Consider the following 139,185-nt stretch of genomic DNA (forward strand, 5'->3'; position numbering starts at 1 on the left):
GGGGGAGGGCAGCGGCCTTACCCTCCAGGAGCCATCTCTCCTCACGGATGCTCTGGCCTTCTGTTTCCTCCAACCTGAGGCCCACACAGTGGATGAGCCCTGGAGGCTCAAAGAGGTGCCTCCCGCCCTTCTAGGTCTCGTCCCAGAGGCTGGCCTTGCCTGTGGTGGTGTCAACCACCCAGATACGAGGTGCCTCTCTGTTACAAATGCTCTTTATTTCAGTGGAAAATTACAGCTCTGCCCTGCTTGTTGGAAGTGGTTTCTGAACAGAATGGCCAGACTATTCCAGGTCCCCAGAAACAAGGAACTGGTAGGAAGCTGAGGGGTATGGCTGCCAGTGGGCCAGGAGCCCAGCCTGGCGGGTGGTGGGGGATTAGTTCTGTGGGGCCAGAAGTTCTGGAAGAATATCCCGCAGGTGCGTCACGTGTCCCTGGAGGTGTTTCAGCCTAAGGGCCGTTGTACGTTTCAGGCTCTGCTGGGGAGTGGTGAGGTTGGAAGAGTTGGCACTACTGGTGTTGGGCGCGTTGATGATATTGGCGTATATTTGAATGGGGGCATTCAGCCGAAGTTCCGGTTTGATCCAGCTCATGGCCAAATAGTTCTAGAGAGAACGAGCAACAGTCAGCCTGAAGTAGCAGCCCAAAAACGCGCTCTCACATCATCCAAGAGGCATGGCACCTTCACCCCTGTCCCCCAGGCTTGTCCCTCACCGGAGCCGAATAGATAAAGTTGAACAGCAGAAGCCCTATGAGCAGTATGATGGCGGTGGCTATGATTCTGAAGCGGTAGCGTCTCCAGACTACACGGATGAATTTCCCAATGGGCGACCGGAACCACATGAACAGGGTGTGGGTGCGTCTGTCCGGGAGCAGGGTTGGCAGAGAAGGGAAGAGGGCAGAGGGAACCTTTCAGGTCAAGTAACCCAGAGCAGAAGGGCTTTCAGTGGAAAAAAGCTCTGCTTCTGCCCACCCCTCTCTCCCTGCAGCTGCACTCCCCTGGTTATAACTGAGCATTGAGTTGGAGTTGGGGGGTGGGTTAGGTATCCCTCTTTACTTCTCAGCCCCCTCCCCAGCACCACCCGACACAAACTGCCAGACCCAGCAACTCAGCTTTCTGAACCAGGAAGACAGCCTCAGTGCCTTTACCCTGCAGGACCCTTACAAGGGAGGATGGAGTGTAGGGTATTGGTTGGGTTCTGACTGGCCTCGTCCTGCCGCCTTGATTAAGGCTTCCTTCTCTGTCAGTATCTCCAGGGTCATCTTCACTTTACCCTAGAAACCATGGGTTGTGGGGGCACTGAATTCAGACGGCAGGAACAAGAACCTGCCTCTTCCAGGGTTCAGAAGGGAAAAGGGGTTCAGCTCAGGCCCCTAGAAGTCTGTTAGAGCCAGCTTATGTGGCACGGTGGGCTTCCCAGGTGGCTCAGAGGTAAAGAATTCACCCGCCAAGGCAGGAGACTTGGGTGCAACCCCTGGGTCGGGAAGATCCTCTGAAAAAGGAAATGGCAACCCTCTCCAGTATTCTTGCTGGGAAATCCCATGGACAGAGGAGCCTGGTGGGCTGTAGTCCATGGGGTCGCAAAGAGTCGGACACGACTGAGCGACCAAACAGTGTGGCTCAGCAGTCAGCCCTGTAACCCAGGCAACAGGCACCTGCCCCAGCTCCTACCGACAAGCGCCATTTGCCACCATCGAGAACCTGGCAAGGCCACCAGCCAGCCACATTCTTCATCTTAAAGAGATTCGAGTGCTTGTGCTGGAGGAAGTGGGGCCACTTGGGGTCAGCCTCCAGCATCCTCACAGAGCACAGCCTGGAGTGCGGGGCCGGGAGGGGCATGTCCGACAAGTCCAGCTCCAGGACCCCTGAACCCAGAGAAAGGTGGTCAGTGAGAAGGCACTTCCCTGCCCCGTGGCTGCGGGCCCTGTGGCAGGGTCTCACCTAGAAAGTCATCCGTGGAGATGATGTTGTTGTCCCAGACCTGGATGATGAGCCGGGCTGGGAACTTCGTCACCGTGGGGTCCAGGCTCCATATGTAGTCCTGGAGGGTGGCAGAGCGTGTGTTACCGGCCTGGCTCTTCTTGAGAGTTCACGGCCACTAAGCCGCTCACCACACAGCAGCGATGGCACAGCCGTGGAGGAGGACGAGTGGCAGGAGGGTTTCTACCCAAGGCCACATTCCAAGTGTCTCCGTGCAGCTCGCAGGCTCGGGGCGGGGTGTGGGGGGCTGGCGGGCGGGGGGAGGAGTGTGTCTCAGCCCCACCCCACCTCGGGCCTGTCGGCTGTGTGCTCAGTCCCTCAGTCGTGTCCCACTCTTTGCAACCCCATGCACTGCCCGCCAGGCTCCTCTGTCCATGAGATCCTCCAGGCAAGAATACTGGAGAGGTTTGCCATTTCCTCCTCCAGGGGATCTTCCCAACCCCAGGGATCGAACCTGTGTCTCCTGCATCAGCAGGAGGATTCTTTACCACTGTGCCACCAGGGGAGCCTGGGCGTGTTACCTTCTCGCTCAAGACACACACGTGCTCTGCTGCCAGGTAGTCCAAGGTGAAGGTGAACCGCCAGTTGAAGATGCCCTCCCCCGTCACGGAGCGGTAGTGGATGTCCGTCTTCTGCATGTCCTTCTCCAGCCCGAATAGCCACCTGCGGCCAGAGTCCTCTCACCTGGGGTTCTCGGTCGATTGTCCCACCCCCTGAGCTGGAGGGCCGCCCAGCACACCCCGAGACCGGGAGCACCCCCAGGAATGACAGAACTAGGCACACCGGAGGCACCCTGTGCCCTCCCTCACCCTTTGACATAGATGTCGTTTATCCTGTCGTAACTTAAACTCTTTTCCTTCGGGTCCACGAGGGTGGTTTTCCAGATAACGCAGCGGAGCTCATACCTGCAGCCACAGTTGTCTGAAGCTTTGTGGAGGAATAGCTCCCCAACCGCAGCCTCAGCGAGGGAGCAGGCCTGGGGGGGCGCTGTGCTCTGTGCCCACCCAAGTTGGCCTGGGCTTGGGGGGCCGCACGAGGCGGCGGCGCCCTAGAGCCCCAGCAGAGGGAAATGTCACGTGACTCAGGGTTGGAGCCTGCTGGTGCCCCGCACACTGGCTGGGCCGCCCTGTCCGGTGTCACTCACCTTTTAGGTTTCCTGGGCCCAATGTTGACTGGGGGGCCGGGAGGCCCAAGCTTCTTGGGGAAGATGTCCACCCACATTTGCACCTTTCCCTAGAGTGGACAAGGATAAGCTGGGCTTGGCCACCCCCCCGCCCACGCCGCTACTCCCCATGCTCGGCATGCTGGTCTGGCGGGGGTCCCCGTCCCAGGGTCTAGGCCTGCTGAGGCTGTGTTTCTAGCACTAAGCATTGGGGGATCTGGGAGGTCAATGGACTTCAGACAGGAAGCCAGCGCACCATGCACCAGCTTCCACTGTCTTTTTTTGGCGGGGAGAACACACTGGTGGCGTGTAATGGCTGTGAAGCTGGGGGCTGTGGTGCCAGGGCACCAGCTTCCACTGTCTTTTTTTTGGCGGGGAGAACACGCTGGTGGCGTGTGATGGCTGTGAAGCTGGGGGCTGTGGTGCCAGGGCATCACATGTCACTGGGGTCTGGAGGGGGGTGTCATTTAACGGGCCCTGCCTGACAGCCTCTCTGCACAGGGCTACGAATGGGACGGGGGCTGTGTTGATTAACCACCTAGTGGCCCTGAATAAGGGTAAGCTTGGTGATCTCCAGGTCATTTCATGTTATGGAACCACATCCTAAGGATGTCAAGCTTTCACCACGCACAGAGGTCTAGGCAAGAAGGGGCAGAACCAGTGAGGAAAGAGGAGAGAAGAAAGCAAGAAAGCAGAGTCGCCAGTACTTCGGCCACCTGATGTGAAGCGCCGACTCATCGGAAAAGACCCTGATGCTGGGAAAGATTGAGGGCAGGAGGAGAAGGGGGCAACAGAGGGTGAGATGATTATACAGCATCACTGACTCAATGGACGTGAGCCGGAGCAAACTCCGGAAGATGGTGAAAGACAGGGAAGATTGGGTGCTGCACTCCATGGGGTCACAGAGTCGGACACGACTGGGCAACTGGACGACAGCAACGAAAAGAGCTGCCAGCGGTGAGAGTCCTTCAAACCACGTGACCTAGTTTTATTCTTCTGAAACCGGCCCCACTGAATGAGAAGACAAGTCCAGTGAGGGTGGTTTTAAAAAGCAATCAGCAGAGAAGTTTGTTACGCAGAACGTGCTGTCAGGTTGAGAGATGGGGAGAGTGAGCTGAGCCGTTCTGGTGCCTGGAGGATGGGGGATCACTGGGGTGCCTGTGGAGATTTTTATTCCTTTTTTTGGGGTTCCTTGCTGTGCAGAAAACACAGCCTGCATTTCACAGCCAAGTCAGGGTTATGATGTCTGACCCTGGCAGGTGGGGCCCCCAAATGCTTCCACAGCAGACACAGGGCCTCGGTTTTTCATCAGCAACTTCTCCAGCTCTGACTCTCCACTCTGCATGACATCACTGCAGCTTCTTCTTAACACACCCAGAACACATTCGTCATCTTTGCAGTCACACCTGTGCATGCCTGGCCTTTCCTGCCCCTCTCATCCCAGATGGTGGGCCTTCCCCGCCTCCCGCGCCCCTCAGTCTCATACCTGGTCAATGCCCGGCTGGCTGTCGCTGTGCAGAGTGCGGGTCTCCACATGCTCGGGTACCAGCCCCTGGGTGTGCAGAAGGTACAGAGCCAGGCGCTCTCTCTTAGGTCCCAGGAAGCGTGCTCTAGGGGGCTTGAGTTCTATATCAGAGAAGGTATCAGGAAGTCAGGGGCCTTCCCATGCCCCATGTGCGCCCCGCCTTCACGCTCAGCCTGGGAGGCGGACTTGGTTGTCCATTACAGGAGGGTAGGGGACCCTCCTGCCAATGCAGGTAGACAGGTGTGGGTTCAATCCCTGGGTTGGGAAGATCCCCTGGAACAGGAAATGGCAACCGACTCCATGCCTGGAGAACCCCATGGACAGAGGAGCCTGGCAGGCTGCAGTCCATAGGTCACACAGTCGGACACAACTGAAGCGATTTGGCATGTGTGCAGGGGACAGGGTGGGGGGCAATGCCCTCTGGCAACGCCTCCATGCTGAGCACCACTGGAGGCAGAGGCCTGGCCCTGCGCTTGCTGGCAGGTGTGTACGCTTCTCACCAAAGCTTTGCAGTTCGAATTTTTTCCCGTTGTAATAAACAGAGTCACCCTCAGGGCTGAAGAGAGGCGGCGGTAGTCCCTTTCGCTTGGCATGGTGCTCCAAGAGCAAGCTTGGGGGCATCTGATCCCGCCACCTGAAGGGCCCTGACCTGTGGGGAGACCCGAGTCCTGGAGAAGCCCTTGCTACCCGCTGCAGGCTGACCGGTGCTGGGAGTGGGCATGCAGATGGGTTTGGGCCCCGACTCCCCGGCTTGGGATGCAGGTGTCTTCAAGGGGAGCTGTGGGTTCCCTCCTCCACCCTCACCTGCTCCCTTGCCCACCACCCACCACCCACCACTCCTCCACCCCTCCACCCCTGCCACAACTCAGGTCCTCACTGGCAATAGGATTTGGAGAGCCCACAACGAGCTCCAAAGCCAGACAGGAGTCGGTCCTCCAGGTCAATGACTGTGGTTCCAATCATATCATCAGGTGAGAATAGGTCGAAGTCATAGAGCTGGATCTCTAGGTCTTTCTCCAGGGGGATGGTGCAGCTCAGTTCAAACATCCTAGGGGGAGGGTGTTGGAGACACAGAGACCGAGGACCGTGTTTATCCACCTGCCTCCGTTTCTCCAGCATCCTGGCCCCATGTGCCTATGCGCCCCTCTATTTGGTCCCAGTGAATATAGAGAGCAGAGCCTGGCATGACTGTCCTCTGCCAATAACCAGCCCCCAGTCCTGGTGGGAGCAACTTTTTTTTTTTTTTTTTTGGCTGCTCTGGGTCTTAGTTGTGGCATGCAGGATCTTTAGCTGTGGTGTGAGAACTCTTAGTTGCAGCATGTGGGATCTAGTTCCCTGAGCCGGGTCAAACCTAGGCCCACTGCCTAGGGAGTGCAGAGTCTTAGCCACCGGACCACCAGGGAAATGCTGGGAGTAATTTTTGATAGGCCTGGGGTGCAGGATTCTGAGCTCCCTTCCAGGGCAGCGTGTTAGAGAGGGAGGGGAGAGCTGGGCTGCCCGTTGGTGCTGGTGCTTTGTCCATCCGTTGAACATGGTGCTAGGAACGCAGAAGCCAGAAGAAGAATGCTCTGCCTCCAGGACTGCTCCTGACTCACGGGGGATGAGAGCAGGGGCGTGGGACCCGGCGCACTGGGCGGCTCACACGCCAAAGATGGGGTCCAGAGTGTTGGGCTGGTACTTGTCCCGGTTGCCAAGCATCGTCTGTCCCAGTTTCAGGATCACGTAAGGGTCACACTGGGGTTCAGAGAGAAGGGAGGGGAGGACAGGAAAGAGGAATCAGCCCGGGTTGGTGAGGGAGCGCAGGAGTGGGTCAGAGAGGAGCCCCTTGTACAGAGGAGGCCTTTGGGAAGTCGGTAGTCTGGGCGTCAGCCTGAGGGAGCTCCGAGATGCTGCAGTGCAGAGTGAGGTGTAGGGGTGGGCAGGGCGGGGAGGCCCCGCGGCTCGGGGGTGCTGGTTACCAGGCCGTTGAGGTCTTGGGGCTGCAGGTGGAAGGCTCGCACCATGTACACCCGCACCAGGCACTGCTGGGGGAAGTCCTCTTTCTTAGGCCAAAGCGGGAACTGGCGAGGGGGCTTGGGAGCTTCCGGGTTCTCAGGAAAGGGGTAGACGCGGAACTGGCCCTGTGCGTGTGTCAGGGAGGGAAGGTCTTGGCCGCCAGCCTGGCAGCAGCGGCCTGGCTGTGCAACTCCCTCCAGGAGGGGCCCCGGGTCCCAGGTCAGAAGAGTGGGTTGTGTTGAGAATAGCAGGACCTGAAACCCACAAGGACCGATGGGGGCAAGTGCTGCAGAGATGCTCAGCCAGGACCACGATGTTCAGGAGGGCTGATCAGGAAGGGCATTCAGAGGGGTGTTAATGCAGGAACTGAGCTCCCGGTTCTGCTGAAGGGAGCTCTCTTTCCACCCCCATCCACCCCTCCAGGTCCACACTTCTTTTCAAAAGCTTGAGCCTGAGCGGGGATTGAAAAGCCCTAGCCCTTCTTGCATCAGAGGAGGCAACCCTGAGTCTCTGCAGAGGTCAGCCTCTGCCCCCCACTCCCAAGACTGTCAAGCCCTCCATGCCCGTCCTCACAATGAACATATAGAACCAGGGCTCCTATCAGAGTGTTCCCCCAGGCGGAAGGGGCCCAGGGTGATGGGTGCAGCCACGCAGGGCAGGACACACACCTTGAACTCCCCTACCACAGGGCTGTCCAGCCTGGGCTGTTCCTGGTAGAGTTTGAAGGTCTGGCAGAAGTCCTGCAGGCCTTGGAAGGCTGGCACAGCCTCCAGCTCACAGTCATACACCTGTGGGAGGGCACGGAGGACCCCGCTGGCGGGGGCAGCCGGCCAGGGTCCAGCCAGAGGGGACCATTCCTAGGATGGGGCGGGTGGAGGGACCCCTGGGGTCAGCACAGCTGCTGCCAGTGGGAGTGCTGGTTCCTGAAAGAGTGTGGCCAGGGGTCGTGTGGTCCAGAGTCTTGTGAAAATGGTGCGGGAACACCGCCTGCTGCCCCTCTCCCCGTCTCCACCAGCTTGGCCGTTCCCTGAGGCCTCGGTACCCGTGTGCTGGCCTCCCCCCGGCCTCTCCCCATCCCTCGGCGGTCCTAGCTCTCAGGAGCCTGCGAACCTTCAGGGTGTGATAGTCTTTGTACTTGTACTTCAAGGTCTGGGGAGCGTCTCCCGTGGCCCAGAACAGCTTGCTCCACCAGTCTACTTCCTGGTCATATTCGTCCTGGCAGGGAGAGGGGGCATTTTGGCCCTGGGGAAGGGGCACGGTGGCTTCCTCTGCCCCCACCCCTCCCTGAGCTGCCCAGGGTTGTTGCTTATTTCCCGAGGCTGAGCGTCCATCACCTCAGCTTTGCTGGACTTGAACCAGAACTTCTCACAGAGGTAACCTAGGAGCTGAAAAATGGCTGCACATGAGCAGAGCAAGGCCCAGCTGCCCATTGCCTCCCACTGCCCAGGGGAGAACGGGCTCGAGGTCACGGCTCCCTTCCCATTCACAGAGGCCTCTTCATTCAGGGGTCCTCAGACACAGGATGGGGGCCGAGAAGGAGGGGAAGGTTTGTTCTAGGTTCTCGTTGTCCGCAGCCCAGATTGAGCTCCGGAAGGCTCAGAAGCGGGCCTTAAGCCCCACCCCAGGCGCCTGGATCTGAATCTGCATTTGTTCAGGATGTCCCGAGGATTCCTGTGCATTCAAAGTCGACAGGTGCTGCTCCAGGGCAGCAGTTCTGAAGTTCAGAAACTCTGGAGTCACTTGAGGTGGGGTGAGGGATGAAAGCGTGCGTCACTCAGTCGTGTCCTGCTCTTTGTGACCCCATGGACTGTGGCCCGCCAGGCTCCTCTGTCCGTGGAATTCTCCAGGCAAGAATACTGGAGTGAGTAGCCACTCCAGGGGATCTTCTCCAGGGGATCTTCCCCACCCAGGGGTCAAACCCAGATCTCCTACATGGCAGGATTTTTAACCATCTGAACCACCATGGAAGCCCTTGAAAAAAAGAAAGAGATTGATGCCACCTGGGTCCTACCCCCAGCAATTGGTTGGTAGTCTGGCCATCTGGGCTTTTTAAAATTCTTGAGCAATTCTAATGTGCAGCCCAGGTTGAGAATCGCTGTCCTTGAGTTTCCTCAAGTAGGCCTCACCCAGGAGGCACAGACATCAGAGCTCTGTTTAATCCACACCCCCTCAGGCACAAGGGCCATTTCCTGAAATCGCACAGGGCCTCCGGCCCTTCACTCACCTCCTGGTACCTTTTCACCGACAGCGCTGCGTGGAGAAAGCGCAGTCGTGAGTTTCGGGAGAAGGGACGAGGGGGAGGAGGAGGGGCACCCCTGTGGGTGAGGCCGGGGGAGGGGCAGGGAGAGAGGGTCATACTTGGGGGCCGCGGAGGCACGTAGTCCTCGGCCCAGGGGTCACAGAAGTAGGGCTGCAGAGAGTGAACGCTGGCCTGACCCACCACGGTCTCCTGGCCGAAGTCCTGATTGTCCACCACCTTCAGCACCAGGGGCAGCACAAAGGTCTCCTCCGTAGGCATGTACTGCAGCCCCCGGACAGGCCAGGGCGTGAGGCTTCCCACGCGCAGGGCACTGTCCCAGCCCTCGCCCAGGGCGTCCTTACCAGCGTGAGGAGGAGGGCGGACTGGGCGAAGTTGGGATTGGTCTGGAAGTCCCTGATGGGCTCCGTCTGCAGGCGCTCCTCCCAGCACTCCACCAGGAGCCGGGGCGAGCGCGCCTGTTTCATGTTGCGAAGGCCCCAGACCAGCATCTGGCGGGATGGAGAGCAGGTGGGGACGGGCACAGGCGGCGCCTCTGCTTCGGGGGCCCGGCCTGGGTGGGGGCCTGCAGGGCCAGGGCACGAGGCTGGGTGCTGGAGAGTGACGGTGCACCCGGGGCCCCTCTCCTGTGAGGAGGAGCGCTGGCGCCCAGGCCCGGCACTGTCCTCTCTCCTCCTTCCTCCCTTGCTGCCCGTCTGGCCTCTAATCATTTCTCTGGGGGGTGAGTTCCTGACGCTGGCTGCCTCCCAGGCCTACAGCAGCTGGTGTGGCCCCCGGGCTCCTAGGCATGGCTGTGCCCTCTAGCTCATGGCTGACTTGGGCCCCACAGAACTCCGTGGCCAGTCAGCAGGATAGTGCCCTGAGAACTCGCTCTCAGTGGACCCACACAGGGCACCCCACGAGCGGTCCACACCCTCCTCACAGAGCTGCCTCGGGGCAGCATGGGACCACCCACCGGGCCTGACTCAGGCTGTGGTGCTGGGAAGACCTGGCCATTGTCCACTCTTGGCCAGGTCTGCTGCGGGCACGTGGGTTCTGACATGGGGCCTTCCCTGCTACTCTCAGAAGAGGTGAGAATCGTCCTGGCATTTGGAGTCTGGCAGGGCCGGGCCTAAGCTCTGCTGCTGCCACTGAGCCCTGGCATCGCTGTGCGTGGCTGTGTTATTTCTCAGAGCCTGAATTTCCTTCTTTGGAAGGCAGTAGTCCCTAATTTTTGCTCAGGGGCCACGTGAGGCTCACACACAGTAGGTAATGAATGCTGAAGCCCTTGGTCTACGACCTGCTGGGTGCCAAGCAGTCACGTCCGACTCTTTGCGGCCCCCCGGACGGTAGCCCACCAGGCTCCTCTGTCCGTGAGATTCTCCAGGCAAGAATACTGGCGTGGGTTGCCCTTTCCTTCTCCAGAGGATCTTCCCCACCCGGGGATGAACCCGTGTCTCTTACATCTCCCGTATTAGCCGGCGGGTTCTTTACCACTAGCGCTACCTCATGATATTTTGCTGCTGCAGAGATTTGCATTAAAATGCTGCAAAATATTCAGAGCTTCTGCCCTTCACGTCTCTCCTGTCTCCCTGTGTCTCTCACAGGGTATCTTCTCGGGGTCCAAGCTTTGGATCAGGTCGGCAGAAGGCATAAGAGGGTCAGCAGAGAGTGCTCCGCGACGCTCAGCTGCTCTGGGGACAGCTTGTGCCCCACCCGCCCGCCTGCCCCGCTCCACACTTGGTCACCTCAATAGCCATTTTCCGGAGCGTGGGCTGGATGCTCTTGGGGAGGATGTAGATGCCGTTCTTCCAGGGCACACTTAACATGGGCAGCTGCTGTCTGAGGCTCTGAAGGGATGAGGCAGGGGAGCAGGGACCATAAGGCCCCACTGGTCTGGTCCTATTGTGCCCCTCCCCCACTCAAGCAGGACCCTGAGAGCGCTTAGCTGAGGCGGCCCTGGAGCCCTTTGGGCAGAAGCTAGTGGCGGAGTCATGGAGAGGCTGGGCAGGTCGGCACCACCCAGCCCAGTGGTGTCTAAGCCAGGGCCCCCCAGGGCTTTCTTGAGGGACTGGGCTTGGGGGCTGCCGGTTGTGGGACCCCATGGCAGAGGAGCGGGGCAGGGTTGGGGTGCTAAGCACCCCACCTCCCAGCTGGTCCCCTCTTCTAGCACCTCAGTCTCAAGGATCAGCTCACAGGACGCCAAGATTTCACCCTCTTCATCCTCCAGCCCTTTTACAAGGGGGTGCCACCTCATGGGGGGCAGGATCCGGTCTTGGGCGTCCAGCCAGACCACCGGGTGCCACATGCTCCGTCCCCACAGTGTCTCACTGCCCTGGAGGGAAGAGGGAAGTCACAGAACCTGGGGGCCAGGCTGGCAGCATTCCGGCTCCTCCCGGGATTCCAACGACGCCAGGGTCAGGGCTGGCATTTATGTTCTCAGGAAGTGCTCGGCGAATCAGCCTCACTGAGCACTTTCTGAATATTCTCCTCTACACGAATGCCTCCTCGCAGGAATTCCCCGGTGGCCCTGTGGCTAGGACTCCTCACTCCCACTGCAAGGGGCACGAATTCCATCCCTGGCCAGAGCACCAAGATCCCTTCATGCCACGTGCACGCATACACGCTGGCGCTCAGTCGTGTCCGACTCTTTCAACCCCACGGACTACAGCCTGCCAGGCTCCTCTGTCCATGGGATTCTCCAGGCAAGAAGACTGGAGTGCCTTGCCACGCCTTCCTCCTCCAGGGGATCTTCCCCACCCAGGGATCGAACCAGTGTCTCTTATGTCTCCTGCACTGGCAGGCGGGTTCTTTACCACTGGCCACACCTGGGAAGCCCCAATCATGCTGCACAAAGAAGCAGATAGAATAAGAAGAGTAAAATACAGTCTCCTCAGAGCTCTGCCCAGCCCAGCCCGCCTCACCTGGGGGTCCCGCTGCCACAGTTCCAACACCACGCATGGCGGGCTGTCTCTGGTGTCCTGAGGGCTCTCGTACAAAAGGAGGTGCTGAAAGATGAGCGTCTGGGCCCATGTGGGGGCTGCAGAGCTCTTCAGGGTTTGGGTGCACTGGCTGTGGTTCAAGAAGACCAGCCTGATGAAGGGCCCTGGGGGCGGAAGTTGAGGAGGTGGTGCCTTGGAGCTACTGAGTGAAGCCCTCCTCTCTTCCGACTGGCACCATCGGACCCAGAGCCCAGGGAGGCTCGGGCCCGCCAGCCGCAGCCATTCCAGCTCCCTCAGAAGGCCACCTCAGCGTTAGGTGCAGAGCCCGTGGACTGGTAGCCAGAGGCCACTTTTAACTGTCATGGCTGGGGTCCAGGCGTCACAGACTCAGAGCGCCCAGTGGCTTCTCTGGAGGGGTTCTGGGGGCCAGGCTACATGTACGTGGCTGCTCTTCCTCATTATCAGCAAGTGGCCTTGGCATCAGGGGACATCACCAAGGCCCTTTGGAAGAGGGTGGTGGTAGTTTAGCTGCTCAGTGGTGTCTGACTCTGTGATCCCATGGACTATGTAGCCCGCCAGGCTCCTATGTCCATGGGATTCTCTAGGCAGCAATACTGGAGTGGGTAGCCATTTCCTCCTCCAGGAGATCTTCCCCAGCCAGGGATCAAACCTGCGTCTCTTGAATCTTCTGCACTCCAGGTGCATTTTTTTTACTGCTGAGCTACCAGGGAAGCCCTCTCGATGTTCCCAATGGACACAGCTCCCAGCGGGCACCCACTGCCCTGGCTAGACCCTGTTCAGCACTCTGGCCCCTGACAAAGAGGGCCACTGCCAGCCCAGGGCACCTGAAATCTCCATGTGGGGCTGGGAATTGCCAAATCTCATCCCCACCTGTCATCTATCCCATGCAAGGGACAAGTGGGGCCCAAGCCTGTCGCCCTCTATCTGGCCTGCGTGTCTCCCCCTCCCCCACCTTCTTCAAGGCCCAGCTAAGTGGTCTCCTCCGGGTGAAGCCTCCCCTTCTTGATCTCACGGTGTTGGGGACACACTGACAGACCACGCCCAGCCTGCGTCCCCTCTTCCCGTGTCTTTTCCGCAAACCAGGTTCATGAGCTGCTGGGGGCAGGGGTCTGCGTGTTTGTCGTCCCCTTCCTTGCCATCCTTTGTACTGCTGAGGGGTCAGATGGGGGGGTCCCTGAGGGGCTGGTGGAGAAGGGGTGCCCTTGCCTACCCTGGAATGTCTGGACGCGGCCGGCCATCAGGTCCCGGGCCTGGTAGATGTAGCAGAAGAGCTGGTAGTAGTGGGGCTCTGGGGGAGAGAGGGGCCATGTCTGCACCTGCCTTCAGGCCCCCCCCAGGCCCCCTGCTCCCTGCCCTCGGGCACCGGGGGCCTCTGGGGCCACCCAGGCAGACTCTCACTGCACGCTCACTGTTGAAGACGCAGTAGATGAAAGGCAGGCTGGGCGTCTGGGTGATCCCTGGGGGCGCCCTCCGAGAACTCATGACTCTGTCCAGCCTCCGTGTGGACGACACCATGTCCACCTCCCTCCTCGCCTGCTCTTTCATATCTGTGCTCTGTGCCCAGGACAGACTCCCTGAGGCGCTTGGGTGCCTTTCTTGTCGCCTCCAGCCCAGGCCCAGGTCACCCTTCTCCCCAGCCAAAGCCCGAGCATGTCCCCTCCACCACCCCAGAGCAGTCACTGCATCTGGCCACATAAGGCACCTCGGGCTGCCTGCCACACCAGGTGTGCCCTGGCTCTGGAGGCAGGGTTGCGGGGGGGAGACCCCTGGACCACTGGGGCTTTACCAAGGATCCCTCCAGGAGGAATATGGGTGCAATGCCCTTGACCTTGTTGGGGGCCAGCCTGCGGTGCCAGCAGCGGCGGCGGAAGCGGCTCTGGGGCTCAGGGTTCAGGTGGAACTTGGAGCCGAAGACACCGTACTCCCAGCCTGCCTCGTCCTCAGCCAGGCCAGGGTGGTGCTGCAAGGAGAGTAGAGGCGCCCTCTCACCCAGTGTGGGTGTGGGAGTGGGTGGGCCCCCTCTGTGCGCCCCCCTCCCACCCTGTGGTCCCAGCGGTCACTGTCTGGAGGCCCCTCACCAGCTGCAGGAAGGAGAGGGTCTCCTGTTCGTGGCTCAGCTGCCCGTGGTCCCGGTAGCGCACTCGTGCCCAGCGCCGGCGCCGGCGTGAGTAGTAGGTCTTTTCCACCGAGTTCCAGACCTTGGGCAGCCCCGAGGGCGGGATGCCCACACCGTACTCCCAGCCTGCGGGGCCAGGACACGGCCCGTGGGTGCCCAGGCGCCACGGGCTCACGGGCTTGGATGGGCCTGAGACACAGGCCCTGGGAAGGGCAGGCCAAGGGGGCAGTGCAGTCCCTCAGGTCCAGGTCTGTCTGGCCACAGGGAAAGGTGTGGTCACCCAGCATCCCCCAGTGGCCCAAGCCCAGCAGCCCGTCTGACAGATGAGGAAGGTGAGCTCGCCGATGTCCCGGGACGCGCACACATCACCCAGTTCATAAGTAGCAGAGCCTGCATCCTGAGCCCTGGTCTTCTGACTCCTAGCCCATTCATTTGTCCTTCCCTGGGGCCACTAGGGTGAACCAAGCTCTGGACTTGACCTCAGCTCATGTGCCCAGGAGGCATTCAGCACACGGGCTTCCCAGATGGAGGTAGTGGTAAAGAACTCGCCTGCCAAAGCAGGTTAGACAGAAGACACTCGAGTTCAATCCCTGTCCTGGGAAGATCCCCCGGAGGCGTGGCAACCCACTGCAGGATTCTTGCCTGGAGAATCCCCACGGACAGAGGAGCCTGGCAGCCCATGGGGTTGCAAAGCATCAGACACGACTGAAGTGGCTTAGCACACATGCACACACCTGTTCTAAAGCTGGGGCCCATGTCTGTGGCAAGTAGGGAGGCCCCACCCTCTGAAGGCTGGGGACCCCAGGGACACAGGCCCACTCCACCCGAGAGCTTGGCGGTTTTCAGCTCCAGGCCCTCCCGCCCTCAGCATCCAGAGGACTGACCCTCATTGTCCACTGCATGGTTCAGCTCCACAGCCCAGGTTTGCTTCACATGCCAGCCTTGGGGGCACTGCACAATCTCCCGGGCCTCCACGGGCTCTCCATTCTGTGGGCGGACAGACAGGGCGGGCCTACGGCAGCCGTCGTGGCCTCCCACCCCAGGAGCAGACAGTGCTTGTTACGTCTAGTGCCATCTGTGTGTTCACTTTTATGGGTTTGCCTTTCTGAACTATACATGTATTTTTAAAAGGAAACTTTATATAAGCACTATCAGTTTTATATAAACTTTATAGAACCACTCAACACAAATAGGAAATAACCATATGTATGACTATGAAAGTAAAATAGCATGACTGAATCTCAGGTGGATGCTGCTACCTGCCCACACTCAAGCCAGCTCTGCCCATGTGCAGAGGAGACCAGCCTGTGAGACGTGAGTTAACCTCGCTGCCCAGTCAGGAGTACGTCAAGGCTGTATATTGTCACCCTGTTTATTTAACTTATATGCAGAGTACATCATGCAAAATACCAGGCTGGATGAAGCACAAGGTGGAATCAAGATTGCCGGGAGAAACAATAATCCCAGATATGCAGATGACACCATCCTTATGGCAGAAAGCACAAAAAGAACTAAAGAGCCTCTTGATGAAAGTGAAAGAAGAGAGTGAAAAAACTGGCTTAAAACTCAACATTCAGAAAACTAAGATCCAACAGATGGGAAAGCAATGGGAACAGTGACAGGCTTTATTTACTCTATTTTTATCCAGATGACTGCAGCCATGAAATTGAACGACGCTTGCTCCCTGGAAGAAAAGTTATGACCAACCTAGACAGCAGACCAAAAAGCAGAGACATTACTTTGCTAACAAAGGTCCGTCTAGTCGAGGCTGTGGTTTTCCCAGTGGTCTTGTTTGGATGTGAGGGTTGGACTACAAAGAAAGCTGAGCACTGAAGAATTGATGCTTTTGAACTGTGGTGTTGGAGAAGACTCTTGAGAGTCCCTTGGACTGCAAGGAGATCCAACCAGTCCATCCTAAAGGAGATCAGTCCTGAATATTCATTGGAAGGACTGACGCTGAAGCTGAAACTCCAATACTTTGGCCACCTAATGCGAAAGAACTGATTCCTTGGAAAAGACCCTGATGCTGGGAAAGATTGAAGGTGGAAGGAGAAGGGGATGACAGAGGATGAGATGATCGGATGACATCACCGACTCAATGGACATGAGTTTGAGCAAGCTCCGGGAGTTGCTGATGGACAGGGAAGGCTGGCCTGCTGTAGCTCATGGGGTCACAAAGAGTCAGACACGACTGAGCAACTGAACTGAACTAATCCAGTCAGCAGCCACCAGCCTCCATGTGTGTGTGCTCAGCTGTGCAGTTGTGTTGGACTCTTTGCAACCCTATAGACCGAAACCCACCAGGCTCCTCCATCCGTGGGATTCTCCAGGCAAGAACTCTGGAGTGGGTTGCCATTTCCTCCTCCAAGGGATCTTCCGAACCCAGGGATTGAACTTGTGTCTCCTGCATTGACAGGTGGATTCTTTACCACAGAGCCACCTGAGAAGCCCACCAGCCTCCTGGGGCCCCTTCAATGTAAGTTCACTAAAATGAAACAAAATTTGGGAATTCCCTCGTGGTCCAATGGTTAAAACTCTGAGTTTCTACTGCCGGAGGCCCAGGTTTGATCCTTGGCCACAGAACTAAGATCCCACAAGCTGTGCAGTGTGGCCAAATAGAAAAGAAATAAAATTTAAAGTTCAGTTCCTCACTCTCACAAGGGTGACATTTCAGGCACTCAGTAGCCACATGTGGACAGTGGTGATCCAGAACATTTCTATCATCACAGAAAGTTCTCTTGGACTCACAGTCTTAGAAAGTGAACTTATGGTTGCTAAGGGAGAAGGGATAGTTAGGGAGTTTGGCATGGACACGTACACACCGCTGAACTGAAAACGGATGATCGACAAGGACCTACTGGCTAGCACAGGGAAATCTGCTTAACATTATGTGCCAGCTGGATGGGAGGGGAGTTTGGGGGAGAACAGATATATGTATGTGTATGGCTGAGTTACTTTGCTGTCCATCTGAAACTCACAACATTGTTAATTGGCTTTACTGCAATAAAAAATAAAAAGTTCAAAAAAAAAAAAAAAGTTATCTCAGGCAGTGTTGGTTTAGAGCAGCCCCAGAGTCTCCCATTCTGGGTTAAAGCACTGCCTTTGCACGGGGGACGGAGATACCCTGTCGTTCTTCCCTCCCACTTAGGGCACCTCTTCCTGCCACCTTGGGATACAAACCCCATCAGTGCTCACCAGGGTCCCACTAATCCAGTGCTCCCAGCTTCCAAGAACCCGCCCCCACTAGGAGCATGAATTGTCCGCCATGCCCCCTGCTCACCACATCCGTGTTGGGGATGGCGGCAGGCACCCAGGCCCCCATTGCATCCCGGCGCTGGTTCTCATACACCTCCTCCAGCACCTGGCTCTTGTTGATGTCCGTGTCCAGGAGCAGCCTGGAGGTGGCGAGACCCCAAGTTCCCAGCACACCTCCCTGAGCTTACGGACCTCTGGGGTCCTCCGTTGCTGGCCAAACACTGCCACACCTGGCAGCAGCACCTGCTCTGGGCAAGGCTGGGCAGCGGGGCCTAGCGTGCAGGGAAGGGGGTGGGCAGGGCCCCGGGACCAGGCTCCAGTGGCTGCATGCCTGCCTCCCTGAGTTGGGGCCTACTGCCCCTCCTGGGTAAGATGAAGTGCCAGTGCCAAGGCTGCCTGTCCAGGGGCATGCAGGCTCCAGCCCCACACCCCAGCCTCACCTCCTCTGAGGCTCCACTGTCCATGGACTGTCCCAGTGCCATCCATGGGGCTCTTTGAAATCTTCCTTGGGAAGGGCCTTGTGCCCCAAGACATCCGAGAAGTTGGGGCAGTGTTGCAGGAACTGTTGTCCCCACTGGCCCTTAAACTTGGCCTGGTTCTCGTACTGGGAGAGGGGAAAACGCCAGCGCCTACAGCCCCCTCCGCATACCCGGCACCTGCCCAAAGCCCCCTACGCTGGGCTGTACGCGCCTCCTAGAAACATGAAGCCGGGCAAGAAAGGGCGTGGGACCTTGCCACGAATCAAGTGCTCATGCTCAGGCCCCTTTCAGCCACACTCTCCCATTTCACAGGCGATGAGGCTGAGGCTCAGAGGTCACCTCTACCCCAGGTGGCTCAGCTATGGAGGAGTGGAGTGGGTGGATGCCTGCGTTAGAGCCTGCTGGTTGCCTGCCACGTGACCTGTCCTCCCCACGTCACTGGGGAACCCCGTCCTGCTCCACCACTGCCACTGGGTCTGGAACTTTCTTCCACATTCCCCTGAGGGACACTGAGCCCCTGCTCCCTGTACTCATCCTAACCCCCGTCTGTCTCAGCCCCTCCAAGTCCTGCCGTCTCTCCATCCACAGCATGCAACATAGGATCCATGAAAACAGGTTTTAACTCAGTTAAGTCTGAAGTGTTAGTTGCTCAGTCGTGTCTGACTCTGCGAGCCATGGACTGTAGCCTGCCAACCTCCTCTGTCCATGGAACTCTCCAGGCAAGAATACTGGAGTGGGTAGCCTTCTGCAGGGGATCTTCCTGACCCAGGGACCGAAGCCAGGTCTCCTACATTGCAGGCAGATTCTTTACCACTGAGCCACCTGGGAAGTCTGAAACTCAAAACTTATTTCCCCTCTACTCTCAGGACCTTCTCGTGAGCCACGTCCTCCCCTTCTGATTGTAAAGCAAAACCTCTGGCCAGCTGCTCGCCCACCCCCTTGGATTTACGGTTCTGAGGGAAGCTACCCCGTTTCCAGTTCCTCTGTTTCAGAACTGCCCCTCCCCAGCTGAGGTGGGTAGGGGTCCCAGGCTGTCATGTTAATGATGGACAAAGACGCTGCAAGCCGTCTGAGCCTTACTCCCCTCATGTGCCCTGAGCTAACTGGGAGAAATTCCCCATAAGCCTCCATCCCTGTGAAAGTGACCAGCCCCAGGGGACCACTCAGTTGCCCTCCTGTTACCAAGACCATCGCTTGTCAACAAGGGACTCCTTTAGTCACTTCCCTCTAGCTCCTTTTACGGTTCTCAGATTCTGCCAGCGAACCTTCCTCCACCTTCGGAGTTGGGCAGGTGCCACGTCACACCCCCACCAGCCCCCGCCGCACCCCCACTCACCGTCTCTGCATACACGACCACTTCGCCCTGGCGGAGCAGCTCCAGGTCCCTGCTGTCAGTTACGTTGCCCAGCCACATGCAGACCCGGAGCTGGCCGGGGAGGGTGTCCTTCTCTCCTTCTCCCTCTGGGTACTGAGCCAGAGGCAGGTCAGCAAGCGCAGGAGTTCGGTCCCCCCGGGGGCAGGGGCATGGGTTAGGGAGGGGCACACACACCTGCCCCTTCACCCTAAGCCCCGGGAGCAGGGGCTTCACACTGAGCTGGGTGACGGGCATAACAGAGGCAGGAGTGTGGAGTGTGGAGGGGCCACTGGGGAGGCTGGGAGTGCCCGAGGGAGTGGCGGCGCTGATGGCGACACTGGCAGTGGCACCCGCTGTGTGATGTGCCAGGCTCTGTGCTGAGCACCACGTGTCACATATGCTCAGTGCGCACACACCACTACAAAGTGGGCACCTTCATCACAGGCCCATTTCACAGAGGAGCAGGCTGAGGCCAGACACGGCTGGCCCCAACTCACACAAGCCAGTGAGCCACAGAACCAGGATTCAAGTCTCAGTGTTCTTGTAAGAAAAGAAGGACTCAGCTGGGCACCGTTGGGACGGAGCCTTCCATGACGGCGGGAAGGGCAATGCGGAGCCAGGGAGTCTCTGAGAGGGAGGCAGGGTCTCCCACCTGCCTCCCCGGGGGCAGGAGGGAGAAGGCTGGAAGTTAGGACTGTCTTTAGGACTGGAGACTCGCGTTCAGTCAGCCTTATTTATGGATTGTATCTGATAGGAAGGGCTGGAGCCCAAACCTTAAAGGCACTAAATATGTAGAGCAAAACCTCTGGCCAGCTGCTCGCCCACCCCCCTGGGTTTACGGTTCTGAGGGAAACTACCCCGTTTCCAGTTCCTCTGTTTCCATGGACTGCAGCACGCCAGGACTGTAGATAGCAGCCAATCATGGACCAGGGGAGAGCGGACAGGGACAGGACCAAGTGAGGCTTGAGGACGATGGAGGGGACAAACTTGAGGAACATTTGTGATGGGCATGGACTTGGCATCGGCTACATGCCGATGGCCCCAGGCTCCCGCCTCCCTTTGTTTAAACCCCATTTCTCCTGGTAAAGGGCCCGGCAGAGAGGAAATGGGCATGCCCTCCAGAGGCTCATGGGGGCTCCCTGGGGTGGGGCTGGGGGGCTCAGGGCTTCTCCCTTGGGGTGTCCTGGGCCCTCTCCTCCCCTGAGGACCCCTGACCTCCCCACCTGCAGGAATAGGGTCTGTGTCTTCCCACAGAACCTGCCGGAATGCTGGGCCCCATCTGGGGAAAACAGGACGCTGTGGGCGGGCACCTGAGCGTAGGCCACCCGCTGCTCCCGGGACATCAGCCAGATCATCACGTCTGGGAGGTTCATCTGTGGCTGCGGGCGCGAGAGCGTCAGGCCCGCCTGAGGAGCCAGCACCAGGGCCTGCTCCCGGCCGGAGCGCCCAGCGCCCACCTCGGGGAGCACGGCGTTGAGGCGGTACAGCCAGCCCTCTGCAGTAGCCACCATGTCCCTGGGGGGTGCCTGCTTGGCCTTCTGGGCCAGTTCCTGCAGAAGGAGGCGGCGGAGCTTCCACCTGTTCTTGTCCAGGTCGGTGGCTTTGGGCTGACTGGTCATGCAGGGCAGCGGCCGCCTGTGGCCAGAACCGGAGGAGTGGGGGCTGGTCTCTGTCCCATCTCACCTGCTCACCACCCACCCACCCTCAGTGTCCTCCCTGGACCGGAGAGCTTTCCCTACTGGTTGACCCAGCTGACTGCTCCTCTGAGACCAAGTTGGCCGGAACAGCTGGTCGACCTGGTGGACCGGCCTGCAGACACAGAGTGCAGGCATGGCGAGGGGGTAGGGAGCCCTGCCTGCCCTCCTCAGGAAGCACGCTCACTGTGGGTCTGGCCCTGGGTTCCCATACCTCCTGCTCTGGTCCCCCCAGCCCCCACGGTGTGCCAGGCCCATGCTCAGGACCTCCTCGTGGACAGAGGTGTGAGCTGTGAGAGGAGGGCCAACCAAACCCAGGGAGGAGGTGATCTAAGTGGGCTGCAGGCCCAAGAGAAGCCTTACAAGGGCTCTTCCAGAACAGGCAGAAGCCTGACGAGGGCCTTGAGGCGAGGAGTGATGGAGGAGAAGGTGTGGGCTGGGATGTGCAGGGCTTGTCTGGACAATGGAGAGAAGCTTGGTTTGATAGGAGCATCAGGCGTGGATGTAGAGGGGACAGTGATGAGAGGAGAGGTCCTCTCCTCTCCTTTTGGGGGTCCCTGAATGGCAGAGGAGCAGCTCTGTTGTTTGGAGAGAGATCTGAGCTTATGTTTCCTGTGGAGGCAGGGGTGCGGGAGGGAGGCGGGAGGGTAGCTGTTCTGCAGGGTCTGGTCTGCGCCCCAGGCCTTGTGTGGACTCGGTCTAGCTCAGCCCTAGCCCCAGGGGTGGGTGCCCCCTGCCCCTACTTGCAGTCTTCCACCAGCTCCCTCAGCAGTCTCTCCCACTGGGGAAGCAGAGCTGGGTCCCTCGGATTCCTCATGGACTTCAGGGTGTCCAGATTGGCCTTCTGCCCAGCAGGAGAGAAGCGGTGTGTGAGTGTGGGGCTCCCCTGGGACAGGCTGATTGGCCTAGGATGCTTTCAACCAGGGCTTGGGGACCTTTGAGTTGGTGACAGACAGGGAAGCCTGGCGTGCTGCAGTCCATGGATGGTCACAGAGAGTCGGACACTACTGAGCGACTGAACTGAACGTAGGGGTACCCTGGAGGTGTCCATATCCAAAGCTGTCACATACCATTGAAGGCTAGGATTCCCTCCCGACTACCCTACAGAAAAAATGGGTGGCAGGAAGAAGCCAGGATGTAGCAGGACCATGGGTCACAGGGAAGGGGTCACAGGGTCTTGACCTCGGGCTTCCCTTCTGTTGGTGCGAGAAAGTCACATCTAAGGTGGGGGAGTCAGGGGGCTCTGCTGCCTAAAACTGCTCAGCGGCTTCCCCCCTCAGATCACCTTTTGTGATCTGACCCTTCCCAGCTCCGCTGGTCTTATTTCCTCATCACCTCCATACCCCAGCCACCCCTGAACTTCCTATCACTACGGCTTTGCCCAGTGTTCCTTTCTCTGCACCCCCACCACTGACCCCAGAAAGACTCTGTTTAAATGTCATCTTTTCCAACAGCTCCTCTGACTCTCCCCTCTTCATCTCACCCGTCCCACCTGAGTCTGTCTGCCCCTGTGGCTCTTAGCACCTGAATCTCCACTGCAGCCCTGCTGCTCTGTGCCCTAACTATTGCATGTCCGACTTCCCTGCTGGGGTCTACGCATCTTCGTGTCTTTGGTGCTTCTGTCTGGCACCTCAACTGGTGTGGAATGCGTGAGAGAGCGGAGTGACCGGATTCCTAAGGCTGTGGCTCATTTTCCCTCATCTCCCATCAATGGCCTGGGTCCTGGGACTTCCCTGGTGGTCTAGTGGCTAAGACTCCATGCTCCCAAGGCAGGTGGCCTGGGTTCCATCCTTGATCAGGGAACTAGATCCCATATGCCGCAACTAAGAGTTCACATGCTACAACCAAAGACCCGGTGTAGACAAATTTAAAAACCAAAAAACCAGGGGTCCTCCCCTGGCCCCCTCACTCCCCTGCCCACACGACTCACCAGGCGATCCCGCGTGAGTTGGAGGAGGTTGAGGCAGTTCATACGGAAGCTGACGTCCTCCCAAAAGGAGGTCACGGCCACGACAGGCTTGGTGTTGTACCAGGGCACGTAATGGTAGATGTTCCCTGAAACACAGAGTCACGTGTGTGGGGAGGGGGTGTCTGAGGGACATCCCTTGCCGTGTCCGCTCTCAGAGGACCTTCCCTGGGCCATTCCATTCCTCTACAGGGTGATCTGCTAAAGCATCCCAACTGGACCCCTCCCGCTGGAGGGTAGGCTGAGGGCCAGTTCAGGATGGATATGCTTTGATGAGCACAGCTGGCCTAACGGGGCCCTCACGGTGCTCCATGTCACTTGGGCTCACAAAGTCCCCAGTTCACAGGTGGGAAAACCCAAGCTAGTGATGGGAAGTGGTTTCCCTGCGATGGCTCAGCCAGGTGGTGTGATGCAGGCATTCAGTTCCAGAGCCTGTGCCCCTAACTCAGGCGAGATGCCAAGGCCCAGGTCTGCCTTGAGGTGGGGTCTTCCTTCTGGGTGTCAGGAGGCAGAGGAGGAGTGGGCCCTGGGTTCAGAAACCCAGAGTTTGGTTAGGCTGAGCAGACACCTGACATAAAGGGCCTGCTGGTGCAGAGGAGTGGGGTGGAGGGGCAGGCGTGGTCAAAGGCCAGTGATGGGCCTGGGAGACTAGGTCCCCTGGCCATGATTCTTATTGAAACAAGGGCAGGGAAAGCTAGATGAAACACATGGTATTCTTTTTCTGAAACATTTTGCTGAGTTGAAATAAAATCCACAGGAAACCGAAAATAAAGTCAAAGCAGAAAGTCTGTGAGGCAAGTGGAAGCAAAGTAGACATTTGTCCTCTGAGTTTCTGGAAAATCTTGGAGAATTGGCTGTTCTCTGTGACAACTGCCAGGGCCCAGAGGTCAGGAGAGACAGCTGAGCACCATCTGAGGTGGGCGGTCCAACAGGACACCCCTGTGAAACAGGTTGAATTGCGTCCCCTATGAAGCTATGTTGGGGATTTCCCTGTGGTCCAGTGGTTAAGAATCTGCCTTGCAATGCAGGGGACTTGGGTTTGATCCCTGGTGGGGGAACTAAGATCGCACATGACTCGGAGGAACTAGAGAGTCCCTGCACCACAACAAGAGACCCTACGTGTCTCGACAAAGACCCGACACAGCCAAATAAATAAATATCTTTTTAAATCCAGAAATCAAAAGAAAACGAAAGAAAGGTTAAAAAATAAAAAGTTAAAAACCAGACAAAACTAATTGTCAGTTAGGAGGACAGCAGCCCTTGGTGTGGGTGGGGGCTGGCAGATTCAAGGGGCCCCTGGGATGTTGGGATTTTGTTTCACGGTCTGAATGCTTTTATGTGGCTATGTTTGCTTTGCAATAATTCATTGAGCTGAATACTTTGGCTTGTGTACTTTTCCATAGATATGTTATGTTTGAATCAAAAGTCTATTCAAGAATTATAAAAAAGAAACAACACTGGGATCAAAAAAGACAAAATATATAAAATACAGTGTGTCAATGGTGGAAAATGCTATGGAGAAGGATGATGTGGGAGAGAGTGAGGGAGCTGCCAGAAGTTTTTTAATAGAATAAGTACCTACGGCTTTTCCTAGAAGATCTGGAAGAAATTACGCAGAATGCAGCCCAGAGAGATGAAAAATACAGAAGGAAGATTTACAAATGTGTGGAACAGCATGAGAAGTTCCACAGAGGACAGAGTAAATTTGAGAAGGAGCTAGAAGAGAGAAGGGTAAGAGGTCATTTTCAAAGGGAAAGCATCTTATAATTGTCCTGAATTGTTGGAAGGACGCCAGTTTCAGACCCTCGCACTGCGTGAATCACAGGGATGATGAATAAACAGATCTAGGACTGGGGCTCTCAATGGCAATTTCCTTCTGCTGCTCCTGGACAGCAGACAAAAGCAACAAGGAGAAGGGAAAGAACTCCATTTTCAGCAAAACAAGGAGGCAGATACAGTCTGCAGGCTCAAAATATACATAAGGGCTGCCAGAACCAGCTGTGGGTGCCTGCGGAGCTGTGAGGGTTGAAGGGTGACAGAAGTCACCAGGGGGTGGGGCTGAGCGGCAAGACAGACAGCAGGAGCCACGGCTGGATGGGGGCAGAGCGCAGCTAAGAAACACCCCCGGAACGAAGCCAGGACTCAGACGAGGGTGGGCGAGCTGGCAAAACTCACAACAGGAATCGAAGAGAAAACCAAACCATTACAGGAAGGAAGACGGCATGAAAGGAAGCCCAACAGGGGTTAGACTCAGCAGACAATCCAGCGGGAGGCAAAGAAATAAGAAGGGCAACCAGGGGACCTCCCTGGTGGCCCAGCGGCTAATACTCTGTGCTCCCGACGTCGGGGGCCCAGGATTCGACCCCTGATCAGGGAACTAGATCCCACATGCCACAATTAAAGATTCAGCATACCTCAATGAAGCCTGAAAATCCCATATGCTGCAACTAAAACCCAGTGCAGCCAAATAAACAAAAGTAGACATAGAAAAAAAAAAGAAAAATGGCCAAAATAAGATAGAAATAAAGAGCCAAAAAGGATCAGGGAGAAAATGACGGATGCAGAAGAAAAAGACGGATGCAGAAGAAAGTAAGGAGAATTAAGCCCATAAATGGGACCCCAGTAGTAGAAACCCTGAACGATGGAACAGTATTTAAAAACGCAATTTAAGAAAACCCACCTGGAAAAAGGATAATCTTCTTAACAAATGATTGAAAAACTGAGTACTCATATGAAAATTATTGATAATTCAGAAGGAACCATAGGGACCTTCCCTGGAGGTCCAGTGCTTAAGACTCTGCAATTCCACTGCAGGAGTCAGAGTTCGATCCCTGATCAGGGAACTAAGATCCCATATGCTGTGCCAGGGCCAAAATAAGAACCATACAGCTCAACGTAAGAATGAAACCTGTAAAATTTTTAGAAGAAAAAGTAGAAAATCTTTATGACCTTGAGTTGGGCAGAGTTCTTAGACATGACACCATGAAAGAAAAAAAAAACTGAACTTCCGTCAGTTGAAAATGTTTGCTGTTCAAAAGATACCATTAAAAAAATGAAAAGACAAGCCACAGACTATTTGCAAATCCTATATCTGATAAGTATTTGTATCCAGAACATATAAAGGACTCTTACAACTCAATAATAAGACAAACAACCCAATGGAAAAAATGGGCAAAGACTTGAATTAAACATATAAACAAAGAAGACACATGAATGGCTAAGAGCATATGAAAAGATGCTCAGTGTCATTTGATGTTAAGGAAATTCAAATTAAAGCCACAGTAAGATACCTGGCCATAATAATAAATAAATAAACCACAGAGAGGAAGAAAATATTAGCAGAACCTATCTGATAAAGGAATTGTATCCTTGTAAAAGAACTCCTGCAATGTAATAATATAAAAAGACAAAGGATGAAAGATAGGCAAAAACCTGAACAGCCCCTTCACTAAAGAAAGATATGTGAGCATGAAAAGATGCTCAGTTTTATTAGTGATTAGAGAAATGGAAATTAAAATGAAGGGGAATTCCCTGGCGCTCCAGTGGTTAGGATTTGGTGCTTTCACTTGCAGGGGCCAAGTCCCGCCCCTGGTCAGAAAACTAAGATCCCACAAGCCACTTAGAGTGGCCAAAAAAACAAAAATTACGATTAGGTACAATTTCACACCCATCAGAATGTTTCAAATGGTAAAGGCTGACCATACCGAAAGTTGACAAGGACTTTGAACAAGGGAACACATTGCTGTGAGCATGTAAAGTGCTACAACCACCTGGGGAAAATGTTAGGTATTTTAAAACCAATTCCATTGCTATTTACCCGAGAGAAGTGCAAGCTCATTTCCACCAAAAGACTTGTACCAGAATGTTTACAGCAGCTTTGCTCATAATACTCCAAAACTTGAATCAATCCAAATGTCCATAAACAGGAGAATGGATAAACTGTCATAGTCATATAACAGAATGCTATCAGAGAAAAAAATAGAGCCAAATATGATATATGCAACCACACAGATGAATATTTAAAACACTTGTTGCTGTTTTTTAGTCGCTGAGTAATGTCCGACTCTCTTGTGACCCCACGGACTGTAGCCGCTAGGCTCTCTGTCCACAGGATTTCTCAGGCAAGAATACTGGAATGCGTAGCCATTTCCTCTTCCAGGAGATCCTCCTAGACTAGGGCTGGAACCTGCATCTCCTGCGTTGGCAGGCGGATTCTTTCCCTCTGAGCCACCACCTAAAACACTAGGCTGAGCTAAAGAAGCTATAAGAAAAGAAAGGGTACCGTGTGTATGATCTCCTTTACATGAAGCTGCAGAACAAGCGGAACAGATCTATAGTGATAGAAAGCGAAGCACTGATTGCCCCCAGCGGCTGGGGAGATTACCTGAAAGAAGGCACGTGGCAGTTCTGTGGGATGATGGAAATTTCTGTCCATGATGCAAATGTGGATGCATTGGGCTGGTCAAAAAGTTTGAGGTTTTCCATAAGATGTTACAGAAAAACCCAAATGAACTTGATTGAGCCAAAATTCATCCAACTCACCAAAAGTCTGTGCATTTTATATTTCACAATACCTCAATTAAAAATGTAAAGCCACCACTAAGAGAATGAAAAGCTTCAAACCTAGAGAAGATATTTAGAACATACTCACATCTGACAAAAGATTATTCCCAGAAAAAATAACGTACAAATCAATACGAAAAATAGAGCCAATAGTTAATAGTTGGGCTTCCCTTGTGGCTCAGCTGGTAAAGAGTCAGCCTGCAATGCGGGACACCTGGGTTCGATCCCTGGGTTGGGAAGGTCCCCTGGAGAAGGGAAAGGCTACCCACTCCAGGATTCTGGTCTAGAGAATTCCATGGATTATATATAGTCCATGGGGTCACAAAGAGTTAGACAACTGAGGATAATAGATAAAAGATCTCAATGGACTTTTTACAGATGAGGAAAGACAGATGTTTGTAAACATATGAAAAGCTGCTCAACCTCCACTTATAATCAGGAAATTGTAGACCACGATCTTATAACATACCCACCAGACTGGCAGGAATGAAAAGGCTAGGCAAGGTCAAGTACTGGTGAGAACACAGAGTAATCAGAACTCTCATGCCACGCTGATTAGAGTGTAATTGGATATAATTACTTTTGCTTTGAATTTCTCTTCCACTCCTGGGTATATAATTTAGAGGAAGTCTTACACTTGTGACCAACAGATATGTACAAGAATGTTCACAGCAACATTATTATTGTAGATAAAAGATAAAACCTCAGTGTCTACATATACCACTTAACTTGTGGCATAATCATACAATGGAATATACACAGATATGAAAATGAACTTCAGTTATACATACCAATTAAAAATTTAATATTGAGAAGAAATGCAGAACAGATGAATACAGACTGAAAGTTTCCATTTATATAAAAATGCAAAAATAGTATGCTCTTTCAGGTAGCATGCATAGGTGGTAAAAATAACGAAAAGAAGCAAGGATGCGATTAACATGAGACTCAGGGTTGTGGTTATTTCTTGGGTAAGTGGATCTGGGAAGAGCATACAGAGAGCTTCTAAGATGCTGAGATAATTTTCTTCCTTTCTAAAAAAATTTTCTGCCTTTTAATCTGGGTATGACCTCATGGGTTCATATTTTATTATTTGTTTTGAACTACTCGTTATGACCAACCTAGATAGCATATTCAAATGCAGAGACGTTACTTTGCCGACTAAGGTCTGTCTAGTCAAGGCTATGGTTTTTCCTGTGGTCATGTTTGGATGTGAGAGTTGGACTGTGAAGAAGGCTGAGCACCGAAGAATTGATGCTTTTGAACTGTGGTGTTGGAGAAGACTCTTGAGAGTCCCTTGGACTGCAAGGAGATCCAACCAGTCCATTCTGAAGGAGATCAGTCCTGGGTGTTCATTCAAAGTCTGATGCTAAAGCTGAAACTCCAATACTTTGGCTACCTCATGCAAAGAGTTGACTCATTGGAAAAGACTCTGATGCTGGGAGGGATTGGGGGCAGGAGGAGAAGGGGACGACTGAGGATGAGATGGCTGGATGGCATCACTGACTCGATGGACATGAGTTTAAGTGAACTCCCGGGAGTTGGTGATGGACAGGGAGGCCTGGCATGCTGCGATTCATGGGGTCGCAGAGTCGGACACGACTGAGCAACTGAACTGAACTGAACTGAAGGTTGGGGAATTAGAGAAGAAATAGCAGATGACTGCTAGTGGGTACAGGGTTTCTTTTTTGGACTGATGAAAATATAAAACTAATCACAGTGATAATGGCACAATTCTGTGAATATACTAAAAACTATTGAATTGTATACTTTGCGTGGATTAATTGTATGGTGTGTGAATTGTATTTTCCCCAAAATAGCTGTTCTTAAAAAAACAGGCAGACAAGTGGGATGCACAGAAAAGCTCTCGAGTGATGAGAGGTGAAGCTGACAGAGAAGAGATAGCGTCTAGAGCCATGGTCCTCAAACTTCAGCATGCCGCCCCTTCCCTGGACAACTTGTTGAAACACAGGTTGCTGTTCTGTTTTCAGATTCTATAGATCTGGGGGGAGGCCAAGAATGTGCATTTCTATCAGTTCCCAGGTGATGCTGCTGGCCCAGGGACCACACTTTGGGAACCTTACAGTGTCCAGTAAAAGTGTCCAGTGAGCATATATTAGATGAAAAGATGGGTGGGTGGATGGGTGGTTGGTTGGGTGTTCGGGACAGTGGATGGTTGGCAGTTGAATGGATGAATGCATGGATAAGTGGATTCATGGATAGATAGAAGGCGGGCAGCTCTTTTGGGGGAAATACAATTCACACACCATGCAACTAATCCATGCGTGGCTGGATGAGGGTGGTTCAGAGTAGCAGGAAAGAAGATGGGACTGAGAAGCTGTGGTGTGGAAAGCATGGTAGAGAAGGACTTGAAATCAAAACCTAGTCGCAGCTCTTGGTATGGACTCACCACCTACTAGCTGTTTGACAGGTGACTTTACCTCCCTGAGGCTCACTTTCCTCACGCCTAATGTGGGTTAACAAGGTCTACGAATGTCCCTTGGGCTAAAAACCTTAAACGGGCCAACCCAGAGCCCGACACGCGGTGATTTCTCCCTACCCTTCAGCTGGATCTGACTCTTACCATCGTATATCGCTGGGCTGTACTGTGTGGTTGAGACGAGAGGCTTGTAACTCAGGTCCGTCTTGTTTCCATAGTGACCAATGCTGACTTCAAATTGGATCAGGTCCTTAAAGTCAGGCATCATGGTACAGGAAAGGAAGATGACGCACAGCCCATACTTCTGTCGGTTCTGGTGTTTCTAAAACAATAACCCCCAACATCCCCAGCATGAGTCAAGAGATGAACAAAGCTATAGAGACAGGCAGGGAGGCAAGCATGAGGTGCCCTGTTTCTTTCATTCAGTGTGAGCCAGGCCATCCCTGAACTCCTGCCCCTCTCGAAATTCTGCCTTGACTCCCACTCAGGTGGCTGATCAAGGGAAGTTCCTCCCATGACCTCCATCACCTGGCCCCTCCACCCAGAAGCCCTGGTCTTCTCTTCCTGAAGCCAGGCAGGAAGGTCTTCTCCTGGTCCGTCTAGGCTCTGAATTGGCCCGCCCCACCCCTCTTCTTCTGGTCTAAACGCCTGCCTTGGATGAGACTGAGTGGGCGGGACTGTGTGGTAGAGGGTGCATACACGCACACACCTGCTCTTGGCTTTTCTCAAGCCCCGGCCCCCCACCAGGAGCCCACCTCCTCAGGTCCTCTGTCCGTAACGTGAGCCCCGCTCTCATTTCTGTTGCCAACCTCTGCCCTACTTTTGCATTCTCCCATTCTGTTCACTAACTCAAATCTCTCCTGCCTTAATAAATAACCCTCCCTCTCTCCTCTGAGCCCCTATTTATCTAGGACCTGATCTTGTCTCCTTTAACTTTACAGCCAAGTTTTATTTTTTTGGTGGTGCTGCATGGCATGCAAGATTTTAGGTCCCCGATCAGGACCAGAAATTGAACCATGCCCCCTGCAGTGGAAGCATGGAGTCCTAACCACTGGACTGCCAGGAAAGTCCCTGCAGCCAGCTTTCTATAGCCTTGCCTCTACGCACCATAAATAACTGCTCCCTCCCGCCTTCAGCTTCTCTCCTGACCCAAGGCTGCTGGTGCCTTCCTCATTACCAGCACACACTTTTGGGTCCTCAGCGTTTCTGTCTGCCACATTCGGACTGTTCTGCTCTCTCCTTTCTGCAACTCTCCCCTCCAGAGGCTGCCCCAGTGCTCCCCTTTGCTAGCTCCTTCATCTCCCTGCAACACCGACCCCCCCTCCACCCACCGCTTCTCCCTGCAATCTCATAGGCTGTGATTCTCAACGGGATCCAACCTCAGGTCCCTTCTCCTTTCATTTCATCTACTCCCCCAGGGCAATTCCTCCATAATCTTGGGTAGATCCTGGTGTGCTGATGACAAATGTCTATGTCTAGCAGGCTTAGGGACCGGTCCTCGTGGGTGTCTCACAAGCACAGGTCAAAGGTGGGATTCATCATGATAAAAGGAATATTTCCAGCCATACTGATAAACAAAACACATCACAGTCATCAGTAATTGCAGCCACCCCTGATGGTGAGCTGGTGAGCCCTGAGGGAACTCAGGAAGGAAAGGCTATCTGCCATCTAGCGCCCACCAGACTGCAGCCACTCCCCATGGTGAACCCTGAGGAAACTCAGGATGTGAAAACACTGACACATCGGCCCCAGACAGGTGAGGTGCATATCAAAGGAATGAGGCCAGACTCTTGCATCTTCCCATACACAGAAAGTACCTAAATTCCTTAACTTGAGATGTCTGGTTTTCCTTTAACAATAATCTTTTGAGGTTCAGACCACCTGCTCTTTGTTGTAATAGTTCTACATGACCTGGCTCCCCTCTTGCCTCCTCAGAGCTGTTCTCTCGGGGTTGAGATGCTGCCTCCAGGGCCTGAAGTCCTAAAAATTCCCCCGAATAAAATATAACTCTCAACTTTTAGATTGTGAATATTTTTTTAAGTCCACAATCATCTCCCCAGACCTTCTTTTCCTTCAGGGAGCCCATGTTGATGTCCAACCCCACCTCCCCACCTGAGGCAGAAGATGGGTACTGGCGTCACTTCTTTTGTCCTGTTGGTCAGTGACTTTGATCATTGTTTCTAAAGGGTCTCTGGTGACAGCTCTCTCCTCTCCAGCTCTCCTCCCCTGTGACTGTGTCCCCATTTCTCCTGGGTAAGTGGGTGGCCCAATTTTACTTTCATTTAAAGCTATGGTTTTCCCAGTAGTCATGTACAGATGTGAGAGTTGGATCATAAACAAGGCTGAGCTCCAAAGAACTGATGCTTTTGAAATGCGGTGCTGGAGAAGACTCTCAAGAGTCTGTTGGACTACAAAAAGATCAGACCAGTCAATTCTAAAGGAAATCAACCCTGAATATTCATTGAAAGGACTGATGCTGAAGCTGAAGCTCCAATACTTTGGCCACCTGATGGGAAGAGCCAGCTCACTGGAAAAGACTCTGATGCTGGGAAAGACTGAGGGCAGGAGGAGAAGGGGGCGACAGAGGATGAGAAGGTTGGGTGGCATCACCAATTCAATGGACATGAGTCTGAGCAAACTCCAGAAGATAGTGATGGACAGGGAAGCCTGGCGTGCTGCAGTCCATGGGGTCACAAAGAGTCAGATACAACTTAGCGACTGAACAACAATATATCTATTTCTGACATGGCTCCTCCTGTCCCTTCCTGCCTCAGTGGTCCTCCTTGGCCTTCAGGAAGAAATGCAGACTCCTTAGAACATCATTTCTCCTTAACTAGATTCTGTTAAATCTAAACCTTGTCTTTACTGGGTCCCTTGACCTCCTGGGATTTGGCACAGCAGGAAGCCCCCACTGGGGCTTAGTAAAGACTCAGGTAGAGGGGCTTCCCTGGTGGTCCAGTGGTTAAGACCTCACTTTCCCATGCAGGGGGTGTGGGTTCAACCCCTGAGTGGGAGCTAAGATCCCACATGCCCTGTGGCCAAAACATCAAAATGTGAAACAGAAGTAATATTATACAAATTCAATAAACACTTTAAAAATGGTCCACATCAAAAAATTCTTTAAAAAAAGACTCAGCTGGATTGAGGAAACATCCCATACATCCAAAAAGTGCATTCCACTCCTGACCAAGGGCTTCTTGCAGTGTCAGAGATGGGACCCACAGGAGACTAGAGGCAGGTACAAGGGGTCTTTCTTCCTGGGTTACCTGTCTCCTGTGGTTACCTCTACGCTGATCACATCTAGGGAGAGATCCTTCATCTTAGCTTCTTGACGGGATTTGACGTGGGTGATTAACTCCAGGAAGACCCGGCCTCGATAAGCTAAACCGTCCTTGACAATGTTGGGAATATTCTAGGGTAACAGGAAGGAAAACAGTAGGAAAAGGAATGAGAGAAGAAAAGGCAGGAAAAGTCTTTCCTGAAACCTCTGTGGCAAAGACAGGGTTGTTCTGTAACTTTTTGCCTTGGGCTGACCACAGTCCCAGGGAGGAATTCCAGAAACTCCAGTCACAGCCATGCCTGGAAACCTCTGGGCCCTGAGCCCTCTTCCATACCTGAGGCCTCCTCTTCCTTTTCATTCATTCTATCTCCAGGCCCACCAAAAGTGCCCTGGTCCTGTAAACTCTTTTAGCTTGGAGGGGCCTGTGGTAACTATTAAATTATCCCAGGCTGGCCAATCAGGAGAGGCCCTGCCCCCTTGGCAACAGTGATTGGTCCAAGGGGAGCACACATGACCCAGGAAGGCCAATTAGAATGCTTGCTTGGCCTTCCCAGTTAGAGGCTACCACGGCCCTGTCCCCATCAGGGAGGCCAGACTGTGGTAGAAATGAATGAGGCCCAGGAAAGAGCAGCAGAGATGAGAGATGGAGTGAGTGTGGGAGAGGCTCCTAAAGGCACTGAGGTCCTGGTTTCCGAGGCTCTTCCTCACTCAGAGGCCTTCCCAGCCCCATTCTCTTCTTTTGCCAATTGGCTTTCTGGTGTTTAGTGCCATCCTCTCCCTTTTTAAAAAATTTTTACTGGAGGATGGTTGCTTTACAATATCGTATTATTTTATGCTGTAGGCAAACTATATATCCCCTCTTTTCTGGCTTTCCTCCCCAATTAGGTTACCACAAAGCACTGGGTAGAGTTCCCTGTGCTATATAATAGGGTCTCATTAGTTACCTAACTCATACACGGCAGTGTAGATACACCAATCTCAAAATCCCAATCCATCCCACCCCCCTTATCACCAGCGTTGAGTAACCCAGTGCTTTTCCACACTTACCTGCGCTGCTTCTTTTGCTGCCCATGGCCTTTCCACCTGCCCAATCTCTTACCTGAGGTCTCATCTCAATGCCCCTTCCTTAGTGAATGCCCAGAGCACTCCATCTGCTCCTTTCTTGGGTCACAGCACATGCCCCTGGCTTATGTGGCCCTTTGTGTACAGGCTTCGAGTCCTCTACTGGAGCGTCATGGACAGAAACCAGGGCCTGGCCCTCCCCCGGCATCTCCCAGGCCCTGGTGCCTGACACGTGGTTGATTTCACCTCCACTATTCCCTAGAGCCAACATAAGAAGCTTACAGGGTCTTCTTCCTTCATCCTGAAAGGGGCCTTTTTACCCCCACGGAGAGTCAAGAAGCTGGGGCCAAAGCAGGGTAGGAAACCAGAGTACATTCCTGCAAGGGGAAAGGGGTGAGAGAGGGCGGGCCTGGGTGGGAGCGGTGCAGGAGGCAGGGCATGGGGGGCTTGCTTGCCTTCTATTTCAGCTCCAGTGGACGAGATCTGGTTGAGGGACAGGCTGACCGTCCCGATCTCATCATTGCACCTGTTCTTGGGGCTGGAGAGAAACACACCCTGCAGGTGGAGTCCCCAGCCCGGTTCTGATGTCTTCCCCCCTGCTGGGTTTTCCGGTCTCCACCCAGTTGCTCACCAGTCCAAGACTCTGAACTTGACGTAGCTGGAGAGGCAGGGAAGCTGCAAAGGGCAAGTGAGAGGGGCAGTGGGTGCCTGCCCAGATGGCCTGGTCTTTGCTGAGACTGGGAGCAGTTGGGAAGTCCTGAGTCTGGGTCAAGGTTTGGCTTTGTTACCAGGGAGCCCAGAGGGACTGACCACTGAGGCTTACAGACCTTTAGCTGGGGGCTCCCCACTGTATAGGCCCTTTGCAAGGGCCTGGGGAAGGCCTTGAACTGTGTCCCACAATCATTTTATATTCTCATTCTTAAACATGGTCCCTCATTGTATCAGCTCCAGGGTCCGCAAGGTGTGGGTCTACCCAACTGTGGAGTCCATGACTGCGGTCCTTACATGGCCCTTCAGTCTGGAGGCAGGTTTACCAAGCCATCTCACGGGGACGTTGTGGGCCTTGAAAGACTTCCTCACATTTAGCAGTTAACCTTTATTTACTATTTAAATTAAAAAAAATTTTTTTTGGCCACTCAGGGTGGCTTGTCAGATCTTAGTTCCCCAACCAGGGATTGAACCCAGGGCCCGAAGCAGTGACAGCACAGAGTCCCAACTGCTGGACCACCACAGAATTCCCCGGCAGTTCATCTCTAAACAGCAGGACATCTGTCTCTTCAGGGAGTAACAATAGCTGCCACTCTGGGGAGGGTTTCCATTGTCCCCAGACTGTCCTGAAAGTCTCTGCGGATCACCTCAGTGACCCTTACCCCCACCCCCAACAACTCCAGAAGCCAGGAGCTGTAATCATTCCCATTTTCAGCCAGGAACGCCGAGGCACAGAGAGGCCACATTCCTGAAGTTCCTGTGTGCTGTGCAGAGCCCTGCCCACTCTGCCATAACCCAGCAAGGTATGACTGTCCTTGACTGAGGGGGACTGAGGCCCAGAGAGGGACAGAATCAGGATGGAACCCAAGCTTCTGAGTCTTATCTCTGCTCTGTCCTCAATTATAAAAACAAAAAGTCGATGTAGAAAACACAGCTGTTGGGGTTGAGGCCTGACTGGGCCCTGCATCCTCGCACATCCCTTGTTCTTGGGGCGTGGCTGGGGGGTCCTCTGTTCTCCACTCCCCTTGTCCTTTGCCCCTTGCCGTGGAGGCTGAGGGTCAGGGGAGCAGGGGAAATAAAGGCCTTTCCAGGGACTTCCCTGGTGGCCCAGTGGCTAGGACTCCATGCTCCTGATGCAGGGGGCCCGGGCTCAACCCCTGGTCAGGGTACTAGATCCCGCATGCCACAACTAAGATCCAGTGTGGACAAATAAACAAATATTTTAAAATACATATAAAGAGAAAGGGCTTTCCCACTGAGCAGCTGCTTAGTAAGCCATGAGATCACCCTGCTTAAGGAAGGACACTGGAAGTGGAGAGAGGGGGGCCCTTGGGCACCCAGGTCTTCCAAAGCACCCAACCCTACAAATTGGTGGAACCATATTTTCATCCATCTTTGAGAATTCTCTTCCCCTTTCCCAGTTCTTTGTTTTGATTCCCCTCCTGTCTGCGGGCCCCGGAACTGCTAACTGGAACAGACCATTGTCAGCAGTGCCCCCTGCAGCCTGCCTTGCTCGGGCCCTGACCAGCTGGTCTCAGATGCCACTGACTGTGCAGGTGGTCATCTTGCCACTTCACAGGGAGGTCCAGAAGCCTGGCGACAGGCACAAGGGCTTCTCTGGTGGTCCAGTTGGTAAAGAATTTGCCTGCCATGCAGGAGACTGCCTGCAATGCAGGAGACCCAGGTTCGATCCCTGGGTCAGGAAGATCTCCTGGAGGAGGGGCATGGCAGCCCACTCCAGTATTCTTGCCTGGAGAACCCATGGAGAGAGGAGCCTGGTGGGCTACAGGCTATGGGGCTGCAAAGAGTTGGACACGACTTAGTGACTGAACTGCCTGCAATGGTCAGGCCGCCCCCCAAACAGCCCCAGCTCTAGAGAGAGACTGCATCTACAGGAAATGGGTGAGAGTCTGGGGGTATTTGGACATCTTCAAACATGGGAAGGCCTTTTTCAGGGATGGGGAGGCCTGCCCCTTCCCCACTGTTTTCTGAGCCCGGAGGAAGCTGAACATGAGAGAGGACGTCCAAGGCCTGAGCATCCACAGAGCATCCGAGGATTCCTGTCCTGAGCCTCATCACAGCCAGCACAGGGGGAGAGAGCAAGGGCGCAGGAAGGACTAGGTCCTTCTTTAAGAGTCTAGAGAATCACCCAAGAAGCTAGGGATGGAGAGAAATGGTTAAAAATGCTGACTCACAGAGAGGTAGATGGAGACGCTTCTGGGAGAAGCAGGGCGAAGGGGCCACAGAAAGGCAGAGGGGAATCTCCTTTGCTAACGCCACATCACACAAACGTAAGGTAAGTTGGTGGTGGCGGTGGTGTTGAGTCGCTGAGCGGCGTCCAGCTCTTTGTGACCCCAGGGACCGCAGCGCGCCGGGTTCCCTCTGCCACCCTCTCTCCTGCCTTCAGTCTTTCCCAGCATCAGGGGCTTTTCCAATGTAAGGTTTAAGGGCAGCGAAACACTCTCTGGGTGGCCAAGCGAGTGCCACACAAAGTTCTACACACTCACACCAGGGTGCTCGAGTCCTCTCTCAGATTGCTGACTCTTATTTCACACACAGTTTTTACAAGCCTGGCATGGAGTCAAAAGTCAGTCAAAGCTCTCTCAGGGCTTGGAGAAAACTGGCATCCACACTGCTGACAGGTGACTGAGAAGGGCTAAAAAGCTGTAGAAATCAGACTAAAAGCCCCACCATGTTGAGATCATTTATATAGTAACAAACAGCCCCACACTGCACATATCCCAGTACATAACTATGCTCTTGTAGTGCCTCTAAAGCCATCAACAAAGATATATAATTATATTCAGGGCACTTTGCTTAGAAGATAAGAAAATGCATAGTACAATTTAGAATGAGTCTTGAAAGTTTTTTTTTTTTTAACTGAAAGGGCATGTTTAAGCTCTCTGGAAAATTTAGTCTTAGGGCCCATTCATTTCACTTTTTTTCTAACCTGAACTTGATCACTAGTTGAAATCTGGGTCATTTATTGGTTTCCCTTTATTTTTGGCTTCACAGCACAGCTTGCACTTGCAGGATCTTCCTTCCCTGATGAGGAATCGAACCCAGACCATCAGCAGTGAAAGCGTGGAGTCCTAACCACTGGACCACCAGGGAAGTCCCCCATTCATTTCAAGTAAGGTTCACTCTCATATGTCCTGGGCTTCCTCGTGCCCCTATAAAGCAGAACCCCTTGCCCCTCCCACCCCTAACTTCCATCTCATGCCCTTTACAAAGACCCCTTCAGTTTGTGGGGGGGGGGGGGTGAGGAAGAGAAAGCGTGATGAAAAAGCAATACCTGAATCCGGAAGGTCAGGATCTGGTTCCATATTGGGCTCTCGGTTTGGGTCTGCACATTTGTCTTGAGCTGGGAATATCCCAAGGAAATATCAGTCCAGCCTCCCTCCACTGGCCTCACCTCCCAGCCCTTCTGGTCCAGCCCATGGGTGGACCCTGATTGCAGCACAGAGCTGGTCATGGGAGTCCCTGGTCCAAAGACACTTTGACAACTTCTCATCAGCTACAACTTCAGTCCTTTGAGTAGCTATCTAGATCCAGACTCCTTCACATTTTCCCTCAAATCAGCTTTCAATTGATTTAACTTTGAAATAGAGGGTTACTAACTCTATTATGAGTGCAAACATGTTGCTTTTGTTAGAGAAATTCTAAAATTCCAACAAAAAGTCAGCAACAATGATATTGATGGCATACTCCTTTTCAAAGTATCACTTGACTTAATTTTTAACCCTAGCCTTATTCTGAGCAATCATGTCGGTAAAATCAAGGGTTAATTGGACTGGTTAAACTTTTTCATACACTCTAAGAAAAATATAGAAATATTAACATTTCTGAAAATCTGTGTGCCTCTCCCACCCAACAGTATCTCACCTATTTCCAGAGTACCAAACCACTCACTGGGAAATAGGTACTCAGTATGGTGCTCTTAAAATACGTCCACACACTCTTTGGTACGCTCCCCTTCAAAAGGTGGACACTAATCTCCCTCCCCATTTGTCTGGGCTAGATTTAATGACTTCTTCTAACAGGTAAGATATGGTAGAAACGATGCTCGATGAATCTTGAGACAAATCTACTTCATTTCAGCCCAGAATTCCCCAAATTTGAAGACAGGGTCCTTTATTTTTTCTTTTGCCCATGACATCCATCAGCACACTTTGGAAAATGCTACTGTGTGTTTGGAGAGCTTCAGGGAATGTTGCCCTGGCCCAGAACCTCCCATGTCTAGATGCAGAGACTGAGGTTCAAGGGGCTCAGTGCCAGTTTCAATGGGGGCACTTGGGGACTCGTCTCGTTCACTGGTCCACTCATCCGTGCATTTCGATGTTTGGTTTTCGGTGGGCATCTTCTCCCCTCAAGGCACTGGGTACAGCTCTGGGACACGGGCCGACTAAGCCACAGCCTCCACCTTCACAGAGACCCTCCCTAGTCCCACGAGATCTCATCGCTCATAAATGGGACGTGACTCCTGGCATCCTGGCCTCCGACCCAGTCGTTTCCTCCTTGCTATTTTTTTCTAGGTGCCAGTGTCTCTAAGCTTCAGATCGTTGTTATGCTTACCTTTTCCCCAATTAGTTCCACCTCCAACGCAGGACTCACAGAGTAGTGTTTCTCTAAGAATAAGAAGTTACAAGATTTCTGCGGCAGCATTATTTTTTCAGGAGGAAGAGATGGAGAAGAGACAGGACCTCCTAATGAAGACCCTCCCTCATAATTGTTTCGTGCCCCCTGGGCAGACCCCTCCCACTTTCACTCTGTTCCCCTGAGCCACCGTGTGCCCTGGCACACAACGGGGGTGGGGGCTGGCACAAGGAACCTGGACTATGGGCATTAAGGACAGGTCAGGGGCACGTGGCCCATTTTAAAGGCGCCTTCATAAAACCATTCTCAGTGGGTTTCAGTCTCCCCCTCTCCCCACCCCAAATCTTCAGGTCAAAATGGAACTGGGGAGCCCAGTGAGAAACCAAGGTGGTCCCCGGTAGGGAAACTCAGGGCCACTCCCTCCCCCGCCCCGACTGACTGAGGTGGAGGTCCTCGGCACAGTAGATGAAGAACTGTAAGTAGGCTATGCTGATGGGCACCACCGACGACTTGAAGATCCGGGTGTCCGTGTCCTCAACCCTATAGATCAGTTTTTTATCGACCTGGAGAGACCAGAGAGCTGATAGGGTTAGAGTCACAAGGAGGTCACAGGCCACCAGATTTGGCTGGCTGGTTGGGGTGGGGGTGGGCAGCCTGGGAGTGACACAGTGGACAGAGGAAAGCATGTGAAGAGCAGCGGCTGCTTGCGGGCTGGGGGGCGGTCACCCACGGAAGCAGCCAGGGTAAGAAGTGTTCCTGAGGTGTCGGGGGGCAGCCTCACCGGGGCCTGGTCTCCCACACCGAGGGCACAGATGGTGACTTTCAGGTAGCCTCTCACACCACTGTTGGGTTCGTTTGGCTGGCAGAGGCCAAGCCATTTCCTCAGGAGTGTGTGACCTGGAGAGGCAGAGGGCCTGTGGGAGACGAGCCTCCAGTTCCCCCTGTCTTCCCTGGAACCAGTCTTTGCTTCTGCAGTGGGCGCAGGTGTGTGGGAAAGTCTCTCATATATTCTGGTTTCCACCCAGGGGCAGAGGGAAATGGGACTCACTTCTTTGTGCTTAGCCATTCAGTTGTGTCCGACTCTTTGCAACCCTTTGGACTGTAGCCCGCCAGGCTCCTCTGTCCATGCAATTTTCCAGGCAAGAATACTGGAGTGGGAAGCCATTTCCTACTCCAGGGAATCTTCCCAACCCAGGGATCAAAACTGCACCTCCTGCACTGGCAGGCGGATTCTTTACCCGAGGAACCGTTGGGGAACCCGTAAAGCACAGTATCATTAAGCAAAAGCCGTGAAGTACAGTGAAATGTTGTCAAGTACAGAAAATAACTCACACCCTACCCCCCCACCGTGTGTTGAATACACAGGAATTGTGAGATGGTTTCAGCAGCTGACTGGTTTTTCCCAGAAGACACTCATATTTCCAACAACGGTTACCTACCTGGACAGTTGTAGATGAACCCAATATCTGTCTGAAAACACAGGAGTAGAGAAAGGATTCGTTAGGGTCTCCAGCCAAGATTTGTAATGACCAACCAACTTGATGACAATTCATGTACTTTGTTGTCGCATTGCTAAGTCGTGTCTGACTGTTTGTGACCCCATGAAACTGCAGCATGCCAGGCTTCCGGGTCCTTCACTATCGCCCAAAGTTTGCTCAAACTTATGTCCATTGAGGCAATGAAGCTATCTAATCATCTCAGCCTCTGCTGCCCCCTTCTCCTCTTGCCCTCAGTCTTTCCCAGCATCAGGGTCTTTCCCAATGAGTCGGCTCTCATGGACTTGTCCCGCCCTAGCTCCTTCCATCTTTACAGCAACCTGGAAGTTGGCCCATTGTAATCTCTACTCTACAGAGGCAAATGTTGAATTTGAGCCAAGAGCCCCAAATCTTAACAACTAGTAAGTAAGGTTTGGATTGAAAGGACCCTTGATCACCACCAGCACTGCTAACAGACACAGCCTTGTTCTTCCCTATGCCTGTGTGGAGGAAAGTGTTTATCCCATCCTGGGGAAGAGGACAGTTGAGGAGCTGGCCAACTGACTAGGGGTTTTCCTCTTTCCCTGGGAGATAGATGTTCTGTTTGTTTGTTTTGATGTGGACCACTTTTAAGGTCTTTACTGAATTTGCAACAACACTGCTTCAGTTTTGGGTTTGGTTTTTTGACAGTGAAGCATGTGGAATCCTAGCTCTCCAACTAGGGATCTAACCTGCATTCCCTGCAATGGAAGTGCCGAGTCTTAACCAGTGGACCACCAGGAAAGTCACTATGTTCATCACCTTGATTGTGATAATGGTTTCAAATACAATGGTTTCAAAAATGTATCAAATTATACATTTAAAATGTTTATATATTATTGTATGTCAATTATATCTCAATAAAGCTGGAAGAAAACAAACCGAAACAAAACTTATTCACCTCTAACGGGCAATAGATCTAGGCAGTGATCATCAATAGCTGTTAACAACAAAGAAAGAGACCGGCAGTCATTCTGTGCCTGTAGGTGATGTCATCTTGCCAAATAATTGACCTAAGTCTGATCCAGCCTCTAGATAGCAAATACCTGGGCGGAGGATCATGAGATGTGAGCCGCTGGAGGTACAGTCAGCAAAATCCAGGCTGAGGGAAAACTCTGCAGGACAAACTATACAGTTGCTTCAAGAAATAAACGGCCAGACTTCCCTAGCAATCCAGTGCTTAAGAATCCGCCTTACAATACAGGGAACACAGGTTTGATCCCTGGTTGGGGAACTAAGATCTCATGTGCCATGGGGCAACCGAGCCCATGAGCCACAACTACTGAGCCCTCGTATCACAATGAGAGTCTGCAAGCTACTCTGAAAGTGCTCGCACGACACAGTGAACATCCTGAGTGCCAAAACTGAGACCTAAGGCGGCTGAACAAATAAATATTAAAAAAAGAAAAAGAAATGCAAAGAAAACTAGGGTGCAGGACCAACTGAATAAAATACACCTAAAAAGACATTTTAATCAACTGCAATATGTGCACTTGGTTTGGATCCAAATCAGAATATTTATAATTATTCAAATCAGAATAAACTGTAGAAGGGATTCATGAGACAATTAGGGATGTTTGAACACTGACTAGATATTTAGTGCTGGCCAAGAATTATAAAGGTGTTTAGATGTCGTCATGGTATTCAATTATGCTTAATAAAGTCTGTATGTTTTTGAAACAGGTAATGAAATATTTTAAAGTATAATGATATGTCTGAGATTTGATTCAAAATGTTTAGGTTGGTACAAAGCAATTGCCGTTTCGGACCTTCCATTTTAAATCAGTCATGTCAGACTCTTTGCAACCCCATGGACCGTAGCCCACCAGGCTCTGTTGTTCAAGAGAGTCTCCAGGCAAGAGCACTGGAGTGGGTGGCCATTTTCTACTCCAGGAGATCTGCCCAACTCAGAGATCCCCAACCATTCCAGAATCTCTTAATTCCTAGGCCTGTGCAGCTTCTTTGAGAGTTGGTTGGGGGAGGGGCAGGTTATGAACACTCACATGCTTATTACAAGTTGTGAGAAAGAAACCTTCCTTTGACTTGTCCTAAATTTGCCTTTCCCAAGGGTAGGGCCCTTTCCCAAGAGTTGCCAGATTTAGCAAATATAAATACAGATGCCAGTTTAAATTAGGATTACAGATAAATAATGACCTTTTTTTTTAGTAAACGTAGGTCCCCAGCAATATTTCATGAAGAGCCATGAAATATTGGGGACATACTTACATTTAAAAAGTACCTGTTGTTTAAGATTAAAAATTTCCAGGGCCTCCTGGATTTAACCTGGCAACCCTACCTTTTGGTTAGCCCTTCATGATTGTGTGAACGTTCCTCATTTCTCAACCTGGGTCTTTCCCAAAGCAAATCTTTTCACTCTGTCTTCAGGGGCAGTCTTTCTCCAGGTTTTCCAACAACCTGGTTGACCTTTTGGATCCTCTGTTTCCATTTCTGGAGACAGAGATGTGAGCTGTGTCCATAAATATGCTAAGTACGGGGGAGTTAAGGTGGCACCCAGCACTCTCATAAATGTTACTTACTTTAATCCTCACAAAAATCCTGTGGGTTGAGTATGTTATTATCCCCATTTTACAGATAAGGAAGTAAGGCTCCGAATAACTTGTCTAAATCACCCAGTGGGTAGGTGGATCCACAGCTGGAAATCCAAGTCCTTTTCCCTAGCCTGGGGCAAGTAGCCCTGGGTGGGTCTCTAACTATTTCACCAAACCTCCTCCTCCATCCAGTGCTCACTTGGAATCTCCCGATCTCTGCATTGAATCTCATCACTGAGGAATTCATCACCTGCAGGGAGTTCCCAGAAAGATTTGTTATTCACAACCCTAACCCTGATTTCCCCAACCCCATGGGAGGAATCGGCAGGGTACATGTGGGCTCTCCGGGACTGACTCAACTTCCTAATGACGGACACTTCCAAGCAGCGTTCCTCATTTAATTCTCAGAGGAGCCCTGAGAAGTTCAGATTTTCAGTCCCACTTTCAGGATGAGGAAATTGATCCGAGAGGTCAATTCCCTCGGTCTCCACAAAGCACACTTGCTCTCAGCTTTCTCCTCTGCATCCTGCCTTGGCTGTCTCCTAAGACCTCTCCAAGGGAGAAGCCTTGCTCTCACTAGCCCTGTGCTGGGCACAGAGGAGGCATTTGATAAACACAAGTTCCCCATTGTTACTGGGCTCCCTGTGGTCGGAGAATGGAATGTCTCATTTGGAGGGGACATTTGGGGGGTCCTTTGGTGGCATGAAAATCCTGGCACATGGGAAAGGGTTGCTTTGTTCACCTTGGAGCTAAGCTCAGGGCCTATCACTTGGCATTTCATAACATTCATTGAATGAACGAATAAATGGATGGATGGATGGATGGATCGGGCGGTGTCTGGCTGCTAGGGTGAGGAAGGTGGCAGAGGTGCTGCCTTGGGGTCAGAAAAACCATCGGACGTGACTCTAGCTCTACGGATGGGGCTGGAGGGGAGGGAAGCACTTTTCAGAACTGAGGCGGGGCAAGAAAGGCGAAGCTGTCTTGCCTGGCTCCTCACCTGGATTAAGATAATCTCATCGAAGAACTTCATGGGAGCCTCAAAAAAATTCTGGAAGAAGAGCTGAAGTAGAGAGAATGGGAGGGGGGCGGGGGTGAGGGTAGGAAATGTGTCTCCATCCCATCCCCCAGGGACTGAGCAAGCCTGAAGCCTCCAACTAAGAGGCTTCTGCCTGTCGTTTGTCCATTTCGGTGACCTTCAGCTCCTTACCACCCGCATGCTCTGCTTGCAGAAGCAGAGGCCCGCCAGGTCCTAAACGATTTTTTATCCAGAAAAGGGTGGTGTAGGGGATCCCTGGAGGGCCTGGGAGCAGCTCAGAGCCCATCAAACTGCCCTGGGATGGAGACGAAAGTGTCCGCCTCTTTCTAGATTGCCCTGTCTGTCCACCACACCTCCACTCCCTGCTGCAGCCAGAACCTCCTCCGCTCAGAGCGGACCTGGCCCTGTCACTCTCCTGCTTGAGTCCCTCCATGGCTCTCAAGTCCCATCCAAGATGAGGGCCCAGCACATTTTGCAGGCTTACCTACGGCCACGCCCGTCCCAGCTCCACCCACGTCTAGTTTTGCCAACCGGCCCTACTGTTTCTTCCTTCCGGGTCTCTGAGAACACAATGCCTTTTTCCTGAATTATCTTTCTCCATCTTGTCCCTCTTTCCTTGGTAGACTCCTCCTTCAAGGTTGCAGGAGACTTTTCTGAGCCCTCTCCACCCTCTGTTTCCTGTCCCCACTGTGCTTCTCTCTTTTCTTTGGTGGTCTAGTCACAAATTAATTCAGTGCCTATTTGTGGAGTTCTTACTGCATCAGTCATGATGCCAGGAGGGGAGGCCCCAGCGGCGGCAAAGTCAGCATTGTTCAGTCGCTCGGTCGTGTCCGACTTTTTGTGACCCCATGGACAGCAGCACGCCAGGCTTCCCTGTCCCACTTTAATCGTGTCTGATTCTATGTGACCCCAGAGACGGCAGCCCACCAGGCTCCCCCGTCCCTGGGATTCTCCAGGCAAGAACACTGGAGTGGGTTGCCATTTCCTTCTCCAGTGCAGGAAAGTGAAAAGTGAAAGTGAAGTCGCTCAGTCATGTACGACTCTTCGAGACCCCATGGACTGCAGCCTACCAGGCTCCTCCATCCATGGGATTTTCCAGGCAAGAAGTATAAAGAAAAAGAAAGAAAAACTCTTCTCCCCATTGACATAACAGGTAGGCAGAAAATCATCATGGCATAATACATTTGAATAGCACTATCAATCAACTTGGCTTTCCCAGTGGCTCAGCGGTAAAGAACCCACCAGACAAGGGCAGGAGACTGGGTTCCATCCCTGGGTTGGGAAGATCCCCTGGAGAAGGTGTGGCAACCCACTCCAGTGTTCTTGCCTAGAGAATCCCATGAACAGAGGAGGCTGGTGGGCTACAGTCCATGGGGTTGCAAAAGAATTGGACATGACTTAGAGACTAAACAACAACAATCAATCAACGTGACCTGATGGACATTTATAGCCTATTTGATCCAACAGTGGCAGAATGCAAATTATTGTTAAGTGTGCACAGAATATTTACCAAGAAACACCATATTCTGGTACATAAAACATGCTTCAATAAATTAAAAAATAATCATTCAGGTTATGGTTTGCTTTTTTTTTAACCAGAGCTTGCTCAAACCCGTCCATGGAGTTGGTGATGTCATCCAACCATCTCATCCTCTGTTGTCCCCTTCTCCTCCTGCCTTCAATCTTTCCCAGCATCGGGGTCTTTTCCAATGAGTCAGTTCTTTGCATCAGGTGGCCAAAGTATCGGAGCTTCAGCTTCAGCATCAGTCCTTCCAATGAATATTCAGGACTCATCTCCTTTACGACTGACTGGTTTGATCCTCTTGCAGTCCAAAGGATTCTCGAGAGTCTTCTCCAGCACCATAGTTTGGAAGCATCAATTCTTCAGCACTCAGCTTTCTTTATGGTCCAACTCTCATATCCATACCTGACTACTAGAAAAACCATAGCTTTCAGCTAGACAAACTTTTGTCAGCAAAGTGATGCCTCTGCTTTTTAATACAGAGACAATGAAGTTGTCTGGGTTTGTCATAGCTCTTCTTCCAAGGAACAAGTGTCTTTTAATTTAATGGCGGTAGACACCATCAGCAGTGATTCTGGAGCCCAAGAAAAGAAAGTCTGTCACTGCGGCCACTTTTCCCCTCCTATTTGCCGTGAAGTGATAGGGCCGGATTGCTATCATTCTACACGGGGCCTGCACTTTCTGGCTGTATCAGCGGCCCTCCCAGATCTTCATCCCGGCCCTGTCCCCCCAGATTGCCGTTTCCCCAGATCTCTGTCCCCTCCCACTCCTGCCCACTGCAGTCTTGCCCCATCGTCATCACGTATGTGTTCACATGCTCTGGTCTCCATGGTGTTTGACCATCTGTGCCCAGTTTTGTGGAACGAACAGATGAAAGCAGCAGAGTCGGGGAGTAAGCTTACCGTCTACCAGCAGGAGATGCCTAGCCCTCAGCTGGCCCCTGTGACCCAAGTGCCCCCAGTCAGCTCCGAAGGGCACAGGCCGCCCACCTCATTGAAGAAAGGGTTGTTCCCCATCTTGATCCGTGAGTGGTGCTGGTGGCCCCCAATGACCACCTTCACCACTGGCTTGATGTCGTTGCCCATCAGCTGCCGGGCTTCAAACAGCTGCACGCGGACCTGCAGGGGAGAGACCAGGGGAAACTGCCTTTGGGGGTCCAGGCTCCTCTTTGTCAAGGGGGACTCTTCTCTGAAAGAACAATATGTTCTGGTAAGAAGCATCTACTGCCGATAGAAAGTGGCCCCAAAGCCCTGAGCAGGCCCTGGCTCCCTCTGTTTCTTCCTGTGCGAACTGTCACCCCCGCTTTGCCTTTTCATTTCGGGTGCACACAGGGTTTACTGAGTGGGGGGGACTTGTTACAGAAGAGGGCCCACCATTTCTCAGTTGCTGTTGTGTCGTTTTGTTTGCTTCAAATAGTTATTTGACTGCATCCAGGCTCAGTTACGGCATGTGGGATCTTTAGTTGCAGCATGTGGGTCTAGTTCCCCGACCAGGGATTGAACCTGGGACCCCTGCACTGGGAGTGCGGAGTCTTAGCCACTGGACCACCAGGGAAGTCCCAGTATATTGTCTTTTCTACTCGTGATCTGTTTACGGAATTGAACACTTTATTCATTTTTATTTAATTATTTATTTTTTTACCAGAGATAAAGAAGTTTATTTCATAGTGATAAAAGGACCAGTTAATGAAGAGGACATATAAAGATTATAAACATTTTTGTTTATACCTTGACAACAGATCTTCACAATGCTGCTGCTGCTAAGTCACTTTAATCGTGTCTGATTCTGTGTGACCCCAGAGACGGCAGCCCACCAGGCTCCCCCGTCCCTGGGATTCTCCAGGCAAGAACACTGGAGTGGGTTGCCATTTCCTTCTCCAGTGCAGGAAAGTGAAAAGTGAAAGTGAAGTCGCTCAGTCATGTACGACTCTTCGAGACCCCATGGACTGCAGCCTACCAGGCTCCTCCATCCATGGGATTTTCCAGGCAAGAAGTATAAAGAAAAAGAAAGAAAAACTCTTCTCCCCATTGACATAACAGGTAGGCAGAAAATCATCATGGCATAATACATTTGAATAGCACTATCAATCAACTTGGCTTTCCCAGTGGCTCAGCGGTAAAGAACCCACCAGACAAGGGCAGGAGACTGGGTTCCATCCCTGGGTTGGGAAGATCCCCTGGAGAAGGTGTGGCAACCCACTCCAGTGTTCTTGCCTAGAGAATCCCATGAACAGAGGAGGCTGGTGGGCTACAGTCCATGGGGTTGCAAAAGAATTGGACATGACTTAGAGACTAAACAACAACAATCAATCAACGTGACCTGATGGACATTTATAGCCTATTTGATCCAACAGTGGCAGAATGCAAATTATTGTTAAGTGTGCACAGAATATTTACCAAGAAACACCATATTCTGGTACATAAAACATGCTTCAATAAATTAAAAAATAATCATTCAGGTTATGGTTTGCTTTTTTTTTAACCATAATGGTATTAATTTATGTTACTTTTTCAGTGTTTATTGGAGTATAGTTGCTTTACAATGCTGTGTTGGTAGGAACTGAACATTTTAAGCTTCTGTGCAGTTGAATCTATGATCTGTGTTTCTTCTGCTCTCCTGAGACTCAGTAAAGGGCCTCACCTGGAAGTGCTGAGGCTTTGGGGACAGAGCCTTGTGCACTGTGGCACTGGGAAACATCAGCTTCTGCTTGGCCACCTCTTGAGCTGTTATGGCCAGGAGGTCTTCATCGCCTGGGGAAACAGCCCAGGGTTGGCTCTCGTGGGGGGAGAGCAGGATACTTGGGGGCACGTCCCCCATTTCATCGTTCTGTCCCCCAGTGACCCCAGTGCTAACTAAAATCACAGCCAAGAGGCCCTGGTAAGGGCACATGTCCTCCCAGAACCCTCCATGGTCCCCACCTACCCTCGGTACCCCTGGGCCTCACTCTCTATACGTGGGCAGGGCACACTCTGGGGAACGGTCATCCTTGCCTTCCTCTGCAGCCCATTGCAGGCTGAGTCTTACGTCTACGGGGAAGTGTCTGGAGAGCTCACAATCCTATAGGCCTCAAGGGTTGGGTCTCCAAAATCCCCAAGAGCCCATCCATCTATGGCTGGAGAAGGGCAGGGCTCAGCCCCGTGGAAGTACATACCGATCTTCTCGATGTCCTTGTAGGTCATAAGGGCCGCCTGTAACGTGACAGTGCACTGCAAGGCAAACGCAGGGGGCTGTAAGATCCGGCAATCCCGGCAAGATCGTGGCGCTGGAACCTGGCCCATCGTGGCAGGAGTCGCACCCAGCCGTCCCGGGTGGAGTGATGCTGGCCACAGCACAGGGCCCCACTGGGGGGACTGTGCAGTCTGGGGTGGAGGGAGGCTATGAACTGATGGGGAGAGAGCAACGGGTCACTGCGGACGGGGCTGAGGAACAGAGGAGGCGCGTGGCCGTGGTGGTAACAGAATAGAACGCCGCAGGGTGGGGAGGAGAGAGAGGTGACTTGGGACCAGTCTAGAACCACTGATGCTAAGCTCCTCGCCCAACATCTCATGACGCCTTGTGGGAACTCCAGCAAACGCCAACTGACCTCTTGCCTCCAAGCGCCCTCACTGCTCAGCCATCGTCAGAATTGACCCCTGAACTCCCTAAGTGCCCTAAACTATCAGCGTATCTGCGTAGACCCCGCAAGGCCCTTCCCTTCTGGCCCCTGGCCACTGCCCAATCTCGGCCCTCCCACAGTCAAGCCCTCCCCGCCCCTCCCCCAGTGCTGGCAGAGCAGGCAGCCCACCCTCCTGAACATGCCGGGCCGCCTTTTGTCCCTGCAGCCTCCACACAAGCACCTTATATTCCTGCCAGGGGCTGTCTTTCTTTCCTATCCATTGGGCAAACTCATGTGCTGCTGTGCTTCGTCGCTCCATCATGTCCGACTCTTTGCGACTGCATGGACTATATAGCCCGCCGGGCTCCTCTGTCCGCGGGGATTTTCCAGGCAAGAATATCGGAGCGGGTTGCCACGCCCTCTTTCAGGGGATCTTCCCAACCCGGGGATTGAACTTGTGTCTCCTGAATTTCAGGCGGATTCTTCACCATCTGAGCCACTCCGCCTCTCCTTAAAAACCATCTATAGGGCTTCCCTGGTGGGTCAGTGGTTAAGAATCCTCCTGCCAAAGCAGGAGACACAGGTTTGACCCCTGGTCCAGGAAGATCCCATATGCCGAAAAGCAACTAAGCCAGTGCGCCACAGCTATTGAGCCTGTGCTCCAGAGGCGGGAGCTGCAACTGCTGAAATGCGCGTGGCCTAGAGCTACTGCTCTGCAACTACGGAGCCATTGCAATAAGCCTGCATGCTGCAGCTAGAGCAGCCCTTGCTTGCCACAGGTAGAGAAAAAGCCTGCATAGCAGCCAAGACCCAGAACAGCCAGAAATAAAACCACATTAAAAAAATGTTTTTTAATCTATACAAGTGGAACTCTGACCTACCCTCTGTAGCAATCAGCTCGGGAAATGAACCTGATACTTACAGTCACCAGCCCAGGAAGTCAGTTTGCTGTGAGTCCGACCTATAGAAAGTCAGACCGCCAGCTCTGGCGACAAACAGCCAGGACTTGATTAATAACTGATGAATCCCTTAATTTTGTTCCCACTTTTAGCTCAGGGCCAACGGGAGAAAGCCAAATATATACCCTTAAGCAATCACATGGAGAAGGAAATGGCAACCCACTCCAGTATTCTTGCCTGGAGAATCCCGGGGACAGAGGAGCCTGGTGGGCTGCCGTCTAAGGGATTGCACAGAGTCGGACACGACTGAAGCGACTTAGCCGCAGCAGCAGCAACAAGCAATCACATAGGGTGCTCAGCTTCTGGTTGGTCCACTTACAGCTCCCCTCACATCAAAAGCCTCCCATCAGGACTTACCTGAAGTCTTCCCTTTTTTCTACCATTGAGTTTTCTCACTCCTCTGCCTACCTTTGCGTCTCTGTCAGATCCAAGTGCTGGTGGCTGACTCCCTTGTTATATCTGTTGTTTAGTCGCGAAGACACGTCCGACTCTTTTGCGACCCCATGGATTGTAGCCCACCCAGGCTCCTCTGTCCATGGGATTTCCCAGGCAAGAATACTGGAGTGGATTGCCATTTCTTTCTCTAGGGGATCTTCCTGACCCAAGGATCGAATCCGTGTCTCCTCCATTGTAGGCAGATTTGTTACCACTGAGCCACCAGGGAAGCCCCTTGTTATATATTAATAGCAAGCTCTGAATAAATCGCCTTTGCTTTTTCTCATCTGGTTGGTCCTCATCACCTCCTCTGTGAAGCCTTTCATTTTCTCTCAAGTGAAGCCATTCATTCCCCCCTGACCTCACTGAAGTAGCTTTACAGACCCCAGTACACGTGTGCGGGAGTGCTTGCCAGGTGAGTGACGATAGATGTGGGCTTTGTTCCAGTTTGTATCCCAGGCCTAGCGCAGTTGCTGACACCAGCAGACAATTGACTGAGTTCTGATCTCAATGGGTGGGTGAAGGGTAGAGGGGTGAGTCAGTAGATGGAGAGCGTCATGGAACTTGGGGAGATGATGACAAGTGTGATGGGGTCCCCCAGGGTAGAAAATGTTCTCTGGGTTAGGGGGGCCCCTGAGACACTGCTGCAGTGCATGGCCCAGCTTCATCAGCGGCCCCCCACTCCTGCAGCCCCCCTCCCTGGGGCCTGACTCACCTCTGTGGGCATCATGGAATGGTTGAGCAGGGTTAGGTCATTCACAAAAAGGATCTTTCTTGGTTTTTTCACCAAGGGCTTGAGCAGTACTGTGGCCATGCCAATGAACCTGGGGAGACAGGGAGCAGGTGTGAGATCCTGAGCCAGGTGTCCTCTGTCTCAGGCAGAGCTTTATCCAGGGATGTCTTTTCCCTCCTGGAGGCTGTGCTGTCCAGACAGAAGGAAGGATGCGGTGATGCAGAGCATCCACTAGAGGGCGCAGGACTCTCAACTCTCTGGGAACTTGCTTGGGGGCTTCCTTGCCAGTGGGCACTCTAGTTACTGGCTCTGCCCTGCTGTGCCCAGCCCCTTTCTAGAAGCTCTGCTCCCACGCTCCTCTGGAACAGGACCTGTGCTAAGGAACAGCTGATTGGACCAGGAGGTGGGCATCTGACCAAAGCTGGGCCAATCAAATTCTCTGTCCTAGGAATTTTGACCTGGGATGCCATAGCTCAGTTTCAGCATGGGGCTGTGATGAGAAACCAGTGTTGGGCAGAAAGAAACAGGTTTGAGATCCTGTGTCTTCAAAAGAGACAGAAAGCTCCTGAGTCCCCAGTTTCCTAATTCTGTTTGATCTGTCTATCTATAATTCTAGCCTTGATACCTTTTTTTTTTTTTTTGGGTATTAGCTGTCTAGAGTGGGTTCTAGTCCTTGCATCTGAGTGAGTTATGGATGAGAGACTGGAGACACAGCATCTGCTGTAGATTTGGTCAGAGAATCAGGCTCCTCCTGCCTCTCTCTCTGGGGGAGCCTTACCTTTCCTTCTTCATTGAGCCCATGTCTCGAAGGGCGATTTGCAGGAAAGAGTCCTTCTGCAGGGGGTGGTTCCAGAGGTGCCAGATGAGCGTCTGGGGGAGCCACGGAGAAGTCAGTACCCTCCCTCTACCCCGCCCCCTTCCCATCCCTCTAGGAAACGAGAAAAGAGGCAGGTAAAGCTCTGGCACTGTTGAACTGAGGACTTGAGGACTTGAAGTGAGGACTTGAACTGAGGACTCTCCCTCAAGTCCAGTTTCCTAAGAGGAGGCATTTGTTACCTTCACCCAGGAGCTGGGCATCCCACCTGAGCTCCTAGAGCTTAGCTGCAGTACTGGGGGCTTGTTAGTAGTTAAGGGGCTTAGGAATCAGGTGGTGGGACAAGGATGGATGGGAGATGAGAGGGGATCCTGCAGAGGGAGCCCTGTCTCTGGGAACAGCAGGATGGCTGGTTGGACAAGCTGAGTCCCTCCCTAGGGTGAGGTGGAAGGCCAAGAGCTCTAAGCAGCTGTGGTTACAGTGGCCCTGAGACCCCACACAGCCTTCTCAGCACAGAGGCTGCTCACAGGGCAAGATGCTCCAGCCATGGGAAGGCTGAGGAGGCCTCTGTCCCCTCCCTAGACTTCTGAGCACAGTCAGCCTGGACCCAGCCTGAAGGCTGGGCTTGTCATGGTCTCATCTGGGCTTGTCCTAATGTGTTTTACCTCATTCCACACGGGGTGATTGCCTTCCACCTCACGAGTTGTCCTCTTGACATCTGAAAAGACACCAAGGGGCCAGCATATGCGATACGACATGTTTCAAAGTCTAGGTTCGAGTGAGCAAAGAGAGGTCAGACTCTCTAAGAAAACATCCAGTCTACATTGGCAGGTGCGATGTGGCACTGATTCTTTCTAACTTTGGAGTTTTCTAAACTTCTCACCTTTTGTTAAGAGTGACATCACCCCCATGTGACAAATAACGTTATGTGTTCATTTCATTTTCCTCCTGGGTACACAGTTCCCAGTCATCTCACACCAGGTTGGGGCCGGGTAACTCGTCCTGGCCAATGGAGTGTGGGAGCGATACTTAACTGCTGCCTGGATTGTCTCCCGAAGCTTCCCACGAGAGCGTCCATTCCCCTCCCCACTCCCGTGTCCACTCTCACCGTCTGCGGGCAGAGCAATGCCTGGAGACTCTGCAGCCACCAGCAACAGGCAGCTGGTCCCCAGTCTACTGTTTGGAGGAGTCATTCAGGTTTGCTGCCTGATCTGTACCGTCAACGTTAGACTTGGTTGTAAGCAAGAGGTGAACTTCTGCTGTGTTAAGGCACCGGGATTTAAGGGTTCTGTTGTTACCGTTGGGTAACAACCAACGGTAAAGCCAGTGTACCCTGAGACATCCTAAAACATCTCTAATGGGTTGAAAGGTCTTTATCCACTACAATTTGTCTTCTCCAGAAACATCTTTAACAAAGAACAGTCCATAGCCCCGCAAAGAACCCCTAAATTGGTAACTCTGAGATTCTTCCCAGGGGATGAATACGCGTGTGAGGGCACGGCAGCCCACTCCAGCATGCTTGCCTGGAGAATTCCATGGGCAGAGGAGCTTGGCGGCCTACAGTTCATGGGGTTGCAAAGAGTTGGACATGTAGCCGTTCAACGGAAAAAATGAAGGCAGAGGAGTCATACTAAGAGAAATCACAGCAATAAGGATGATAAATTTGAAAGACCCGGATGACGTCTACCTCGCCTTTTGGTCACACGGCATCTTTTACATAGTAGGGCACCAATGGGTCTAGTTAGCACTGGACACATGTTGCCTCTTGGGGGGTCCTGGCTCTTACCTCTGAAGTACACGGACACGCAGGGTCTGGGTGGGGGGCTTAGGGGTGGGCTAATCTTGGCCGACTGCACGATAAGCCGCAGCATCTTCCCCCTCTACTTCTCAATGTCCTTCTCAGGCAAAACTTCCTGCTTGGAGCACCTTAGTCCAGGGCTTCTCCTAGGGTGAGTAAAGTCTGTTGCTTAGCAACAGAGGTGATGTCACAAAGGCCGGTGATTCTTGATTCTGGAGAGGAAGGAAGAGAATGGAAAGAGGAAGAAGTCATAGGGCATGATGGAGCCAGTGGCTTGAGGTGACCCGGGCTGTAGAAGCAAAACAGCTTGGCTAAAGTTCATTTCCCCTTCCCAATTTCTTTGCTCTCTTGTTTTTACTGTTCTCCTAATTTCAAGATCAGGAAAAAGGGGAATACGTTCTCTTTATACAAGCAAGATATCTGGACTGAATCCTTGCCAAAGTCACACTGTTTCCATAAGAAAATAGAGAAGGGAAGTGAGCTGAGGAAAGGAATAGGGAACTCAAAGATGATTTCAGTGGTGTTTCAGAAGTCCTTCCTAACGTGGAAGCAAACATCAAGGCCTCCCTTTTTCTAAAGACGACATGAGTTTAGATAATGAGTCTTTCTTTAACCAAAGAAGCTTACTCATTAACAAATTCCTATGCCAGCCAGCTGGGTTTGTAAGGTTAAAGAAGCTCTCAAAAGAAAAATCTCACTGACAATATAATCTTGTGGTATCTTGCTTGCTCTCAAGACCTCTCAGAATGAGAATGGAGCAGGTCATTGCTCTTGTTGTCCCTAAGCCTTTTCTACTTTAGAAGGTTGATCATTATATAACCTACATCTAACTACATCCAAGAGTTAGCATGAAAAAATTTTTTTGTCAATTTATTTGGCTGTGCCGGGTCTTAGTTGCGGCATGTGAACTTATTAAGACTTTTTTGGTTATTTTTTGATGTGGACCATTTTTAAAGTCTTCACTGAATTTGTTTTATGTTTCGGTTTTCTGGCCACAGGGCGTGTGGGGTCTTAGTTTCCTGATCGGGGATGGAACCTGCACCCTTTGCATTGGGAATGGGGAGTCTTAGCCACTGGACCCCCAGGGAAGTCCCATTAGCAGAAAAATTAATGAATGTTTTAAAAATGTGTATTAATTGATGAAACAATTTAGCACTAAGCTTACTACGCATTCTAAAACATGCATAGCATTCAAAGAACAACAATTAAAAAAAAATAAACTGGATGTGTGATTACGGTGCTACGATTGCTTTTAGTCTTCCTGACAGTTTTTCTTGAAATCTAACAATGACACAATGCTTGTTGCTTTGTGAAAGATTTTCCAAACTAATCATGACACAAAAGGCAAACTCAGTAAAGGAAGAGGTTGATAGATTTGGTCACATAAAATTTAAGATGCTTGTATAGAAAAATGTACCTTAAAAGACAAGTATCAAGGCAGGAAACATCTGCAACAGTTCTTATAATTCAATAAGAAAAGGATGAATACTCCAGAGGGAACATTGCCCAAACAGATTTTTTTTAAAAGATGCAAAACAAATTCAACCTATTTACTAATCAAAGAAATGCAATGAGATACTGTTTGTCATTTTGCCAAAGTGGACTCAGAAGCCCCCCAAACAAGAAAAATATGTAAAAAAAAAATTCAAGCTCATTAATAAGCAAAGAAATACAATAAGATACCATGTATCACCTCCCTGATTGGCAAAGATTGAAAAAAAAAATGATTAACTTGGTGTGCTAAGGAAGGAAGGGCAGAGAAAACATACCAGTTCATACACTGTGCTGATCAGACATAAAGAGAAAAAAGCAGCAGAATGCTGGAGGAAAATAAGTGCCAGGGCAGGAGAATTAAGGGTGGTGAAAGATGAACCAAAGGCTGCTCTTTTCCTGTCATCCTAATAATATTAACCTCTATACCTCTAAATAGTATATTTAAATAACATCTCTTGAATTTTTCACTCTAAGAGATTATCTACCAAGTCAGTTCTTTTACATCATTTTTCACTCCTTTCCCATCTCCCAGCTTTTCTCTTCCAAACTTTCCAACTCATCACTTTTAGACCTTATCTACCCTGGAGGAGGGCATGGCAACCCACTCCAGTATTCTTGCCTGGAGAATTTCATAAACAGAGAAGCCTAGCGGGCTAACATACAGCCTATGGGGTCACAAAGAGTCAGAAACAACTGACTTGCCAGGCAGGCACCGTTGTTTATCTGCATATTTAACTTATATGCAGAGTACACCATGAAAAACACTGGACTGGGTGAAGAAACACAAGCTGGAATCAAGATTGCCAGGAGAAATATCAATAACCTCAGATATGCAGATGACACCACTCTTATGGCAGAAAGTGAAGAACTGAAGAGCTTCTTGGTGAAAGTGGAAGAGGAGAGTGAAAATGTTGGCTTAAAACTCAACATTCAGAAAACTAAGATCATGGCATTTGGTCCCATCACTTCATGGCAAATAGATGGGGAAACAGTGACAGACTTTTATTTTGGGGGGCTCCAAAATCACTGCAGATCACAATGACTGTAGCCGTGAAATTAAAAAACGCTTGCTCCCTGGAAGAAAAGTTATGACCAACCTAGACAGCACATTAAAAAGCAGAGACATTACTTTGCCAACAAAGGTCTGTCTAGTCAAAGCTATGGTTTTTCCAGTAATCATGTATGGATGTGAAAGTTGGACCATAAAGAAAGTTGAGCACTGAAGAATTGATGCTTTTGAACTGTGGTGTTGGAGAAGAGTTTCGAGAGTCCCTTGGACAGCAAGGAGGTCCAACCAGTCTATCCTAAAGGAAATCAGTCCTGAATATTCATTGGTTGCTGAAGCTGAAAATCCAATACTTTGGCCACCTGATGTGAAGAAGTGACTTTCCATGGGGTTGCAAAGTGTCAGACACGACTGAGCTGCTGAACTGAACTGTTGTTTATCACACACGATGACAGGTTTAGTACACCTGCCTTTTCTGCAACCTGTTTTCATTCATATCTCATTTGGAGGCTAAATCTATACTGTATTCAGTATTTTATTTTTATGATAATGAATTTTTTTCACCGGGCTTCCCAGGTGACTCAGAGGTAAAGAATCTGCCTGCCAATGCAGGAGACTCAACAGATGCAGGTTCAATCCCTGGGTGGGGAAGCTCCCCTGGAGGAGGGCACGGCAACTCACTCCAGTGTTCTTGCCGGGAGAATTCCATGGACAGAGGAACCTGGCAGGCTACAGTCCGTGGGGTTGCAAAGAGATGGACACCACTGAAGCAACTAAGTACAACCACGAAGTCTAATCACTGCCTTGAGGGCGGCACTGATTCGCTTTAACTTCTTAAGGGTAGGGCCATCTTGACACATCTTTGCAGAGACCAGAAAGCAGCACTGCACAAATTATTTATTTTTAACAGTTTTTTTTTTCAGAGCAGTTTTAGGCTCACAGCAACTTTTAATTTTTACATGTATTTTTATTGTGGCTGTTTCTCAAGTAAATTCTTTTTTTTTTTTTAATTTAAGTATTGTTGCTTTACAGTATTGTGTTAGTTTCAGGCATGCAGCATAAGAAGTAAATTCCTAAGGAACACAACCTGGTAGGTAAGGGATGAGCTTTGCGGAGTGGAAAGTAGGTTGCCCTGCCTCCCGGCCCTGGCCAGACAACCTACAAAGCAACAGTGGGGGACAGCAAGAATAGGGGCTGCAGGGGCCAGCCTCCTCCCTCACCCTCACTTTTCTTGCTGAAGATGCAAGAACCCATACACCAGACCCCGTGCTGTCTGCAAGCAAAGCCCATGTGCTTTCTCAATTCAGTTCAGTTCAGTAGCTCAGTCATGCGATCCCATGAACTGCAGCACATCAGCCTTCCCTGTCCATTACCAACTCCTGGAGCTTACTCAAACGCATGTCCATTGAGTCGGTGATGCCATCCAACCATCTCATCCTCTGTCCTCCCCTTCTCCTCCTGATTGGCTAGATGGATCTCCTTGCAGTCTAAGGGACTCTCAAGCGTCTTCTCCAACACAGTCCAAAAGCATCAATTCTTTGGTGCTCAGCCTCCTTTACAGTCCAACTCTCACATCCATACATGGCTACTTAAAAAACATAACTTTGATTAGACAGACCTTTGTTGGCAAAGTAATGTCTCTGCTCTTTAATATGCTGTCTAGGTTGGGCATAACTTTTCTTCCAAGAAGCGTCTTTTAATTTCATGGCTACAGTCACCGTCTGCAGTGATTTTGGAGCCCAAGAAAAAGTCTCTCACTGTTTCCATTGTTTTCCCATCTATTTGCCATGAAGTGATGGGACCAAATGCCATGATCTTAGTTTTCTGAGTGTTGAGTTTTAAGCCAACATTTTCACTCTCCTCTTTCACTTCCATCAAGAGGCTCTTTAGCTTTTCTTAGCTTTCTGCCAAAAGGGTGGTGTCATCTGCATATTTGAGGTTATTGATATTTCTCCTGGCAATCTTGATTCCAGCTTGTGCTTTATCCAGCCCGGCATTTTGCATGATGTACTCTGCATATAAGTTAAATAAGTAGGGTGACAACATACTTGACGTACTCCTTTCCTGATTTGGAACCAGTCTGTTGTTCCATGTCCAGTTCTAACTGTTGCTTCTTGATCTGAATACAGATTTCTCAGGAGGGCGGTAAGGTGGTCTGGTAATTCCCATCTTTTGAAGAATTTTCCACAGTCAAAGGCTTTGGCGTAGTCAATAAAGCGGAAGTAGAGGTTCCCTTGGAGAAGGCAATGACAACCCACTCCAGTACTCTTGCCTGGAAAATCCCATGGGCGGAGGAGCCTGGTGGGTTGCAGTCCATGGGGTCATGAAGAGTCGGACACGACTGAGCGACTTCACTTTCACTCCTCACTTTCATGCACTGGAGAAGGAAATGGCAACCCACTCCAGTGTTCTTGCCTGGAGAATCCCAGGGACGGGGGAGCCTGGTGGGCTGCCGTCTGTGGGGTCTCACAGAGTCGGGCACGACTGAAGCGACTTGGCAGCAGCAGCAGCAGCACGGGCTCCCTTGCAGCTGCATCGTTTCCGGGTTTTGCGGCTCACCGCCCCTCCCTTCCCAGCTGGAATCCACTTCCGCACTTTGCTCCGTGCCCTGGGCGCCGGGGCGTGGAGGCGGTAGCGCGCACGCGCACAGGGATCCGGCCCGGGCCGAGCGCGCGGCCGGACGATTGCGGGTGAGGGAGAGTCGGCCCTGGCCGGGATGGCGGGCCTGAGGGGTCGTGGTTCGGGTCGGAGCGGGCGGGGGGTCTCGGCTAGGATCTCCTGGCTCCCGGGGCATGCGGGGGCCGGGCGCTAGAGCCCGGGTCCTGGCGATCTGGGTCGGACGATCGTGTAGGGCCGGGGGCGGGCTCGGGCCGCCGTGACGCGGGCGCTCAGCCTGGCCGGGGCGGGCGGGAGGCGGGTGCGAGGCGGCTCCTTCTTGTCGCGAACTCTCTGTGACCTTGGCCAAGTCACTCCATCCCCTTGAGCCGGCGCCTGCGTCTGTGAAGTGCGAATTATGAGCCCTGCCTGCCTGCTGGAGCGGTTTTGAGGCTCGGGGGCGGGACCCCCGAGGGTACCTGCGGTAGAGGGCGGTTCCCCGGGGACCACCCGGGCCTTGGGTGAGGGAGAGGGGCCTTCCGGGCGTAGCATTTTGTTACAGGCTTTGGGAAGGACCGCTCATCTGTAGATTTTTAAAACTCCAGAGCATTATGAAGTAGTTACAAAACTTGTTTAACACAAAGGAGAGAGGTCAGGGCTTCCCCGAGGCCCACGTTGCGCAACTGTTTCAGCAATGCTCACGCTCCGGCCGGAGACGGCTCAGTGAGAATGGTTCGCAGCCGTCGAGACCCTTAGCTGTGGAATTAGTACTATTTGTGATTCCTCGTTTGCCAAAACCCGTTGCGCCCACCTGGGAAACTGTGGCGCTGGCCAAGCAAGTCTAGTATCTGTCCACGTGAGGCAGTCCTCCAGCTTCCCAATGGACCGAATTGTAGAGACTGAGGATGGAGGGGGCGCCATAGCCATTTTGGGTGGTGGAGTGGGAACTCAGGAACCCTCCCGACGCGGGCAAGGGTCTGCAGTGTGACAGATATTATGTAATTATATAATACGCAACTGCCAATGGTAGAAAGTCACTAACATAAGCCTATTAAGATGTTCTAGGTTGGAAGAAATTCAGAGCATTTGAATTGACTTGAACTGAAACTTTTCGCCGCAGGTGACTAGCATGCAGATAACCGTTCTCTGACCTGCTGCCCCTCTTCTGACATGGCCCACCGCGGTGGGGAGAGGGACTTCCAGACTTCAGCGCGGCGCATGGGCACCTCTTTGCTCTTCCAGCTCTCGGTGCATGAGCGGGAACTGGACCTGGTGTTTCTGGATCACAGCTATGCTAAGCCGTGGAGTGCCCACCCCGATGCCAGTAGTGCCCGCCCCACCCGCATGCTCTTTGTTACTCCTCGGAGGCAGCACGAAAGTACCATGTGAGTTTGGCCTTCTCTCCTATGGGCTGCTGTCACCCTAACTGGGCAGTAATCAGTTGGGGATTAGAGTGTATTTTATTGTGGGAGATTAGGGATGGGGTGGGATGTTTAATTTAGCATCCTTGTTAACCATCCTGAGGATGTCAGGCCTCTTGGTGAACATCTGGATTCAAGACATCTAATGAGTTAGGAAGGCAGGATGTTCAAAGGAAAGCGGACAGCTGATTACATTTAGGATAAGAGGACTTGTGTGGAAAGAGGAATTGAAGATGATTATTTAAACGGAAGAAAAAGATGGAAGAGTTGACTTTTAAAAATTGTCACATAGGATTAGACTCATTCCTAAAATAGCCCAGTGTTCTGGCTCCAACACTGGGGAATAACCTTTTCATGGTAATTTGGTTTGTTTTTTCTCCATTCACCTGCAAAGCTTAGGAGCACATGCCCACGACTTTTCTTTCCCTCTTAACTTGTTATGGAACTGTCACCATGGGTTGATCTTAATCCTTCTGAGATCTGGTTGTATTTTCAGCTTGCCTACGTAATAGGGTCGGGAATTTTTTCATAAACTTACCATGTAATATGTGATACAGTTACATTTGGTCTGTGTAAACTTGTTTAGCAATTCTTTGGAACTTTAAGGCATTCTGATTACCTTGGAACACAAGGTATTTCAAGATTTAGTGATATATTCTATTTTGATGATAAAATCATGCCCTTAATAATTTTATAAACTTTTTGGGGGAGGAGTTTGTTTTTGTTTGTCTCAATCTGACCTGATGTTTAATCTCTAGCACAGGTTTTAGGTTTGCTGGAAAACAGAGATCTTGTGCTTTGCTTCTTTAGATCCACCAGTGAGCCTTAATGAGCTATAAGTGCCATGACATGTGTGTGTAACACATGTAGAATAGTGGTTTTTATTTCATTTCCCAGCGAGAGCCTCATTTTGTTGGCCTATTTTGGATGTACAGGTCACAGGATCTGTGATTTTAGAGAATAATTGAGCATAATCCTGATGCTTCTGATCAAGGGCATCACTGAAGAGCTCTTTTGAATAGAATTGCAAGTCTCTCTTTTAGTTATGTAATAGCTTCTTGCAAGCATTGAAACTCCTGTATTTAAATCTCATGATTATTTTCTTAAAGTGAGATTTTGTGAACTTGGTCATTTCAGCACTCAGAAAATTACTTCCTCTTATAGACTGGCTCCATATATGAGCCCTATAAGTGGGAGTTTGGCGTATTTTAGGAGCTCTTTTTAGGCCACTGGATCTGGAAGGTGGTTGCAATGGGAGTGTAAGTGGGAGCTAGGGGAGAAGCTGGCAGGGGCTACCTCATGTAGGAATTTGATTCTCAGAGTTGGTAAGAAGTCATTGAAGGATTTTAAGCTAGAGATTAAATTTATATTTAAAAAGATCACTTTGAATTTTTGTTTAATAGATGATAGTGCTGAAGTAGAATAGATAAGACCTGGCTAGGACACCATTGCAGAGTGGTCAGGGTCAGAGATCATGAGCCTTGATGGGACAGGCATATTACAAGTGGGGAAAAAGGGATGGCCTTGAGGTGTACTTCTTGGGTAGATCCAACATGACCTGCTGTGGTGAGTTGGCAAGAGTGGCCAGGATTAAGGGGAAAGGAAAGGAGGATGACTCTCATGTTTCTGGCTCAGTAGTGCCATTAGTTGGGAGGGACCCTGGGAAGATAGGATTGGAATTGTGACATCAGGACTTCTTTTTCAGGCATCCAAGTCTAAGTACCTTGCCCAAAGTCTGGTCCACAAAAGATAGTCAGCTCTTTCACCCACCACCAAATCCAGCTGCACATTATTTCACTTCATTTTATAATGGTGTAATTATTCTAGCCATTGGGAGTGTATACAGTAGCATCATTAAGGTCAAAAAGTTAAAGTGCCATTTGCTGGATAGCCAGTAGACCAGTGTGATTGACATCATATTTCGGGTGACAGAGTTATTGAACTGAAAAACACAGCACTAGGATTTCATTCACATTTTATTTATTTTTTTCATTAATGTTTTAAAATACGAAAGACCTTTCAGGTGTCCGCTTGTGTTTGTTTCTGTTGTGGGCTCCTTACAGAGTGAGTAAGCTAAGGTGTCTGTCTGCATTCCTAGCGATCTGTCTTAGACAGTCATGGGCTTTTACAGCATATCATTAGCTATCAGTTGACTTGGTAAGGAAAGGAAAATTTGTATGAATAATTTAGAACTTTAGACCAACATTGCCTGATAGACTCTCTGTGGTAACAGAAATGTTCAGTACCTGCTTCCTCGAATATGGTAGCCTTAGGCAGACATCTCTTTTTTTTTTTCTTGGAGAGAAAAAGAAATGCAAAAAGGCAAAATGGTTATCTGAGGAGGCCTTACAAATAGCTGTGAAAAGAAGAGAATCTGAAGGCAAAGGAGAAAAGGAAAGATATACCCATTTGAATGCAGAGTTCCAAAGAATAGCAAGAGGAGATAAGAAAGCCTTCCTCAGCGATCAGTGCAAAGAAATAGAGGAAAACAATAGAATGGGAAAAGACTAGAAATCTCTTCAAGAAAATTAGAAATACCAAGGGAACATTTCATGCAAAGATGGGCACAATAAACGACAGAAATGGTATGGACCTAACAGAAGCAGAAGATATCAAGAAGAGGTGGCAAGAATACACAGCAGAACTGTACAAAAAAGATCTTCATGACCCAGATAATCACGATGGTGTGATCACCCACCTAGAGCCAGACATCCTGGAATGTGAAGTCAAATGGGCCTTAGGAAGCATCACTATGAACAAAGCTAGTGGAGGTGATGGAATTCCAGTAGAGCTATTTCAAATCCTGAAAGATGATGCTTTGAAAGTGCTTCACTCAGTGTGCCAGCAAATTTGGAAAACTCAGCAGTTGCCACAGGACTGGAAAAGGTCAGTTCTCATTCCAATCCCAAAGAAAGGCAATGCCAAAGAATGCTCAAACTACCCCACAATTGCACTCATCTCACATGCTAGCAAAGCAATGCTCAAAATTCTCCAAGCCAGGCTTCAACAGTACATGAACTATGAACTTCCAGATGTTCAAGCTGGATTCAGAAAAGACAGAGGAACCAGAGATCAAATTGCAAGCATCCGTTGGATCATCGAAAAAGCAAGAGAGTTCCAGAGAAACATCTGCTGCTGCTTTATTGACTGTGCCAGAGCCTTTGACTGTGTGGATCACAACAAACTGGAAAATTCTTCAAGAGATGGGAATACCAGACCACCTGATCTGTCTCCTGAGAAACCTGTATGCAGGTCAAGAAGCAACAGTTAGAACTGGACATGGAACAATAGACTGGTTCCAAATTGGGAAAGGAGTACGTCAAGGCTGTATGTTGTCATCCTACTTATTTAACTTATGTGCAGAGTACATCATGCAAAGTTCCAGGGCTGGATGAAGCACAAGCTGGAATCAAGATTGCCAGGAGAAATATCAATAACCTCAAATATGCAGATGACACCACCCTTCTGGCAGAAAGTGAAGAAAAACTAAAGAACCTCTTGATGAAAGTGAAAGAGGAGAGTGAAAATGTTGGCTTAAAGCTCAACATTCGGAAAACTAAGATCATGGCATCTGGTCCCATCACTTCATGGCCAGTAGATGGGGAAACTGGGAACAGTGAGAGACTTTATTTTCTTGGTCTCCAAAGTCACTGCAGATCATGGTGACTGTAGGCATGAAATTAAAAGATGCTTGCTCCCTGGAAGAAAAGTTATGACCAACATAGACAATGTATTGAAAAGCAGAGACTATACTTTGCCAACAAAGGTCTGTCTAATCAAAGTTACGGTTTTTCCAGTAGTCATGTATGGATGTGAAAGTTGGACTATAAAGAAAGCTGAGCACCGAAAAATTGATGCTTTTGGACTGTGGTGTTGGAGAAAGCTCTTCAGAGTCCCTTGGACTGCACGAAGATCCAACTAGTCAATCCTAAAGGAAATCAGTCCTGAATATTCTTTGGAGGATCTGATACTGAAGCTGAAGCTCCATTACTTTGGCCATCTGATGCAAAGAACTGACTCGTTTGAAAAGACCTTCATGCTGGGAAAGATTGAAGGCAGAGGAGAAGAGGATGACAGAGAATGAGATGGTTGGATGGCATCACCAACTCAGTGGACATGAGTTTGAGTCAACTCCAGGAGTTGGTGATGGACAGGGAGGCCTGGTGCTACAGTCCATGGGTTCGCAAAGAGTCGGACACGGCTTAGCACCTGAACTGAACTGAGGCAGACATGTCTTTTGAGCTCTTGAAATATGGCTTGTGTGACTGAGGAAATGAATTTTTTATTTTATTTAGTTGCTATTAAGTTAAACATTTGCATATGGCTTATAGCTACGGTATTGAAAAGCACCTTTAGGCAATCAACTGTATGCTTATGGAATATACTTGTCTTTTTAAAAAATAGCTCTATGTCAGTTTTACATAAGCTCATTTAAAACAACTTTGTGTTTCCCCTTCATATACCAGCATGTCACAGAGATCTAGATACGTGTGGGAAAGGCAACTTTGGATCATAATTTTCTGTGGACATAGTGTGCTTATGTATACTTTAAAGCTGATTAAGGACCTACCAGGCAGTCCAGTGGTTAAGACTCTGCCCACCCAGTGCAGGGGCCACAAGTTCTATCCCTGGTCAGGGAGTTAAGATCCCACAAGCTGCATGGTACAGCCACAAAAAATACATAAAAAGCTGATTATAGTAGAGAGACATTTTTGGCAATGGAACAATCATTAAATACTTATGTTGTGTGAAATATGTGTGGCTGATCCTATGTTTTCACTTTTACAGTGAATCAGATGTCCCAATAGATGTGGAGACAGTCATATCCACCCCTGTGCCGCTCTATGACAATCAGAAGGCACGCAGTGTGATGAATGAGTGTGAACGGCACGTCATCTTCGCCAGGACCGATGCGGATGCCCCTCCCCCTCCAGAGGACTGGGAGGAGCATGTCAACAGGTAGGTTGCTTCTGAGAGGCCTGGGCACCACAGGGTTCATGGTCAGTGCGTTGTGAATATCTTAGATCGTTGTCATTGAAACATATTTTTAGGAGTTTATTTCATTTGCAGCCATAGGAGTCAGAATGCTCTCCTGTCTTTGTAAGTCTCAGCTCATTCTGCAGTGGGCTCCCTGGGAGGAGAGCTTGTGTCTCAGCCATCTTTGCATCCCTGACACCTCGGACATTGCCTGGCACATAGTAGGCAAGTAGTAAGTGTTAGCTGAATGCGTAAATGAGTCAAATTTGATAGGTGTGACTTGCTCTGTAGTGTAGATAGTACACGTTAGGATACAGGAGTTAGCCAGACTACCAAAAAAATTAAATGTCCGTTTGTACGATACTGTGCTTGTAGTGTCTATAACTAGGGTAGTGAAAATGTTTTGGAGTCGTATGAAAGGCTAACAGATGTTTGACTTGAGTGGCTTTTAAAGGTAGATCTGTAGTCTGTGGTTTTGGGGGAGCACCTCAGCCTGTTCTCATGAGTTTGCTGGCTGGTTTTGCTCTCTCATATCCTACTGACCTGGGGACTCTTTAGGTCATTCGTTGTTGTTTATTTGGCAAACGTTTATTTATCTTTATTTGTTGCGTAAAACTTTATGAAAGTAAAATTTACATAGCGTACAATTCACTTATATAATACGTACAACCAGTGATTTTTAGTATATTCATCACTGCAATCAATTTGGTGAACGTTTTCCTTACCCCCAAAAGGAACTCCTTACTCACTAATGGTCACTTCCCGTCTCCTGCCAACCCCTCCAACCCCTGGCAACCAGTCTACTTTCTGTCTCTCTAAACTTACCTTCTCGAAACATTTCATAGGCTCATCCAGAACATGGTCTTCTGTGACTGGATTCTTTCACACAGCATAATGTCTTCAGGGTTCATCCATGCTGAAGCGTGTGTCAGTAGTCCATTCCTTTTTAGCGCTAAATAATATTCCACAGTACGGAAGTGCCACATTTTGTTTATCCATTGATCTGTCGATGGATATTTGGTTGCTGATGCTTTTTGGCTACTGCATATGAATAATATCACTATGAATATTCATTTACGTGTTTTTGTGTGGGCATACATTCTCATTTCTCTTGAATATATACCTAAGAGTGGAATTGCTGTGTCATATGATAAACTTGTGCAGAATCTTCAGGTTCTTCTCCGAAAGGACTGCATCATTTTGCATTCCCCCCGGCAGCGTATGAGGGTTCCCGTTTCTCCACATCTTTGCCAACATTTGTTTTTCATCTGTCTTTTTCTTATTATGACCATTCTAGTGAGTGTGAAATGACATCTCATTGTGGTTTTAATTTACATTTCCCTCGTGGCTCTCTCCATATGTATTTATCTCCTAAGGGAATGTTAAGGTCTTTACATCAGGAGTTGGAAAGTGGTAAACTTGCCATAATGTTGGAGGGTTCTAACTTAATGATAACGGAGGAGAAAGAAGTAATTTGGTAGGAAGAAGGGCAGGAAAGTTCGAGGCTCGTTGGAATGGCTCATGAGTGTGGTTGGAAGCAGGGAATGAGATCGAGCTGGTGTGCTTGTGTGATCAGGTGGTGGCTGGTGAAGGTGGAGCAGTTCTGCACCCTGGTTGAAGATCTTGTGGAGAAGTTCTTCGGGGTCTTGAATTGGAATTAGTCTTGTGCCCTAAGAAGGGGTAATGCTCTCTAGAGCTTCAGATAAAGAGGAAAATTGCTGTGAATGAAGATCAACTACTAGAATATTGCTGGGGTCAGTGAGTTCAGCAAAATTGTTTATCACCCTTGTTAAAGGTAATAACACTGAAAATACTGACAGTGGTAGCAACAAAAAAGGACTCCCATTTGTCGAGTGCGTTCTGGGTGCCAGGCATTGTACCAAGTGCTTCCCATGCATTGTCTCTTTTAAACCTCACAACTCTCCTAGGCATGCCCCTTCTTTATCTCTGTTTTAAAAATGAAGAAACTAAACTCGGAAGTTGAAGAAAGCTTAGGAAGTCGTGGAGCAGGGGTTTGTTCAGAGCACACAGTCTGACCCTGGAGCCCAGTGTTGTCGGCGGCTGTACCTTTTCTTTAAGGGCAGTGGAAAGAGGCCAGTGATGGCTGGACCAGGTGACTTCTCGCAGATATGTGTCCCCATTGTGTTATTCGTTGCCTTGTCTGCAGTTTCAGAAAGCGCATAGAAGAATTGCATGAATTTTTCTGTCAGTTGACCCTTGGTCTTGGACAAAGGGTTTTGGGTGCACTCGTCATGCTTACCAAAGTCATCAGAGACTTAATAATACGCATGAAGGCAAGTTTCTTCATTTACAAGGAGAGGTACAGCTGCAGGGCAGACGAGATATTGGGGCAGCCTGGCCCCGAGCCGCGATGCTCAGCAGAAGAGTTTGGGACGCTGTTCTCTTCCAGAAGTGGGTGGCTAGCAGACCATCTGCACAGGGGGTGCCCTCCTCCAACATGGCAGCTGGATGGCAGAGAGGCCAAGGCACACCTGCCCAGTCCTGCAGGGAACACTGACAGGCTCTACTCTTTGCTCCTCTTTCTCCAGGTGGCCCTCCACACCCGTGCTATGCCATTGCCACAGATTGATATGATTAATTAGCGCTCAGTTGATCTCAGATTATTTGTTTTTTAGTGTCTGATGAGATTTGGAGGCGTCCTTCTCTCATTAGCAACAGGCTTACATCTTCAGGTACGTCATTATTGCACAGAGCTAATTTCATTATTTGATGATACTTACTGGCTTCAGTCTCAGAGGTCACCATTTTTATGACCGCGTCCCCAAATTCTGAATCTGTAGCCTGTTTGGAGGTTGTAGTTAGTTCTCTCTGCTCTGATTATAATCATCTGTTGCCATTCTTTCACTTGATTTTATTGTTAAATTGCTGCTTCTTTTCTTCCATGTATAAAATCATGTAAAATTACAGTTTGCTACATCAAGAACTCATATAGGACAGCTCCCTAGAAACGTATTTTTCCTCAGAGAGATGACTGATCTATCAGGGAGTCAGAAACTTACTTTTCTTTTTTAGTGCCCCATTTTGCCCTCCTGAATTATTTCAGTAGCAGATAGCTTCAGATCACTTCTTCTTTTTTTTTTTGTCTGAGCCACGCAACATCAGGATCTTAGTTCCCTAACCAGGGACCAAGCTCATGCCCCCTGCGCTGGGAGCACGGAGTCCTAGCTACTAGGCCACCAGGGAAGTCCCCAGATAACTTGCTGTATTTAGAAAATGCATCCCCGACCCCAGCTGACTCTGGGTTTCTCTAGTAATGCCTCATATTCCATGAAACATGATTTTAAATATCGCTCTCTTCTCGATTTAATTGTCTAGATCGGGGGTTGGCAAACTATGGCCTGTGCGCCAAATCCGGCCCATTGCTTGTTTTTCTATGACCCATGAGCTAAGAATGGATTTTACATTTTTGAGTGGTTGAAAAAAAATCACAAGAAGACACAAGAAAATCAAAATTCAGGGTACGTAAACACAGTGTTATTGGAACACAGTCATGCCCACTCATTTAGGTATTGTCTGTGGCTGCTTTTGCACTACAATTGTGGAGTGAAATAGTTGTGACGGAAACTCTAAAATATTTAGTATCCAGTCCATTTATAGAAAAAGTTTGCTGACTCCTGGTCTAGATTTGTGTCTGCATGCCAAAATTGTGCGGCTTGGTGAACTTTTGAAAATGATATATATTTGCAGGTATGGTAATGTTTCCCAAAGAAGTTGGACCAGCTTTTTTCCCCAGATGTTTGTCAGATACCAAATTTAATTAGATGCACAGCTGTTCAAAGACATGTAACAAAACACTCCTGACTTATGGCACTTCAGGGCCTTGCTCAAATGGATTCGAGGACATTGCCAGCATTTCAGTAAAAGCATCTAGTGTCCTACAGCAGATTGTCTGTCTTAGAAATCAGAACTTCTGAATTCAATTAAAAAATATTCTCTGAATTTGCTCTAACTGTATCTCTCAGTATTGTACGTATAATATCTATGTGTTAATCTCAGACAGATGTTTGAAATTTCGATTCAAGACCTTTGAGTTGTTTATTTTCCCTCCCTCTTTCCCCGTCATTTCTCTTCCTTTCTCCTGGTGTTTAAGCAAAGAATTTTATGATCTGAAAAAGTAAGTGTGACCTTTTTCTTCTCCCTGATGTTCTTTGTTTCTCTCTGCTTGACTTCTGGTTAAAGAGAAAAAAAACATTTTAATATTGAATTAGTGTCAGAGAAAGAATTATCTTTGAAAATATCAGGCTCGTCTAGAATTGGTGTGACTTCTTGGCTGCTTTGAATAAGAGAAGCCAGCAGCCAGAATGTCATTCGGTTTCAGTGGGAGTGTGGAGAACATAAAATTGTCTGATCTCATCTAAGCAATGGAGAGTAGACATTTTTATACCCATGAAAATTGAATAGGTTTAGATGGGGGAGTGTATTGACTCACCACAGTTCCCATCAGCTGTTTGACTGTTTAGACTTGTATCTAAAATTCTGTCTCCTGTTTTTAAATTTTTCCTTAATTATATCTTTTGCATACTCTTAATCTTCGGTTAGATCATTTTTTTCTGCCCATTTAATTTTCTAGCCTCCCATGAAGCACACAAAATACAGAGAATATGTTTCAGTTCTTGGAATCACTTTGTTATATATCCAGCAAGAATCCTAAGAACTTTTTCTGGGGGTTTTAGACTCGTGGTTTTTCAGTTTAATTTCAGCTGTCAGTGGTGTATGGTAGTAATTTCTAAATAGCTTTCTAGTCCCCCTCCCGTTTTGTTCACATCATTTTCCTTGCTCCCATCATTTTGGGTTTCAGAATAAATACAGGGTAAGAAAAACAAATAGAGAAAACATCCTGTGGTATGATAAAGAACAAGATAATTTTGGAAATGCTGTCAGTACCTCATAAGTAAAAATTATATACACCTCATTCTCTTTCCTTGGGATTAGGGTTTGCAACCTGATTGATAGGCTTTGAGAAAGCTCAAGAGATCTTGAACACAAGGAAATTGTATTCGTTGTTTAACCTGTTTGATTATCACTGAGCATTATTGCTGGGGTTAAGCGCTCAGTCGCTCTGTCTTGTCTGACTCTTTGCGACCCCATGGACTGTAGCCCGCCAGGCTGCTATGTCCATGGAATTTTCCAGGCAAGAATGCTGGAGTGGGTTGCCATGTGCACCTCCAGGGGCTGGGGTTAAGGCTGCAGTGTAATACTGCTTTCAAGATTTTACAGGTTCTTTATGCATATTATTCACACAGAACTGGAAATTCTAAAATTTTGACACAGATCTTTCATTTCCACTTCAAGAGATTTATCCTGCAGAGAGATTTGCATGACCATGTGAAGATGCAGAGAGATATGTATATGAGTGTACTGGGAGAGGTGGGGTTGTCACTGTGACTGTTTATAATAGTAATAAAAGGGACAGAACCTCAGTGCCCACCAGTAGGGTGGAACCAGCCATTAAAAGCAAGGAAGTTTATTAATAAGGAAATATCCATGTATCTCCAGAGAGCTTTTTATAAGTACTTGTGGACATCCTTTTTCTCCTACCACCACCACCAAAACTCAAGCCCACCAAGAATCACTATACGTAGGAGAAGTGCTACTCATGTTGGTGTGTAATACTTTAAATAACGTAAAGGAAGGTAAGATTATGAACCAGTGGACTGGTGATGCTAGTTCACACAAGCCTGCCTTGTCCCAAGATGTCTTGAGCCCCAGCCTTGAGTTAAAGCTTCTACTCCCCCATCTTCCAAGTCCAAAGTCTCTCTGAATATCAAACCACAACAAAAACTGACTAGATCCTGATGCAGTAGCAGACATTAAGCCAGGAGAGCTGTGGGAAGATAAGAAAATGTCAAGAAACCTGAGATGGCTGCTGGAACCCCACAAGAGGTTTATAAAAGGATGAGCGGCTTTGGAGGTTGAGACAGGCATTAGCTGTGGCAGCAAAAGCTACTAAAGACAGAGGGCACTTGTAAAGAAAAAGTTCTGTGACCGGGGACTTGGGCTGCTGTCATAGAACTTTTGCTCCCATCAGTAATCGTAGCTAGCCTGAGTTTTATAGATCATCTTGCCCATCTGTTCTGTAGTCAAGGAGACTAAAGGTACACCGCCAGCTCCCGGCTCATAGCTAGTGTTTCCCTGGACTTTGTGACCATGGTAAGTTGTAAAACTAGAGCTGTAACGTGGTAGGTGGAGATTGTATTTTACAGAAGGAAAGGAAGTTGGACTGTTATTTTCCTCCTTTCTGGAGGGTATTTACTCATTTCAAGGACAGTGAGATGATGCTTGAGGTTGGAAGCAATGTCCTTGTGGTCCAGGCACCCTGATCTGGCGAAGGGCTCTGTTTACAGTTGCCCCCCCCGGATGTGTCTGTTGCGCTGCTCCTCAGGACCTGAGCACCTGCTGTGGTAGGGAGTGCGAGGGTTTGAATTTGTCCTCCGCTGTCCACCGGGTTCAGAATGCAGTGTGTGCACAGTTCCTCCATGTCCTCATCCAGCAGATGGTTGAAGTCCCTGCTCTGTGTCAGATACTTTTAAAACAGACAAATCTTTGCTGTCTTGGCCTTTCCATCCTAGCAGAGGGAGGCAAACCAGACATAAATGAAATGGATGGGAGGTGAGGGGTGGGTAGGGAGTCCCGAGGTGAGAGTCTTTGTGTTGGCAGTTTTAAGCAGGGGTGTGTTGGGGAACCCTCAGTAGAAGGCGACATCTGAGCAAGAACCTGGCGGTTGGAGAGGGCACCATCGTTTCAGGCAGAGGGAGCGGGTGGCTAGGGCCCAGTCTGTGCAGTGGGAGCAGGCAGGCTGTATGGGAGATAAGGGAAGGGGCGATGCAGGGCAGCATAGTAAGCTGGGGGCTGCCATGGAGGGTGAGGTTGGAGAGCCAGGGGTCCACACAGCCCATGGCGAGGACTTTGACTCTCAACTGACTTAAATGGGCTTGGCTCGCAGTTGTCACAGTCCTACTCACTTTATCCCAACTGATGTGGAGTGCTACCTTGATGTCATTCCAGGCTCTCATTTGGGTCTGGCATCCACCTAAGTTTTTAAAATGAGATTTAATCACCAGTTTATTTTTATGGCAGGGAGAGCTGGTAAACAAATACTGAAATAAATTGGGCATCTTCTGTTACCTTTTTCTTGGTATCTGTAGGAAGATTACTGGCCAGAGTCGGAGTCTCAGAGTAACTAAGGTTGTCAGGAGTCGGGTGGAGAGGGTAAAGCTTTAGTCAGCTCCACACTGCTGTGCGGCCTTTCATGAGGTTGGGACGAGCAATAGGGTAGTTTTCTAATAGCAGGGAATTTATAGCTGAGTTGGAGGAAGAGCCATAAAGCCTCCCATAAGCAAGGTCAAAGTGTGTCAACCAGGGTCATAGACTGGATGCACAGAGCTGACTTACATGGGACAGCTGTATGGCGGAAACGAGCACACTGTTATCCTCCGATTAAAGATGAATTAGAAATACATAACCTATTTAAACATTTTACAAAGTAAATTTGTTAATTGTGGGATATACAGAAAAAACATGGAGAAAGAAGGAAGGTTAATGAGGGGTGGATTATTTAGGCGTGGGAGACCAGCGCTTGCTGCTGTTGTGTTTTTGTCCCTGACACTGGTGTAAGTAGGCCTCTTGTCTTAGTGTGAGGCTTTAGTGCACTGAGTGCTTCCTCACCCTGTCTACCTTTTTTGAGTAGCTTGTGAAATTCAGATGCGTCTGTGCAGTGCTGCCTTGCTTCTGTTCACTAATGGGTTATTTTAGCTGCTGGGTAATTACTGAGCTCTGCTAGCACCACAGGGGCGTAATTCCTGGTGGCTCAGCAGTACAGAATCTTTCCGCCAATGCAGGAGACACAGGTTCAGTCCCTGGGTTGGGAAGAGCCCCTGGAGAAGGAAATGGCAATCCACTCCAGTATTCTTAACTGGAAAACCCTATGGACAGAGGAGCCTGACAGGCTACAGAGTGGACGTGACTGGGCAACTAGACAACGAACAGCAAAGCCCCACCAAGACGTGTGTGTGTGTTGACACACGTGCTGAGGTGCTTCGCTGGCAGGACTGGGGCCGGAATCTGGGTGTTGTGCTTTAGCTTGGCACTCAGCTACTTGGAGTTACACTGTTTCACAGTGGGAACAGAAGTCATGACATAATCTTCTTTGCAGTGTACTGGTGCGGGGAGTGTCCCCAGGGTTTGACTCTAATTCCTCAGAGTGTCTCTTACAGGACTGGCTGGACCCTGGCCCAGAACAAGCTATTCAACAAGATCCTCAAAGCCCTGCAGTCTGACCGGCTTGCCCGCTTGGCCAATGAAGGGGTAAGACTCCAGAAATCTGCCCCCAGCGGACCCTCGCTAGCTCAGGCCTCTCTGACTGACTCACTTGTTGGGTGCTATCCCCCACCATCCCCCAGCCCCAGTTGCTAACAAGGTGACCCTCAGACCTTTTCCGCTACTCCCTCCGTTCAGGCTTGTAATGAGCCCGTGCTGCGTCGTGTTGCTGTGGACAAGTGTGCGAGGAGAGTGCGGCAGGCTCTGGCAAGTGTGAGCTGGGACACCAAGCTGATCCAGTGGCTGCACACCACCCTGGTGGAGACCCTGAGTCTGCCCATGCTGGCAGCCTACCTGGATGCTCTGCAGACGCTGAAAGGGAAGGTAAGGCTGGGATGTGTGTCTGCCCTGTCCTGGAGTAGCCAGCCTCTGCTGTGGGTTCAGGAAACGGGACTGGACCGGGTCATTGCCTGGTCAGTCTGGAGGATATGACTGAAGCTAATGTGCTTACTAGTAAAAATAGGAGACATGGTGTCATTTCACGTTCTCATTCGGCATAAACGTCTTCAGCCCTCCTGTCTCTAGGATGAGGTGTGGCGCCCCCAAACCAGAGAACATGTTTAGCCTCTGCAGCCCTGCCACTTGTGGTTTGAGGTGAGGTGAGAAGGGAGAAGATAGATGAAGGGTTTACCAGGGAGGAGTGTTGAGAGAGGAGTAAGAAGCAGACACTCACGGAGCTGAGAGTGGGGTGGGGCATGGGAGGTGTTCAGAGCAGGGCACACAGGGCCGACGCCTCAGTCCTGCTCATGGTGACACGCCTTCAGTGGCAGCGCTCTGGCTGTGATCGTGCTAGCAGAGCGCCGCTGCACTTCCCCGCTTCCTGACGTAGTATTGCAGCCACGCTGTTGCCCTTTGTGGCTGGAGTTCACTGCGGTCGTAGTTACTGCACTGGACTGTGTTCAGTGTGATAGAGTTCTGGTTCTGGACGCAGACTGCCTGGCTGATCCTTTCATCACTAATTAGCTGTGTAGTCTTGGGTTAACACCTCAGTTTACTCATCTCTAAAAAATGGCTGATTATAACAATACCTGCCTAGGATTTTTGTGATAATTTGTTAATCTGGATAGAATGCTTGGCACAAAGTTTGGCACGTAGGAAACCCAGGGTAACTGTTAGTGATTTATAAGTGGTACCATTATATTTAGTCTGTTTTGCTCCAGCATGGCCTCAGATAACTTGGATTAATTCAGTTTTTTACTTTTGTGGGGTTTTTTTCTGCTTTGCAAGCAGCTGGCCAGCAACTTTCCCCAGCCATATTCCCCAAATTTCCAGACTTACTGTTTCCTATCTGTTTGTAGGTTGAAGGATGCTGAGTTTGTTTGAAAGCAAAAGAAGACTGGTTTAGCTTCTGGAAATAAAACTCAGGACTAGATGTATTAATGAAATGCATGGTAGGAATTTGACATTAATTTATACATTCTGCCTTTGGAAAGAGAATGGCATTAGTGATCTACCCTAGGGGACCAGTGTGGTCATGCCCCGAGTCCACATCCCTGCTTCTCTCTGTGTGCCCAGTAGGCCTTGGAGGTCTTTCTCCTCATAATGAAGTTGGCACTGCTTTCCAACTGAAGTTACTGTCTGGATGTTCCCAACAAATACGTGTTTTGTGTCTCCAGTATGCCGGGTGTTGGGATGAGCAAAACAAATTCTCTGTCCTCTGATGGAGCTGATTTTCTAGTGGAGAAAGAGACAAATGAAAAGATGGCCCCAGACGCCCCCCTGTGCTGCTCCTCTGCAGTGGTCCCCCCGGCTCAAGTGCGAATAGGGGGCAGCGAGGGCACAGAGTGGATGTGGGGCCGAGACCGGCCCCTGCCAGAGAGCAGTGACTTGTAGCCAGGTGTCTCCGCTGCCCTCTGCAGCGTTCCGCCTGTGGGAAGACAATGGCGCTGGTGAGTCTGCTCTGGGGGCCCAGTAGTGGTGCCCAGAGTCCGCTTCTCGGCTTTTCTTTGCATGCCCAGTATGCCTTGGAGGTCATTTCCCTCAATGAAGTTGGCACTGCTTTCCAACTGAAGCTATTGTCTGGGTGTTCTCGAGTGAGTGAAGGAGTGTTCAGATTGACTGAGCGTCACGGACCGCTGGTGGCACCCCGCAGGTGTGCCCGGTGCGTGCAGCTGAGCCACAGTGTGGGCTGGCTGGGATGGCAGAGGGAGCGCAGCTAGCAAGGGCCCAGACCGCCAGGTGCTGTTCTGCCCTCAGTGGCATCTCCCATCAGGCTCTTGTTTTCCCATGACTGTCAGATTCACAGCCAATATTTAAGCTGTTCCCAAAACTTCCAGTGTACCAGCTGGACGGAATTGTCAGTGAATGGGGTCATGCTCTAGGCCCAGTGACTTTCACCATCAGAACTGTTGTAAAGGGAGCAGAGAAGGTATGGGCCCCATCCTCTTCACTGTCTGCTGAGAGTGATCCTGTGCTGGAGAGAACAGCGATGCTTGGTCTGCCTAGCTTCATTCAGGCAAAGGAGTCGAAGTGTTCTGTATTTACAGAAAAGTGAGTGTCAAGGCTTTGTCATTTCAGAGGTGTACTCGGCTGTGTGTGTGTGTGTGTGCGTGCGTGTGTGCGTGTGCACGCACGCAGGCTGTGTGCTCAGTCGCGTCTGACTCTGCCATCCCACAGGCTGTGGCCCGCCAGGCTCCTCTGTCCATGGGATTCTCCAGGCAAGAACACTGGAGTGGGTTGCATTTCCTCCTCCAGGGATCTTCCCGACCCAGGGACTGACCCTGCGTCTCTTGCAGTGGCAGGTGGATGCTCTACCACTGAGCCACTGGGGAAACTGCCAGATAAAAGGTTTTAAAATCTAATATTCAGTCAGATCCTCTACCTCTAGGTGTCGAGTGGCTCACAGTGACAAAACATCAATTACTTTTGAAGAAACAGCCAGTTCAGGGTGACGATCCTTTGCAGTTTGACACTGTCCTTTGTTACTAGCCTTATATCCTCCTATTTCCTTGCTTGAATTCTTGACTCCAGGCCATCTGTGCCTAGAGTGAGCCCTGGACGTTCTTGTCTCTATCTGGTGTCTTCTGTTGGGATTCTTCAGAGTGCGTCTCCCTTCGCATGCTGTGTCTTCACTTCCCTCTTCTCTGTTGGATGGCTCAGGTCCCAGCAGTGAGGCTTCCGTTTCTTTATGGTACTTCCCAGCCGCTCCTCTCTGGTTATTTGTGTGCTTGCCTTCATAGATTGTAGATTAAATTCCTTTGTAGTCAGCACTAGCCTGGTGCCTTGTAACAGCAGTGTTGCATAAATGTTTGTTTCCTGAGTTAAACTGAGACAGCCTCATGGTTAAGATACTCCCCTCATTTTTTGTGCAGAGCTCTTTTTTAGTCTTGCTCTTTTAAAATTAAGAACACTGTCCTTTCTTGTCATTTCCAGGAATAACTTATCTTCTTGTGCTATCTTCGAACTTTTAGTTTCAATTGAAATATAATTGACATATAGGATTTCCCTGTTGGCTCAGATGGTAAAGAGCCTGCCTGCAATGCAGTGTTCGATCCCTGGGTCAGGAAGATCCCTTGGAGAAGGAAATGGCAGCACACTCCAGTATTCTTGCCTGGAGAATTCTATGGGCAGAGGAGCCTGGCGGGCTACAGTCCATGAAATCTCAGAGTCGGACACAACTGAGTGACTAACACACGTGCACACATACAATTGACATTTATTGACAAGTATACAATATGTTTCAAATTTGTATTATGGTAAAATGATTACCACAGTAAGCCTAGTTGACACCTGTCACTGTACATAGTTAAAGAATTTTTTTTTCTTTTGATGAGAATTTTTAAGATTTATTCTTGTAGCAGCTTTTACATATGGAGTATAGTATTGTTAACTATAGTCATCATGCTGTATGTTACATCCCTTGACTTTATTTGTTTCATACTTTTTGATCCCTTTTACCGATTTAACTAATCTCCCATCCCATCCCTCTGACAACCACCAGTCTGTTTGTATCTATGAGTTTGGTTTTTGTTTTGTTTTGTTTTTCCATATTCCAGATACACATTAGATGATTCGATATTTGTCTTTTTCCATCTGACTTACTTCATTTAGCACAGTGCCCTCAGGGTCCATCCATGCTTTTGCACGTGGCAAGATTTCCTTTTTGTGGCTGCATAATATTCCACAATTTCTTTATCCATTCATCCATCAGAGGGCACTTACGTTGTCTTCCTATCTTGCCTATTGTAAATAATCCAGTGAATATGGGGGTGCATATATCTTTTTGAGTTAGTGGGGTTTTTTCTTCAGGTAAATACCCAGAATTGGAATTCCTGGATTATGTGGTAGTTCTCTTTTTAATTTTAGGACAAATGTCTATTAGTGTTTTTCATAAAAGTTGTACCAATTTACCTTCTCACCAAAATGTACAAGGATTTCCTTTTCTCCACATCCTTGCCAGCATTTGTTAATGCCTGTCTTTTTCGATAATAGCTGCTCTAACAGGTATGAGATGATATCTCCTTGTGGTTTTGGTTTGTATTTCCCTGATGATTAGTAATGTTGAGCATCTTTTCATGTACAGTGTATAAGATCTGTATATCTTCTTTGGAAAAATGTCTATTCAAATCTCCCACTTTTTAATCAGATTGTCTTACTGGTGTTGAGTTGCATGAGTTCTTTGTGTGTCTTAGATATTAACCTGTTATCAGATACATGACCTGAAAGTGTTTTCTCCCTTCAGTAAGTTGCCTGTCCCTTCTGTTGATGTTTTCCTTTGTTTTGCAGGAGCTTTTTAGTTTATAGTTCCACTTGTTTATTTTTGCTGTTGCTGCCTTTGCTTTTGGTGTCAGACTGACATCAAGGAGCTTACTGCCTGTGTTTTCCTGTAGAAGTTTTATGGTTTCAGATCTTCATTCAGAATCTTTAATCCATTCTGAGTTAATTCTTGTGTATAAGGTAATACGATGGTCCCGTTCCTTCTTCTGCATGTAGCTATCCAGTTTTCTCAGTGCATTTATTGGAGAGACTGTCTTTCCCTTGCTGTGTTTGCTTGGCTCCTTGGCCGTAAGTTGATTGACCGTACATGCGTGGGTTTAGTTCTGGGCTCACTGTTCTCTTCCATTCTTCTGTGTGTCTGTTCTTGTGCTGGTACCGTACTGTTTTGATTACTGTAACTTTGTCAGATAGTTAGAAATCAAGAAGCATGATGCCTCTAGCTTTGTTCCTTTTTCTTAAGATTGTTTTGGCTATTTAGGGCCTTTTGTGGGTCCATACAAATGTTAGGATAATTTGTTCTATTTCTGTGAAAAATGCCTTTGGAATTTTGATAGAGATTGCATTGAATTTGTACAGTATATTGCTCTTTGGGTAGAATGGACATTTTAACAATATTAATTCTTCCAATCTGTGAGCATAGAATATCTCCATTTATTTGTGTCTTACTCAGTTTCTTCAGTTAATGTCTTAGAGTTTTCAGGTAAGATGTTCCCATTCCTTTTACCTCCTTAGTTAAATTTAACCTGGGAAGCCCTAGTTAAATTTATTCCTAGCTATTTAATTCTTTTTGATGCATTGTAAATGAGCATGTTCTCCATTATTATTTAGAAATGCAACAGATTTTTGCATATTGATTTTGCATCCTGCAGATTCTCTGCATTCATGCATTCTGATGTTCTTCTGGTGTCTGGGGTTTGCTGTGTGTGCTATGATGTCACCTGCGAATCTGTAGTCTCACTTCTTCCTCTCTAATTTGAATGCCTTTCAGTTCTGTTTCTTGCCTGATTGCTCTAGCTGGGACTTTCAGTACTGTGTTGAATAAAAATGGTGAGAGTGGGCATCCTTGTCTTGTTCTCATCCTAGAGGAAAAGCTTTCAGCTTTCACCGTTGCGTTTGATGTTAGCTATGGACTGAACTTTCCCCACCTGCATCACCATAGAGTCTTTATTCTTATTTCTCAAAACTTTCCCGGTTTCCGGCTGTGCCGGGTCTCTCTCGCTGCGTGGGCTTTTCTGTAGTTGTGGTGAGCGGGGCCTTCTCTTAATTGTGGACATTTTGACTTTCTGCAGGCAGTATGAGGTTCACACAGACGTTTCTTTTCAGTGGAAGCATCAGCAAGTCTGTAATCTGTATTTACACATCTTTGAGGTCACATTTTTGGTAAATTGTAATGGTATAATGTGAAACCACTGATACGGAGAGCAAACTAAAATTACTCAGATTTTTCAGCTTCATTGGGGGTGGTTAGTGTCCCAGGCCCATGTTTTTCAAGGGTCAACTGTATACACTGTATAGTAGGCTATATTACTTGGAGCATAGTAACAAATTTCTTTAACACTGCAGAGCTTGAAGGCAGTGTACTAGAAGAAAATGCAGAATTTTATTTTGTTTTAACTTACAAAATCAACTGAAGTTTATTGAGGAAATTTAGAAAATACAGAAGGAAAGGAAAAAGCTTCTTCATATCTCCATAAAGTTTATTATAACAATTTTCGCATATTCTCTTATTATATTTTTCTTAATTAGAGATGATTTTTATTTTTTCTCTTTTACCTTTAACATTTTAGCAGGGGACTTTCCTATATTATTGCAAACTGTTTTAAGCATTTTAACTTAGTCCATAAGATCTGATTATGTAGATAAGGTGCTTAGACATTTGTGCGTGCCTCGATGTTGCTTCTACTCTTCGACTGTTACTGAGAATGAATTTATCTTTTGCTTACCCCCTACCCGCTGTGAGTGTGTGTGAGTGTGTGTGTGAGTGTGTGAGTGTGTGTGAGTGAGTGTGAGTGTGTGTGAGTGTGTGTGTGTGAGTGTGTGTATGTGTGTGTGAGTGTGTGTGAGTGTGAGTGTGTGTGTGAGTGTGTGAGTGTGTGTGAGTGTGAGTGTGTGTACGTGCGTGCATGTGTGTTTCTGATACAGTTTTAGGAAAGGGATAGGAATAAGTTTAAGTCTCTTGATGCATATCACCAGATTGGTTTCCAAAGGACTGTATCCATTTCCCTTTAATGATGGAGGATGTATTTTTGGCCATCCACTTGTTTGTACTTTTTCTTGCGAGAAGAGTCTGAGAGGCGTCATTGGAATCTGCTCTTGGCTCACGGTGGGGCTGTGTCCTCCCGCCTGGCCCTGGCAGTGCAGTCTCCTGCCTCATTCTGGAAGCGTCTTCACTCTCCCTTGCTTCTAGATCCCCACGTTGATTGACCGGATGCTTGTGTCCTCCAACACAAAGACTGGGGCTGCAGGAGCTGAGGCCTTGTCCCTATTACTGAAGAGGCCCTGGGACCCTGCCGTGGGGGTGCTTTCTCATAACAAACCAGTAAGTCGGACTTCACTATGACCCATAAAGTTTATTTTAGATTCCAGTCTCAGAACCTTGGCAAGAGGATAATAAATGGCGTGTTTACCTGTGTTCACTAATAACTGGCTGTGTGTCATGCTTAACATAGTTTCCTGAGCAAAGCAGCATTGGTGAGGATAAGATAGGTCATGGGGTACATGAGGTTCCGTGGGGGAGCCTCCCTCCCTCACTGGCTTCCTGATGGGGTCTTACTCTGTAGAGCAAACTCCCCGGCTCTCCTCTCATCCTCATCGCCTCCTCCGGGCCTTCCAGCTCCGTGTTCCCCACCTCACGCCGCCACCGCTTCTGGCAGTCTCAGCTGTCCTGCTTAGGCAAGGTATGTGGGGGGCGGGGGCCGGCTCGAGAGGCAGACAGATGCTCAGTGCTCAGTGCACTTAGCACACTCCCTCGTGTTCGAGAGGCGGGGGCCGAGACACGAGATGGGTGGACTTGAACGTGGTGCACCCTCCAAGTCTCTGGACTGCTGAAGGTGCTCATCCGGGGCTGGAGGGGTCGGGGGAGGCCAGGCGGACTGGAGAGAAGAGCGGGGACTGAGCTCACGGCACGGCAGCCCCTGTCTCCTCCAGGTCGTCCCCGTCGCCACCCACCTGCTGCCCGGTGGGAGTGGAGCGGGAGTGCTGCAGTGCCTGGAGCACATGGTCGGGGCTCTGAGGAGCAAAGTGCTGGAGGTGAGGCTGCCCCCCGTCACCCACCGCCGCTCTCCCCGCATCCGCACCCGTCTGCGGCCTGCTGGCTCACTGTCTGCTTTCTCTCCCCGCAAAGATTCACAGCCATTTCCCCCACAAGCCCATCGTCTTGATTGGCTGGAATACAGGAGCTCTGGTGGCCTGTCACGTAAGTAACCCCGTCTTTTTCGGAGGTTGTCTGGGGATCAGCTGGTGCTGCTGCTGCAGAGGGCTACTGTTGAGCCAGGCACTGTGCCGAATGCTTTGCCTCCGTACTTGGATTTTAAACTGTGGGAAGCAAGCTTTGTTTTTTAACTTTATTGTGGAAAATGTTAAGCAGAAATTTAAAGGGAGGATAGACTAGTGTAATAAACCCCTTGGGCTCCTCATTAAGCCCTACCAGTAATCGGCTCAGAGCCAAGGTCTTTTTCATCTTACCTCTGCCCACGTTCAGCTCCCTCCAGTTACTTTGGAAAAAAACACCAGGTATTTTGTTTATATATTTTAGTGTGTAGTTAAAAGACAGTTACTCCTTGGAAGAAAAGTTATGACCAAGCTAGACAGCATGTTAAAAAGCAGACATTACTTTGACAACAAAGGTCCGTCTAGTCAAGGCTATGGTTTTCCCAGTAATCATGTATGGATGTGAGAGCTGGACTATAAAGAAAGCTGAGCGCCAAAGAATTGATGCTTTTGAACTGTGGTGTTGGAGAAGACTCTTGAGAGTCCCTTGGACTGCAAGGAGATCCAACCAGTCTATGCTAAAGGAAATCAGCCCTGAATATTCATTGGAAGGATTGATGTTAAAGCTGAAACTCCAATACTTTGGCCACCTGATGTGAGGAACTGACTCATTAGAAAAGACCCCGATGCTGGGAAAGATTGAAGGCGGGAGGAGAAGGGGATGACAGCAGATGAGATGGTTGAATGGCATCACTGACTCAATGGACATGAGTTTGAGTAAACTCCGGGAGCTGGTGATGGACAGGGAGGCCTGGTGTGCTGCAGTCCATGGGGTTGCAGAGTCAGACACGACTGAGCGACTGAACTGAACTGAACTGGGCACTGTCTATTAATTTCGAAAGGGAGAGGTTTTCTTCACATAAGGGACAAGAGCAGCATTTGTGTTCTCTTGGTTGCATTTGTTCTTGGTGGAGGAAAAAGAAAGGACTCAAGCCTTGCACATTCCCATGATGGAAGCATTAAACTTCCCATCCTCGCAGAGGTTTAGGTGGGGTCCCCTGAGGGCCCCGGTTCTCTTGGTGGGGGCTGCTGGTGTAAGCAGACGTCCTGTGTCTGTCCTCTTACTGCCCTACTGTGTGGCTGGTACACCTGTGTCATCACCTCGGGGTCGTGTCATCACCTGGGAGTTACAACTGAGGAGGAGGAGGTGGGACTGGCCGGTGGCTTCTGGGTAGGCTGTAGCTGTGGGGAGGTCAGTTGGCCTTGAGGCAGGCCATGCCCTTATTTGCAGGTGTCGGTGATGGAATACGTCACTGCTGTCGTCTGCCTTGGGTTTCCTCTGCTTACCGTGGACGGCCCCAGAGGGGTAAGCGCGGGGCCTGTGGGCGCCGGGCCACTGGCCAGTGGGAGGACCGGAGTAGCAGCCTGCCCCTCCCGTGCTGCTGCTCGGAGGCCGCGGCTACCCGGGGGGCTCTGTTGAGTGGGCTTGCCAGGCAGTGTTGAGCAAGCATCAACTGGCTGACTGTAAAACCGGACCTGCTCAGGATGTAGACGATCCCCTCTTGGATATGAAGACTCCAGTCCTCTTTGTCATCGGTCAGAACTCCCTGCAGTGCCACCCCGAAGCCATGGAGGACTTCCGGGAGAAGATTCGGGCGGAGAACAGCTTGGTGGTGGTTGGGGGAGCTGATGACAATCTCAGGTGGGTAGGGTCCCTGGGTGCTGCCAGAGTGCCATGTTGGAAAGATTGTACCAAAAAATTCTATATACTGTTCACCCAGATTTCCCAAGTGCTAACATCTTGCATAACCAAAAGTAATTGTCAAAGCTGGGAAGCTGACGTGGGTGTGACACTGTGACCTGGTCTGCAGACTCGCAGACGGCACTGTGTCGCCTCTGCGCTCGTCTAGTCCTGGGCCGAGTCCAGGCCGCGCGGGGCTGCCGCTTGCTGTGTCTCCTCAGCCTCCTCCTAATGTGACGCTGTTCCTCGGCCTATCTGTCGTGACCTTGACGCTTCCTAAGAGTGCTGTTCTGTAGACTGTGCCTCAGTTTAGGGTTTGACGTTGTCTCGTGATTAGGTTGCGGACACGCCTTTGGCAGGAATGCCACGGAGCTCATGTGCCCTGCGTGCAGCCTCGGGGCTGCATGATGTTGCTGTGTCCTGTTACCGGCAAGGTCACCGCTGATCACGTCGTTAGGGTAGCATCTGCCAGGCTTCTCTTCAGTTACTGTTTTCCCTTTGTAGTTAGTAGTCTTCTTGTGGGGAGAAGATATCTCGAGATGCTGTAATCGTAGTCTTTGCCATTGGGCTTTCACTGGGGTAGGCATTTCTTTACATTTTCTTCCTAGTAATACTGAGGATGAATTTGAACAAAGATTTTATTTGTCACAGGCATCCTTTTATATTTGGAGTATAAGCCACCAGAGTTTGGAAGCGATTTTAAGGGGGCATCTTTAGTCATTGAGATGGCCATTCTTCCCTTTCAGGGTCTGCCAGCGGGGCCTTCAGTTGCATTTTCATGAAATGTACTGGGAAAGGGATTGTGTCCTTTATCGGCCTCCTTTCTCACATGCTCAGTCTTATGTATCAGCTTCCTATCAGTGTTTTTACAGGAGAGCTTAGAGTGAGTGCCTGTTCCCACCTGTCTTGTCACTTTCTCACCCACAGATCCTTTGGAGAGAAGCCTTCCTGGCCTTTGTCATCTGACAGCTTCTTGTGGACCTAGAGTCTAATCCTTGGATGCTCAGGGCAACGCTTGCTTGTGAATACATTCTTTCTTATTAATTCAGTCATTCTTGCCTATAGGGGAATAGGCTGTTGAGTCGTGGCGAGGGAGTGGGAGGGGTGAACATGCCTTCCGTTCGAGTCGCATCATGAGGCTGCTTGTGAGACATATTTGCACGGCGCTGAGGGCGTTGGACTGAGAGTCAGGAGACCTCAGTTTACCTCCTGGCTCCTCTGCTTGGGTAAATTGCTTAACTTCTGGGGCTTGGTGTCCTCTTCTGTGATAGGAGCAGGTTACCCGACAGGGCTAGAGGCCGAACAGCAGTGAACTGGGGCCTCGGGATGTGGAGGCTCTAAGTGTCGCTCTCCACCTTGTCACTTGCCGCTGTTTCTGTCCCTGCTGAGACCCCAGGCAGAAGCCAGGGCGTTTAAGTCTGGCTTTCAAAGAGGAGAATGCAGCCAGTGGTGGTCGGTTTCTCTGATGGCTTTAGAACTAACCTGTGGCCACCTTTCCTGGTAATACCATTTCACAGCTCCTAGAAGTCTCAGGGTTTGGAACTGTATTGGGGTACCTCAAGATGAGGTCTTAGCAATCAGAAAGAGTTCACCTGTGAAGCCGTAGGTGTAGGACTTCTGGAGTGAACAGTCCCAAGTACCTTCCATGTTTTCTCTGGTTTGTTACCTATGTTGCTTTGTGTCCTCCCCACAGCTCCATGAGGGAGGTACGAGGGTGCCTTATTTTGCAGATGTGGAAACTGAGGCTCAGAGAGGCTGCAGACCTGCCTGTGGGCTACCATCATCTTCCTTCTTCGGCTTAGAAAAGAACCAACACAGAAGAGAAAGCCGTTCTTATTTACATTTGTTCCTGTGAAATGTTTGGAAAGTAAAGATTTCTCTTTTTTGTCTCTTAGAATAAGCAAAGCAAAGAAGAAATCGGAAGGGTTGACGCAGAGCATGGTGGACAGATGCATTCAGGTACACAGCTGCTTTCCGTGGGCCTCTCAGCTGGGCTTGTCTGTCTGTGACCCTTTAGGCTCGGTCTCCTTGGCAGCATCCTCCCGACTCTGTGGAGGATTGGGTATCCCCTGGGGCCTTTGGGGGACCTAAGTCATAAGCAAAGAAAAGGGGGAAAGAGGGAGGGGAGGGAGGAGAGTAATGATCGAAGATGTGAGCACAGCGGGTGGGGAGGAAGGGTTCACTGAGGAGTGGTGAAGTGTGGCCACCCAGAACGCCACCCCACACCCTGGGCACAGGGCCTGGGCTCCTGCAGGTCCCTGGCTGAGTGTAGGGCTTGTGCCGGGCTTTGCGAGGTAGGAGGGACAGCACACTGGTTTCAGAGCTGGGGTGACTCCATTTTAGTAGGGACTGCTGGGGAGCTTCCTGAGGTCTGGGCTCCTCCTTTCCCCAGGACGAGATCGTAGACTTCTTGACCGGGGTACTTACTCGTACCGAGGGGCACGTGGGCTCCGAGCCTCGGGATCAGGATGCCGAGAAGAAGAAGAAGCCCCGAGACGTGGCCCGCAGAGACCTGGCCTTCGAGGTCTCGGAGCGGGGCAGTCGACCTGCGTCACCAGCTGCCAAGCTGCCTGCCTCCCCCTCGGGCTCAGAGGTAATGCAGGCAGAGAGGGGGCGCTGTTGCTGGGGAGTCAGCAGGGTGGGTTCCTGTGCTTCCCAGAGAAGGCTGCTGGCCTTGCCAGGCCTCGGAGTTCCTGCAGGGGGATCCCTGACCTGGGGACTCCAAGGGGACTTGATGATTGACACTCCATCCAAACGACCTTGGCTTGGTCCTTGTCCTCTCAATCTACTCAGGATCTCTCCAGTGTGTCCAGCAGCCCCACCTCCAGTCCCAAGACGAAAGTGAGCACGGTGGCCTCTTCCCAGAAGTCCAGTCAGATTGGAGGCACCCAGCTGCTGAAGAGACACGTGCAGCGGACAGAGGCTGTGCTGACCCACAGACAAGCCCAAGGTGCGGCCGCCTGGCCCAGGGGCCTCTCTTGGCTTCTGCCTTCTCAGTTGACGTCATGTGGCAGTTGGGAAGTATTGGCACCTGCCGCTTTTTCCAGACGTATCTGTCCATGCAGAATTAGGTTGGAATAAATACTGAGGGCTGCTTTCAAGGATAAACTATGACACAAGGTCTGTGCTGGTGTGACTGTGTGCTCCACTAATTATAGCCCTGTCTTGGCGCTCGGCAAGTTCTCCTTCATGAGCCGGTCCATGTGTCCTGGCCTCAGATGGTTTTCTGACTCCCAGTTGGGGAAGCTGTGTCTTCTCTTCAGGCCCAGCCTTTCCTGCTGTCTGGGAGCTCTCCGGGTCCTGCAGACGGGGCTGGCCGTGCTCATCAGATACCAGGGCAGCTCCAAAGCCTCGTGCCTGCCCTTGGAGAGTTAAGATTGCCTACAGTGGGACTTCCAGTGATGTTTTTCAGGAATCTCTGGAGATAGGTTTTCAATTAGTCTGGGAAATACTTGTTCAGTTAAAATTAAGAAAGCAGTGACCGTGATGTAAGATGCTGCCCTGCCCCACTTTGATCCAGTCAGCAGTCCTGAGGTGAGGCCTCTTAGGCCTGGGCCAGGAGCAGGTATCATCCGAGAGTCTCCGGCTGGGGAGGAGGCGGCAGCCAGACTCTTCGGCTGCGTTTCTTGTAGTGGAGCCACAGGGTCAAGACTTGGACCCAGGCCTCGTCCAAGGTTGCCCAGAGGTAGCTGTGAGTGTGAGTGGATCGACGGAGATACAAAAAGAGGCCAGCCCACTGAGGTCCACACGGATTCTCTGTGACCTGCACTGTCCCCAATGGTGGCCAGAGTCACGTGGGCGCTGTCCCCTCGGCTTTTGATGAAGAGAGAGACAGCAGTTTGTGGTGTTTCTGGAGGCAACGACTAGTCAAGGCCGGAAGCCTTCTGCAAGGCTGACTGGGAGCTGGGTGCAGAACAGGGCCCAGAGTGGCGCGGAGGAGAGCCGCAGCACGGCCGCCGGGCACGGGCAGAGCCCGCAGGCAGTGGGTGAGGACAGCGGGGGTTCCTGGGCCCTCGCCGGGCGCCTCGCCTTCCTCTTGGCACTTGACTTGCTGTTGCTCATGGAATCCGGGCAGTGGCCCCATGAGGCAGGTACATGCATTATTTTCAGTTTATGGGTGACTCCAAGGAGCTGCTAAGTGGCAGAATCAGGTTTCAAATTCATCAGTAACCCCAGGAAAAGCCTCTGTTGACCATTTTTCAGAACATTCTCATACCTTTTCTTACTCCCTCTCTCTTTTCTCCTTTCTCTGGCTGGCTGTGATTCTGTAATTCTTTCTGATTCATTCCAGCTCAGTTTGCTGCTTTTCTGAAACAAAACATGCTGGTGAGGAAAGCTCTTCCTCCCGGCACCTCCTCCTGTCTCTTTGGTGAGTATCGCTCTCTCCGCGCCTGCACCCTCCGCGCTCGGCTTCTCTCCTCCTCCCAGCCCTGCTTCTCTTTCGTCTCTGATTCCCCTGTTCCCTTCTCTCCGCATTTTCCTGTTTTCTTTGCTGTCCTTTGGCTCACTCCATAGTCTTTGCTTTTCCGCCGTCCACTCTGCCCTTCGTGGTGGTTCTCCCCTTCTGGGTCTCACTGTGGTGCTTGGCTCTGCCTCTCCCGTGTGTGCCTGTGGGCCATTCCCTACGTGCCTGTGTCTCCCTATGTTTTTCCCCTTGCCCCTCATCTCCTGCTTCCGTCCTGGCCTCTGCAAGCACTGAGCAGCGTCCCTGTGTCTCCTTTCCCCTTGGCCCTCCTTCCTGTGCTGATTTTGGTCAATGCTTCCATCCCCTAAGCAGTGCTTCCTTTCAGCTGATTGTGGCCTCACTGTGGTCTGGATTGGTTCCCTGTGGCCCCACCCCAGCCTCCCCCTGTCACTCCCACCTCCCGTTTTTTGTGTGAGTCCAGCCCTCTGTCTCCTTCCTCCTGCCTTTCCGCCCCTAATTGCCTGTGCTGAGAAGGACGGGGCGTGCTTCTGAGTGGAAAGAGGAGGGGACCTGTGAGCAAGGCTGAAGGATAACTTAAGCGTCTGGGAGGCTTCGCTCTGTGCAGGATGTGTCTGTTGGATTTGGTGGACAGGGTGGCCTTTCTCAGTCCTGTTACCACTGACCTGGGGACGAGCTTGTGCCGTGGGCCCCTGTTGCCCTGTTACTTCAGGGTCAGAACTGTAAAGTCCTCTCAGCTCTGATGCCCCCGTGCCTAGTAGTTACTCAAAGCCAGCCTGGAGTCCTGGTGATAATCCTTCCCATGGTCAGCGTTTGACAGGCAGACCCTCAGCCTTGGGCCCTTGAGGGGACTCAGAGCTCTGGGGACATCTGCCTTGTAGGGAGAACGGAATAGCCTGCTCCTCTATTGCTTGTGCAGAACACGTTGGCTGGCCTCCAGCCAAGGTGGGAGGGCGGGAGGCTTGCCACATTCTGAGTCCGGGAAGCCCTGTTGAGGTCCACTGCGGTGAGTCCCATTTGTTCAGCAGAGTCGGGGTGGCATCTCCTTCCTTTCTGTTTCCACCGACTCAGAGCGCCTTCCTTCCAAGCCCAGGACAGGGGAGGGGAGGGGACTGTCCCCGGAGAGGGCCATTGTGGAGGTGAGCATAGGTGGGCCTGAAGGAGTGGCCTTCTTTGTGGACACGCTGGGCCGGTTCTTCCCACGCGGCCATGCCGATGCTGGTCCTGCTCATCAGTGTCTGTCGGGCTTCTCTGGATCGTGGAGAACTTCACCACAGCTCCATGTCTTAGTTCCTATTTCATCAGAACAAACCGAGGAGGCTGAGAAAGAGGAGCTCAGGGTCCAGCTGAAGCGGCACCATCCCTCCAGTCCCCTTGCTGGCAGTAAGACCTGCAAGCGGCCGAAGATCAAGGTGTCCCTCATCTCCCAAGGGGATGCAGCTGGAGGGCCTTGCACCCCTTCCTCAGGGGCCGCTCCTGAAGGTGCGTGTCTCTTCGCCTGCTTAAATAACCGACGGGACCGTCCCGGAGACACAGTGTTGCCCTCTTGGTGGCTACTTGCTGGGCAGCTCCTCCTCTCTCTCGGCGCAGCAGGCGCCCAGAGAAAGACAGCACGGGTTGCATGTGGGGGAGAGTGGGCAGTGAGCTAGGATCAGGGAGGCAGGACAGGGATCAGAGGGAGCTGGGGGTCATTCACAGCATCGTACTCTGTTTCCTTTTGCTTTCAATTAAAGATGATAAAATATTCCAGGAAGTTTAGAAAACAGAAGGAAAAGATAACCTCCAACTCTTCCCCACCCTAATGTAGAGTTACCCTTCCTTTTTCGACTTTCAGTCTTTTCTATAATATTTTGCATTCAGCCTGGACTCTGGGACCCTGAAAGGTCAGCACCAGTCTGGACTGACCGGCGGCCTTGGGGTTTTCTGTTTTGCAGCCGCAGGAGGGAAGCCCCTCACCATGACGTTGGGACAGGCGTCCACAGGGGCCACAGAACTCACCGGGCTTCTCGCCACAGCCAAGTGAGTCTGTCTGCTGGTCTGTCTGTCCCCTTCTTTCCCTTCACCTCTTCTCAGGGTCCAGTGAGTGCTTTGGAAGATAGTGGATTCTGGAGTCTGTCTGTCCTGTGAACGTGACTTCTTTCTGAGTTGGGTGTTTTTCCTTTGGGTCAACTCAGAGTTGACTTTTACTTAAAGTTTACAAAGTGTCCTGTAGCTCTTGCTTCAAGACCTGAAGTCTTTCCTTTAGGCCTGACTTTGAAGGACTGGAGGCTGGATTGAGAAGGTGAGACAAGACACCGAAGTTCTAGCCTTGCGTCCATTGCTGAAAGCCTTGCTGGGCCCCTACTGGACCCTCCTGGTACTGCCAGGGACCTTTAGGTGACAGAGCTCCTGTCTTTGTCTCCAGGTCAAGTGCTTCTGAAGGGGGTGTCTCAGCCAGCCAGGCGTCCTCAGTGGTCTCCAGCAGCGCCTCGCCCAGTGCCTTGCACACACTCCAGAGCCGCCTGGTGGCCCCGTCTCCTGGCGGCTCCCTCCCAGGTACCTGCTAACTCAGCACCCCCCACACCCCACCCTCACCTCCCCGCCAAGTCTCTCTGTCTGCTGCTGGAGGGTGGCCCTGGGAAAGCACTGTGGAGCCAGGTCTCGGGTGCGCCTCTGGGTCTCAGGCGTATTGTAGAGACTTGGCATGGAGCGGGAATTAACTTTGAGGTGGGGGAGTTTGGGGCCTTAACATCTGCAGGGAGTAAATGTCCTAGTTTGCAGGTGATGTCTGTTGTACTGTAAGGAAGGGGTCCCTAACCCACAGGCCTTGGCAGTCCTGGTCAGTGACCTGGTAGGAACTGGGCCCCGCAGCAGGAGGTGAGCTATTGGCTAGTGACCCAAGTTTCATCTGCCACTTCCCATTGCTTACATTACTGCCTGAACCATCCCCACTGCCCCCGCTCCAGTTGTCTTCCACGAAAAGTCCCTGGCGCCAAAAAGGTTGGGGACTGCTACTATGAGGAGAAATAGCAGGTAGGTTTCCAGCTGTGCTGGTGTTTTTCAGCATGTCTGGATGAATAAAGCTGGAAATGGTACTGTATAGGGCATCAGCAGAATGAGACATGTTTCTGAGACACGGTCCCCTCACCCTGCATTGAAAGGCTAGTTGCTTGAGCCCAGCAGGGTGCCCCGTTCTTCCAGAGGACCTTCCTCTTTGCTCTCGGGCCACTGGACTGTGTGCAGCGTGAAGTCTAAGTCAGGTATTGGGGATTCTTCTGGCTTGCAAGTGGGTCCATGTTTTCCTTGGTGTTACTGAACCCATTCAAATTGCAGGCCAGGTGGTTTGGAGCTGGCTGGCATGTGCAGAGTGAATCCAAGACAGTGTGTCAGGAATAGTGGGCGTCTGGCATCTCTCTGTGGCACCGGAAATGTCCAGGGGAAAGAGTGTCGGTGTCTCAGTTGGTCACTGAGGATGGCGGGCACAGCTGCTCGTGAGAAGGTGCCCCAGCCCGCGCTGACGTCTCTCGTGTCCTCCCTTAGGGGCCGCGTCAGCCAGCAGCCTTCTCCAGGGCCTCAGCTTCAGCCTGCAGGACATCAGCAGCAAGGCCCCTGGCCTCCCGGCCAGCCCCTCCCCTGGGCCAGCCCCGCAGGTGCACATCTGCCTCCCCTGGGCGGGACAGGGCGGGAAGGGAGGAGGCCTCCTCAGCTTAGCTGGTTCTGGCAGGGACACTGGGTCAGGGACAGGTAGCCTCTGACTCCACAGCGGGGCACTACCAGAGGCTAGTGACAGGTTTCTAAATCTCTTTGTATCTTTGCTTTCTTGTTTGTAAAATGAGGATAATGATAGTACCTCCCTCGCAGAGCTGATGTGGGGAGTAAATAAGAGAATATGTGGAAATGCCTGGCAGAGGACCTTGCGTGGGGTAGGCGCTCAGTGCCCGGGGAGATATCATGCACGTGGGCCCGCCACGCTGGACTGTTGCAGCTTCTGACTGGCGGGGCTTGTGCCTGCAGGCCGCCAGTGTGAAGCTGCCCACCCCCGCACAGAGCCTGGGCGCCGTCACCACGGGCGCTGGCAGCATTGTCCGCGCTGTCCCTGTGGCCACCGCCCTCTCCTCCTTGGGCGCCACTCCCGGTGGGAAGCCCACAGCCATCCACCAGCTGCTGGCCAATGGGGGTCTCGCTAAGTTAGCAAGCAGCCTCCCTGGCCTGGCTCAGATCTCTAACCAAGCATCAGGTAAGTCATGAGAACTGTGGGGATCTTCCCCCAAGACCATCCCACCTTGCATGGGCAAAGTATGATGCTGAACCCAGCCCCACGGGGTCCTGGCCTTGCCCTCTCGGGATTCAGCTCTGTGGTTCCAATCCCAGGGGACGGGAGAGTACACAGGCTGTTCCTGCTGCTTTTGGACTGACTGACAGGGCCTAGGTGACCCAGCTGGCGAGGGGACCGCGGCGGGAGGCCGGGTGGGGGAGTGTCACATGGGAGGTTGGGGGCACGCTCCAGGAAAGGGACGTGGAGGCTGGGACAAAACAGCCTACCACTCTCTGTCTCTCTCAGGCTTGAAGGTCCCCACCACCATCACTTTGACCCTGCGTGGCCAGCCCAGCCGGATCACCACGCTGAGCCCCGTGGGCACAGGAGCAGCCCCGTCAGAGGAGCCCGCCTCCCAGGTGCTGCCCTCCAACTCACAGGTGAGTCTGTCTGGGGAGACCGAGGACATGGGCCCAGCTTTGGGCGGCGGGGCCCAGCTGGCTGGCTGGCTGGGGGAGCTGGGCTGGTTGGCAGGCCCGCTGCACCTCCACTCTCGGAGTTTGTGGCTTTGTTACTGCGGTTGGGTTTTGGGTTTTGTTTTTTAGAAGTATAGTTGATGTACAGTGTGTTCGTTTCAGGCGTACAGCACACTCAGTTGTACCCTTTTTCAGATCCTTTTCCCTTTTAGGTTGTTATAAAACTGTTGAGCACAGTCTCCTGTGCTGTACAGTGGGTCCTTGCTGGTCGGAGCTTGTAGCTCTGAGGCTGAGGGAGTCGTGGGCCTCTTGGCGGCTTCCTCTCTGTAGCTCCCCTGGATTGGGTGAGGATTAAACATGAGCTGTGTTCGGCGCCGGGTCAGTGCTCGTCTTCTTCCCCTCTCCGCCTTTTTCTGCTCTGCTCTTGGCTTCACCGTTCAGAGGTTACGTAGGAGCAAAGTGGTAATGTTCTTTCTTTGACTCTCAGCCTTGGGCCATCCCAGATCTTTGTGTTCGTTGTTGTCTTTTCAGGGCACAGTTAGGTTTTTATAGCTCTTACACAGGAAAACACCATTAGTTTCTCTTAGCTGACCTGATTTCCATTGTGACCTTTTCAAGTAAAATGTTTCTAACTTCAAATTGCGATCTGAGGGCCACCCAAAGATCAGAGGTTAACAACAGAAAGTCCTGACTCCAGCAGGGCACGCGCGCTCCTCGAGCGTCCGGTTTTCAGCCGAGGCCTCCTGTGTGGGCCCTGGGGTGCAGCTTCCACAGCTGAGGCCTAGCCGGTCCCTTGACTGCTGCCAGGCCAGCCCCACCCTGGGACTGGGCACCGGTGCCCTCCCACCTGAGCCTCCCCAGGGGAAAGTACTACTCAGAGGTGGTTACCCTGGCTTCATGCAGAGAGGTGCAGGTGATTTATTTTATTCTCTATTCTTTTTAATTACAAAAGTGATTGCAGTTACTTTAAATAATCCAAAAGTTATAGAAATAAAATAATTTATAAAGTGAAAATTTCCCATGATACCACTCCCAGGGATGATAGCCCCTGTTGGTAGCTTGATATGCATTTTTCTAGATTATTCTTTCTACAAAATTCATTATTTTACTCTTTTGACAGAAATTGGACCACAGAATATGGCTATTTTGTAGCTAACCTTGGTTTGTGAAACACATGGACTCTTTCCCTGTCCTTTCCATGGGGACTTGTCTATTTCCTGTCAGTGGCTGTCTCTTGCTTCCCTGGGCTGATGGACTAAAGTGCATCTCACCAGTTCCTGTTAGAGAACTATGTTTTGTTTCTCAGTAGCGCAAACATTGGTATGGTGACTACCCCTTGCTCACAATTTCTGTGTACCTCTGGGAGATTCCTACAGGCTGGAGACGGTAAGCTGGGGCCTGCACATCTAACACGTGGCTGTTGTTGTTTAGTCGGTAAATCGTGTCCGACCTTCTCATGGCCCCATGGACTGTAGCCTGCCGGACTCCTCTCTGCATGGGACTTCCCAGAACATCTGGCTAGCTGCTGACTAATTGTCCTTCAGAAGGGTTTGTTCATTTACAGTTCAAGCCACAGAGATGAGAATACCTCTTTTCCTCCACCTTGTTGATTATGAAAATCAGTATTTTCAATTTTACTAATTTGATAGATGAAAAAAAATTGTTTTAATGTGCATTTTCCTGATTACTTATGAGGTTGTGTCTTTAATGAATTACTTGCCATATTCTGTATCTACTCAATTCATAGAAACTTTATATATGCAGATATTTATCCTTTTTACAAATATGCGAATATATTATACAAATTGTATATGCTTTATTCCAGTCAGTTACTTTTATATATATATATATTTTTTTTTTTTCTGTTGAAGTATTAAGTTGCTTGTCTTTTAATTTTTGTTTCTGGGTCTTTTATCAAACAGACATTAAAAATTGTTTATGTAGTTAAATCTTCAAATTCTTCCCTTTATGACTCTAAAGTTTTGTGTCTTAAGAAAGCTCTTCCCATTGTAAGGATATAATCTTTATATGTTTTTAAAATTTTAATGCCTAAAACTGTGGTAAAATTTGCTTACAGACAGTTTACCATTTTACCCTTTTTAAACTGACGGTTCCATACCATAGCCATGTTGCTGTACAGCCGTCACCACCGTGCGCCTCCAGAACTGGCCCATCATCCCTTGCTGCGACTCTGTTTGTGTTCTCTTACATTGCTTGTGTTCATTTGCTTACCTTCAGCCATTTGGAATTTATTTTTCACTCTGAGTGAGGTAAGGATCTGACTTACTGATCCGTTCACCTTCCATTCATTTGGAGGGAGCTGCTCTCACATTCTCGATTACTTACTGCCCACACGGAACCTGTTAGTACCCTTGATCTGTTTCTGTACTCCTGGATTATTGTTTGATAATGCATGTTCTTAAGTATCAATTATGTTTCTAGTTCCCTAAGATCATCTTTACTCTTTTCTTTTTATGAATAATGAGTTTTAAGATTTGTTCATTGCCATTTTGGAATCAAATGAACTGAATGAGCACAACTATTTCTTTTAAGTCAGTTAAAATGATTAATTACTTTCAAACATTTCCTAATATCAAACTATCTGAATTCCAGATTCGGTATTTGTTCAGTATGTCCTGTTCTGTTTTTATTTTTTGCACATTCCTAAATTTTATTGTACACACATAAGAAATAAGAACTTCAGAGGTAACGCAAGTCTAGTCTTGATTTACTTTTCTTTTCCTCAGGGTTTTGATGCCTATGTCTATTAGTAAGATTGGCCTACGGTTTTCTTCCTCTCTGCTCTTGCTTTTTGATGTATGTCCTTTGCTTGTCCAGTTTTAGAATATGGGAAACATTTTCTTTCTCATATTCTAAAACATTTATATAGCACAAAAATTACCAGTTGTTGATGGTTGGATGGAAATGACCTGTAGGCCATTTGGGCCTGTTTTCAGGCAGTCTTAGCCTTTGTTGATGACACGTTGATGTCCAACTAGAAGACATCACCAGTTATGTTCCTTTTCTTTTAGATGGTCCTCTCCAGCTTGCTCTGGCTGGGGGCAGGTGGGGGGATCCAGTTAGAGTTGAGAAGAGAGCAGAGGTCAGCGAGAATCCTTTTCCATGGCTAAATTGAAGGACTTCTACTTGATGGTATTTACTTGAAAGCTCACTTTTTAGCTGAGTAAAATGGGTGTGTCAGTTACTAGGAGGGTTCTAGTGGTGATTGTTTTCTTTTAGACAAAGGAGGTGTTTCTAGGTTAAGGCTTGCTGATTCCAAAGTGTTTACCAGTTATTTCAGTGTTGAGACTGCCAGACAGAATGACCGCAGGGAAAGCTCAGGCCTTCTCTCTTCAGTTAGCTGTGTGACCCTGGGCAGATTGCCTGGCCTCTCTGCATTTTCTCATCTGGTCTAGCAAGGAGGTTGGCAGAAGTCAGTGACTGTTGTGGTGGTGGGCTTAGTGGGGGCTGTCTCAGAAAGCTCTTCTGGCTCTGGGAAGATGGATTTCTAAAAGCTGAGAAACAGCTGCCCATTTCTGATGCTTATATGGCAGTTGGAGATTTGAACACTGACTGGATTATTGTTTATTAAGAAATTGCTAATCTTTTTAAGGTGTGATAATAGTTTTAAGTTTGAAAAATAATCTTTTAAATTTGGAGGTTATAGACTACAATATTTATGGAGAGAACGAATTTAAAAAAGAAAAGCTTGTGAACACGGATAGACTTCTCTAAGGTCTGCGCCCTTATTTATCTCTGCTGTTCCCGGTGGAGATGAACACTTCCTGTGTGTTTCCTTATGAAACTGGGCCATTATGCGGCCCTACAGCTGCGAAGCTGCAGGAGAAAGGGGAGACAGTGTGGTGCCCTGTGTCAGGGTCCTGGGAATGGACTCCTTGACTGTGATCACAGTGCCCTCGTCAGGCTGGCAGGCAGCCTCCAGCTGGCCGCCCAGTGGGGTCATTGCTCCCAGCACTCCTGGTCTGGACAGAGCTCATCTGTGTGTATTCCAGCCCGCCCTGGGGCCGGGCCAGCGCGTGGGCCACGGAACCTTTCAGGTTTTGATTGTCGGACCTTCATTCCTCCTCACCTGTGTCCTCCCCGCCCCCCGCCCCCGCCTTTACCGCATCCTCAGAGACCTCTTAGGAGTTTTCCAACGGCGGAACTAGAGAAATAGGGAGAACCTTTGTGGGAAAAGGCCAGCTCCCTCTACTTCCTTCTTCCCAAGCTGCAGGGCTCAACAATTCACGGCATCCTCCACAGCACTTAAAAAATGAACATGACCTAGAGCAATGATACTGCCAGAGCAGTCATGGAAAACTTATCTTCAACTCTATCACCCTTAACAAGTCACCCGTTTCCTTTTTCCTGCATTCTTTCCCTTTTTTTTTACATAATGATAGGAGCCAGTGGTTATGGTTGACACACAGGCGCTTTGTGCAGGTCGGCGTGTGTAGCCTCGCAGCAGCCCTGGGGAGCGGGTGCCCTGGTGTCTGGCTCACAGAGGAGGGAAAGGGGCCCCAGAACGCGGAGGCCACGGCCCTGAGAAGTGGTGGCGGCGGCTCTCTGGCTGCAGTCTGTGGCTGCCGGAACACCCATCCTTGTACCTCTGCCTTCCCCCACCGAGCATTATTGCTTTGGAATAAGTTCTCAGGGCGGGGTAACTGGCTTAGGAAGAGGGTCGGTTGTGCTAACCTGGCAAGCTGTTGACCTTGTTCACTGCCTCTCCCGCCACAGCGTCTGCCTCCAGCCCCCTGAGGACACTGTGCCACGTCTTCCTCTGCCAGGCTGGTGACGGCTGCTGCACGGTGAGGCCTGGGCAGCGGTGCGGTCCTGCTGAGCTGTCCACTTGTCCAGAGACCTCTTTAACACAGTCATTCTTGCCTCTCTGTCAGCTGTCTTCAGGGCTGGGCATCCGGGTCTTGTGTAATCATGAGGCAAGGTGATACAGCACCAGCAACAGGACCCTGTACCCCAGTCACTACAGATCTGATTCCCAGAATCTCCAGGTCCTCAGCAGACATGGCTGGGCACGAATCTGAGGCACTGCTTCCCCGTCAGTAGCTGTCACTTGACCCAGGAAGCAGTGTCAGACTGCTTACTGCATCGTGATAAAGGAGCACCTCTTGGAAGTCAGTGCCTCCCCGCGCCAAGTTAGGAGGAGGCATCTCTGTGGTCTGGGGCTGTAGGAGTTGAGGTCAAGATCCCTGTGCTGAGGGCAAGGATCATCCCGGCCCCCAGCTGGCGGCTCAGTGCCAGGGGGCTTGCTCTGTCCGTCATTGTCCACCGAACAGTCGTGGGAGAGGTCTTTCCAGGCGGCACTCACCGTGGGAGTCCCACTGGGTACCTGGTGCCTGTGGAGGCCTGGGGACTCCACCCCCAACCCGTGAGAGGGCGCAGAGAGCCGACTGTCCTCTCTGAGTCCCTTTGGCCACTTCCAGACCTGGGGACAGCAGCTGCCGGGAGGAGAGAGCCAGCTTTTCTTTTTTCCATCGTGTTTGGGCAGTTCTTGTATTCCGAAAGGCTGAAGAGGACGAAGGGGACAGCAGACAGAGTGGCCTGGAGGGCCCGTCAGTGATGAAGACGTTGTGGGCTTGAGGCTTTGCATCTGGCACCTAAGGAACTGTGGATGCAACCGGAGATGAGAATTTGCCGGGCCAGAGGAAAGAAGCCCCAGCCCCTGAAATTTCTGTGCTCAGTGGTGGAGCAGGGACAGCTGCTAAGTGAACATCTTGGCCGTTCGTCCCGTGAAACTCGGACAGCAGGACGACAGATGCCGTTCCTCGGTGTTCCCGTTTCAGCTCTGTGTGTGATTCTCGTCGTCTTGCTCAGATGTGGGAGGATGAGCGGCATTGACTCTCCTGTGCAGGGCGCTCAGTACCAGCCTGAGTCCTGGAGGTGGAGGTCCCTGGAGAAGCGATTACTGAGGATGGAGCCCTGAGCCCTTCCTTACCTCCTCATGACACTTGTGTGCAAAAGTATTTTTAGATTTGGTTGAGAATCTATCCTCCAGAGCAGGCTTCTTTCCCTGTTGTACTCTAGAAAGTTTCCAACCCAGGTGTAAGGCATCCCACGTATGACTCTTCAGTTATCTGTAGCCAGGGAGGACCCACAGCATACCATGGCTGCACCTGTATGAGGGTCCTGACCTGGGGCAGTGCGTATCCAAAGCAAGCCACCTATGTTCAGCCCAGGAGCCTCAGTCCAGTCTGAGTGGCAGCCGGGAGGGAGCCTGTGGTATAGAGGAATCTCAGACAAGGCAGACTGGGGGTCCAGGCAGGGCCCGGGGCAGTGCACACCCCAGGCATGGAGTGGGCAGGTTATACACTGTACCCTCCCCGACCTCCTGCCAAGCTTATCTCCGAAGTGATTCACACAGAATTAGCCTGCATCCTTGCATGAGTGGGCAGGTAACTGCTTTCTAAAATTCAGGCAGCATTCAGTAAGTTGGAGGAAGATATGAAATGTGAAGACATCTGGGGTCAGGGGTGTGGTGACTTTACAGGTAAGATCATAACATACCAAGAGGAACTGAGGACAGTGAGGCCGTGAGGCCTGTGTGAAGCTTTTAGCAGTCACTCAGCGCAGGTTCCTGAACAACCCATTCACAACTTAGGCGTACATTATAGTCAGCACTAGGGGGCTGCTCTGAAAGATGCTGACCCCCCATGGGCTGGGGCCAAAGGAGAAGCTGAAAAAACATCCCGCGTTTGTCTCAGTCCTAGTAAGCTTCCCACGAATGATTTCCTGAGGCTTGGCTTATACACCGGGAAGGATGCCAAAGCTGGAGAAGGGGAATAGTCAGAACCTTGGTTCTGCTGCACTGTGGAGGGATGGGCTAAAGGGGGAAGTAGTTGAAGTCCCTAGAATCATGCTCCCCAATTCCATACTTCTCTAGCCACATTTCTCGAAGTGGAGAAGGAGCTTTCCTCTGCCAATCACGTAACAGACCTAGAGTCCCTGACCTCGGAAGGTGACACTACTGGCCAAAAGTGTAGGAGGATCCAGAGGGCTTTAGCTGAGTTCTTGGGTGACAGGTACATGTTGATGCCCTGTGAAAACAGTCTTTGAAGATGAGGTCGCTGATGGAGGAAGACCTGTCCTCAGCTCCAGCGCTGGGACAATCCTGGGCTGGATGGGGTATCGAGCTGAGCTGCTGTGACAGTTCTGTTTTTCCATTAGGCAAAACAATTAAAAATAAAAACAGATTTTGGATTGCTTCAACATGTCTTCAGTCAACTTCTTCCTTTTATTCTGGTGACCACCCAGTGGAATGGCACAGAAAACAAAAGCTACAGTATTAGGGTAATTCTGCTGCCCATCCTCCTGATGCCCGCAGTACCCATGAGGTGGGCGCTGTAACTCCCCTTTTACAGATGAGGAGACTGAGGCACAGAGAAGCCACACAGCAGGACTGAACCGGACAGGCTGCTACCGGTATCTGTTCTCGGCCCTGTGCTGGGATTCTGCAGTGGGACACCGCAAGTGGAAATTAGCGCAGGAGGTGAGGGGATGGTGGCTTGGCCTTCATGTGACTCCTTTCAGTTTAGACCCTAGGCCCACCAGGCCTAGAGTGACTGCTGCTGCCCTGGTGGGCTCTTGGCTGGGCCTGAGTCAGTAGGTGGGGTCCCTCACCCTTGATCCTAAGAGATGGAAACCTCTTCTCATATCGTATCCCTCTGCTGCCCTCCAGTAGTTAACTTAGTGATGAATGAAAGAATTCCAACCTCCGCGTTATCTGTGAACTTGTATCTAAGAGGACCTTCCTGAAAGGAAAGTGAAAGTGTTAGTTGCTCAGTCGTGTCCAACTCTTTGCAGCCCCATGGACTTTGCAACTTCTCTGTCCATGGGACTCTCCAGACAAGAATACTGGAGTGGGTTGCCATTTCCTCCTCCAGGGGATCTTCCCAACCCAGGGATCCCACCTGGGTCACCTGCACTGCAGGCAGATGCTTTGCTGTCTGAGCCACCAGGGAGTCCCTTAAATCCCAGGTGCCTGCCTTCAACCTTGGAGCCCCCGTGGTGGAAACTGTGGTTCTGGTATACCGCTGAAAAGGCCTTCACATGCGAGCTCTTCTCGTTCCCTTCCTTACTAGAGACCTCATCTCACTTCAGCCCCAGTCTCACCGACTTGGGTGTGTCAGATGAAGGGGAGGTGAAGATTAGGTTGTTTAAGTGATAGCTGTCTTAAACTTGAGCAGAATAAGGACAGGGCCATAGCAGATTAGGATGCAGAAGAAATTCTGTTGCCTTTTCATCTCCCTTTCCAAAGCCTATGTTTTAGTTAGGGTTGATGGCTGCAAGAAGCAGGAAACTCTTCACTACCCAAATTAGTTCTAAAAGGCGATACTCTCACAAGGTGCCTTCACTGACAGGCAGCCTGCCAGTCTCCGCTGCTCGCCTGAGGATGCCCACTGAGCTGGCATGGCCAGGAGCCAGTTTTGACTCTCGTTACGGGGTTTTCCATCCCTTTGTGAGTGGCCAGTCTGTCTTTCATCCACATTCTGAGCACAGTGAGTCTGGTTGGCTCAATCCCACGTGCAGGCTGGTTCTTCTCATATCCTTTCTCATCCCAGTTTGGTAACATCCGGAGGATGAAGTCATATGGCCCATGTTTTTGCCTTCCTAAGGGATTAAAAAACAAAACTACCTGAGCTATTTCGGGTGTGTGTGTGTGTGTGTGTGTGTGTGTTTAACTTACATTGAGAGCATAGGGACATCCCATGTTCATTTCATCCAGTTTCCTCCAGTACTTAAAGTTCCCATAACATAGTTCAGTCTAAGTCAGTAAAGATTGACACATTTGACTACATAGAAATTTAAAGCTGTGGTTTAAAAAAAACACCTTTTTTAAAAGTGTGAAATAAATTGTGTATGTGTGTGTGTGAAAGAAAACAGAAAAGAATGGAAATATACATATCTACCTGTTGGCAGATATCCTGCAGAGGATAAAAGGATTAGGGAAAGAGAGATCTATATACAAACCCCAACAAATGTTAAACAACATGATGAAGCATCACAATACACCTAGGAGAAAGGCTAAAACAAAAAACAGAATAAGGATGCAGGGAAAATGTATCTCTTCTACATAACTGGTGGGAGCATCAAATGGGTTGCTCCAAGTTTTTGCTATGACTACATATTACTTTTAATATCCAGGTGGCTCAGTAATAAAGAACCCGCCTGCCAATGCAGGAGATGTAGGTTCTATCCGTGGGTCAGGAAGATCCCCTGGAGCAGGAAATGGCAACCCACTCCAGTATTCTTGCCTGGGAAATCCCATGGACACAGAAGCCTGGCGGGCTACAGTCCGTGAGGTCGCAAAGAATCAGACATGACTGAGCAGCGGTACCACAGCAGCAGAAATGAATGTTGTGTGGGCTGAATGCACCGTGGTTTTTGTTAACTGCTCCCCTGTTGAGTGGCATCTTGACTGTTTCCAGTTTGGGACTGTTGCAGATAGGGCTGCTGTGAGCATTTCTAAGGGGGTGTTTGTATAAACTTCCGTTTTCATGTCTCTGGCATAAATGCCCAGCAGTGTGATTGTCAGGTCGTATGGTAAATTTTTACCTTTTGAAGAAACTGTCAAACATTTTCCTAAGTAGCTCTTCCATTTTGTGGTCCCACCAGTAATGTAGTCAGTCGCTCAGTTGTGTCCGACTCTTTGCAACCCCATGAACCGCAGCACGCCAGGCCTCTCTGTCCATCACCAACTCCCGGAGTCCACCCAAACCCAAGACCATTGAGTCAGTGATGCCATCCAACCATCTCATCCTCTGTTGTCCCCTTCTTCTCCTGCCCTCAATCTTTCCCAGCATCAGGGTCTTTTCAAATGAGTCAGCTCTCCACATCAGGTGCCCAGAGTATTGGAGTTTCAGCTTCAACATCAGTCGCTCCAGTGAACACCCAGGACAGTAATGTAGGAGAGATCCATTTTCCCTGCATCCTTATACTGTCTGTTTTTTGTTTGAGCCATTCTAGGTATATGGTGATATTTCATGTTGTTTAAAATTTGTTGAGGTTTATATGGTCTAGGATCTGGTGGTTCTGTCCTCTTGGTATATTTTCTGTAGGTGCTTGAAAGATTATACTGTTGGGTGGAGGGTAAATGGTGATAAAATTCTGTTGCTTGATGGTATTGAGTTCTTATAGCTTATACCCTTGCTGATTTTCGTCACGTTCTGTTGGTTGAGAGAGTGCTGTTAAATTTCCAACAATAATTGTGGAATTGTCTCTGTCTCCTTTAAGTTTTTGCTTCAAATATTTTGCAGTTCTGTTATCTGGCGCATACCACTTAGGATTTCTGTGTCTCTTTGGTGGATTGACCTTTTTATCATTATGTAATGTCCCTCGGACTGCAAGGAGATCCAGCCAGTCCATCCTGAAGGAAATCAGTCCTGAATATTCATCAGAAGGATTGATGCTGAAGCTGAAACTCAATACTTTGGCCACCTGATGTGAAGAACTGACTCATTTGGAAAGACCCTGATGCTGGGAAAGACTGAAGGCAGGAGAAGGGGATGACAGGATAAGATGGTTGGATGGCATCACCGACTCAATGGACACGAGTTAGTAAATTCCAGGCGTTGGTGATGGACAGGGAGGCCTGGCGTGTCACGGTCCATGGGGTTGCAAAGAGACAGACAAGACTGAGCGACTGAACTGAACTGAATGTCTCTCTGTACCTGGTTATTTTCCTTGCCCTGAAGTTTACTTTTCTCTGACAGACATTCACATGTCACATCTGATTCCGTTTCTGGTTTTGGTATTTTTTTATGCTTTAACAATTGTCTTTCATTATTTTCGGCTGCCCTGGGCCGCCGTCGCCGCGCGTGGGCCTTCTGTAGTCGTGGCGCGCTCGGGAGGCTCTGCTGCAGTGCACGGCTTCTCACTGCGGTGGCTTCTTGCTGTGGAGCGCCGGCTCTGGGGCGCGTGCACTTCAGCAGCTGTGGCTCATGGGCTTATTTGCCCCATGGAATGTGGGATCTTCTAGACCAGGGGTCGAATCCGTGTCTTCTGTGTTGACAGGAAGATTCTTAATCCCTGGACCACCTGGGAAGTCCCATGATTATCTTTTTTGTACCCTTTCTTCTATTGCTAAACATCTCCAGTTATTTTCTACAATAAATTCCCAGAAATAAGACAGTCAAATGGTGTGAGTAATTTTTGTGACTTACTGTTGTCTAAGCAGCTTGTGATAAATTACGCCCTCACCAGCAATGCATAATTCTGCTTGTTTTTAACTTCACCTCACTTTATATGTTTAATTTAGAACAATGGAACAGTGGGAGATGTTTCCTTTTTCTTTCTGCAGCTCAGTTCTGAAATTAGAAATTTCCTGTCGAAGGAACCACATATCCCAAGTTCTAATTTGGGACATACGGGAATGTGGTAAGAAGGGAGATGGAGAAATGGGTAATCTTTTATTTGCTGTCATAGCTGCTTACATACATGAACTCACACCTGCACTCAACTCACACACATGAACATTACACGTGTGTACAGGCGTCCGTGCCTCACACCCTCACAAGCACGTCACACACGAGTAATAGCATCTGTGCGCGCACCAGTTCACTCCTAGGTTTTGTCTTATTCTGTTTGGCCTGCTATAATAAAATGCCACAAATTAGGAGGCTTGTAAGTGAGAAATTTATTTCTCACAGTTCTGGAGGTTAGCAGTTCTAAGACCAAGATGCCTACAAATTCAGCGTCTGGTGAGGGCCCCTTCCTAGGCTGTCCCTGAGCTGTAACCTCTCTTGGCAGAATGGGGCAAGGGAGCTTTCTCGGCCTCCTTCATCAGGGCACTGACCCCATCCACACGGGCCCTCCCCTCGTGGCCTGACCGCCTCCTGGAGGCCCTGCCCCCGTTGCGCCGTCACACTGGGATTGATTGGGCTGGCAGGCCATGACGTGAGACCGTGGCAGACCCCTCACGGAGCCCCTGGCTGGGCAGGGGGCTCAGCATGGCCAGGGCGTCCTCAGAGTCTGTCTCTGGCTTTTATTCCCTTATCCTTGCCCAAAGTCCCCGCCACTACCAGTTGCAAAAGTCTTAACCACTGGTCTGGGAGCGGAGGTTGACTCTGGGATGGGAAATGAGGGTTTGGAGAGATAAGCCTCCGAAGAAGGTGAAAGCAGAGCTTCCTCTCCTCTCTGAGATGGTGAGTGAGTTTGGCTAAACCCCTGGATAGAGCTCTGAATGGTGACAGAGGTCTGGATTCTGACAGACCCGTGTCAGGAACCAGGGCTGGCACCTGCCACATGGGTGGCGTTGAGTAGCAGCTTCGAGAGGCAGTTATGATTTGTGTCTGTGGTGTCTCCCTTTTGTTTTTCCTAACAGAGTTTTGTTTCTCTCCTTGCTTAGTCTCAGGAGTGTGTGTGTGTGTGTGTGTGTGTGTGCAGGGGGAAGCAGATGGGCTTGGCCCATATCTCTGCCCTGGTAGTCAAGAGTGGATTCTATCCCTTCTCCAAAGCGGGGTGGGAAATTGGCCCAGGTCACTGGCGGGAAGAGCTGCTCTTCTGCAGGCCCACCAGCGTCTGGGGCTGATGGGATAACCACTTCTCCAGAATGAACCTGGGCATGGCTCCTGTGTGGGTCAGAGCCCTCTGGGAGCCACTCAGAGGCAGGTGGGGAATTCTGAGGGGGAGGGTGCCGGGAGCCACCACGGGAAATCCCACCCATGACAAAGGTCATGCGGAGAAGATCTGACGGGCAAAGGCAGATCAGAATTCGAGGGACTCCCTGGACCAGCTTGAGCATCTACCCCAAAACCAGAATCTGTCTGTCTTACTATTTTGCGCCTTTCACCAACTCTCCTGACATTAACAGGGGGCTGTCCCCGACCACCTTTCTCTGGAGAATAGCAACATTACTGCTGCTGCTAAGTCACTTCAGTCGTGTCCAACTCTGTGCAACCCCATAGACGGCAGCCCACCAGGCTCCCCCGTCCCTGGGATTCTCCAGGCAAGAACACTGGAGTGGGTTGCCGTTTCCTTCTCCAATGCATGAAAGTGAAAAGTGAAAGTGAAGTCGCTCAGTTGTGTCCGACCCTCAGCGACCCCATGGACTGCAGCCTACCAGGCTTTTCTGTCCATGGGATTTTCCAGGCAAGAGTACTGGAGTGGGCTGCCACTGGGGCTCTAGCTAATAAGTCTCCTGGACATGAGAGGAGTATTTCAAATCAAACCCCCTCTGTTAGCATTCTCGCTTGCTTGGCAGGTCTATCCAGAGTCTTGCAGCTACGCATGTGATTGTTCACAGCCTCCCAACTGTGAGAGGCACGGGAAGCCTAAAACATAGAGTCTTTCAAAGAGTTAAAAGTTATTAGAGTAGCGCTGGTGTAAGATTTCATCATTGGGCCAATGCTTGCTGCTAAGTTCCCATATCTCTTATCCACTGTGCACCTGGGAGTGCATTAGTTAACATAGTTGGAATGTAAGAAAAACAAGTGTAGCCTTGAAATTAACCACATCAGACCTTTGAGCTAATTGGTTCTTTCTTGTAACTCACTGCACCTTTGCTCCGTGAGAAATGTAACCCTGTTTAATACTTTCTGTGGCTGACATAGATTAGAAATATAAAGAAAAAACACTTCAAGGGAAAGTAAGTTTTCTGGTTGAGCAGCCTTTATCAAAAGAGGGTCATAAAATGTCCACAGGCCTCCAAGGCCAGAAGATAATGTACATAACATCATTTGTGGGAAAGGTATGCAGAAAAAATCCTGGTTTTGATAAGGGCAAAACTGCTGGAGTGTTTGGGCTGATTCCTCATGAACTTGCATCTTTCATTTCCCTCTAAGTACAAGTCAAGGTATAAAAGTCCCTTTTGAAAATAAAGTTACGGGCCTCGCTCACCGAAGAAGCTTGGTCACCCCGTGTCTTTCTTTCGTTTTTTTCTCTCTCTTACTCTCTTTTTCAGGCTGATCCCTTGGAGCATAGAGGCTCTCTCCGTTCACGTATCTGCCTGGGCTTCTAAGACCTTCACTCCCCCGGGAGACCGGGAGGGTGCCTGTGGCCTCCATAAACAGAGCAAGTCCCTTGTCTTGGGGCTTCGTTAGCTTTCTGTGTAAACCAAGGAGTGTCAGCTTCTGTTCTTTCCTCTCTCATTCATTCATTCATTCATTCACCAATGCCGTTTCTCCCGAGGGTTCCCCTGGATCCTGCGGGGGCTGGACCCCGGCAGGAGGGGGGTTCTGATGCTGACTAATATGTACAAACACCGTAATAATTGAGGTGGAAAAGAATTTGGGTGGGTCCCGGACACCTGTCCTATGGCCTGCCTATAGTCTCTCAGTTGTGCCCAACTCTCTGTGACCCCATGGGCATAGCCCGCCAGGCTCCTCTGCCCATGGGTTTCTCTGGGCAAGAATACTGGAGTAGTTTGCCATTCCCTTCTCCAGGGGCTCTTCCTGACCCAGGGGTTGAACCAGGTCTCCAGCATTGCAGGCAGATTGTTTACCGTCTGAGCCAGCAGGGAAGCCCACTGTCTGTGGAGACAGGTAGAACTGGGGATTGGTGGTGAGCAGGAAACGCTGCCTGCCCTGAGGGAGCCTACGTTCTGGGGCAAAGATAGAGAACGGGTCTGGCAGTGGCAGGATGGGCGAGGCACTGGGTGCCTGAAGGCGCGTGGGAGGGGTGCCCGAGCCAGTCAGGCTTCCCCAGATTCTTCTGAGGGGCTGGAGGAAGAGCCAGAGCCGTGGAGGGATTGCTTTCCAGGCCAGTGTTTTCTGTGCTTCCCGGTCCGAGGAAGGGCCAGGCAGCTGGGGAACTGAAGTGGGGCCTCGGGACTCAGCCCAGACAGGCTGTGAGGGTGGGGACATCACGGTGGGGAGGGGGATGCCATGGGGGTGTGGAGTCAGGAAGCTGGGAGGAAGCAGGGCCAGTAAGGAGCCTTTCACACTAAGACGTTTGAGGTTTAACTTGAGGGCGGTGGGGGCATTGGCCAGGTTTATGCAGAGCTGGGATGGGCATGAGTCTCCTAATTTGCCGTCTGACTTCCTCAATACACAAGGCCATCTCAAATGCGCTGCAGCTACTCTGCAAGAGGCGCTACGGTCCCTCCACTCCAGCCTTGGTGTTTTCGTCTGAGCTTTCATCTCTGGCTGTGCTGGGTCCTCACTGCTATCTCTGGCTGTGCTGGGTCCTCACTGCTGCATCTGGGCTTCTCTATTGCAGCACACCGGCTTCTGGTTGCGGTGGCTTCCCTTGCTGCAGAGCAGGGCTCCCAGGGGCTCGGACTTCCGTAGTTGCGGTTCCCGGGCTCTAGGGCACAGGCTTGGCAGTTGTGGCACATGGGCTTAGTTGCTCTGCAGCTGGTGGGATCTTCCCTAATCAGGGATCAAACCCCTGTCTCCTGCACTGGCAGGCAGAGTCTTTACCACTGAGCCACCGGGGAAGCCCCCTACTCTTGATGCTGACTATAGCTAACCCTTCTGCATGCAGCCCTTGTAGACCTTTTTATTCCCCAGAGTGGAAGGCAGCCTGCCTAGATTTCTCCCTAGAAGCTGCCTGCTGATCACTACCCAGGCGTTGAACTCAGTAGCCCATGAGCAAGTGATGTCCAGCCCTGGTTTCTAGGATTTGGCTCCCTGGCCCAAACCCTGCTCCCCCACAACCCTTGCTCATGTGGGCGGGGAACCAGACAGCTCTGCACAGGACCTGCGGCTGAGACGCGGCAGTGAGCTCAGGGACCTGCGTATAAGTGAGGCAGTCCTCACCAGGTGGTCACCAGCTAGTCCTCATGTGTATACACAGCAGCTCTGTGGCAGGTAAGCCTTCCCAGGCCCTTGGCAGACATTACTAATCCATTACGTCACCTTCACACTGAGTCAGCTGCAGACAAACCATCAATCAGAGCTGGTACCTGCCGATCTGCCATCCTTGTCCCAGACCAGACAGGATGCAAAGGTCAGGGTGACTCTGAGTCAGAAGCCACGGCGGAGGGCAGTGGTCAGCATGCCAGGGATTTCAAACCCTGCGGTAAAGGCAGGGCAGGGCACGGTCGGGCTGGCCAAACAAAATTCAGGGAAGGAGCTGATGAGTCCCCTTCACCCAGAACCTCAGTCCACGAAGCATTTTCACCAAACGCCCATGAATCTCAAGGTGGAAATTGCTTCCGTGTTAGAGAAGAGGCAGTGGAGGCCCAGGGGCGCCTGTTCCCAGCGCCGCCGGTGTGGCAGCTACGGCTTTGTTCTGCCTGACAGCACTTCCTGTGAGGTGACAGGCCCACGCTTTTTCAGACCAGGCTTTTTCCTGAAAAGTCTGTCCTTGCACTGAGACCCCCAGGAGGGAGGGCAGCAGAGCTGAGCCAGATGGCAGCGGCATGCTGACGATTGCCGGAGTACCAGCTCCTGGAGGGCGCAGTCCTCTCGCTTTGGCCTCGTTCCGGCTGCCAGTGTAATACTGCATGCAGGGTTGGGAGAGCGGAGCCAGGGGCAGCCAGCTGCAGCTCCCCCAGGGCAGGGCCCACACCCTGGATGGTGAGCTCTCCCTGCAGTCCCCTGAGCTGCGCAGGCTCTTTGTTGCCTGAGTGGGGATTCGCTTCTGTTGTTGGCAAGTAAAGGGCTTGAGACTCCTCCCTGAACCCATGGAGGAGTCGGTCTCAGGACTGGGGATCTTCCCTCCCTGCCCCCTGCTCCCTCAAGAGAGAGAGGTGACCAGACCAGGCAAGTGGTAGGGATCAAACCAAGGCGGCACCCTCACAGTCAGGCGGAGGAAGGGAGGCGCCCGTCCCTGCTCTTCCCCAGTGGCCCCTTGCTGCCCAGGCGGCCTCACAGACAGGGCTGGGCAGGGACTCCACTTGCTGGTCGCAGGTGGTATTGGTTCTCCAGGAAGGGCCAGGGGCCCAGAGGAGCAGGCATGGTCCTCTCAGGACCAGGGTATGTTCAGTGGGCAGGGAGGAAGGGACCTGCCCTTCTCCAGTCACTAGACCTGTCTGTCTGGGCCTCACACTGGACCACAGCGCAGAACCTGGAAGGGACCGCACTCATTTCCTAGATGTGCAGACGAAGCCCAGGACGGGGCAGAGGCTTCTGATGCCTGAGGAGCTGGGTGGGGGAGCCCACCCCCGTCCCTGTGGCCAGGGACACTGCAAGGCGACTGCCATGACCCACTTCTGCCCTGCTTGCCTGTCTGGAGACCTTGTTTCCCAGCAGGGCGTTCCTGGAGTCACCTGCTTAGGAAGCTGGCCTGGCTGGTCTGATGACAGCTGGACGAAAAGCGCCGCCTAGTGTCTGACCTGCTGAAGGGCTGAGCGCTGAACCGCCTGGGAGACCTGGAGGCCGGCAGGCCAAGGCCCTCGGGCCAGGATGAGTAGGGCTGTAGTGGATAGGCGGGTATATCCTGCCCGAGGTGCAGCCGCCGCCACTGAGTGCCAAGCAGTGGCCCCCATGTGTCCAGAAATTCTGATTTTTAAAGAGCAGCCCAGTACCCACATTTTTATGTAAAATTTCTTGATTTTTAAATGCTAGCAACTAGTTATAGAAACATTTAGGAAAAAGTCGCGTGGATGAGTCAAATGAAACACACCTTCAGGCCATCGTCTGCAGTGTCTAGTTTTGAGCCTACGTGGAAATCACTCCCTTACCTGTGGGGTCTTCCCAGCCTCCCCTTCTAATACCTCCTTCCTGGCAACTGCCAGCCTGCGTCTGCGCCCACCCAGAGCCCACTCCCCGGTGGCCCCCTCCTACTCTACCCACAGTGGACTGAGAGACCTCCCTGCTTCCAGACCCTGTGGCTCCCCCTTTTGAAGGTCACACCAGGAAAAGAGACATCCCTTCTCCACCGTGTCCTTGCTGCAGTCACCCACAGACCCTCGAGTCCTCCTCCCAGTCCTTGCAGACAACAGTCCTCGCCCCAAACTGCTGCTATCCCATCTGTGCTGATTTCAGGGCAGCCACAAGACTGCCAGGAGAAATATCAACGACCTGGTATATGTGGATGATACCTCTCTAATGACAGAAAGTGAAGAGGAACTAAAGAGTTTCTTGATGAGGGTGAACGGAAGAGGGAACTGAAAAAGCTGGCTTCAAAACTCATCATTCAAAAAACTAAGACCATGGCACCCGATCCCATCACTTCATGGCAAATAGAAGGGGAAAAAGTGGAAACAGTGACAGACTTTATTTTCTAGGGCTCCAGAATCACTGTGGACAGTGACTGCAGACATCAAAGTAAAAGATACTTGCTCCTTGGAAGAAAAGCTATGACAAACCTAGACAGTGTTTTTAAAAGTAGACATCACTTTGCCAACAAATGTCCATATAGTTATGGTTTTCCCAGTAGTCATGTATAGATGTGAGAGTTGGACCATAAAGAAGACTGAGCGCCGAAGAATTGATGCTTTCAAATTGTGGTGCTGAAGAAAGACTCTTGAGAGTCCTTTAGACTGCAAGGAGATCCAACCAGTCAATCCTAAAGGAAATCAACCCTGAATATGCACTGGAAGGACTGATGCTGAAGCTGCAGCTCCAATACTTTGGCCACCTGATGGGAAGAGCCGACTCACTGGAAAAGACCCTGATGCTGGGAAAGACTGAAGGCAAAAGGATAAAGGGGCGGCAGAGGATGAGATGGTTAGATGTCAGCTCCACGAGGGTAGAAACTTGAAAGTTTTGCCCACTGACATGTCTATCCAACACCCAGAACAGTGTCTGGCGCCCACTGGAAATAGACATTCAGTATTTGTCAAATGGCCTGTACTTAAAGACTGTCACCAGGAAAAGGGCCAGGACTGTAGGGACAGGCCTGCCAGAGTTGCCTCCACTCACCACCAAAAACCGTGCAAACGCCACAGATGATTTGGAGGGGTTCCTAAAAATGACCCTGAAACAGTTTATGCCTCAAAGGCAGATGCTGGCCTGTAAGTCCCCAAGGCAGAGTCAGGGACTGTTAGGGGACATGGCAGGTAACACAAGGGAACGAGTGTAAAAAGCAAAGTGACGTGGGTGACCCGTCCACCTAGGGTGGCAGCGCCAGGAAATGTGCAGGGTGCCCTGCCAGCGAGCCGGCGCTCCGCGCAGCCCAGCCTGGCGTCTTAGCTGCAGAATCTCTCAGAGCTGCTGGTTCAGGATGGTCCCACCCCTCGGAATCTCGGGGCGTGAGAAAAACCACAGAAAGGTGGCATGCCAGAGCTGCAGGGCACAGAAGTCTTCCAGGAAGTAGGTCCACATTCGCCTGCAGCGTTTGCTGATTCCGGAGCAGAGCCGTAGCGCGACTCCCGGGTACCAGTTCAGGACAGAAGACGCCCGTGCAGAGTAGTTCCCAGCGCAGCCTCCAGAGGGCGCCAGCGTCGCAGCTCTGTGCAGCCCGAGCTCAAATCCTGTTGCCAGGCCAACGGCCCACTTCTGTGCTGGCAAAAGGCCGCTGCGGCTTTGCAAATGAAGGGGACCCCAGCGACCCTGCCCCACATCAGGCAGGGCCCCGCACACAGCAGATGCCCATATCCAGGGGATCTGACTCTAAAAGACCTGCAGCCCAGCACCCAGGACACTTGCAGGGAGGGTGGTGGGAGTTCTCAGTCCTCTCCTGACTCCTTGTCAACCACGGAGACCCCATACGCTCAGAGATGGGAGCACGTGGGTGCCTGCAGGGGTGAGGAGCTCAGGGCTGGAGATCATGCGGCTACTTGGGCTGGTGTCTCCCCACAGCAGGGAGCAGGGGAATCCCTTCAGAGCCTGCGTGTTCACCCATCATCAGCTGATAATCTGAGACGGGAAGTCTGGACCCGGGGCCAGTAGTGGCACTGCCTTTCCAGAAACCTGTATGGAGCTTGGCCGGCGGCTGTGCCCAGGTTCTAAGAACAGGCAGCCTGAGGGGAGGGGAGCAATGCCTCTGACGGGGCACCCCTCCCACAGCGACAGGTGAGAGAGCACACTGTTCACAGGCAGAGCCCACAGGAAGGAGGGCGTTAGGCTGCAGGGTCTGAGCCCTGGGAACAACCGCATCAGGAAAAAGGCAGATGCCCAGGTGAAGATTCTGATCTCCTTCATCCCCTTTTCCCTCCAGGTGCCCCCGGTGGGAACCACCTGCTCTCCCACCCCACACATGTGGCAGGCTAGTAGAAGGGCTCGCCAAGAAGACTCGGCAGCAGCCCCCAAGTCGGCATCCAGCACCAGGGCAAGTGACGCCAGCGTCCTGCTTGCACCCTCAGCCCCAGGAGCGCTGCCGACAGCTGCAGGGCACCCACGTGGTTTAGCTCAGGGTGCTGGATCACGCCCAGTGCACAGCTCTGCTCCCCCCACGTACCCACGGGGGAACGGGGCAAGTCCCAGCCTCTCTGAGCCTCAGACTCCGATCTGCACCATGAGGAAGGTAACAGCTGGCTGTCCCCAGACTCAACCAGCCCAGTGGGCTGAAGGCACAGGACGAAGGGCACAGCGTGCAGAAGTATGAGCGGGAGGCTGGGTTTGCCCTGGCCCTGCTCTTTAGTCCAGTGACAGCGTCCCAGGCAGGAGTGGGTGCTGGGCAGGTCCCTCTCCTTGGCTCCCCATCACCCTATGGGTGGCGCTGCCCAAGAGAACACCCCCGCCTCACTGCTCCTGCAAAGGTCCACACCACACACACCTCAGGGCTGCGTGGATTCACTGGTGTTTTATTGGATTTTCCACAGGCAGCATGGACAGCCCCGTGGCACTTCACCCGCCCCGATCCCTGCTCTGGGGCCCGGGCTGGGGGCTGTCCACCTCTCGATGTCTTCTCCTGAGGCATGCCATCACTGGGCCCCAGCCCCTGGGCTCAGGCTGCCATCTTGAGAGAGAAACCCAGTCTGCCCAGAGCCTTCTGGGCCAGGCTTCCCAGCCGGGGGCCCATCCCCGTCGGGCACAGGCGAGCTCTCCTGAGGGGCTCCGAGCCAGAGCTCCCGGCAGTGCCCACCCACCCCAGGCTGAGGCCAGACCCTGACTGCGCACAGCACAGCAGGCCCAGACCTACAGCTTGGTGTTGAGGTGGAAAGAGAAGTGGGGTGCCGTGTAGGCCGTGGCAGGAGGCACGTGCCATGGAGACGAGGCCGGGCAGAGTCTGTGGCACAGGGCACCATCAAAGGATGCCGGTGGGAGGTGCATCAGGCCAGCGGTCATGGGCGAGGGCGCTGTGGCGGCCAGCAGGTGGGCTGGGAAGGCAGGGATGACCAGGGGGCTGAAGGGGAGGGTGGCCTGGCCCTTTAAGGGGCCCAGGGTGCCAGCGAGGTTCAGTGGACAGTGCAGCATGGTACCCCTGTAGGCCTCCGGGAGGGCGGGGCCCAGCAGGCAGGAGACGGCCAAGTCAGGGCCCCCGGGCTTGGTCCCACACTCCTGGGCATTCGCCTCCTTCAGAAAGGGAGACACTGCCCGCAGTTTTTTGCCACCGTGGACCGAGCCCTCTTCCCCCAGGCTGCGCTTGTGGCCCAGGCCTGGGCTGCTCGGGAAGGTTGGCAGGGGCATGGGGCTCTCAGCAGGGACCTTGGTCATGGGGGACACCCAGCAGGCTTTGGGTTTGGGGTAGAGGCTGCCCTTTCTGGAGCTGCCCTTGTGGAATGCAGAAGGGCGGCCGGCATCCCCGCCCCACACCAGCGGGGGCTCTTTGGCTGGCAGCCCCTCCTCCTTGGCAGGGGGCCCCAACAACACCCTATCTTTAAGACTGGGGAAAAGGTCCCTGGGACGCTGGCTGACAGGCTTCAGCACTTCGCTGGGGTAGGCGTGGAAGCAGCCGGTGACGACGGGGGCCGACGGGCGAGGGCCTGCCTGTGTCTCCCGCCAGAGGCCGCCCCCGGGGGCCTGCCTTCCTTCCAGGGGTATCAGCCGGTCCCTGGAGTCCTCGGCCGGCCCTCCTGGGCTCTGGGGACTCTCCACGGGCGGGGCAGCTGGGGGTCCCTGGGGCTCCCCACCTGCCCCGTGGCGACAGCCCTCCTCCTGACACTGCAAGGCCTCTGCCTTGCTCACCTGGGCCAGGAGCTTCTTTTTGGCCAGCGGTGACATGATACCATGTGTCCCTCTGCAGTAGAAGCTAGACAGGAGCCGTTTGTAGGCCTCAGGGCAGCCACTGGCACCCAAAAAGGGCAGAGAGGGCCCCACGGCTGGGCCTCGCTGCTCCATGCCATCCCTGGGTGTCTCCTGGCTAGGAAGCCTTGCCAGGTCAGGGGCATCTGCTTTGGTCTTTGCTGGCATCAGCTAGAATGAGAAAAGGCCAAGCCTCAGGGGACAGGAGGGAGCCAGCTCTTCCAGCACGTTCGTGCAAAACTGTCAAAAGGCGTCCCATCCGCTGAACAGACACAGCTTGGTGTCAGGACATGGGGCCTGGTGAAATGGGGTGCAGACTAGGACTCAGACCCCACGTGTACTCCCAACTTGAGGGCCCTCAAGTAATGAACCACTCTATGACCCTTGCCCCCCCGCCCCGGTGCTGCCCTTGGGGGAGAGAGGTGTTCTGGGGGTTCCAGGCAGGGAGCTCTGCAGCCACAGTGAGCTGGTAAGGGGCGCTTTGAGAGGTATGGCACGGGGCTTGGAGCTCACCTGGTCCACCCGCTTCTCCTCCTTGACCTTCTTTGGTCTCTCAGTGGCCCCATCATCCCCCCGAGGCTCCTTGGCCATCTTGTACTGCTTCCTGGGCTTGGAGGGGGGCAGGGGCTTGTCATCCTCCCCCTTCAGGTGCCGCACGTATGGGAGGACCAGCCTGGGGAGGAGCCGGGCATGTCGCCAGGGGGCCAGGCTAGCAGGAGGCTCCCACCCTTCTAGGCCCACCCCGGCTTCCCCCCGGCCCAGATCGCCAACACCCCTGCCCGACCAGCACACAGACACCCCCCAGCTGTGGGGGCTGCCGCCCGCCCCCAGCCCACCGCCCGTCAGAGTTGCCGGGGGGCAGCCCAGGGCCCCGCACCTCTCGTAGTGGCGGCCCCCACCCCACCGCCCGTCGGAGTTGCCGGGGGGCAGCCCAGGGGCCCGCACCTCTCGTAGTGGCGGCCCCCACCCCACCGCCCGTCGGAGTTGCCGGGGGGCAGCCCAGGGCCCCGCACCTCTCGTAGTGGCGGCCCCCACCCCACCGCCCGTCGGAGTTGCCGGGGGGCAGCCCAGGGCCCCGCACCTCTCGTAGTGGCGGCCCCCACCCCACCGCCCGTCGGAGTTGCCGGGGGGCAGCCCAGGGGCCCGCACCTCTCGTAGTGGCGGCCCCCACCCCACCGCCCGTCGGAGTTGCCGGGGGGCAGCCCAGGGCCCCGCACCTCTCGTAGTGGCGGCCCCCACCCCACCGCCCGTCGGAGTTGCCGGGGGGCAGCCCAGGGGCCCGCACCTCTCGTAGTGGCGGCCCCCACCCCACCGCCCGTCGGAGTTGCCGGGGGGCAGCCCAGGGGCCCGCACCTCTCGTAGTGGCGGCCCCCACCCCACCGCCCGTCGGAGTTGCCGGGGGGCAGCCCAGGGGCCCGCACCTCTCGTAGTGGCGGCGCGTGCATGTGGCCGCACTGGTGCTGCCCGGGCTGCCTCCCAGCTCATCGTACACGTTCTTCCAGAGGCGGCGGCCAGTCACCTGCAAGGGCGCCACGTCAGGGTATAGCTGGTGGGCGCCCCCTGCCCACAGGGTCCTTGCAGCTCGGGGTCCCCACTCAGAGGCTGTTTCTAATTGCTTCTCCGCCAGCAGGGGCAGGGAGGTTGGAGGGGGCTCCCCTGGCCAGCAGCCAGCCAAGTCCCCCTCCCAGGGGCTGCCTGCGCACTGGCCCTTTGTGAGTGCAAGGACAGGACAGATGAAAAGGGTGACGATCTTGCTTGGAACAGCAAAGAACGGGCGGGTAGGGCAGGTCCCTCCTCCCTGCGGCGCACAGGGAGCTGAGGAAAGGGTAGGGTTCGGACACTGCCTCATCCTCCCGCCGACAGAAAAGGGCAGGTCTGCTGGGCTCCCTCTTTTCCCGAGGTCCCGGGGGCACAGCTGATGTGCCGGGAGACGCAGCAGGGTGAGGACTCAGAGGAGCCATCCTTACCAGTTCATAGGCGCCTAGCTTCTCCACGGCCTTGTAGATCTTCCACAGGTTAACTGGGGACAAGAGGGCGCGGCCCCCGTCAGTCTTGGTGGGAGGAGGGGGCAGCCAGCCGCCTGTCCCCATGGCCCCGTCAGGCTGGCACAGAACCAGCACATACCCAGACAGGGCCACCGGGATGGCTGGGCAGACCGCACCCTGTGTGCTGGGGGCCCAGTGGCCGGTAAGGATGGACATCTGGCCGCACCCACTGCCAGGCCGGTGCCTGGAGGGGGCAACCTTTCTGTGTGCAACCCCTGTGGCACGTCGGGGTCGCCCCGGATGGAGGTCCCCTGCCGGCCCCCCCCCGTGCCTGCACCCCGGGGACGCACTCTGCTTGAAGCCGAGATGGGGCACCCTCTCGATGGGCGTGCGTCGCTCCTTCATGAACTTGTAGAGGCTGACTAGGAAGGCCTGCTCCTCCTCCTGCTCCTCCTCCCGCTCCCCGCCTGCCCCGGGGGGCTCCTGGGGAAAGAACACGGGGCAGTGGGGTGAGCCCCCAGCTGGCAGGAGGCTGCGGAGAGGCGGAACCACTGGCTGCTGGGGAGGAAGGAGATGCATGGCCACCAACTCCAGGCTCCCCGAGGAGGGAGCAGACCCTCACGCCCGACTCTGGGCTGCAGAGGCTGTTCCCGGGCTCAGAAGGACAGAGGTGTTCCACGTCAGCCCCGGACCCCAGGTCAGGGTCCACAGAGGCCTGGCTCCAGGGGCAGCCACAGGAGCAGCCCTGCCCCTTCCCAAGCTTCCGATCACTTCTTCACCTGGCTCTAGGTTGTCACGTCGCCATCTCAGCTCCTCTACCAGACTCTGAGCTCCCGGAGGCAGGCTGTGTGGCCCCGGGGCTCCCAGTGGCCCCTGTGGTCCAAACCAAAGGACGGTGCGTCCCAGCTGTGTGGGGCCATTCTGCCAGGCTTGCTTCCGTGGCCCGCCGTCCGTGTGCTCAGCGCGGGGAGGAGAGACCTTGTCCTGGGCTCCAGAGGGCCCTTGTGTCCAATGCACAGGTCTTTTGGTTTCTGCTCCTAGTGGGAATTTCTCCTGGTGCCCTTCCTGCAGCTGGTGGCTCAGGGCAGGGGGCTACTGTTGGGCTGGGGTTGGGGTCCCGGCTGGGGTGGCCCCAAACACGAGAGGGCTGGCAACCATCATCAGGGTGAGAACCATGCAGAGAGCCACGTGTTCCAAAAATACTCTATTCAAGTGTCATGACCGTAGTTTTGACTAATCAAAGACCTCGGGAAATAAACAAGCCAGCTTGCACGTTACCTATGAAATTGGAACACACTGCCGTGCCTCAAAACGGAGGCACTCTGACCACAGCTCTTCAAATGAACATGCTTTTCTGTTCCTCTTCTCTGAACTCCAGGAAATCTGTTAAAACCTGTTCCCATTTGCAGCTCCCTCCAGCCTGTGCCTCCGAAGCAAATGGCCAGAGAGCACTGATGCAGAGGCTGATGGCTGCGACTGTGCTGGTCAGCGCAGCAGCATCGATCTCACTTCGGGACAGAAGGATGTACGTGTAGCTTAACATTGTAGAACAGAGCTTTACTCTGTTTCATAGATCAGGGCTCCAGGTCAGCCTCGTGCAATAAAAGAGTTCTGCTGTAAAAACCAAGCCTGAAAGTGCAGCCAGAGGTGATGGGCGAGCCCTCCTGTCTGCCCACCGCCCAGTGCAAGGCCCCAGAGAGTGGGGCTGTGCCCCTCTCTGGACTCTTTCAGGGTTGGGGGGGTTAGGGAACTCATCTCCAGGGAGTCTCCAAGGTCACCTGGGAGGCTGCACACAGGTGGGGCAGGGTGAGGGAACGGGCAGGGAAGAGGCCCCCAGTGGGGGAGGGGTCACCCAACTCACCTCCAGGCGCACAGGGCTCCGGTTCCTTCTCGGCTCACCATCGGGCTGAGGAGACACGGGTGGGTCTAGGGGCTCCCCTTCCTCTGACTGCTTCCTTTTCCCTTTGACCAGAGGTGCTGGAGGAGGAGAAGAAGGGGAGAAGGGCAGGGGAGAGCGAGGACATGAGATGCTGGCAGAGGAGTGGGTGCCAGGAGGGCAGCGTGGCATCCGGATGGCCCGGTGGGGTCAGTCCTCGCCACCCTCTGCTTGTGGTGCCCAGCTGCCGCAGGCGGCCTCTAAACCACACAGGCTCGCCGACCGCAGCTCCCGCAGCCCCACCCATGCCACACCGGCCGGTTTTCCTTACTCCATTCCAGCCCTCTTCCCAAAACTATGAAGGAGACCCTAAGTCACCCTGGGGTCACGTCAGAGGAGGCTGGGGCCATGGTGCTCGGGGAAACTGTCTCCAAACCCCACCTCTCCACATAAGAGAGTATTTGCAGCGGCTCAGCCAAACTGGCATCTAAGAGAGCTGCAGAGGCTCCCATGTTTGTGGGCCCTCGAAGCACCATGGGAGGTGCCCCTCCACGAATAACCAAGAAGAAAGTTCCCATTTATGAAGCAGCCAAGCTTTTCTTAAGCATCCCTCATGATCCCACGCATGCTCAGTCATGTCTGATCTGTTAGCGACTCCAGAGACTGTAGCCCACCAGACTCCTCCGTCCATGGGATTCTCCAGGCGAGAATACCAGAGTGGGCTCTTCTTGACCCAGGGATCAGACTCACGTCTCTGGCGTCTCCTGCATTGGCAGGCAGCGTCTTTACCACTAGCGCCACCTGGGCAGCTCAGCAGAGCCCTAACTGCCCCTAATTAGGTCACATACTCCCTTCACCTTCACGGCTTCTGGTGACCCTTCAGGTCTCACCTGACAAGCCCTAAGCAGGAAGCGGGGGGCCCTTCCCAGCCCTCAGCCAAGCACAGCACTTCTCTCTAGTCACCCTCACCTCTTCGCACCATACGGAGGGGGCCATCCAGACTGAGATGCCCACGGCTTGTCTGGCCTCCTGGCAGCTCGGCGAGGCCGCCCAGCACCCCCACCCAGCAGGTGGCAGGTAAGGGAAAATGTCTCCTCTGTCCATGGGATATTCCAGGCAAAAATACTGGAGCAGGGAGCCATTCCCTTCTCCAGGAGATCTTCCCAACCCAGGGATGGAACCCGGGTCTTCTGCATTGCAGGTGGATTCCTGACTGTCTGAGCTACTAGGGAAGTCCCATTTTGGAGGAGAGAATGGGCGAGTCTCACAACAACCTGATAGAGGGCCAGGAGGAGCCAGGAGCTCGACTCTCCTAAGGGCATCCTGAGAGTTGGTGGCTGCAAAGACATAGCCACTGGAAGCTGCTCTGGCCACGAAGAGGCTGATCAGCCATGTGAGACCACCCTTTCTTTCCTCCCTGTTGTTCACGTTGCATGAACTGTCCTGGTTCACTCCAGCTCAGAAAATCCTTACTGCTGGGAACCTGCAAGATTTCTCCTCCATCCCAGGTAGAAAAGAAGCTTGAAGAACAAGAAACCCAGGCTTCCCTGGGGGCTCAGTGGTAGAGAATCCACCTGCCGACGCAGGAGATCCGGGTTCGATCCCTGGTCCGGGAAGATCCCACATGCCGCGGAGCAACTAAACCTGTGAGCCAAAACTACTGAGCCTGCGCTCTAGAGCCGGGGGTGGGAGGGGCACAGCCACTGAAGCCCTCCAGCCAAGAACCTGTGCTCTTCAACAAGAGAAGCCACCACAGTGAGGAGCGTGCACTCCGCAACCAGAAGTAGCCCCTGCTCAGTGCAGCTAGAGGAAAAGCCTGTGCAGTGACACAGACCCAGCGCAGCCAGAAATAAAGAAGATACCCACAGCAGCGTGACCCTCGAGGCCAGCGGTGCCCAGAAGCCTGAGCTGTAGACCTCTGACTGCTGGGCAGTGTCCCCTTGGGCAGCTGTTCACGGAAGTGCCATGCAGGTTCTCGGCTCTGTGTCCCTGGCCCTTTCATATGTATGTTCTGTCAGTGAGTCCCAGAGGGATCCCGTTTTAAAGAGAGATTAAGTTGCCTGCCTCCCTGGGGGACCACATTCAAAGCAAGGTCTGTCTGACCACCCATCCAGGGGCCTGGCCTTGCCATCACTATGGCTGTGGTGCTTATCACCAACATTCACAAGCTTTGATGGGGTGTCTGAATAAGCCTGTTAGAGAAACTGAGCCTAATGCTAATTGGGCCTGGGCCGTCCTTGCAGGCTGACTCCTGATCACCGGAGACACAGCCAATCTCCAGAAACAACTAATAGGAGATACGGGTTCGATCCCAGTACTAATAACTGACCCCTCCCAGCCCTGATGGATGCCTTTCCAACCGGGCCCTTGGGCAACTCTGCACCTCTGTCTTTCCTTCCCTGAACTGGGGCGGGGGTGGGGGGGAGAAAGACACTGGGGTCCTTTGATAACTATCTGTGAATCCTGAAGCCTTCAGCTAATCGGCTCTGTCCCCCCAGCTCTTCTCCTTTCCCTTCCTGCCTTCTCTGCTCCGCTTTCACACCCTCTCTCCCTTCTTTCCTGAAGGGAAAATGCTCGGCTCCGAAGGACTCTCTCCACCTGTTCCTGTGATGAGGCTTCTCACTGGCACCTTCCTGCAGATCGGCTACAAGGCTGTCCCCGGGCCTCAGGGAAAGAAGGTGGTGGAACCAGGGCCCACTGGATCACCAGGGAGAATTTAAAAGACATGGCGCCTGTCTCCCCAACCCTCCCCCAAAATGAGTACGACTTAAGGTCCTGCACAGGGTACCAGGGGTTTCCTGGTGGCTCTGCAGTAAAGAACCCACCTGCCAATGCCGGAGACATGGGGTCCATCCCTGGGTCAGGAAGACCCCCTAGAGAAGGAAATGGCAACCCACTCCAGTATACTAGCCTGGGAAATCCCATGGACAGGGGAGCTTGGCAGGCTACAATCTGTGGGGTCACAAAAGAATCAGACAGGACTTAACGCCTAAACAACAACAACACGGGGCTTGGGGGGGGGGGGGGTTCAAACTCCCCAGGGGGCCTGAGAAGGCAGCCAAATTAAGGGCCACCGGGACAGAGACGGGGACGAGAGCCACAAAGGGAAAACACTCTGCGTGGCCGAGTCAGGGGGATCCGGCCTCCATTCTCGCCCACCTGGACCGCAGCCCTGGATGAGGGGCGAGGGGAGAGTCTTCGCCCCCCTTCCCGAGCCTGTCCTCTCCCTCTCTTCTCCAGTCATTTCGAGATCATAGCTCCCGCTAAATCTTCATTTGGAAAAAGAGTTCTGCCTTGAGAAATAAGTCTGAAACCCCCTCCCACAGGGGCCAGGTGAGTCTGCCCAGCTCCTCAGACCCCCAGCATAGACTGAGTGATCTCCTCCCCACACAGTTTGAAATTCTACTTCCCCCACAATCTAAAGGTTTGTAAGGAACACTCTGGGAGCTGCTTTTGGACTTTCTGTTCTCTTTCATTCCTTATGGAACGCTGGACCCATGCACAGTTTTAATTTCTGCCGCGTGTAACAAAACTTACTATCCAGAGCTCAAGTCCCCCATCATTACTCCTCTGAAAAAATTCCATCTGAACTTTAGGGTAATTCTGTCACATTCCAGGATGAAAAAGAGAAAGAGGGAAAGGATGAAGGAGAAGAAAGAAACAAAAGCCACTGGGGTTTTGACTGAGTTGCGTTTAAACTTAGAAATTACTCTGAAAAATGGTACCGCCTTTCTGCCGTGCACCCTCCTATGCAGGAGCAGTGTCTCCCCAGATGGAGGTCTCCTCCATGGGGCTCAGGGGCTCCTCCTCAAGGGCCCTGTGGTCCCCGCTGAGCTTATTCCCAGTTGTTGTGCTGCTAGACAGCTGAGTGAGAAGAGCCCTGGGGACGGCAGCAGCCCCGGCCGCTCCTCATCCCGGCCGTGTGGCCCGGCCCCGTCACGGGCAGCGCGCGGGCGAGGCAGCGGCTTGGCTACGGCCCTTCCTGTGCTAGCAGTCTGCTCGACTCCACAGCTCTGCGGAAGTCAAGCTTAACCCTCGATCTCAAAACCGAGGCAGTGAAGAGGTTAATTTCAGTCGCTAGCTGTGAAGGAGGGGGCTCCTGAAATGAAGCCCGCCTGCTCTCAAGCCCCCACCCCACCCCCACACTATGCACTTCACTGTCTGAAACCAGCCTCTCCTAGGCCCTGGTCTGGGCACTTCTGAACACTGGCCACTACATCTCCCCAGCACTCGGTGGGCATCATTATCTCTCTGCCTCATTAACAGATACTACAAGATCTGAGGATCTGAGAGGCTCAGTAACTCACCTGAGGTCACACAGCTTACCAGCAGCAAAGCTAGGATTTGCAGCCAGCGCAGCATCCATCTCAAGACCCTGACTCCAAGGCCTAGAGTTTTTTAACGGGCGCAGGGAGACCCCAGGGCTTCCCTGGTGGCTCAGTGGTAAAGAGTCTACCTGCCACTGCAGGAGATGAGGGTTCGATCCCTGGGTTGGGAAGATCCCCCAGAGAAGGAAATGGCAAGCTGCTCCAGTGTACTTGCCTGGGAAATGCCATGGAAAAACAGTCGGACACAACTTAGCGACTAACAACAATAAAGCGAGACCCCAGGTTCTTTCTCTGTGCTCAGAGGGTGCAAACTGGCCGTCTCTCCCCAGGGGACCTGCAGTGTCACATTGCAGCACCCCTGTTAGTCTGCTGGCAAGAACCTGGGCCTGTCTTCCCAGAGAAGCTGAAAGCAGACGAGGTGGGGCAGGAGGAAGGGTGGGGCGGGGGCTCTGACCCCACACAGGTGTTTCTGGCCCTTACTTCATTCTCCCACCTATAGATGGGTCTGTTAGACCCAGTGGGCCCAATGTTCTAAGCAGAATGAAGCGAGAAATGAGGCTCTCCCCCCAAAAAACCACAAGTGGCTATGTTCATGCGTGTGTGTGTGAGATCTGAGGTGTGCGCGTGCGTGTGTGCGTGGGTGTGTGTGAGATCTGAGGTGTGCGCGTGCGTGCGTGCGTGGGTGTGTGTGTGAGATCTGAGGTGTGCGCATGCGTGCGTGGGTGCGTGGGTGTGTGTGTGTGAGATCTGAGGTCTGTCACTCTGCTGCGTCTCAGGGCCTAGAGTTCTGCACCGCAGGGAGCAGCTGCTTCATAAACAGGACCTGCACTGCCAGAGAGGAGCTGGGCTGCGCCTAGTCCAAGGCCTCTCTCCCGCTCCTTCTCTCTCCTTCTCTGAGCTGGGCTGCCCCTAGTTCAAGGCCTCTCTCCCTCTCTCCTTCTCCCTCCATCTCTCCCTCTCTCTCTCACCAACGCCGCCCCCCGCCCCCCCCCCGCCCCGCCTCTCCACTCTCGGTGTGATGGAAAGGAAGCGACACTTCCTTTCATGAAAAGTCACCCACTGGGAGCACCGTGTCAATTACGACAATAATGGTAACAGAGGCCTCAATAACAACCAGCAGACACGCCACACCTTCTTGCCTGAGGTTGTTGGCTTAAGTTGCTCTTTGGCTTCAGCTGGAGCTGAAACAAAGACAACCTTTGAAGCAGCCAGTCCACTCAGCTCGGAGCCAGCTGCCTGGCGGAGCAGGGGTTTGGGGAGGGGGCCTGCCCAGGGCTGTGCTCCAGCCAGCACGGAGGACAGACGGACAACCTGGACTCGTGCAGCTCCCCACCTGCCCTGCGTCCGAGTCTCGGGGGAGGGAAGAGGGGCCAGGGTGGGGGAGCAGCTGGGGCCAAGGTGTCAGCCTTGAGTGTAGAAAGGAGGGGGTGGGGGCACCAAATGTGAAATGACCAGCTCCCAGAGCCCCGGGATCTGGTGGTCCTGAAAGACCTTGACCCAGGGTGCGGCTGAGTCCCCACCGTCTTGCCCCTCCAAGTCTGGGTGGTGTCTGGTGATAAAAGTAACAGCTCCATCTCTATACTGCTTCCTGTGTCCCCACCAAACTGGGCTGGGTGGCAGCTTGTCCGAGACGTGGGTCAACAGTAGACGCACAGCCGAGACAAAGGAAGGCTGCCTGACTTCTGCATGGGGCACTCCTCTCTCTCTCTCCTAGCAGAGCTCTCCCAGAGTGGCTCTCGAAGCCCAGCCGGTAAAGCAAGGTCCAAGGCGGGTGTGGGCGGGTGTGGGTCAATTTCCCACCGTGGAACAGGAGACCATTGGGAAGGGAGAGAGGGGCAGGGTCTCAGAGTCCTAAACTGTCCTCACTGTCAGACCAGGGCTGGTCTCTAAGCCTCAGTTTCTCAGACTGTAAGCCCCTCAGAGAGCGGGGCTGATTCTGTGAGGTCCTTTCTACCACTGCCATTCCAAGTTCGAGGTCCAAAAGGGTCCCTAGGGCTTGGACAGGCTCTGGAACTCCACCCTGGTGACCCAACCCATTAGCTGCCATCTCTGCCCTAGCATGGTCTCTGGGACCCCACACCCTCAACTTTGGTGCTTCAGCTGGGGCAAGAAGCACCTGTTATCCTCCCTTCAGCTCCACGGACTCCTCTTGGCTAGCTGACGACCTCGCAAAGAAAGGGACCCTGGCTCTGGCCAGTCCAGTGCCGCCAGACCCGCACCCTGAGCCCCTGGGGGCCCGGCATCGGGCGATCTCCTCCCCTATTCCCAGCGTCCATCCGGCTGGCGGCCTGAGGCCGGCGCGGCCGCACCCCCTGAACACTCCGCGCAAGGACCGAGACGAGGCAGCGATTCAGACTGAGCGCGAGCCAAACGCTTCTCTCCTCGCAGCCCGTGCGTCTTCGCTTTCCACCCCCTCCCCGCCCCCCATCACTCGCGGGTCCGCCACGCTGTCCCTTCTGGAGCCCCAAGGGGAGAAAGAGACACAGGAGAAAGATGAGCGGAGCAAAGAAGGAAGTTACTTCTTCCCTGCCGGGGGGTGGGAGTGGGAGGGCACAGAGGAGGGTGGACAGGAGACAAGAGGAGAGACTACGGGGGAAAAAAAAAAAAGGGAAGAGGAAAGAGAAAGAGAAAGGGTCGGAGGCGAGAAGCCGGTAACCGCCGAAGGATCAGCACGACTCTCGGCTTAAAGAGGAACAGTTGATTCTTCAAAATGCATTGAGCAAGTTCTTCAAAACCAGCGCAGAGTCACTTTCAGGAAACGGCGGCCGCAATGGAAAGCGCGCCGCGCGCCCGGCGGACCCGGTGCCCCTTCTCGGCGGCGCCGGCGGATTCTGAGAACCGCCGGGATGTGACGGCGGGGAGGGGCAGGGGAGGGTGGGGGGCGGGGGGCACTGCAGACGGAACTGCTGCGGACAGCTGTCACAACAAATTAGCTGAGACCAGCTCGAGATTGAAAACCACAGCAGGAAGTGAGGTGACAGGGCCGTACAGGACTCGGTAAATTTCAGTCAAGAGACCACGGGGAGAGTTTCGAGATAAACGCCCGGGAAGCCCCTTGGCCGCCAAAACTTTTTGTCTTTCCTTTTTTCGAACAGCGCGCGCCCGACACTAGGCTTTGGCCCCGGCTCGCGGCGGGAGGACGCGGGCGTCCCGGGCCAGACCACCTCGGCGCGCTCTCGCCCCCGAGTCCACCCCCAGCCCCCGCTCGCCCCGCAAGGCAGCACCGACCGCCGCGAGCGCCGGGAAAGACTGGGCGCCACAAACTTGCCCTCCCGCGGGGCCGCCCGTCCCGTCCCGTCCCGGGCGCACCGCAGAGCCACCTACCCATGGTCCGGAGAGCGCGCGCGGCGCCGGCACAACAGCCTCCTCCGGCTCCTCTCTGCGGACCCCGCGCTCCGCGCGCGACTGACCCAGGGGCGCCGCTCGCCGGCCACCTCCCCCGGCCCCGCCCCTGCCCGCCCCTGCCCCGCCCCCCGTCCGCCCCCAGCCCCGCTCTGGGCTCCGGTTGGTGGGGCCAACCCTTCCGCGAGGGATGGGGACCGCCTCCTCATCCCGCAGAACTCTGGGAGCTGTAGTGTGCTCTCTCCCTCCCCAGGCTCACAAGCTGCGGAGCTGGGCTCCTCACCTGGAGGGGTTGAGGCAGGACAGCCAGGAGTCACGGCTTCCTTGCGCCTCTGGAGGCGAAACTCGAGTCTTGGAAATGTCCTCTTTGGTCTTAAGCAGGGCACTGGGGTCCGGGTGGGGTAGCAAAACCCTTCTGACTTTGACTTGAACTGGGTGGGAGACCTCTCCCATCTCCCTTCCAGCCCAACTTAGAAGAGATGGTTGGTGATAGCTAAACAAGAACCCCTTCCAAAGTAATAAGTCCTTGGCCAAAGCTCTGGGGGGACCCAGAAATGCCTGGGGCAGGAAGCCTGCTGACAGGAGCCTGTGTCCACCTATTCCTCAAAGACAGAGAGGGCAAGCTACAGGGTGAGCAGTGGAAAGAGGGGTCATGATCCCTGCTTGGGGAGATGAGGCTTCCAGTGGAGTAGGGGCCTTAGGAGATGTTGAGCCAGCTGCAGCTGGGCTTCTGCCAGAGGGAGAAATAACTCAGCCATATTCACCTCACAGAAGAGAAAACTTGGGTTTTCTCTTGGGCTTGAGAGTTCAAGGTCTGGAAGCATTGTTCACAATAGCCAAAAAGTGGAAGCAATCCAGTGTCCATTGATGGATGAATGGGCAAACTGTGGTCTGTATTCAGTTGCACCCAAGTCTTTGCCACTCTTTGGACCATGGCCCACCCAGGCTCCTCTGTCCATGGGATTTTTCAGGCAAGAATACTGGAGTGGGTTGCCATTTCTTCCTCCAGGGCATCTTCCCAACCCAGGGATCAAACCCAGGTGTCCATCTCCTGCATTGCGGGCGGGTTCTTTACTGCTGAGCCGTCAGGGAAGCCCCTAAACTGTGGTGAAAGTGAAAGTCACTCAGTTGTGTTCAGCTCTTTGTGACTCATGAACTATCAAGTCCGTGGAATTCTCCAGGCCAGAATACTGGAGTAGGTAGCCTTTCCCTTCTCCAGGGGATCTTCCCAATCACTGAGGTCTCCTGCATTGCAGGCAGATTCTTTACCAGCTGATCCACAAGAGAAGCCCAAGAATAGTGAAGTGGGTAGCCTATCCCTTCTCCAGGGGATCTTCCCGACCTAGGAATATAACCAGAATCTCCTGCATTGCAGGTGGATTCTTTACCAACTGAGCTATCAGGGAAGCCTGAAACTGTGGTATGTACATACAGTGGAATATCACTCAGTCCGAAAAAGGAAGGAAATTCTCACGTGTTCCACAACATGGATGAACCTTGAAGACATTATGCTAAGTAAAATAAACCAGACACAAGCTTCAAATACTGTGTGATTCCACATATATAAAGTACTTAGAGTCAAATTCATGGAACAAATAGTATAGAATTCTGGTTGCCAGGCTTCCCTGGGGGCTCAGATGGTAAAGCATCTGCCTGCAATGCAGGAGACCCAGGTTCGATCCCTGGGTTGGGAAGATCCCCTGGAGAAGGAAATGGCAACCCACTCCAGTGCTCTTGCCTGGAAAATTCCATGGATGGAGGAGCCTGGTAGGTTACAGTCCATGGGGTCGCAAAGAGTCGGACATGACTGAGCAACTTCACTTCACCTATGGCTGCCAAGGGCTGGAGGGAGGGAGGCAGGATAGGGAGTTAGTATTTAATAAGGCTTTCCTATCGGCTCAGATGGTAAAGACTCTGCCTCCAAAGCAGGAGACCTGGGTTCGATCCCTGGTTCTGGAAGATCCCCTGGAGAAAGGAATGGCAACCCACTCTAGTATTCTTGCCTGGAGAATTCCACAGACAGAGGAGCCTGGCAGACTACAGTAGATGGGATTACAAAGAGAGACATGACCGAGTGACTAACACACACACACACATTTAATAAGTACAGATTTTCAGTTTTGCAAGATGAAAAATTTCAGATGAATGGTGGCGATGGTTGCGCAAAAATGTGGATGTACTTCACATCCCTGAACTGTATACTTAAAAATGGTTAAAAGGGTAAATTTCATGTAATGCATGTTTGAGCCAAGGTCTCACATGTGGACTTGAACCCTGTCCTAACACAGAGTAAGCAACCGCAAATTGTTGATTAGTTTTAATACAAACAGCACTATGCGTTTCCTAATTTTGTATGATAAAACTGAGGCTCCAGAGGATTAATTAGCTCAAGTAAGACAGCTGGTAAATGGCGGAGCTGAGCATCTGAGCTCCAGTCAGGCCCCCTCCGTCATTCCCCTCAGCGTTTCTTGGCAGTGCTGTTAACTGAATCAGGGAACACAGCCTGAGAAGGAGAAAGTGTGAAGGGGAAGACTTGAGCACTGGTGAGGACACGATGGGCCAGTGAGATGTCCAGTGGTAGCTGGCAGTGAGGCCTGGAATCCATGACAAAGCACCGACTGGAAACACAGCTGGTTAAGGAGCCCTTGGACCCGTGCACTTCCCAGCCCTGTTTGCAGTCATCACCCAGCCATCACCCTAAACGAGCGGACCAGGGTTGTAGTTTGGTGACCCTGCAACTCTCCCTTATCCTTTGGCTCTGGGATGGAAGAACTCTCCAGGCTCAGTCCAGAGTGGACAACACGTGGGCTCCCTTGTCTACCTCGTAATGGGTCATTTTATAAAAGTCTGTGCCTGCAGATTTGGTAACAGGCACATGGTCAACAGTAGTAACTGCCTCTAACAATCATTATAATAGTGATTATGATAGGGCCCCCACACTTCCCAGTTTATAAGCCCTCCAGGAGACCTGAGGCTGTGTTAGCAGATGCTGTGGTAGAAAAGCTTTGTCCATTCTTTTTTTTTTCGGTGGCAGGGAGCCACAGCTTGCAGGATCTTAGCTCCCGTACCAGGGATAGAACCCTTGCCCTTGGCAGTGAAAGCTCTGAGTCTCAGCCACTGGACTGCCATCCTATTAGGATTGTTTGCCCAAGGTTTGGGATAGAGGCCTAGGCACTACCCTCAGCATCCCAGTCTCGGCCAACCCCACCCTCCCAGGCTGATTAGACTCATTGCCTGACAAAGCAGCAGATCATCCCACACAGGATAGAGTTATTCTGCCATCCCAGGCAGTCGGACACACACTCTCAGACAGTGGCTGTTGTGTAAAGCCTCAGCAAGTCAACACCTGCCTGTGTCAACCTGGGAACAATATGATCTAAATTTAATTGCCTCCTGAGGCAACTGTTTGCAATAGAAAGTAATTTACAACAGCCAATAAATCTTGCAGAGGAATGACATCTCCATTTGCTTCCCTAAAATCAAACATGCTTGTTGGTCAAGCTACTATCTGATGTACCTTCACCTCCTACCCACCGCTACCCTCCTCGTGCCTCCTCTAACCATCAGATCCAGCCCCTGATGGCCTGAGAGAAGTCGCCTGGGCCCTCCATGTCCTGATGTCTCAAATAGATTAATTAAAAAAAAACCAAAAACCCACGAATGCATTCTCCCCATAAAGACATTACAAATAAATCATTTCTCTCTGACATCATTCCAAATTCAGTGCCCTCCCCAACCTAGAGATAAGGACTCTTATCACATTGGGTGGGCTTCCCAGGCGGCACTAGTGGTAAAGAACGTGCCTGCCTGCCAACGCAGGAGACATAGAGACGTGGGTTCGATCCCTGGGTTGGGAAGATCCCTGGACAAAGGCATGGCAACCCACTCCAGTGTTCTTGCCTGGAGAATCCCATGGACAGAGGAGCCTGTTGGCTATAATCCATGGGGTTACAAAGAGTCAGACGCAACTGAGCATCAGATTGGGTAAACTATTCCGGAACTTTCCCTATGTATTTTCATAAATACGTGGTGTAGAAAAACACGTAAATTTATGTGTGCTTTTAAAAAGTGATTCCATTCTAATTGTTCTATTCTGCAACTTGATTTTTTTTTGTCCAACAATACGTCTTGGAGAACCCTCTTTGTTAGGACACAGATCTGTTTCTCTCTTGTAGCTGCCAGACTGCACATCTGGTATATGGACGTACAGCAGTCTTTATTTCATCCCCTCTTCATGGTGCTTGGTCTTTTTGCAATTACAGGAACCTTCCAAGAACATTCTGGACCCCCTTAGAACATTTGCAGTGCTCTGTAACTTACAAAGGAGTCCCAGAGATTGACCTAAAAGCTGCTTTCTCCTAGCCTCTGTCCCCAAGACTCGGCATCCCTTGCTGGCCCAAATCTAGGAAGAAAACCTGGTCTTGGGAGGGGTGGTCCTCATCCTGGAACTCTCAGAGCTGGAGGGACTGTTCACGAGCTTCTTCCCACCTGGCCTTATTCTGGAGAGGAGGCCAGCAGGCCCAGAGATGTCAAGCGAGTTTGAAGGAGGTCACACAGCAAGTCCGTGTTGTTGCTCTTGCTCCTGGGACCCACAAACACATCCAGCACGCTCAGTCAGTTTTCTGCTCTGGGAAGCTCCGTTCCCAGGCTCCAGCGGTTGCAAAAGGCCCCCAGGGCTTTGTTTCCAAAGGAGAAATGAATCGGGAAGTATTTTTAAGTGCTGGCCCCGCCTGGCTCCTGCCTTGCTCCCTCGAGCCCTAGCTGTCCAGGAAAGGCCAGCTTCACAGTGGCATCCGCAACTTATGGAAAACAACAAACGCCCGAAATAGATGATACCCAAGCTCAGGAATGGAAAGAATTGGCTCATGGCTTCAAGCGCCTCTTTTAGAAAAAGGCAAGAATAGCTTTCGGCGGTGTTTGGGGAACTGCTGGAGGTGAGGGAGGGGGATCTGAGAGCTTTGGTGCCTTTTTTCCACCTCCCCCTCCCCCCACCCCCCTGTGAACACTTAGCTTCCCCAGCTCGATCCACTCTGGGAGCACATCCACACCTGGCTGCTGCCGGAAACTGGAGATGCTATGTGATTCTTACGCTTCTTGAGCCTGAAAGGTAATGGTCAAATTCCTATGTGTGTCATGTTGGGGGGGGCGGGTGCGGAGGGTGACAGGGAGAGAAAATGCGGATTTTCATCCCCACTCAGACAGCCCAGCTGCTGTGTGATCATTTGCAAGTCACTTGACCTCTCAGAACCTCCAGTTCCTCACTGGCAAAGCAGGCATAATGATTCATTTATTCACTCATCTGACATTTGTTAGGACCCAGCTCTGTGCCGGCACTGGACTAGAGATGGGGGATACAGCCATGACCAGGACAAAGCTCTGATCTCGTGGAGCAAAATATGCAGCCCTTGACAACCTTACAGGTGATGAGAATCAGCCACTGCTTCTTCAGACAGTTCCAAAGTCACTCAAGGCCTGGTGCCGGAGGGGTGACAATACTTTTGACCAGAGTTTCTCAGGTACTGAACCTAGCATCTTACATGGGTTATTTCACTCAGTGTCACCCAGCCCTATGAAGTGGCCACTATATATTTATGCCTATATTACCGTTGAAGACATCAAGCAGCAGAGAGTAAATACTGGACGAGGTAATGAGGAGAGGCCAGCTGTGGGCCAGCTCCCTGTTAAGCCTGGATACCTGGACAACCAAAGCCTGGTTCCTTCTTAATGACACAAAGTAGTAAGTCTAGACTGAAGGTCAGCACAAATGCACTGGACAAAGGTTTTTAAAAACAAAACAAAACAAAAACACGGGGTCTGTATAGAGCTTTTTAAAGAAATGTATTTTAAGTTGGAGGATAATTACAATTTTGTGTTGGTTTCTGCCATACATCAACATGAATCAGCCATAGCTATACATATGTCCCCACCCTCTTGAGCCTCCCTCCCACCACACCCCACCCTACCCCCTCTAGGTTGTCACAGAGCCTCAGGTTTGAGCTCTGTTCATCAAACAGCAAATTCCTATCGGCTAGCTATTTAATATATGGTAATATATATATTTCAGTGCTACTCGCTTAATTTGTCCCCGCTCCTTCACCCACTGTGTCCAGAAGTCTGTCCTTTATGTCTGCCTCTCCTTTGGAAGTGAAAGTGAAGCCACCCAGTCGTGTCTGACTCTTTGCGACCCCATGGACTGTAGCCTGCCAGGCTCCTCCATCCATGGGATTTTTCCCAGGCAACAATACTGGAGTGGGGTGCCATTTTCTTCTCCAGGGGGATCTTCCCTACCCAGGGACCCAACTCAGGCCTCCCGCATTGCAGGCAGACTCTTTGCCCTCTGAGCCACAGGGAAGCCCTTGCTGCCCTGCAAATAGGTTCATCGGCACCGTCTCTCTAGATCCCATCTGTGTGTGTCAATATATGATATCTGTTTTTCTGACTTACTTCACTCTGTATTATAGGCTCTAGGTTTATTCACCTCACTAGAAGTGACTGGCAGCACTACTTACAATAACTAGGACATGGAAGCAACCTAGATATACATCCACAGATGAATGGATAAAGAAGTCGTACAGAGCTTTTGCTCTTGTTTTACAATAAGCTTCTGGTAACCCTTCATTTCCCTGGTGTATGACTGTCTCCCATTTGACAGATGAGTAAACCGAGGCACGCAGCGCTTAAGTGCCTCTTCGGAAGACTGCGCAGACTGCACGATGCGAGCTCCTTGGCACCTGCGGGTTCCCAGGACTCGCTGGCGGGAGCGGGGGAGGAGGCGAGCGGAGGTCGCGCCCCGGGGCAGGAGAGAACTACATCTCCCAGGATGCCATGCGAGGGGCGTGTAGGGGTGGAGCCTCCGCGAGCCCACGGCTGTCATTTCTTGGTATTTAAAAAAAAGGAGCAAAAGAAAAGAAAGAATCAAAGCCTCAAGCGTCACGTCTAGGAATAGCGTCGGAGCCAGGCCAAGTCATTATAGACGATGAGTAATCCGGTTAAGTCATTTCTCTAAACGCCGTTCCTTGTAAGAGAATTAAAATATCAGCTTACATCAGTCGGGGAGAGGCAGGCTCCAGGGGCCCGGGGCGGGAGCGCTGCCAGGAGGGGGCGCGGCTGGCGCGCCTCGGCCGCTCCGCTCGGTCTGGGGCAGCGGCTGGACGCCAGCGACCGACAGCTGGGCCCTGGGCTCGGCCTGACAGCCAGCTAGGGGGCGGCGGGGGAGCCGCCCGCCAGGCCTCAGTTTACCTTCTTGTTAAGAGCTTCTAGGAAAGTTTGGGCTGCCTCCTCTCAAGAGAATCAGTGTCCCTTGTAGGGGTGGACCTGCGAGGTGAATAAAGGCCAAGCTACTAGGCCAGATGGGAATAGGGTTCCTTTTTCTTCAGTGTCCCCCCTTTCTGTCAGATTCCAAAATTCCTATCTTGACAGCTGCAGGAGCAAAGAGCTGATGCTGGGAAAGACTGAGCGCAGGAGAAGAGGGTGACAGATGAGATGGTTGGATGGCACCACCGACTCAATGGACATGAACTTGGGCAAACTCCAGGAGATGGTGAGGGACAGGGAAGCCTGGCCGGCTGCAGTCCATGGGGTCGTGAAGAGTCGGACATGACTTGGGTACTGAACAACAACAGCCAGTGGGGGTCGGGGTCTCCTGGAGGCGTGAATTTTGCCCTAGACTTGCAGGAGTCATCAAAGCATCTTGAGATGAGGATTGCAATGAATTTAGGGAGGGTGAGCTGATCCAGAAGCTGACCCTAAAACCTGTCCCCTAAATCCCTCTCCAGGTCCAACAACATGAGCTGGGTCCTAGTAGTGAGCCGGACACTCATCTCTCCCTCGGGGACCCTCACGTGAACCCTTGGCAGATGAGGGCACTGTGGCCCGGAACCTTCCCACTGGCTTCCCGCGCCAGTCACAAAGCAGTAGAGGGTAACTCAGGCTTACAGATGAACGCTTGAGGCAGCCTCTGAGCAACTTACACACGTTCACACTTGAAATGAATCAGGCGCTTTTGAAATTCCCTTTTCACCGAAGGGCAGAGAGAAACCAAGACTTCCTAAGAAGCTGCACTAGGCTCAGCCAGTCCACTGAAACAGGAAGCTCCAAGGCTCTGGAGTCAGGCCGACTGCTCCCCAGTCCTGGCACCCTCACTCGCAGATGCCCTGGGTTGAATGACTCACCATCTCGAGTCCCATGCGTAAAACGGGATTAGCAACACCTACCTTGTGAGATTACTGTGACAGTTAGAAATAACGTAGACCTTTAACAATGCTCATTCTGTTGTGTTGGTGTTATGTGAAAACAGCCTCTGACCAAGCAGATTCTGTGTGCTTCTGAGCCTGTAGAAGTAAATACTTAAATAACCTGCTCCCCCAAACCCAACCATCTCTTAGCACAGCAGTCACCTTCCCTGCGTCAGGGGGCTGAGCCCTTGGCACACCGCTGGCTCCTCTACACAGTCCTGGCCTGTGTGCACCCCAAGCCCTGGCCTTAGAGGCCTGAGCTGGACCCTGAAACCCCCCACCTGACCTGGTTTTCTAGGTTTACAGTTAGTAGCTTCAAGGTCCTGAGCTCCCCAGTTGGAGTCTTCACATTTGGCCAGGACGTTGGGAGGAATCATGGTGAATGATGTAGCTCTAACCTGAGCGGATCCATTAACCCCTTCCATCCTGGAAGCCTAGGCTTGGATGGGTGGGGTGGGGTGGGGGTTGCTGCTCTAATTACTTCTCCTGCTCAGTCCCCTAGCGGCTTCAGAGTCTCCCAAACCCTGACCCACACACATCTCTGCAAGAGGGAGATTCCAGACACACCTTAGCCTCACTCTCATGAGTGAGGCTTCCTGTGGCTGAGTGGCATCTGCCTTCTGTGCAGAGTGGGAAAAGCGACCTGCATTCTCCATAAGAAGACCAAGTGCCCCAGGACTTCCCTGGCCATCCAGTAAGACTCCAAGCTTCCAATACTGGGGGCACAGGTTCTATCCCTGCTCAAAAGTTTTGTTTTGTTTTAAAAAATAAAACCAGAGTGCCCCAAATCAGTTCTCCATGCTCAGTCTTCTCATCTGTAAAATGGTCACGGCACAATAAAAGCCCCCACACCTGCTAGTGCAGCTATAGGCACTAGATGAGCCATTTCTTATAAACAGCTTAGAACTGTGTTTGGTGGGAAGGCAGATCTCCATAAATATTAGCTCTTATCCAGAACCCATGACCAAGCAGAAGGCATGGGGTGAGACGGGGCTAGGGGAAGGACACAGGAAACCTGGGTTCCAGGGACCCGTGGGACATAGCAGATAGTGGTCCTGCCCACCCACCCCACCTTCCCTTCTTCTGCTGCTGGGTGTCAATGTGTCAAATTTTGTTGGCTTTAGGGCTTTTTTTTAATTAAACACGGGCTGCCTGAAAACCCTAATATTCTGGTTAAGTTTTGAAACAGCTCAGAAATCCCCTCCTCCTCTTGTGAGTCAGAGGCAGGAGCATTAAGCAGAACTGCCAGTGGGGTGCTGCGCAGAACTGCAAAATAACAGCTGGGCAGCCCTGTGACCCCAGGGAGCTGAAATAGGGGCTCAAAAATATTAGGGTGCGCTGGCGTGGCACGAAGGCCGGAAGTCCCTGGGGATGGGGGTGGGGCACACTAAAGCCCTAAAGGATCGCCATGCCCACCCCCTGACATCAAAACAGCTCGGAACGGTTCAATTAGTGTAAGGAAGTCTCACAAGGCTGGCTTTTCCCGGAACCGCGATTTCGATGCTCGCCTGGAAATATCAAATCCTTTCCCAGTGTTTTTCTTTTTTCTATTTTGGTGCCTTGAGCACGTGCTTGGGGAAGTGATGGGTAGTTTTCTCTTTCCAACCCAGCCCGCGCGCAGGGGTCTTCACCGACCAGCTCCGAGGAGCTTGCATCCCGCCTCGCCCACCCATCCTCTGCTCGGCTCCACCCGGGCCGCGGTGGGAGGGGGGGGGGCGGGCTGCGGGGTCCGCGGGGAGCCCCGCCCTGGGGTTGAGGGGCGAGGCAACGGGGCCGGGTGGTCGGTCCGAGCGCCCGCTCCCCTCCCCCTGGGCTCGCTGAGCCGAGTTGGGGAAGGCGGGCGGGCGGGGGTTTCGGAAAGCGCTTTCCATGCTCGGCCGGATCTGAGTCAAAAAGGGGGAGCTTGTTCAAACCGAAAGAATAATTCGGTTAGCCAAGGCCGCCAATATTTCTCTGAGCCCAAATTATTGCTAGGCAGGGAGAGCCTGAGCCGGAGCATCGCTGGCCCCTCGGGCCTCGCCGAAAGCCCCGGCCCCCCAACCCTCACCATAGTTCCTCTTTTTTCCCAGAAAAGGGACCAGGGGGCACGCCTCCTCCAGGCCCGCAGGCTCTGCCAAGTCCCTAGGGCCATCCAGACCCTCCTGAGGCCCGGAGTCTGGGGCCGGCAGAGATGAGGGAGACCTCTCTCACCTGCCCTGGTCGGCCCTTCTCAGGTGGATCAGGAGGTCCCTCGTGTCTCTGAGCATTTGCACCCTCTGTTCCCTGTACTGTTCCCTCCCCACCAGCTTGCAAGTTCTTGCGCGTCCTCCTAGGGGCAGAGATGTGAAGCTTTTCAGAAAATTTTCTGGAAGTCTCATATTGACACTCCTGGGGCCTCTACCAGGTCTTAGAACAGGCCTGGCTTCCCATCAGAGAGACCTGCTTGAAGTAGGTTCAAAATTCCCCATACAGGCCCCCCATGCCTTGTTTTCACTCCCAGGCATCTTTGCTTAACAGGGCTCACACTCTGGCCTGCAACGCTAGTGGACCCAGTAAGGCCCAAATTAACAAGGCTTTTTGAACTGACCTTAACGGGGAGAGAAACGTCGATCTATATGTAGGAGCTAATGATCTTCTTTTTTCTCAGGCTGGCCTCCCAGTGATGAGTGGGCTATGGAGGGCCCAGGGGTTCTTTGTGGATTCTGACCTCTCAAACTCAGCTTCCCCAGCCTTTGCGGTCACAGAGACTCTCTGGCTGGGCCCGAGTTCATTCTGACCTTAGGACAGGTGTGGAAAAGAGATGCTGATATTTCATCTTCCTGGGCTACCCGCAACACCTGGCTTGGGCCTGCTGCACTGCCGCCTCGGCCCAGCTCATTGATTCAGCATAAAATTCGCCCCGTAAGCAGGACCGTGGTGAGCTCCCAGGCAGGGCCAGCTGGCCTTATGCGGAAGAGCCCTGTAGACAGCCAGATGACTGAGGCATAGAGGGCGCAGCACACACAAGGACCAGCACAGAACATGTTCAAGGGGTCAGCTGGGCCTATGAAGAGGACAGAGGTCCCGCCCCACCGCCACCCCAAGGCTCACGGCCCAGGCTGGCAGAGAGAGGTCAGCATGGCCACTGACCTATGAGAACACCTGGCATTAACCTGGCGTTACCCGCTGTGGTTGCTGTGTTGGGGGAAATTCTGAGGTCCTTGCACTCCCTTTTGGAATGTACTCTGGCCAGCAGTGGAGACACACACATGGCGCCGTGCACACATCCGCTCGTCCAACATGCTCCCTCCTCAACCGTCGGGCCCACCTCTGTGCCAGGGAGCATCTTTCCTCTCTGTTTAGCGGTCACTGTTTCAGATTAACTCTAACCCCAGGAAAAGGAAGTGGAGATCAAGGGTGGCCAAGAAGACCAGGCTGTCTGCCAACTGCAGGGTGGGGGCTACCCCCAGCCCAGGAAGCCTTGTGGAGGGAGGAGAGACATATTCTCAGGAATCACTTCCTGTGAATGCTCCCACTTCCAAGGGTGCTCTGGACAGGGAAGCCTCCCAAAGGGCAGGGTTCTGGGGCCATCATTGAACTCCCTGAGGTCTCTCTCTTACCTGGGGAGGGGCTGGCTGGAGGGTTAGCTGGACGTGGAGGCCTCAGGTAAATAAGGCCCAGAGAAGTTTTATCTCAAGACTCCCCAAAGTTTTGGTTTTGCTTTTAATCTCATTGTCAACTTGGGAAAAAAAAAAAAAAAGCAGGAGTGGGGGAGGGAGAGTTCTGTATAAAATTTTAGATTTCAGACTTCTCTTAAAATCAGTTCTGCCTCACCAGTCAAGCAGCCTGCCCCCTCCACCAGCAGGTGGACCCTCTGTGGCTCCCTCAGCCGCTGTGCGCCTCCCCACCCTGAGGCCATCTGTCAGTGGGCTCTGTCAGCGTTATCTACCAGTCCCCAGGGGGATTTGAGGGTGGCCAGCCCCTGAACGAGGCCTCTGCTTCACAGAAGACCTGGCTGGTCTTCGGGTGTGTTTTTGGTTTTGGCTTCTCGGGTCCTTTGTAACAGCACTCAGGCTTCTCTCGCTGCAGGACACAAGCTTAGCTGCCCCACGGCATGTGGGCCCTTATTTCCCTGACCAGGGATCGAACCCTCATCCCCTGCATTGGAAGGCAGATTCCTAACCGCTTGACCACAAGGGAAGTCCCTGGTTTTTGTGCTTTTGAGCAGGGGAGTAACTGTTCATCCTGAGGGGTGAAGAGGGCCCTGGTTGCTGAGAGAAAGCTGGGAGCCTCTTCATTTTAAGGAACTAAGTGAGAAC

General features: G+C 51.9%; 3 protein-coding genes across 15 annotated transcripts; 1 reads left to right on the plus strand and 2 right to left on the minus strand.

The window, feature by feature from the left end:
- Positions 1 to 373: 373 nt before the first annotated feature.
- Positions 374 to 54,481, minus strand: FER1L5 (fer-1 like family member 5). The gene is made up of 53 exons (XM_069581935.1): positions 54,315 to 54,481; positions 53,194 to 53,246; positions 52,493 to 52,584; positions 51,697 to 51,805; positions 49,144 to 49,198; positions 48,633 to 48,742; positions 46,982 to 47,110; positions 44,432 to 44,494; positions 43,634 to 43,684; positions 40,811 to 40,841; positions 40,153 to 40,268; positions 39,811 to 39,934; positions 39,351 to 39,403; positions 38,071 to 38,139; positions 34,699 to 34,742; positions 34,523 to 34,605; positions 34,350 to 34,444; positions 33,009 to 33,137; positions 29,870 to 30,047; positions 22,687 to 22,811; positions 21,500 to 21,600; positions 20,520 to 20,697; positions 20,286 to 20,441; positions 19,045 to 19,176; positions 17,670 to 17,833; positions 17,255 to 17,369; positions 14,859 to 14,961; positions 13,937 to 14,100; positions 13,645 to 13,818; positions 13,268 to 13,412; positions 13,069 to 13,146; positions 11,820 to 12,001; positions 11,069 to 11,230; positions 10,644 to 10,745; positions 9,261 to 9,407; positions 9,018 to 9,180; positions 8,884 to 8,909; positions 7,994 to 8,044; positions 7,770 to 7,874; positions 7,328 to 7,447; positions 6,623 to 6,784; positions 6,307 to 6,398; positions 5,542 to 5,712; positions 5,165 to 5,313; positions 4,626 to 4,765; positions 3,122 to 3,210; positions 2,787 to 2,882; positions 2,499 to 2,640; positions 1,939 to 2,038; positions 1,669 to 1,862; positions 1,162 to 1,271; positions 711 to 858; positions 374 to 601 (listed from the first exon to the last, which is right to left on the minus strand). The coding sequence occupies exons 1-53, from the start codon at positions 54,397 to 54,399 to the stop codon at positions 374 to 376; spliced, it is 6,183 nt and encodes a 2,060-aa protein (XP_069438036.1). The 5' UTR covers positions 54,400 to 54,481.
- Positions 54,482 to 59,436: 4,955 nt separating this feature from the next.
- On the plus strand, positions 59,437 to 104,326 carry KANSL3 (KAT8 regulatory NSL complex subunit 3). Of its 10 annotated transcripts, none has more exons than XR_011255792.1 (22): positions 59,437 to 59,516; positions 60,542 to 60,806; positions 65,631 to 65,801; positions 74,054 to 74,144; positions 74,295 to 74,480; positions 81,280 to 81,411; positions 81,653 to 81,769; positions 82,020 to 82,121; positions 82,216 to 82,287; positions 83,593 to 83,667; positions 83,846 to 84,003; positions 85,938 to 86,001; positions 86,435 to 86,635; positions 86,836 to 86,992; positions 89,756 to 89,947; positions 90,400 to 90,484; positions 90,870 to 91,000; positions 91,985 to 92,094; positions 92,459 to 92,681; positions 93,006 to 93,139; positions 97,913 to 97,983; positions 98,071 to 100,399. XR_011255792.1 is itself a non-coding variant. In XM_069583935.1 (22 exons), exons 2-22 carry the CDS (start codon positions 60,592 to 60,594, stop codon positions 103,471 to 103,473), a joined length of 2,721 nt encoding a protein of 906 aa, XP_069440036.1. In that variant the 5' UTR covers positions 59,437 to 59,516; positions 60,542 to 60,591; the 3' UTR covers positions 103,474 to 104,326. The 10 variants fall into 10 exon arrangements, 9 of the variants coding, with proteins under 9 accessions (XP_069440036.1, XP_069440039.1, XP_069440038.1 ...); XM_069583935.1 differs by lacking the exons at positions 97,913 to 97,983; positions 98,071 to 100,399 and adding exons at positions 88,334 to 88,411; positions 103,447 to 104,326; XM_069583938.1 differs by lacking the exons at positions 97,913 to 97,983; positions 98,071 to 100,399 and adding exons at positions 88,334 to 88,411; positions 103,447 to 104,326 and having other exon boundaries at positions 89,771 to 89,947.
- A 9,416-nt stretch (positions 104,327 to 113,742) lies between these two features.
- Positions 113,743 to 126,788, minus strand: ARID5A (AT-rich interaction domain 5A). Of its 4 annotated transcripts, XM_069583946.1 has the most exons (7): positions 126,657 to 126,788; positions 118,990 to 119,105; positions 117,479 to 117,611; positions 117,111 to 117,163; positions 116,565 to 116,662; positions 115,657 to 115,816; positions 113,743 to 115,314 (listed from the first exon to the last, which is right to left on the minus strand). In XM_069583946.1, exons 1-7 carry the CDS (start codon positions 126,658 to 126,660, stop codon positions 114,097 to 114,099), a joined length of 1,782 nt encoding a protein of 593 aa, XP_069440047.1. In that variant the 5' UTR covers positions 126,661 to 126,788; the 3' UTR covers positions 113,743 to 114,096. The 4 variants fall into 4 exon arrangements, with proteins under 4 accessions (XP_069440047.1, XP_069440048.1, XP_069440046.1 ...); XM_069583947.1 differs by lacking the exon at positions 117,479 to 117,611 and having other exon boundaries at positions 126,657 to 126,779; XM_069583945.1 differs by lacking the exons at positions 117,111 to 117,163; positions 117,479 to 117,611; positions 118,990 to 119,105; positions 126,657 to 126,788 and having other exon boundaries at positions 116,565 to 117,090.
- Between the last annotated feature and the right edge of the window lie 12,397 nt (positions 126,789 to 139,185).

The sequence above is a fragment of the Ovis canadensis genome, chromosome 3 (genome assembly GCF_042477335.2).
Source record: "Ovis canadensis isolate MfBH-ARS-UI-01 breed Bighorn chromosome 3, ARS-UI_OviCan_v2, whole genome shotgun sequence".
Lineage (NCBI taxonomy): Eukaryota > Metazoa > Chordata > Mammalia > Artiodactyla > Bovidae > Ovis > Ovis canadensis.

Coding starts and splice junctions, on each gene's coding strand:
- ARID5A (XM_069583945.1), bottom strand. CDS start 116,992: ATGAGGCAGTGTCCGAACCCTACCCTTTCCTCAGCTCCCTGTGCGCCG. Junction 115,817..116,564: donor ACGCGCCGCCACTACGAGAG/GTGCGGGCCCCT, acceptor GCTCCTCCCCAG/GCTGGTCCTCCCATACGTGC. Junction 115,315..115,656: donor AGGAGAAGCGGGTGGACCAG/GTGAGCTCCAAG, acceptor TTCTCATTCTAG/CTGATGCCAGCAAAGACCAA.
- KANSL3 (XM_069583935.1), top strand. CDS start 60,592: ATGGCCCACCGCGGTGGGGAGAGGGACTTCCAGACTTCAGCGCGGCGC. Junction 60,807..65,630: donor AGGCAGCACGAAAGTACCAT/GTGAGTTTGGCC, acceptor TCACTTTTACAG/TGAATCAGATGTCCCAATAG. Junction 86,002..86,434: donor TGGTGGACAGATGCATTCAG/GTACACAGCTGC, acceptor TCCTTTCCCCAG/GACGAGATCGTAGACTTCTT.
- FER1L5 (XM_069581935.1), bottom strand. CDS start 54,399: ATGCTGCGGCTTATCGTGCAGTCGGCCAAGATTAGCCCACCCCTAAGC. Junction 52,585..53,193: donor ATCACCCCGTGTGGAATGAG/GTAAAACACATT, acceptor TGGCTCCCCCAG/ACGCTCATCTGGCACCTCTG. Junction 8,910..9,017: donor CGTGCCTCCGCGGCCCCCAA/GTATGACCCTCT, acceptor TTCTCCACGCAG/CGCTGTCGGTGAAAAGGTAC.